This window comes from Nelumbo nucifera, chromosome 1 (assembly GCF_055504915.1).
Source record: "Nelumbo nucifera cultivar China Antique chromosome 1, China Antique-T2T, whole genome shotgun sequence".
In the NCBI taxonomy this organism is placed as follows: domain Eukaryota; kingdom Viridiplantae; phylum Streptophyta; class Magnoliopsida; order Proteales; family Nelumbonaceae; genus Nelumbo; species Nelumbo nucifera.
The window spans coordinates 23,494,216-23,638,394 of NC_142649.1; the positions used below are offsets into that span (position 1 = coordinate 23,494,216).

At 39.9% G+C, this 144,179-nt stretch overlaps 4 protein-coding genes and 1 pseudogene across 5 annotated transcripts; 3 read left to right on the forward strand and 2 right to left on the reverse strand.

Annotated features, from left to right (window-relative positions):
- Positions 1-5,574: 5,574 nt before the first annotated feature.
- On the reverse strand, positions 5,575-8,561 carry LOC104605862 (agamous-like MADS-box protein AGL104). 2 transcript variants are annotated; one of them, XM_088896451.1, is made up of 11 exons: positions 8,252-8,561; positions 7,763-7,816; positions 7,626-7,644; positions 7,450-7,511; positions 7,280-7,307; positions 7,007-7,168; positions 6,865-6,915; positions 6,631-6,758; positions 6,348-6,534; positions 5,927-6,099; positions 5,575-5,770 (listed from the first exon to the last, which is right to left on the reverse strand). In XM_088896451.1, exons 1-10 carry the CDS (start codon positions 8,434-8,436, stop codon positions 5,950-5,952), a joined length of 1,026 nt encoding a protein of 341 aa, XP_088752577.1. In that variant the 5' UTR covers positions 8,437-8,561; the 3' UTR covers positions 5,575-5,770; positions 5,927-5,949. The 2 variants fall into 2 exon arrangements, with proteins under 2 accessions (XP_088752577.1, XP_088752576.1); XM_088896450.1 differs by having other exon boundaries at positions 5,575-6,099.
- A 12,004-nt stretch (positions 8,562-20,565) lies between these two features.
- Positions 20,566-92,598, reverse strand: LOC104605774 (Glycine cleavage T-protein family). Its single transcript, XM_010270662.3, has 12 exons — positions 92,277-92,598; positions 90,063-90,164; positions 72,849-72,882; positions 58,734-58,807; positions 58,568-58,633; positions 58,241-58,305; positions 26,054-26,141; positions 25,892-25,957; positions 21,913-22,078; positions 21,339-21,422; positions 21,140-21,267; positions 20,566-21,060 (listed from the first exon to the last, which is right to left on the reverse strand). The coding sequence occupies exons 1-12, from the start codon at positions 92,511-92,513 to the stop codon at positions 20,878-20,880; spliced, it is 1,293 nt and encodes a 430-aa protein (XP_010268964.1). The 5' UTR covers positions 92,514-92,598; the 3' UTR covers positions 20,566-20,877.
- A 2,807-nt stretch (positions 92,599-95,405) lies between these two features.
- On the forward strand, positions 95,406-95,939 carry LOC104605861 (uncharacterized). Its single transcript, XM_010270797.1, has one exon. The coding sequence runs from the start codon at positions 95,406-95,408 to the stop codon at positions 95,937-95,939; it is 534 nt and encodes a 177-aa protein (XP_010269099.1).
- A 9,610-nt stretch (positions 95,940-105,549) lies between these two features.
- On the forward strand, positions 105,550-106,098 carry LOC148803000 (uncharacterized). The gene has a single exon (XM_088888086.1). It carries the CDS (start codon positions 105,550-105,552, stop codon positions 106,096-106,098), a length of 549 nt encoding a protein of 182 aa, XP_088744212.1.
- Positions 106,099-119,820: 13,722 nt separating this feature from the next.
- LOC104605860 (putative receptor-like protein kinase At1g11050 pseudogene) lies at positions 119,821-121,120 on the forward strand (annotated as a pseudogene).
- The last annotated feature ends 23,059 nt before the right edge of the window (positions 121,121-144,179 follow it).

Below are 144,179 nucleotides of genomic sequence, written 5' to 3' on the forward strand. Positions count from 1 at the left end.
CATAGGGGATAAACAACTAAAGCTTGTTTATTTCAGCAGCTGAAATAAACAAGTTTCATATAAATCATACAATTCGTGGATGCCTTAGGTACATTTCCAACAGCTGGCTTATTAACAAGCTTTAGTTGTAAATCATTCACACCCATAATCTCTTTATTCGAGAAACATACATTCCCAACAGCTGCATGGAAGAGAATATTAACATAATATTTGAAGATCATTAAAATAAATAATTATCAAACCATTTATCTTCTTTGAAAATTGTTCAAATATTGTATATTAAGAAGATAAACACAAAGAAAATTGTTCAAATATGGCACAAGCACAAACAATAGCTTATTCTTATTTTTTTTGCATCTTACACAAAAGACCAAAACCAAATCATTCTGGGAGTGCACACTCAGTATTTCTGGATTACCTTAATGTGTTGAATTTCTTTCACAGGCCTGTCTGCAAAATATGCATATAATGCTCTTAGTTCTACCTATAAAGATACAAAATAGCATCTTATATGGAAGCTCTTTTGAAGCTTCAAAAATCCGAAAGAAGATAGACTTCAGTATATATAAATGTATAACCTGATGAGAGATCAACACAACAGGTGCACATTGGCATTCAAGCTCAACAGTTACAAGTTCTAACCTACATTAATATTGTAAAAGGAATTATAATGCATGCTAATTAAAATACATAAATGAAAGCCAACAACCATGATTGCTTCAAATCATGTATGCCTTTACTCAATATTAAAATGTTAAACTTTTTGACTTGATCCTAGCTAGGGCTTTTGGAGATATACAATCAATACAAAGAAACTCCAACCAGAACATACCTATCTAAACTCACAGGGGTAGAACAAAGAACTCACGGACATGGACATTGGAGAAAGCACCCATAACAAGGACAAGTAGAAGGAATCAGCCCGGACAATACTTTGTAAAGACAAAATAGGAAAAATGAGCAAGCAATTAGATCAGATCTAACCTAAACTCCCTTCTCTTGAGACCGAGAATAGAAAATATTTACTGTCATTTGTCTACCTCAATTTACACTGAACGTTAAACTGGGTGAGTTGATAACCAATCAAACCTATTGAGGGACACCAAGAGGAGATATTGTTCCATAGGTCATTGATTAGGTGAAATATATGTAAGGGTCTTCTCTTATCATCATACCAGGAGAAAAGAAGAAACTCTCCAAGATTCCAATTTCTGCTAAAAAATAGAAGAAAAGGAATGTTTCTATCAATTAAAAACAATAATTTGTAGCCAAACTGCAGAAGAGATTTTTAAAACTGAAAACCAAATTAAAGCTTATAAGCTTATCAGATTCAGGCCCTGTTTGATGATTAAGTACTTGTTAGAAGTACTTATTTTAACAACCCTTTAGGCTGTTTGATAACCCACTTTTTCAAATCACTTATTATGTTTTTAAGTACTTATTGGGGTGGGGATGTTTGGTAAGCTACTTTTCCCACAAGTGCTTATATTGACACAAATGACAATTTTAGCCCTTACTTCACTCACACACACACACACATAGATATATATATGTTATACATTTTAATTTAGAGTCCACGTGGACCCCACATGGACCCCACTTCATGGTCAGCACTATTTCTACCGTCAATGGCCCAGTATCAAGCTCAGTACGCCGGCCGTTGATGTCGTTGGTACATCGGTTGCCGACCGATAAACTAGCTGCCGACGTCGCTGGTACACTAGCTGCCGGCTGTTGACTGGTACACCGACCACCAACATCGTTGGTACACTGGCTGCCGGCCAATACACCAGCCGCCGACTGGTACACTGGCCACCGATGTCATGTTGGTGGAGACATAGAGACAAGGAGAGAGAGGGAGAAAAATAAGAGAATGAGAATGGCGGTATTTTAGGTATTACAAGAAAATATTAGGGACTGGTTCGTCCCATTTTTTGGAGAAGTAATTCTTTAAAAAGTACTGAAAAAAAAACCAACTTCAAATCACTTTTTTAAATAAGTACTTCTTTAAAAATAAGTACTTATTACCCTCTCTTTTACCAAACACGCATAAGTACTTAAAAACCACTTAATGTGTGGTCCCATGTCTTAAAAGAAGTACTTGTTAAAAGAAGTACTTCTTTTAAGTGTTCTCAAACAGGGCCTCAAAATATATCGATTTCAAACGTAATTTAGGTCGTAGATGGCTGAGTGGAGATGTGTATTATAGATGAGCGATTAATCTTTTAAGCACTATAAGTCAAAAGATAGAGAATTGACTAAATGAATTAATGCTCAAAAGGATATTGAGAAGCCAAAGGATAAATAAATAGGGACGTACATGAAGTTGAATCTCCTCAGTGAAGCAAGTACTAAACAAGTGGAGAATTGAAGCATCAAGCGTTTTAGAAGTGGTGGTGGCATGAATGTGCACATTGATCGATAGGAAAGCTCATTTACGACGCACTCCATGCCGAGAGAGAGAGAGAGAGAGAGAGGGGGGAGGGTGGGAATACGAAAAGCTAGGAAAAGAGACAAGCGGAAGGGTGGGAAAAACCGAAAAAGCTGTATTTGTTGGGGTCTAAGTGGTAGTCAGTCTGATCTTTAGCGATGGTTTTAGATGACTACCACTAAAGACTTAGAATTTCTAGTGACACCCACCAATGTGCCAGCTAAAAAACTGTCGCTAATACCCATTTCTCCTATAGTGTCTCTTCGATTTGGGATTGATTTTTATGGGTTTTGGACATCTAATGAGAGTTTGGGGCATGCCTATCATTGTAGTATGGGGACCACCAGTTGTATAAAATACAATTTTGATTTACTAATAAATGTTATTTTGTCTTTTCTTATCTTTAAGTGGGGGTATCTTTGGGTTTTTGTTTTTTATGCCTATTAGGCTTAATTTTATTGGTCTAGATGTTTGAATAGTTTAAGTATGGGGCTAACATCAGTCATCACCCTTTTGAGGTCTCAAGTTGGGATAGATGAAGCGGCAATTTAATTTAATGTATCAAAGTAGAATTTTTTTATTTAATAGTCAAATGGGTGAATTAGGTTTGAAATTTAACATACAAGGGATTTTGGGGTCTCTAAACATAATGGTGAGGTCTAATTGCTTAAATAACCTTTGATCAATGTAACTTGAAATGGAATCTCTACTAAATGATGGGTCAAACGAAGGAATTTTGAAATGATATTTGGTGAGTAAGTGTGAACATCCAAATTGAAATTGGGGTTCACTTCATGGCTGAAATGGTATGGAGCCGCCACCCATCTATAATAGAAACATGGGAGTAATGGGCCTTCCATGTTCAATGAACAAGACATGGCTCATACATACCCAAGATAAGGTTATAATTTTTAGGGGAGAGAGGGAAGGTGTTAAGCACCCCTCTCCCATACTTAACATGTAGTAACATTTCCCTAATTTAGTATAGAAAGAATAAGAACTAAAGGAAACAAAACCTACTAGATTTCTAGCAACCTTACCCATCAAAGAGGATAGTCATGGTGGCTTGTTTCCTAAGTGATTCAACCCTCTCATTCTCTTTTTGGGTGAGGGAAACCCTTAAAGGAGCAAAGGATTAGACAACTATATGCATCCACCTTCTTTATCCAAGATTCCCCTCATTCCTACTAGGCTAATGAGAGAAATCAAAACACAAGGGAATCAATCCCCTATGAACCACGTCATTTAGGGTTCACTAAACACAATCTACATTTAGGATTTAAAACAAAAAAAACAAGGAGATAAAAATATCCAACAAACAAGATAGAAAACTAGCTTGAATTAAAGTTCAACATAAGCTAAAACTCCATTACACATGTATTCTAACATTCAAAATTTTATGTTTTCTATATGCAACCAAATGCAAAAGCTTTTCTAGAACCTAGTTTAATCAATGAGATTGGTTATAGTTACCTTATTTATTTGATAAATTATTTTATGGGTTGTAATTTTAAATAGGGTCATACATATCTCTCCTCTCTCTCAAAATTCTGGTTGTAATCCCCTATTCTTTTTATGTATCCCCCTTGAACTAGCATCATGGTTTTGTTTTTTCGATGTAATGTATCCCAAGGAGTTAATGGACATGGAACTTGTAAACCCTATGGATGCAAGAAGGTATAAATGTTTTAAACGACATTAATTAGTGGGTTTAATAAGATAAATTCCACTCCATCGTATGAACATCTTGTTACTACTCTGCTTTATGAAAAGGATAGTATATTTACAATGGATGTCAATGCAATTCTATGGGAAAAAGGGTTGTTGTTAGGCAAGAAATAAGGTTTCTAAAAATCATAATGATTCAAGGTATTCATTTAAATCTAAGAAAGATATTGAATGAAATTATTATCATAAGTTGGGGAGTATTTAAGAAAAATTGTTATAAGTTCAAAGAAAAGCAAGAGAAAAAAAACCTCCAACAGAACAAACATGGTGGAGAACCATTTAGGTAGTGATGACGATTTGTTACCTTTTCTAGTAGCTAACGATTCTTATTTTAAAGACAAGTGGATTCTTGATTCTACTTGTTCTTATCATATATATCCCAATAGATATTAGTTTTTCACTTATATCTCATTTAATGGTGGAAATTTCTTGATTCTACTTGTAAATCAGTTTTTGAGTAGACTAAGTTTTCAATTTTGAAACTATTTGATAAAATCAGTTTTATGAATTCATAGTCTTCATTAGAAAATTAATAATAATTTCATTTATAATCAATTTAGCTTAGTAATATTGAATAAATATTGGATAATAATAATATTATTAATTATAATTGTAAGTTTCAAGACTTGGGTACTTATAATTGCAAGTTTCTTATTAAAAAACCATTGTCTTTTTTAATATAGCAAATAGCAATGTTGTAATTCCAGCCCCTGCGAAACAGGGACCCTCCGCTAGTATAAGTTTAAAATAGAAAACCTGGAACATCAATCCACCCATATGGATGGAGAAGAATATCTTGGCCTTTTCCTCCAACCTAAAAACACATATAGCATGCCTATAGGTATTTGGATTGAGGGGCGGAAGTGCAAAATCAATGGATTTTGTAAAGACTAGCTCTTTAAACGGTGCAAAATTTACTTCTGGTTCTCCCCAGTCAAAATAGACAAAAAAAAAAAAAAAGAAAAATCCTCTTATGGACTCTTCTGCGTCCATATTAACCATTTCCATTGAGAAAACCATTTTCATGGGGGCATAAAGGTCCATAATTCATTTCTAGATCTCATTCTACATATTTGGCTTCTATCTAGATGAATTTACGTTGACTGAAACATTTCAAGTAGACATGTAGATTTATGTTTGAATTGCCCAAACTTGGCCTTACTGAATTGTAATAATCTAATAACCTATATGACAACACCCAAGTTGAGGAATGGACTTGGGGCACTTCTTCCACGTCCCATGGTCCGACCGTTTGGGTTAACGATGGTTTAAAAACCATGTTTAGAGGTATTAATGGATCAAACAAGGATTTACCATGCTTGTTGACGTCAATCCATTCTAAACCACTGATGAATTTACAATGTAATCAAAAAGCTTTCTTACGCCAATTTGAAACAAATGGTTCACTCCGAAAAGAAGGAAAATTAAAAGACTTTTAAATAGCCCAATATCACACTTTTGTACATGTTTTTGGATTTGTATTTATTCATACTACAATTTTTCTTTTGTTTCCAACTCTGAAGAAACAAAAATCATATATGAAGATGCTACTAATATACGTCCACTATAACCTTCTGGTGCATTCTAGCACTAGTTCTCATGGCCATACTCCTGCAGAGTGCAGAAATTAAAGAAAGTTTTAATTCTTCTTAGATGGGAAAAGATGCTCTGTTTATGATGAAGTTCCTGTGCATTTTAGTATCTCCAAAGATAAAAATGTGCCTACATCCTGTTGTCTATTGCATCAATTGCAGAAAGATTGCAGACCTCCAATCATCCTGGTTTATGCATCATTCCACATTGAGCTGAGGGACATTGCTCTCATAGGTTGCACCTTCACTATTTGACGGCGGTGGTGGCTGCACGTGTGAGCAGCTTGGTGGGGTCTCTGCATGCTCATGTGGCATCATAGGTGGCATTTCCGGGCCCGGAATTCCATGCTGGCATGATGATTATGATCTAGAATTAAACCTCTGAGCTCTGAAGAGTGTAAGACTGAAGCTAAAAACTTGTTTCAACTCAAAAGTATATTAGTTCATTTGAAAAGCCCATTGGGATGGTGCAATATAATTGGGTTGTACATGGGCCCATATTTGGATCATGGGCTTTCAATATGGACCTCATAGGTCTAGGCTTGTACCTGGCCCAGTGGTTCGGATCTGCCTGGTCCATTTGGAAGAAAATGTACCTGCATGAGAGGGAATGATGAAGGTGGCATGATGGCAGAGAGGAGATCCGTTGGCGTGTACGCCTGGTGCCACGATGGAAGGTTTGCATCGCTCGGGTTGCTGACATGGCATTCTCCCATACTGCGTGGGTCCACGTTTAAACTTGTCCCATGTGATATAGTATCATACATGGTTGATGGATGATCCCTAGAACAGTAACATACAAAACTAATAACCAAATTCCACGCTCCTTGCCACCATCTAACATCTAAAATGGAAGCAGAAAAAAATGCAGATACGGACCTTAGTGGGATCAAAGAAGGGTCCGATCCAACGAAAATCTGGGTCGGGTGGTGCTGGTTCTCGGGTAACCAATTTACAACTTCGTTCTCAAAGGAGGGTGGAAGCCCCTCTTGTGCATCCAAGTATACCTGCATTCATTTGTCCTAATAAATTCTCTTATACCGACAGAAAAATAAATAAATAATTTTCAAACTTTGGGTTTCTGTTTTTCTTCTGCTTTTTTTTTTCAACTACCTGCAAACCCGTTTGATCATACGAAGATAGATGGTTGCTTAACAAATGTTTCTGCAACCAAAAATTGGAAAAGGAAAACGTCAAAACATCATTAACAGCTGGACTGAAGCAAATGAGAGAAAGAGAGAGAGAGAGATTATACCTTTCTCTGGGTGACACGTGCCAAAGTTTCCATGAGGTGTTTCTCGCAGGATTCAAGCTCCGCCATTGATGTAAACTTCATTAGGTCTGGCTCAAAGATCCTTAATTGTTCATCGGCTATCTGAAGTTGTTGTTGAAACCTAGTGATTTCTTGTTGCAGTTCCTATATATAAATTATTACAGTTATTATTTAATTGAACTTAGAGAAATGAAGAAATTGTAGAAATATTTCCTTGAATTTAATGGCGAAATCTTAAAACTTTGTGTTCCATACCTCTACGTTAGAGTTAACAGCCCCAGGACTGGTTCAAAGCATAATTAGCGGATCACAAAAGAAAATTTGTTCTTGTTAGAATCAATTAAAATGGGAGAATTCAGAATTTTTTCTAAAAAAAAGAAGAAAAACTATTAATAACACAATTTCAGAGAGAGAGAGAGAGAGACTTGGCTAACTGAAGAGCTATGTCGTTTTCAGTCTTGAGCTTCTTTAATGTCCTGATCAAATACTGCATGCATGAACAACAAAGTTGTGTCAAAACATTTTACTTAGTTTTCTTCATAGAACAATGAATTAATTGAAGAGATAAAACAAAAATAATCAAGTTGATTCTTAATTGAACCTCTCGGTTTTGAACAACCCTGCAAGCCAAAACAATGATAGGAAAAGAAATAAAATAAGAATCAATTAGTGTTGCAATACTAATAGAAGTAATCAAACTCAAATAAACGATGAAAGGAATGAACAAGATCATCATACCCTCCTCTATCATGGTCAGGGAGATTGATGTAACGAGTAAGCACGTCCTCAATCCTATTGTTAAAAAGAAAACAAAAGACAAAAAATAATTGAATGAAGAATTAGATTATAAAAGTACAGAAGAATTGTAAATTGGAATGACCCATTGAAGAATGCAAATGGAATAGTATAATTAACTAACTAATGGGTTGATTTCAGATCTCAAGAATAACAAAAAACTGAATCTCTTATTGCACCTTCTATACAAAAGAAATGCAAATTGGAAAGACCAATTGAAGAATGCAAATGGTAGGATATAATTAACTAATTGATGGGTTAATTTCAGATTTCAATAATAACAAAAAATTAAAGCTTTTATTGACCTTCTATGCAAAAGAATTGTAAATTGAAAAGGCCCATTGAAGAATGCAAATGGAAGAATATAATTAATTGATTGATAGGTTGATCATAGATTTCAGGAATAACAAAAAATTGAAGCTCTTATTCCACCTTCTTTTGCCGGAGAAGTGACTAAGCCGGCCGGAGGGAGAGAACATAATGAGGGCAATATCAATGTCGCAAAGAATGGAAAGTTCATAAGCTTTCTTGATGAGTCCATTCCTACGCTTTGAGAAGGTAACCTGTCGATTTGTGTTGTTTTCTATTCTCTTAATCTGGAGTTTAACACGACCCATGATCTAAGAAATAGGTTCTTGTGTTGGATTAACAAGTGATAGAAACTACAACATTAGGAAATGTAAATGGAAAGAAGCCAGGATGGGCAACAAGGAACCAAAAAAAGGAGATGTGTGGCCGAGAGGGAGGGAGGGAGGGGGAGGTTCGGAGGGGACATATATAGACGCGAGGAATTTGGAGAAATTCCAGGATGCAAATGAAAATAAAGAAAGGGTCAAAGTTGAGATGGTTTAATGGTAATAAATCCTTGTTTTTCCTTGATAAGTGGAGTAGTTCAGTTTGAAAATGAGTGTCGGGCTTCATGAAAAAAGAATTATGCAAAACCTATGGTGCACGGTGCAGTAAAAGATACAGTCCATTGATATCTTTAGTTCATATCACATATTGTTAAATGTCAAATTAGCTAGAGAACACCTTGTTAAAAGTCAAGGTACACTTTATGAACCTATCAAAAGCAAAATATTCTTAATGTGATTGGTTGATCTAGATTTAAGGTGCAGAAAATCAGCGAATGCATCATGATTGAACTCAAAAATTTAATTTCACGAGTTCCATAATTCCAACAAACAACACTGGGATCATGTAAATTTGTGCACTCAGAGTGAAAAACCTATGTGCATAAGTAGATGTTTCTAGAGTGTAACACAAAGGTGGCATAAACATATAATGTGCCTAGTTTTATTTGTTTCTAGGGGGACTTGTGCGATGCACAAATATTGTTAAGCGAAAGTTAAATAATAGAAACAAATAAGAGTATAATTGTTTTATATTTTAACTTTTTTAATAATTAATTACTATTTATATTTGGATAAATTACAGATAGGTACCCTGTCCTTTGGGGGTAGTGACAGATAGGTACCCTGAACTTTTAGTTGCAACACTTGAGTATCCTGAACTTTCAAAAATAGACAAATAGGTCCATCCATTAGTATTCTGTCAGTTAAACATTACATAATGCCAAAAATACCCTTATCGTGTATTTCTGAGTTCATTCTCAGGTAACCAAATGTCTCCCCATGATGGCATTCTCACATGGACAACAAATAACATATTCAAAATTTTCACTGATGACATTCTCTAGTGATGATTTTACTCCATAGAATGATCTACAAAATACATGAGAAGGGTATTCTTGAAATTATATAATGTTTAACTGACACAATTGAAAGTTCAGGGTAACTATCTGTCACTACCCCCAAAGTATAGAGTACCTATCTGTAATTTACACTTTATATTTTATATATTACTTTTAATATTTTTTTAGAATACAAAATTAACTATAATTAATTTCATCTAGGGTTGTTCATCAAACTGATGAAACCAACCAGCCCAACCCAACTCAACTTGAGTTGGTCAATTTTTTAGTATTCTCAATCGACTTTGGTTCCACAATTTCCCAACCTGACCAAGTTGGATCAGTTTCGGTTTGGCCATTTGTAAATTGACTAAATTTGAACTTACCTAACAATAAATATATGTTAATATATTATATTTTAAATATATTTTTTTTAAAACAAGAAATTAGAAATTTTCCCATATTTCTTAGTCTAAAATATTTTATATCATAAATTTAATTTTTTGATTTATTTTTTAATAATACCATTATAATTTTTAAATTTCAATTTAATTTTTTATGTTATATCTTTTGAACCAACTAACCAAAGCGAAAGTCGATCCAAACCGACACAACCTAAGTTGGTCGGCTTTCACTAACGGTTAGTTGGTTTTGGGTGATCAACTCCCCAACCTGACTAGGTGGATTTGGTTGGCTAAACAGCTTGTAACCGAACCGAACCAACCTGTGAGCACTCCTAATATTAACTTAATGAATAGTCTAATATCTAATAATATTGAAAATTTATAGAGAAAATAAAATTATTGAAAATAAATTTATAATGAAAATACAATAATTACAAAATTACAATAAATATTAAAAATATATTAAATGAGTCAATAAATAGTGTAATCTCTTATAAATATTAATCAATAAATTATAACAAAAATACATAATTACTAAAAATAAATTAATTACAAAAATACAATAAGTACAATAAATTAAATTTAAAAAGTTAAATAATAGTAGTTTAATCCCCAATAATTATTGAAAATTTTCTGTTAAATAATAAAAAATAGATTTATACATAATTATTGAAAATATATTTATCACAAAAGACAATAAATAATTACTGAAAATACAACAGATATTAATTTTAGTATATATAAATATATAACAAATATAGATTAATAAGTATAAATTAATAAATATATTAATTTTATTACTAAATATTAATTTTGTTGAAATTTATTTTCGAGAATATTAATTGATATAAGTGAAATTAGTTATCTATAATATTATGTAGTTATTGAAATAAGCTCATTAAATTTTTAAAATATGAATTATTTATTGAATTATAATTAATTTGAATATTACGGAATCTATAATAATTATTTTTATAATTTTAAGATTTTTTTAAATTTATTACATAATTTTGTTACTTTAACTATTTAAAATTTATTTATGTTAAATATTTCATTATTTAGTTATTTAAATATTTAAGTAATATTTTATTTTTTAATGTTAAATTTTTATTATTTGAATAACATTTAAATTGAATAAGCCGTAAAATTAAAATATATATTGTTAGTTAGTATATAATTGCGTGATGAATTTTGTAAGAATATACAATTATTAATAATATGATTATTATTATTATTGTATTTTTAATGAATATTTTAATGTAATTATATAATTTTGTTAGAATGTTTAAATAATTCTTAGATTTTTTAATTGAAACTTTCTTTAGATAGATATAGATAAAATGTGAGGGAGAGGATAGATGGGAATTAGAGATAAAGTCTCTACTAAGAGATAATTTAAGAGATAAATTGAAATTAGAGATAATTTAGGAGAAAATGGGGGATAGTAGTACCACTTGGCTAGACATTAGAAAAGAAAATCCCTCTTTCTTTATATATTGATTGTTAGAGATAAGAATCTCTATGTTGTTTCCTTATTCGTTTAATGGGCACTTATGCCGAATTAAAAAAATTAAAAATTAAAAAAAGTAAGTTAGAAAGGGGGTTCTGAAGTAAGGAGAGACATGGTGACATGGGCAACCTTGTTTTATATATATAGAATAGATCAGTAGATTTGTTCCCTAATTAAAAAGGAGGAATGGTCCTTCTAAAGCCATGTCATCCCATGCCATAAAAGTCCCAACGTTTTGTAGAACAAAATGAACTAAGAATCCATTTGGTTGACAGTAATCAAAATTGGAAACAAAATTCATTGAAATCAGTACTAGAATGGTACTCTATTCCCCCACCTGTTTGGTTCAGATGGGAATTGAAATCGGAATAGGAATCAGATGGAATGGACAAGATTTTTACAAGCTTATTTTAGCAGGACTTGTCCAAGTTGCTAGGCACAGGCCTCCACTACAATACTACTTACCACCCACAAATGGACGGACAGTCTGAGAGGTTCAATCAATGCCTGGAAATCTAATGATATTTCATAGGCCTGGGAAGAACAAATGGTTAGCCTTTGACTGATTGGTGCTATAACTCCCATTTCCATACTACCATCAATATGACTCCTTTTGAGGCATTGTATGGCTACCCAACTTCACAAATTTCAGAAGGTTATCTCAGTCATACCTCAATTGTGGGTGTGCAAGAAATGATCCTAGGGTGAAGGTACATTATTCAACTACTCAAAGATCAATTACTCAAGACTCAAAGTCGCATGAAATTCTATGCTGATAAGCATAGGTCAAATAGAAAAATTAGAAGTTGGTGATCTAGTATATCTGAAGCTGCAGCATTCAGGCAAACTTAAGTGGCATCAAGTAGCCTTTGAAACTCACTTCCAAATATTATGGACCATTTACAATTATAGGGAAAATGGGTGCAGTAGCTTAGAAGCTAGTGTAATAAGAATTCAGTTGATCTTTCTTTTCCTTCCTTGTTCTCTCTCGTTCTCTTCTACTTTTTATTCATTTTTTTTTATTTCTTTTGAAAGGCTACACAACCGGGGGGTGGGGGGTGGGGGGTTAGCCCATCTCCCAACTCAGGTGCAGGCAGGATTCGATCCCATGTCTCCGCTAAAAACAGTAAATGAGTAGAAAACCTTACCAACCCGCTAGGGGTTAGCCCATCTCCCAACTCAGGTGCAGGCAGGATTCGATCCCAAGTCTCCGCTAAAAACAGTAAATGAGTAGAAAACCTTACCAACCCACTAGTTGGCACCTTGTCTCTCTTCTAATGCCCTTGTTCTCTCTTAACCGACCTCTATTATGACCAAACCCGCTCAAGTCATACATTTCAGATTTAATTTTTTATTTTTTGAAGGCAAAGGCAAGTATATTTCATTCGACCCAGAAATTTGAATATAAAGAATTGATAACAGTACCAAGCAAGAAAGCCCAAGACAAATTCTTAGAACAAAATATACATGAATAGTGGAAAAAGGAGAAGAAATGAACTTCTGCAAAAGTGAAAAGGTGAGCAATTTGGTACAGCTCCATCCCACCCAAAGTGAGAGAAAGAGACAGGAGGGACGCTCAAGAAAATGGCGAGGAGGCAGTAATAGTGCGACCAAGAAAGCCGCAAAAGGCGGCAGAGTCCAAAAACTGAAACCGTTTCCAACAATGCAATTGCCACCAAAATAGCCCCCAAGAAACTGCAACTGCAACTGCCACCTACAGACTGCAACCTCCACCAAAAAACTGCAACCAACGGCGAAAACAACCTTTGTACCAAAGCAAGAAAGGATTTGGGCTTCAAGAAACAGCCAAGGATGTTAACCAAAGTAGCAGTTGTGGCCAGTGCCCAACAAGAAAATACTGAATAGTGCGTCCCCTATACCAAGTTCCCTGCACAACAACAGCAAAGAAAAAACAAAAAACAACAAAGGAACAAAAAAGAAAAACATGTAAAGGGAAAATAACAAAGGATGGAAGGAGGGAAAAATGACAGATGATGAAAGGAGGAAGAAGATTTGAAGCAAAGGATGGAAAAAGAACGATAGAGAATGGAAAAAAAAGAAAGACAGAGGATGGAAAAAAACAAAGGATGAAAAACATATGACGGAGGATGGAAAAACGACAGAGGAGTGAGAAAAAAGAGGGAGAACTAAAAAGACTAGAGAAGGGGGAGAAGAGAAATAAGAGGACTAGAAAAGAAAAGGGAGATGGGGGGCTCCCCAAGGGGAGCCACCCTAGTGGATCGAAGGCAGAAGAGGAGACAAAATGTTGGATTTTAATCTTATAAGAGATTAAATCCAATGGGTTTGATTGGTCAATTACATGAGAAATTGCACCTACACACTTTGCTCGCACCCACGTGGCTCGCGAAGGGCGGCTTTGGTTTTGGTGCGATACTGACCGTTGATCACCGTTGATGAGATCAACGGTCACGATTCGATCAGGTGTGATCAAGAGGCACAATTCAAAGTTAACAGTCCTTAACTGTTAACTACTTTTTAAACAATCACAATGTTTGAAATTGTGACTGTTGAAGATGCCTTCTCTAAACCAGCACCTACCTTTTTTTCATACTTCTTCATAAACTATTTAAGGAGCATGAATCAGACTTCAAAAACAACATTTTTGAAATTCACTTTTTCTCTCTCTCTCTCAGTCCGATCTGCTACAATCTCAAAGAAGGTTTCTCCAGAGATTCTTCAACTTTGCTGGTTGCAGATTCTCGCCCAAGGCTCTGTGGTATCCTAGGAAAGGATTTGCCTGTAACCCAACAGCAAACTCAGTGAAACTGAGTGGGGGCAAATAACGTTCTAAAGACAGTGTCTTCAGACGTGCCTCAGAGCTTCTCCTCCAAAGTTACAATGACCCCATTTTCCAACAATTTTAGAATGTTATTCTGCAATGGAGGCAGAAGCAAGCATGACTTCGATCAAGATGATGAACCAAGATCTTGTTCGACTAGACCAGTTCGATGGAGCAAACTTCAACCGATGGCAAGATAAGATGATTTTCTTTCTGACCACACTAAAACTATACTATCTACTGGACCCCAATCTGCAATCACTTCCTGAACCCACTGACAAAGACTCAGAAAAACTAAAAAAGGAAAAAGCAAAACGAGAAGAGGACTCACTTCTGTGCCGATGACACATACTTAATGCCTTATCAGACCGGCTCTACAACTTCTACAAGGAACTTATATCTCCAAAAGAAATCTAGAAGGCCCTGGAATTCAAATACAAGGTGCAAGAAGCAGGTACGAATAAGTATCTTATTGCAGAATACTTTGACTTCACCATAAACGACCATAAACCCATACTGGAGCAAGTTCATGAACTATAGGTGATAGTCAATAAAATTCGATCCCTTGACATCATCCTTCCTGAATCTTTCCAAGTGAGAGCAATCATTGCCAAACTTCCACCCTCTTGGAAGGATTACAGGAAGAAGCTTTCTACACAAGGCTAAAAAACTTACCTTGGAGCAAATTCAACAACACCTTCGTATTGAAGAAGAGTCTCGGATTAGATACAGTAGGGATAAAACCCTAGCCGCTATGCTAAACTCTAAGGTCAATTTTGTGGAAAACGGATCGAATAAGACTAACCCTGCATTACAAGTAAAGAGGAAGGATGGGAACTTCAAGAATAGCAATAATAAAAAAGGATCATGCTATGTTTGTGGAAAGAAAGGGCATTATGCCCGAGTTTTCTGACATCAGAAAGGCGGAACCAAGTCTACAAATGGTAGAAGACAATCTAGTGGCCATGATTACTGAAGTCAACATGGTAGAATCGTCTTCTGGATGGTGGTTTGATTCAGGCGCCACAGTCCATGTTTGCAAGGATAAGTCATTGTTTAAGACATATGAAGAAGTGACTGATGGCCAAGAGGTACAGATGGGAAACCAAACATGTGCCAAAATTGCTAGAAGAGGCAATGTAGAATTGAACTTCACCTCCGAAAAGACATTGACTCTTCTAAATGTTCTCCATGTTCCTAACATTAAAAAGAACTTGGTCTCAGTAAATCTTGTCTGTAAGAAGGGATTCAAAATTGTCTTTGAATCCGATAAACTAGTCCTATCCAAGAATGTGATGTTTATTGGAAAGGGATATGGTTGTAATGGTATGTTCAAATTAAGTATTAATGAAGGAAAAGTTTTTGCTTATATTGTAGATTCTTTCTCTTTATGACATGATAGATTAGCACACTTGAATTTTAAATTCATAAAGAATATGAGCAAACTTAGTATAATTGCTTACAGTAATGAATCAACTGAAAAATGTGAGATATGTGTAAAATCTAAAATTGCTAAGAAACCTTTCCCTAGTATTGAGAGAAATTCTCAACTTCTAGAACTAATTCATTCTGACATCTGTAAACTCATTGGTGTATTAACTAAAGGAGGTAAGAGATACTTCATAACATTTATAGATGACTTTTCTAGGTATACCTATGTCTACCTTATGAGAACTAAGGATGAAGCCTTTGACATGTTTAAACTGTATAAGACTGAAGTTGAAAATCAACTAAAAAATAAAATTAAAATCCTTAGAAGTGATAGGGGTGTTGAATATTTTAAAAATGAGTTTAATTCTTTCTGTGAAAAAATTGGAATAGTACATCAGTGTTCTGCTTCCTATACCCTCAACAGAATGGCCTGGCCGGAAGGAAAAATAGAACACTTACAAAAATGATAAATTGCATGTTGTTAAAAGCTAATGCACCCTTAAACCTGTGCAGGGAAACACTCCTAACAGCATATCGTTTACATAACAGAATTGTTTCTAGAATTAATAACAAATGCCCAAATGAATTATGAATAGGAAAAAAACCTAATTTAACATACCTAAAAGTGTGGGGGTGCTTAGCATATTATAGAGTTTCAGATTCTAAAAGAACCAAGTTAGGACTCAGAGCTAAGAGAAGTATGTTTGTTGGATATGCAGAACATAGCAAAGCCTATAGGCTTCTAGACTTAGAGTCCAACATAATAATTGAAACTAAAAATGTTGAATTCTTTGAAAATAAACTGTGTTCTAAATCTATAGAAAATGAATCCACAGAAAATAACAAAGAACCTGAGAGAGAAACTCAGATCTTAATACCTATTGATAATAATGAGACTGAAAGAAGAAATGACACAACTGTAACACCTACAATAGGACTTAGAAGAAGTCAAAGACAAAGAACAGAGAAACACTTAGGTTTAGATTTTATCTCTACTTAGTCAATTGTATTTTTGGTTGAGGCTGATAGAGAAAAGATTTTAAATAAGATACCTATTGTCTTAAATATTGAAAATGACCCAAAAACCTACAGTGAGGCCATGACCTCTAGAGATACTGCATTTTGAAAGGAAGCTATAAATGATGAAATAGATTCAATAATGTCAAATAACACATGGGTACTAGTAGACCTGCCTCTAGGATTAAAACTAATAAAATGTAAATGGGTGTTTAGAAGAAAATACAACACTGATAGAACTGTACAAATTTTTAAGGCTAGATTGGTAGCCAAAGGATTTAGTCAAAAGGAAGGGATTGATTACTTTGACACCTATGCACCAGTGGCTAGAACAAATTCTATTAGAACACTCATAGCATTAGCATCCATTTATCACTTATCTATTCACCAAATAGATATTAAAACTACTTTCTTAAATGGTGATTTAAATGAAGAGGTTTATATGGAACAACCAGAAAGATTTGTTCTTCTTGGAAATGAGAGAAAGTCTATAAACTGGTTAAATCATTATATGGATTAAAACAAGAACCTAAATAGTGGCATGAGAAATTTGATTCTTGTATTCTAACTTTTGGTTTTAAACATAATAGTGCTGATAGATGCATCTACTCAAAATTCACTGAAAATTATGGAGTAATTGTATGTCTTTATGTTGATGATATTATTATTGTGGGTACAAATATGGTTGGCATAAATGAAACTAAAAACTATTTATCCTCTCTCTTCAAGATGAAAGATTTAGGAGTAGATACCATCTTGGGAATAAAAGTTAAAAAGCATAGTAGGGGTTATGCATTAAGCCAATCACATTATATTAAGAAAATACTTGAGAAATTTAAGCATTTAGGGTTTAAAGAATATAACACGCCATATGATTTTAGTATAAAGCTAGTAGAAAATACTAATAGAGCAATTGCACAACTTGAGTATGCTAGTGCAGTAGGAAGCTTGATGTATGCTATGCTTTGTACCAGACTTGATATTGCATTTGTAGTAAGTAAACTTAGTCGGTTTACAAGTAATCCCGGTGCAGAGCAATGAAAGGCAATTGGGAGAGTTCTTGGGTATCTCAAGAGAACCTTGGAACTTTGCTTGTTTTACGGTGATTATCCAGCTGTACTAGAAGGGTACACTAATACAAGTTGGATTATTGGTAATGAAGATAAACTGATTCAAGATGGAATGCAATTGCTTACCATTGTAGTCACCTCTGGATGGATTTTCGTCCTTGGTGGGGGTGCGATCTCTTGGGCATCCAAGAGACAAACTTGTATATTTCACTCAACCATGAAATCCGAATTCATAGCATTGCGGCTGTTGGAAAAGAGACTGAACGGATTAGGAATTTATTATTGAATATAAAACTTTGGCTTAGTCCTATGCCTCCAATTTCTATTTACTGTGATAGTGAGGCAATTCTGTCAAGAGCCTATAGTGGTACCTACAATGGTAAGCCTAGACATACAAGTCTGAGACATGAATTTGTTAGGCAACTGATTCAAGATGGAATCATCACTATAACCTATGTGAGGTCAAGTAAAAACTTGGCTGATCCTCTTACCAAGGGCTTGGCCAGAGAATTGATAAGAATGACAACCAAAGAGATGGGATTAAAACCCTTTACTTAGTCACCTGTAATGGTAACCCAACCTAAACTGAAAAACCATCAACATAGGGTTTAATGGGTAACAAGTTACAACAATGTGATTGTTAGCATGACATTGAGAAATTTCCCATCACAACATAAATAGTGTTGTCCGTTATGATGAGAGGTTGAGTTAAACTCTTAATGAATTTCTGAAATGTGTCAAATAACGAAATACATAGTGGAGCTTCACCTATGTGAACATAGAAATGGTGCCGCTTCTCATGAGAGTTTGGGTTTGCTCTCTGGATTGTTCATGAAACCAAGAAAGAAGCACATAACCATAACAGTGCTGAGCGAAACTTGAAACTCTTGTAGAGACTGGACATTATTGTGTGTATGGGTGTCTCCGGTTTGTCTTGAGAGTAATTGGTTTAAGGTCTTACCACCAATAACTTTGAAACGGCTCTGATATATCAATACTAACAAAAGGTTTAAGTTGATAAACACCTTTTGTATGCATAATTGTGTCATAGTAGTTTGGATTGAGAGAGAACTATGTAATTGATCAATCAATGTGGGGGATTGTTGGATTTTAATCTCATAAGATTAAATCTAATGGGTTTCATTGGTCAATTACATGAGAAATTGCACCTACAAACTTGATTGAAAAATTAGCTTTTCTCTTACAAAACCCAGTTTTGAATTTGTCCCACATTGAAAAATTATAAGCTTTGTTTTCAGTATTTTAATAGGAGCTGATTTGCACAGAAATAGTAGAGGAGAGTACGAAGGTTTGATACCGCGCAACGCACGCACACACGTGTGCGCGTATGTGTACGGCGCAATAAGGCGCTTTAGAGACGCACTTTGCTCACACTTTGCTCGCACTCACGTGACTCGCGAAGAGCGGCTTTGGTTTTGGTGCGATGCTGACCATTGATCACCGTTGATGAGATCAACGGTCATGATTCGATCGGGTGTGATCAAAAGGCACAATTCAAGGTGCCTTCTCTAAACCAGCACCTACCATTTCTTCATACTTCTTCATAAACTATTTAAAGAGCATGAATCAGACTTCAAAAACACATTTTCGAAATTCACTCTCTCTCTCAGTTCGGTCTGCTACAGTCTCACAGAAGGTTTCTCCGAAAATTCTTCAACTTTGCTAGTTGCAGATTCTCGCCCAAAGCTTTGTTATATCTTAGGAACAGATTTGTCTGTAACCCAACAACAAACTCAGTGAAACTGAGTGGGGGCAAATAACATTCTAAAGACAGTATCTTCAGACGCGCCTCAGAGCTTCTCCTCCAAAGTTACAATGATTCCATTTTCCAACACAACGCAAGCCTGAGAAAGTAAAACCTCAAGGAAATCTCGAGAGGGAGGCTCTCTCTAAACAGAGAGAAACGAAACCTCTAGAAAATTGCTATTGTTATTAGCGGTGGCAATTGGTTTCAATCCAACCCATTTGATTGCTAACCTACTAACCTATTAATTACCCATGCATATTATTTTTACAAGAATTAAAAACAATTAATCATTTAGAGCCTTTTGACTATGTTCAAGTTTCGGGTTTGGCCAAACTATTCGGGTTTGAAACGGTCAAACCAACTTCAACCATCTAACTAGATTCATATCCAGGCTAATTGCATCAAGTAATCAAATCATTTAGATTCAAACCAAACTAGTCGACCCAAACCAAATCAAACTAAGTCGATTGTGCCCATTCAGATTCGAAATGGGTTGGTTTGAGCCAAACTTGTCCATATCGAGTCGAGCATGGGTTCATATTTGGAACCGAGCCATCCGGCCCAAACCAAATCAAGATGTGTCACCATGCCATCTAGACCTAGGTCACATTGGTCTAACCAAGACTAGGCTAAGTCGGATCATTTTCAAATCGCTTGGATACATGCCAGACCAATTGACCCAAACTAGATTGAATTGAGTCAATCGTGCCCATTCAGATTTGAACCAAGTTGGTTTGAATCGGACGGATCTAGATTAGGTTGGGCATGGGTTCATATTTGAGACAAGGCCAGTCGACATAATTATATCAAGATAGGTCAAGCATGCCATCTAAACCCGGGTTAAGTTGGTCCAGCCCAAATTGGTCTAAATCGGGTTGAGTCAAGTTGGACCTAACCAACCTAGATTGGGCCAGTCTAAATTGTTGGATTGTTTAGGTTGATTCAAGTTGGGTACAATTGGGTCATTTGTGCCAACATCAAATCAAAGTAAATTGGGCCATTTGGTTGAATTTGGATTCATGTCGATTTGTGTGAATTATGTTGACTTTAAACTGAAACTAATTTTAATCAATAATTATTAGAAAATTAATACATTAAATATAAATTGTTTCACTCATATAAAGAAAATTAAAGAAAAATGATTAAGTAATTAGTGGTTAATTCAATGGATATCCACAACCCAACCCAACCCAATCCAATCCAGTGGGTGATTCAACCCATTTCAAACCTGCTAAATAGGCAGGTTGGATAGATTGGGTGGGTTCAATGGATTGGGTGAGAAATTGCCACCCCTAGTTATTTATGTACACAAAGGACATGTAGAAGGTTCATAGCTATTACATTCAATGGTGTTTCAGTTGGAAGTCAAGGACTTGATGAACTTGTTAAAGGAGATTTCTGTGCAAGGAATGGAACTTCCACCACTGTACCCACCACATCACCAATACTTGTCTGGTCTCCAGCTGAAGCAGCTTTCCTCTTGATGTATCCCAGGCCAACATGTTCATTTTCATTTCTTCCAATCGTATAACTTGTTAGCTTCCCAACCTGCTTACAATGTTACTTTCTTTTCAAATATTTAAGCAAAGAAAACATTAAGATGGATAGGAAAGAAAAATGAGATTGCCTTTTTCCCGTCAACTGTGATGAGGCTCCCTGGTTCTGCTGGGCCTGATAGATGAAGTCCCCACAGTCGCTGCTTGACACCATCATATGTGATTAGTCTAGAAATGGTCTCCTGCCCCTTATAACATCCTGAGGAGATATACTGAGAAAGTCATCATCATATTACATTTTCAATTATATGTTAGAAAATAACAAGATACCTTTGTTTAGGGAGATTGAATTCCAAAGACCAGCCTCTAGGACATTATATTCATTTGTGAGCTCCTTACCTGGAGCAGGCCTTCCTGTAGAGTGGCAATTATCCAGAAAGGGAATAATTAAAGTATGATCAATGACAATGCATTCATAAAAATGGAATGTTGCCAACTTTGTCAACCAGATATTTCTAAGAGAGCACTTAAATCATGTGTGAAATTATATGCATCATGAAAGAAAATTTGTTGCTTTGGTGATTATGTCTGGTGTCTACTGTCTTTCACAAATCATGTAAGCATAAACACTATATTAGATCACTACAAGCAAATAAATCTATCAGGTTGATTTTGAGTTTCTTCTTCAACCCATTCCCTTTATGCAATCAATGTCTACTGTCTTTCATATTTACTCTAAAAGCTGTTTCCCTTTATACAATTATCAATGGATTCCAATCACCTTCCTACATATTATTTTGGCATATGAAAAAGAAGTTTCAGGTAAAAAAGAAGGTACTACTTAGGTCAAAATTGGTAAATGCATTCAACTGGTCGCTACAAAGTAGTGTCACAAGATGAATACCTTGCAAGATTCTCAATCTTTCCCATGCATTAGCACCCATGGGGATGGCACCAGCACCTATGAGAGTTTTCCAGACTGAGACAGCAGCTGCTGGTGACAACAACAATGAGAAACCTTCTTGAGAGACAACACTTCCAACACCTACTGTGATTGGCATCCCATTCACCTGTAAATGGATAGACTCAAATTGTATTTCTTTTGGAGTTTAAAACAATAAGCTTCAAAAAGAATTATCATTACCTTGTTTTGTATTTCTCCAGATTAAAGGACAATCTTAAAATTTCCCTATCAAGATGCATGTGTTTTTCACAAGGACATTAATTGGCATGCAGAAGATTTATTCGGAAATGAGATTAAAAAAGGCATTATGGGCATTCTTGAATAAGAATCTTGAAATGCAATAGAAAAGTGGATTCATTACTTCATTAATGCAGATAATATGTTTCTGCAATAGAAACATCTACTGCAGATAATGTTTTTCTGCAATAGAAACATATTTAATGCAGATAAAAATATTTAATGTGCAACACTGATTATGAAGTACTGCTATTCAATATGTCACCTCTTATACCATTTCACATTCATCTATTTGGTTGATCTGTTTCTGCCTTGTACCTAGGGTGTCCTTTAAACAGTGGGTTGCTGATTACCTATTTCTTATACTTCTTATCTATCTGAAGCAAGGTTCAAAGTATTGATATGATATGCCCCGTATTTGGTGTATCGTATCATATCTTTTGGTCCCCAAAACACCTGTTTACAGGTGTTTCCAGAACCCCTATTTTAATGAAAAATATATATAAAAACCAAAATTTGAAAAATAACTAAAAAGAAACATAAAAGCGCATGATTTTAAGTATCGATACACCTCTGCCAATACTTTGAACCTTGATCTGAAGGTATTCATTTCTCCATATTTAAGGTGTTTCATTTCCTAAAATTTAGATTCACAATTTTAGAGTGGTAAAAGCATGTTCTTGTCAACACTTTTCTCATTAGCATCAAGTTACTACATATAAATAAAGGAAAATTACAACAACAACAATAATAATAATAATATGATGTTGATGACGATGATAATTAAGAACTCCTATTGAGGGATCACCTTTGTCAAATTGACCCCCAAAAAATGTTTGTTGTGATAAATTTACTCTTTCTTCTGGGAAGTGGATTTTTTATCTTTTTTGAGTAGGTGGAGAGGGCCTGATGACATTTAATCCCTTTTCAAGGGCTCCTCTCCTTCGTCCACCAAGAGAGCCAAGATTATGCTAAGGTGTTTGAGGGCTGCAACTCTATGGATGATATGGGAGGAAAAGAATAATATAATATTTAAAGTAAGGAAAAGGACTCAAGAATTGGTCAACGAATGCATACTAATAAAAGCTGAGGATTGGATCAAAACCTTAAAGCTCCTTTAAGCTTTTTTTTCTTTTTAACCAAGGATATGCTGAGAGGTCAGAGAGTGGAGTGTGATAGAAGATAATACTATTCATAGGATTGTAGTCTCTTTGCATTGGATCCCACCAATAGTAGTAGAGGAATTTTTTTATGGATGCAGCTTTGGAAACCCTAAAGCATCAGTTATATGAGGAGTCATTGGAGAATGGGAACATCTTTGCTATATACCCAGGTCCTATAGGAGAAGGGAACCCCATAAGGGATGAATTGTAAGCAGCACTGCAAGGCTTAAGATTGGCAAAGAACGTAAATTTGAGGAAACTTGAGAGGGAATAAAAAGTGGTGGTGGAATGGCTGCAACACAACAAGGACCATGGCAATATTGGAACTACTTGATTGCCACTTATAGATGCACAATGTGTTAAAGGAAAGGTCGAGTGACAAGTGATGGTGATGGCCGGATAGAAGACGTGCTCGGTGCTTCAACTCACCTTTGTAGGAGTCAAAATGGTAGTTTAATTACGCAGAGTGAGATGGCATCTAATTTGGGGAAAGGTTTTGTTCAAATAGATGCTAAATCTTTTGACTTTGAAGGTTCTCTTGATAGAAAAGGAGGTTTCTCCTATTCAATCACCGAGAGAGGTAGGGGATTTTGGACTCAGTTAACCTTAAGAGAAGAAAATTTATCAGAGCTTTTCAGGTTTCTCCCTAGACTCCTGGGGAGGGGTCATGAAGCCCCTCAAATAAGGAAAATCTTTCATAATGGTCGTCATTTGATCTTCCAATTGGGATCAAATGACCGTGGTCGATTCGTCCAATTAGCCTCTTGGGTAGGGGCTTTATGACCCCACCTCAATGTCTGACCTTCTTTTGCAATGGCCTGGGTGTATCTTGAGTAAAAGAGGTGCGCTTTATGGGAAGACTATTCTCCATGCGTTTGCTTGTGTATTTGGGAGGAGTGCAACAAAAGAATCTTTGAAGATAAGTGTTCTTCCTTGGAAGAATTAAAAGGAATAGTGATTTTCTGGATTAATTCCTGGCAAAAGGTATCTAGTATGTTCGGAGGCATTTCAAAGGAAGACTTAGAAAGAAATCTGGGGCTGGTTCTGAGTTCTCCAAGTCTTGAAAGAGTTCACTCAGCTCCTGTGGCCCCCAGACCCCCCTACTGATTTCATTCTCCAGTTTGATGACAGTTGCCAAAACAGACTTAACTACAAAGGTCAGGCAGGGATAGGTGGCAGAATTCTCACCTCCTCAGGCACTCAACTCTGGGCCTATAGTGGGCCCATTGGGGAGGCTGAAGCTGTAGAAGCTGAGGTGAAGGCCTTGCTGGTGGGGTTGAGGTGCGTAAAATCCCTGAATATTTCTTCAGTGGTGGTGGAAGGAGACTCAAAGGTGGTAATTGGCTGGATGCTAAACCACCAGGAGGGGCCTTGGAGATTCTCTTATCAGCTCAGTGAAATCAGAGTTATCCAATCGCAGTTAGCCTGTGTTTTCAGATGGATCCCAAGAGACTTGAACTCAGTGGCAGATGCTCTAGCTAAATCTGGGGTGGGTAGGGACTTTTTGTACAGCAATATAGAGCTTCCTCTTTAATGGGTTGGGAAAGTTTTTTAGGTTTTTGTTTTTTTGCCTGATACTGGAAAGATGTATCTCTTATACATCCTGTATATCCTTTCCTCCTTTTGTTAATGAAAGTTACCCTTTCTCTTATACATCCTGATGCTAAGAGCCTTAGCATCAGAACTAAATGCAAGTTTTATATGGACCTACATATCAGCAAATGTGCTTGCCAATGACGTGGCCAGATAAGAGAACATGGTGTAAGGCAATAATGTGTGGGTGGTCTATAGAGTTCTGAAAGTTGGAGCAAGTGATACTGCTACAAAAGGATTAGGAGGCTGCGATTGGCAGGGACTGTAGGTCTACAGGTCCCTGCAACAGAGGATAAGGAAAGGAATGGCTGATTCTACAGGGGAGTTGCAGAGTTGCAGTGTGTGAAAATTAGGGTTTCCCAGGGAAGAAGATGAAGTTCCTCATGAAAAAGTGCTCTGGAAAGCTAAGTGAATTGGAGAGTGGGATTGTTATGGCAGTTTATAGTTGCATGTTATTACAATTTGTTGTTGGTTGGATGTTCTGCCACCCCTTTTATAGATGTCTGTCATTCAGATTACACATGATTTGAAAATATTCTCTTGTTAGAAAAGTGTCTTAGTTATGCCAGCTCAGTACAAGTGGACACTGGAGGAGCATAAGGAAACTTGGTACTAAACATGGTACTTTCCCTAAGTCCTCACGCGTTTTCCTGTCGCATACCCCCGCTATATGCCTTGCTTTGCTCCTTAGACTGGATGTGGACTTATCCTTCAGAACTTATTAATTTATTTTATTTATATCTATTGCACAAATTGGATGTTTCAAGACTCATTTCCATGTTCTCAAACTTGTCATCCTGAAAGTTTTCAAAGAATATGAAATATTAAAAGAGTTGCATGGAATAATTACAGTTAAGCATGCAAAACTCAGTAATTGGAACTCAGTGACCAGTTAAGTTAATTCATTGGAAACTATTGAAGCTTACACTATAATGTTGATGAGTTCCATATGGCTGTCCAATGAGATCACCAACATTCAGATCTTCCATCACCTTCAATGCATCAAAATAACAAATATTTGAACTTTGTTAAATTTAAAATCGCTAAAAGAAATATTCTCAAAAATATAGATGGAAGCAGAATAGTACTTGGTTGCTCTTAGGTCCAAGGATTACGAAAAAGCATGTTTGCTTACTGATGTCATGAACTTCTACCTTATCAGCAAGAAATATATACCTACAATCATCAATGAGGAAATAGTTACTCATGACATGTAACACATACTGCATATTGTTAAGACTTGAGAGATATTAAGATTCAATCTCATCAATATTCTTACACACTACCAAAATTATACTAAACATAATCTCTATTCCATGCAAGGAACCAACTACCCACTTGTAAATTGACAAACTTGTATAATTGAAGAACAAAGTAACTTTAAGTTCTAGGCAGTCTACAATATTCAGTTTCCTCTTCCTTTCAACAACCACTTCCTAAATTAAGAGGTATTCATGAAGTTATATTATGGAAGCCCCCACCTCCCAATCTCCCATCCTATTCAACCTGCACAACCTACTACATTTTTCCAAAGCATGAATTTAACTTATCAGTCATCATCTCTCCAACAACAAAAAATCCCCCTCTAGATTCTCCTAGCCTATCAGCTACTAGTGCCAGGTTTCAAAAACAAGGACATAAATATTCATCAAAAAAAAAAAACAAGGACATAAAGTAATCATCATACTAATAAGATACTATTTGATGAATGATATTCTTTTGAATCCCCCCATTCTTTTGTACATTCTTTCCATAGCAATTTGGTGTGGATTCTGCTTTAATTGCTATTATTCAAACATTTGAGTATAATTTTTTATCCCTTGAAATCCCCTAGGGAGGAAAAACAACTAGGTATCATGTGCTTTGTGTCAAATCTGGATTTGAAAATGGGTATTGAGCACCCATCCTCTTAAGAGGACAAGGCTTATCTCTTAATAGAGTCCTGATCCAAATTAGATTTGGGCAATCTCCTAATTTGATTAGGAGAAGTGCTTCATAAAGAGATAAAAGAGGAAGAGGGCGAACCAGACTAGAACACAACTCTTTCTTATTCTCTCTTCTTCACTTTTGTCTTCCAAGAAACCCTATCATGACCTAGGCTTTTGATGTAATATTAGGTGCATGCCGCAAGGGGCACTTGGTCTTTTTCTCCTTTCTTTTAAGTTGTATGGTCGCCCTAGTATATATAATAAAAAAGGTTGGCACCGCCAGCATCATCTTGTGTCTCTCTCATCCTCTTTCTCTCTTCTCCTCTTCTCTCTTCCACTTCTCTTCTCTTCATCCACTGTTCTATTGACTGAAACATGGTATCAGAGTGGGACAGTGCTCTGTAAATCCTCTCCTGCTATTCGAAGCTCTTCCTTGCTCCTCTATACTGAGAATGGAAGAGACAGGTGCGAGCTCCACCTAAAGACTGTTCGATTCTAGTTCCTGCCAGCTTCTTGGACTGCAACTGATTTATACGACACCCAGAGACCAGTGGATGACTGATTAAGGTTTCTTAAGAGGTCAGTGTTCTCTTTCTGTGCTTTTTCCTTGCTTCTAAGTTGGAATCGATAGAAACCCCTGGACTGAATAAGGACAGAAGTCAAAATCACTTTTTTTAGTTCCTGGTGTTGAAACCAAGAACTGGTTAAACTTCCATTCTTGACCGAATGGTATAAAGGGAGTTTGTCCCTCTTTGTGGGTGTGAAGACCCAATAATCTTCATGTTTAAGGAACCTGTAGGTCGATCTGATAGAGTGCAGCAGCCTTCTTTAAATGTGTTTCTGTAGTTCTTATTGCCTTAAGAAGGGGCCTATCAGATCTGTGAATATCTGTGACAGCAAGGCCTGTGCTCTAATCTAGTAGCTTTTTGTGTTAGCCTAGTTGGGAAAGGACTATGATAAGTTTGTGTGCTGCCTACATTTGACTCCCAGGAATTCTGGAGATTTTGCAACTTCGGGAACCACCTCACATCAAGGAGGAATGACTGGTGGTTATGAGACAGTAAATTTTCCTATGACCATTACCCCCTTGGACGGCAGAAATTATTTAGCTTGGTCCAAGGAGATGCAGTTGTACATTACTGCCAGGGGTAAGGCTGGATATATAAATGGGAAGACAAAGGAACCTAAGGCTCGTACTACTAATTATGATAAGTGGGACCAAGAAAATTGCATGATAATGTCTTGGCTTTTGACCTCAATGCTGCCATTTGTCAAGCAAAATTTCATGTGGGCTTGAGACAGCAAAGGAAATTTGGGATCAAGCCAAGGCAACATACTTAGAACAGAGACACTATGCCAGGATTTATCAGCTACAAGCAGAACCCTCAACATGCAAGCAAGGTGAGAGGAGTTTATCAGCCTACTACTTTGCCCTCACATCTGTCTGGAAGGAATTGGACTACTACCAAACCATTGAATGGGAGAGTGAGAAACATGCCAAGGCCTACAAACAGTTGGTCTCTCAACAGCGGGTGTTTTCTTTCCTTCTTGGCCTTAACCCCATGTATAAGCCTATTTGGGTACAAATTTTGGGCAGCAAGGATCTCCCGTCTGTCCAAGAGGTGTATGGTTTAGATTAGTCTGACGAAAGTAGGAGGTTTGCTATGAATCCTCCCGAGGGGGAGACCATAGCTTTAACTGTGCGAAGTAACACTAATTCAGCAAGAAAGGGGGAAAATCAGAAAAAGGTGGATGATAAGGATAAATTGTGCTGTACTCACTACCAGAAGTCTAGACACACTCGTGAGACATGTTGGGAACTACATGGAAACCCAAAATGGGCAAAGGAACTCAGCAAGAAATCAGAACAAGAACAGAACAAGAAGCCAATCAAGAAGAAGTTCACCTCAGCCAACATTGCCTCACATGAGTCTCAGGATTGTCCCTCTAGTTTTGATCCCAAGGAGGATATTATCAACTCCTTCCTTGACCATTTAGAGCAGTATGGTAGGGCTATTAGACAGGCAGATTCTGGATCCACACCTTCTGCCTCCTTTGCCTCTTCCTCAGGTAACTTAGCTTCAACTTTTCATGTGTTTACTAATACCCCAGAGTCTGTGGATTATTGACTCTGGTGCCTCCAACCATATGACTGGTAAGTCAACATTGTTTCAATCATATACCCTTCTCTTTGAAAAAGATAAAGCAAGGCTAGCTGATGGATCCTTCTCCTCCATTGCTGGTCGATGATCTATATCTTTACCTTTTGCTCTTTCTTTATCAAATGTTTACATGTGCCAAAAATGCCCATTAATTTGTTATCCATTAGTAGTATTACACATGCCTTGAACTGCTCAATAACATTCCTTCCCGATTCTTGTGCTTTTCAGGATTTGGCTTCTAGGAGGACGATTGGTAGAGGGAATGTGGTTGATGGCCTCTATGTGCTACAACATAAAGTTGGCCTTGCAGTCTCAAAGTCTTCAAGTCAGTCTAGTAATAGTCAAGTCCTTTTGTGGCACCATCGTTTGGGTCATATGTCTTTTAAGTCTTTGAAGTACTTATTTCCAGATCTATTTAAGTCTATTTTTGTCAATGATTTTCAGTCTCAAGTGTGTCAACTAAGCAAGCATTGTAGAACTTCATTTCCTTTACGTAATAAAAGATCGGATTTTCCTTTCCACATTGTGTACTCTAATGTTTGGGGACCTGGGACTATTCCAACTGAGAATGGCTACAAATATTTTATTCCTTTTATTGATAATTTTTCTCGATTCACTTGGGTTGTACCCTATATGCTCACGAGAAGAAGTTCCTAAGCTTGTGAAAGATTTTCAACGAATGGTCTACACCCAATTTCAAACAGAGATTCAAGTCTTCCAATCAGACAATGCCAAGGAGTACTTTCATGGTGACCTCTCCAACTTCTTTACTTCTTGTGGATCTATTCATAGGAGCTTCTGTGCAAAAACTACCCAACAAAATGGGGTTGTAGAGAGAAAAAACCGCCATATCTTAGAAGTTTCTCGAGGACTCTTGTTGCAGATGCAAGTTCCAAAAATATTTTGGTTGGATGTTGTTATGACTGCCACATATATTATCAACAAGACGCCCTCTTAGTTGTTGGAATATAGGTCCCCTCACCAGCTCCTCTTCCCCAAGGCTCCAATGTTTCCCATACCCATGCGTGTTTTTGGGTGCTAGTGCTTCGTTCATGATCTCTCCCCTACTCGAGGTAAACTTGATCCTTGTTGAAGATTAATCAATTTTATGTTTTTTTTCCAAGTAGATGTTTTATGTTAGTTATTAGATAGGAGGTGAGGATCACAGTAGTTATGTGAGTCCAAATTTTGTTATGTTTTTGGGTCTTATATAGGCTGTTTTATGTTATGCCACCCTATAAGGGCATAGTTGTCTTTGTACTGCTCTATTATTTTTAGTATAAATAATAAGTGAAGGGGGCGGACAAATCATTGCTCTCTTTTCTTTCAGGATCTCTTCTTCTCTTTTTCTCCTTCTCTCCTTCTCTCCTTCTCTCTTCAAGAAACCACTTTTCTGTTCATGTTTTTTAAGTTCAGCATACTTGGTATCAGAGCACCAATTAGGGTTCTTGAAGCATTCTCATGCAGCCGTAGATCGGCTGACTGCATGAAGTAACAAAGGACTGATCGATCTACTATATATTGCCCAGTTCTTGGATTTTTTTGGTGGGATCTAGTCATCAGGAAGGTGATCTACTGTTCGGCATCAAAATCAAGAAGAACTGGAGTGCGGGGAAGAGTCCCAGAAAAGTTGAACTCTTTGTTTTTGATCTAATCTTGGGCACCTAGGTATTGTTAGTTTTCTTTTGATATTCTGAAGAGGGTGGTTAAGTTTTTGGAATTTTCTAAGCTTCCTGGAGTGATTGATTCACTCTTCTCTCTGTTGGGAGGCGTGAGGAGGAGAAAGATTTCTCTCTGGATAGGGTTTCTTCTTCCGGAAGGGTTGGTTTCTGTGTGTGTGATATTAAATTGTTTTTGGAAGGTCTCCAATCTATTTTTTTCTTACTGTTGAACTATTTGGAGTAAGATGGAGAGTTGGAATACCGAGGTGAAATCCACTGACTGTGGGACTAGGTGTTGGAGGTAGTAGTGATATTTTTTGGTCTGGAATCATTACTACATTAAAACTTGATGGTACAAATTATTTAGAGTGGGCACAATCAGCCAAGATGGCTATTGGTGATCATGGAAAATTAGGATACATCATTGGGGAGGAGAAGAAACCTGATACAGACTCTTCCCGATGGGTGCAGGAGAATTACATGGTAATGTCCTGGCTATGTAATTCTATGTTACCTCATATTGCAAAAAAAATCCTATGGGCTAATACTGATAAGGAGATTTGGGATGGAGTGACTAAAACTTACTCTCAGAAGCAAAATGAAGCCAGAGCCTATCAGTTAAGGAATCAGGTGATAAGCATGAAACAGGGAGAAAACCTCTTGCTGTGTATTTCTCCATGCTAAAAACCCTTTGGCAGGAAATAGATCACTTAGAAACTGTGGTATGGGAAAGTGTAAATGATGTAGCAACCTATCACAGACTGGTAGAGAGGAATAGGGTTTTTGAGTTCTTAGTAGGGCTGAACCCTGAATTTGACATTGCTAGGCAGCATATTCTTTCTAGGGAGGGCGTGACACTCTCTCAAGCCTATGCCTTCGTCTCTGGAGAGGAGAGTATGAGGAATGTAATGCTAAGACAGCCTGGGATTGACCAGTCGGCTATGGTTAGTACAACCAAACCTAAGTCGAATGGAGATAAGGGGAGTAGTGAGACTAGAAGGGAAGATAAGGACTTGGTGTGTGATTATTGTAAGAAGCCTAAGCATACAATAATCTTATGCCTGCCCGGATAAGGAACAAGAAGGGAAATGCAAATGTTGCCACTACAGAAGACTCTTCGGCCCCTCTTTCCCAAACTGATTAGGAATCCATTGCAGTAGCAGCAGTGAGAACATAATAGAAGAGGTTTGGACAGCTTATGAGTAAGAAAGATTCACCTAGTTTTGGCCTCCCAGATGGACAACAAAATGCAAGAGCCAACTACACCACTTCTTTTGCACATACAGGTAGTTCATATGCAACTGCGAATCTTGCATCCACTTCAGGGGACAATTAGAGTGACCCTACCCTTTTCAGTTCTGCAACTGAGCACATGACTAATGCCCCTACCCTTTTCAGTTCCTATCAGTTGTGCTCTCGTAGAGATAGAGTATTTACAGCAGATGGTTCACATATTCCCATTGTTGGGAAGGGGACAGTTAGAGTGACCAATGATATAACTTTATCTTCTGTTTTACATGTCCCTAGACTTCATACCAACCTACTTTTTGTTAGTTCTTTGACAAAAAATTTGAATTGTTCTGTGACCTTTCTTCCTGGTAATTGTGTTTTGCAAGATCTAGAGTCAAAGAAGATAATTGAGAGTGGTCGTGAGGTGAATGGAGTCTACCTTTTGGATGAGATTCCGAGACATCAAGGCCATCATGTTAGCAACAACAGTAGTAGTGGGTCAGAGTCAGTGAACCAGATTATGCTTTGGCACAATCGCTTGGGACATCTTTCTTCTAGTTCTTTGAAATTTCTTTTCCCAAAGTTGTTTGAGTCTGTTCAGTTATCTACCTTGGAGTGTGAGAGTTGTCAGTTAGGAAAGCATTGTAGGCAATCTTCTAAACCAAATAATAAAAGTACTTTTGCTTTTAATATTATTCACACTAATGTATGGGGGCCATATCATATCCCTTCCATGGGAGGATACCGTTACTTTCTCTTGTTTGTGGATGGTTATACATGATATTCTTGGATATATTTGATGAGATCACGAGATGAGGTTCCTAACTTGGTACGATAATTCCACCAGATGGTTCTCACACAATTTGGAGTGAGAACTAAGGCCTTTAGATCAGATAATGCCAGAGAGTACTTTGAGAAGGACCTGACCACATATTTCTTAGAACATGGTGTAATTCATCAGAGCAGTTGTGCATATACACTTCAACAAAATGCAGTAACTGAGAGGAAAAACAGACACATTGTGGAGGTGGCAAGAAGTCTTATAGTGTGTGCTTCAATTCCTGTGCATTTCTAGGGAGATGCAGTTCTTACAGCCGTGCATTTGATTAACCGTGTTCCTTCACGTACTTTGGGGTTTAAGGTGCTATTTAGTCTTCTTTTTCCAGATGGAGAGATATTTTACATACCTCTGAAGGTTTTTGGTTGTGTTTCCTTTATTCACATTCTTGACCCCCATCGCAAGAAATTGGATCCTAAGGCCAAGAAATGTGTTTCTCTTGGGTATGCTCAAAACCAAAAGAGGTATTGCTATTATGACCCAATGTCGAGGAGCAGATTTGTCACTATGGATGTTACCTTTTTTGAATCCACCTTCTTCTTCTTGAGTGGTTCTCCTCAGGGGGAGAGTTTTGGGGAGGAGAACTTACAATCTACTCCTCTTCCTATTTCTTTTGTGCCTCCATTAGTTCCATCATCAGTTCAGCCAACACCTCCATCAGTTTCACTACCTGAGCCACTACGGGCAGCCTCACAGAAATATCAGCGCTGGCAGACGATGGTTGACTCCACACATCCTCAACCCACACCACTCTCTACCAGTCCTTCTAAACCTCCAAATTCAACAGATACAGTTCTAGGTATTCCTCTTGAGCCTGAGCCTGCTATGTTTTCTAATGATAATGTTCCTATATCTAACACCATTGTTGCAGCTAATGATAAGCCTATTGTAATCATTCATGGAGAGTGGGAGACGAGAGAGAGAGAGAGAAAGAGAAGAAGAGGGAGATACGATTGAGAAGGAAAAAAAGATACTCCTGGCTGCTACCATTTCTCTATTTATATTAACTTAATAAAAAGAACAGAAATTACAAGTATGCCCCTAACGGAACACCCTAGAACCAAACTAATAAGAAAAAAAAGACAAGTACCTAACTGACAGTATCTTAAGAAGTCAGCCTACTAACAACAACTATAAAGTAACAATTAAATAAGCCTTACAACACTCCCCCTCAAGTTGGGCTGAATATGTCTATCATGCCCATCTTATCACATAACTCATTGTGCCGCGAGTATGGAAGCCCCTTTGTGAGGACATCAGCAAGTTGTTCCTTGGAGTTAACATAAGGGATGCAAATTTCCCTTTTTTCCAATTTTTCCCTTATGAAGTGTTTGTCCACCTCAATGTGCTTGGTCCTCTCATGTAGGACAGGGTTGCTGGCAATGTTTATTGCAGCCTTGTTGTCACAATAAAGAGACATAGGACTATGAATAACAACTCCAAGCTCCCCTAGAAGATTCTTTAGCCAAAGGACCTCAGCCACCCCATGTGCCATAGCTCTATATTCAGCTTCAACGCTTGACCTTGCTACCACACTTTGTTTCTTGCTCTTCCAGGTCACTAGATTTCCTCCCACAAATGTGCAATACCCACTTGTGGACTTTCTGTCATCCACAACTCCTGCCCAATCAGCATCTGTAAAGACTTCCACCTTTAGGTGATTGTGTTTACTAAATAGTAGACCTGTTCCGGGATATTTCTTCAAGTATCTAAGAACTCTCTCCGCTGCCTCCATGTGTGGTTTCTTAGGAGAGTGCATGAACTGGCTTAGGACCCCAACGGAATAGGCAATGTTTGGACGGGTCATGGACAAATAAATCAGCTTTCCCACTAGCCTTTGGAACTGTTTAACATCTTTCAGAGGTTCACCAACACAGTCACCTAACTTGTGGTCAACATCCATGGGAGTATCTGCCGGCCTTGCACCTAATTTGCTTGTATCCTGAAATAGATCAAGGGTGTATTTCCTTTGAGAGATAAAGATGCCCTTTTCTGAGCAGGCAACTTCAATCCCAAGGAAATACTTCAAGGGACCTAGATCTTTCACTTCAAATTTAGATGCAAGGAATTGTTTCAATTTTTGTATCTCTGAGCTCCAACTTCCTGTAATGATGATATCATCCACATATACTATCAATACAGCAACCTGTTCCTGACATCTCTTCACAAAGAGTGTATGATCAGACTGACATTGTTTGAAGCCCATCTGTTGAACCGCCATGTGAAACTTATTGAACCAGGCTCTGGGAGACTGTTTTAAGCCATAAAGAGACTTTCGTAGCTTGCACACCTTATTTTCACTTCCCTTGGCATAGAATCCAAGGGGTTGAACCATGTATACTTCCTCCTCTAAGTCACCATTCAGAAAAGCATTCTTTATGTTCAGTTGATGCAATTCCCAGTCAAAGTTAGCAGCTAAGGACAGGAGAACCCTAATTGAGTTCATCTTAGCTACTGGAGAAAAAGTCTCATCATAGTCAACCCCGTATACTTGTGTGTACCCTATGGCTACTAATCTTGCTTTGTACCTTTCAACTGTTCCGTCTGCCTTGTGCTTAACCGTGAACACCCATTTACACTCCACGGGGTCTTTCCCATTTGGAAGATCCACCAATTCCCAAGTTTGATTTTTGTGAAGAGCATTAATCTCCTCCTTCATGGCATTTGTCCATTCAGGGTATTTTAAGGCCTCTGCAACATTTCTGGGAACAGGGATGCAATCAATTGCAGATAGGAAGGCTCGGTATGAGGGGGAAATGTGATCATAGGAGACAAAATGGGTAATGCGGTGTTTGGTAGTGCATGACTTGACTCCCTTTCGTTGAGCAATAGGAATGTTAAGGTCATCCACAGTAGGAGTAGGGTTAGGGAGTGGACTTACCTCCTGGGAGTCTAACGGTGTCGGTTGCTCAGTGTTTGGCTGCTCCACATCTCTATCACATCGCTGATCTCTACGGCATGTACGTTGGAAGACACGAAAGGGAGCAAGGTCCGGAATAGAAGGAAGAGATACCTGAACCTGTTTGGTGTGTGGTGCATGATCTAACCCCCCTTCCCTTTTGCAATAGGAAGGTCCAGATCACAATTTGAAGTGTTAATGTCAATGGGTTCAGGAGTTTCAACAGGGATAATAGTACCTAGGTGAGGACATTGATTCAACTCCTGGCAGTTCGATGGCATTGGTTGCGTAGTTTCAGGCTGTCCCTTGGCTATTTAACTTTGTTGGCCTTGACTTCTGTAACGTTGTCTCAAAAAGACACGAAATGGAGGAGGGTCAGGTAACAAGACTTGAGTCTGTTTCTGTTTCTCCTCGTTAAGATTCTCCCCCTGAGGGGAAACAGAAAAATAGGGAACATTTTCAAAGAACGAGACATCCATAGAGACAATATTTCCTTGAGACCGGATCAAAGCAACGATAGCCCTTTTGAGAAAGGGGATATCCAAGAAAAAGACACACAATAGCCTTAGGGTAGTAGAAATCTACTGAACTTAAAAAATATAAACAGAAAAGTGGTTTCTTGAAGAGAGAAGGAGAGAAGGAGAAAAAGAGAAGAGATCCTGAAAGAAAAGAGAGCAATGATTTGGCCGCCCCCTTCACTTATTATTTATACTAAAAATAATAGAGTAGTACAAAGACAACTATGCCCTTATAGGGCGGCATAACATAAAACAGCCTATATAAGACCCAAAAACATAAAAAAAATTTGGACTCACATAACTACTATGGTCCCCACCTCCTATCTAGCAACTAACATAAAAATCTAATCAGAAAAACAACATAAAACTGATTAATCTTCAACACTCCCCCTCAAGTTAGGAGTAAATGTCACACATTCCCAACTTGCGTAGATCATGTTCAAGCTTGTTCTTTGCCACCCCTTTAGTGAGAACATCAGCCAACTGCAACTCTGAAGAGACATAAGGAACAAGGGAAAACAACAACTTTGATTGTTTATGTGGATGATATTGTCATTACCGGTGACTGGGTCTCAGAGATACAAAGGTTAAAAAGGTTCCTAGCTACACAATTTGAGGTGAAGGATCTAGGACCATTGTGTTACTTCCTTGGAATTGAAGTGGCCCGCTTCCTCTTCATCTCTCAAAGTACACCCTAGATCTCCTGAAAGATATAGGAAAACTTGGGGCCAAACCTGCTAACACTCCTATAGATGTGAATCATAAACTTGCGGATTGTGGTGGTGAGCTAAGCTTTTGGAGGATCCAAAGCAATACCAAAGACTTGTGGGAAAACTGCTCTATTTATCTATGACTAGGCCTGATATAGCACACCTAGAAGCGATAGACAGGGTACTGAGATATCTAAAAAAATTCCCAGGGACAGGCCTATTGTTCAAGAAGCATGGTCATATGATAGTTGAGGTTTACACTGATGCTGATTAGGTCTGCTCTATAGATGACAGGAAAACCACTAGTGATTATTGTACCTTTGTAGGGGGAAATCTTGTTACTTTGAGTAAGAAACAGAGTGTGGTTGCCCGGTCCAGTGCAGAGGCAGAATATAGGGTCATGTCACATGGAGTTGTAGAGCTATTGTGGATCAAGAACCTTTTAGGTGAATTGGGTTTCCAAGTTAAAGATCCTATGTCACTCTATTGTGATAACAAAGCAGCTATCAATATTCCTGCAAATCCAGTTCTCCATGATAGAACTAAATGTAGAGATAGTTAATAGCTCCTAGTGTGTGTGTGGTTCCATCCCCACACTTATTTATTTTATTTCCTCTTATTATAGTTGGGCTGGCTGGCCCTTGTTTATCCTTGTTTATGTTTATCTTTATTTATTTGTGTTTTATTTTAAGTAGTATTAGAGTAACTCCTACTCTCGTAAGGAGACTAATCTATATGTAATATCTAAGAGCTAATGGGGTGGCAGATTAATCAAACCGAACCCCTTCATTCTTTCTCTCTTCTTCGCTTCTTCTTCTTCTCTTCTTCTCTTCGAAGCCTAGCTGTTTTCTTTCTTTCTTCTTGAACTACATTAGAACACAGATCTATTTTTTATTCTAGTCTAAACATATTTGTTGAACAAGAGAAAGGGAGAGAGAGGAGGCAAGAGGACTGAGAGCCCTAAAAGAAAAAATGCAAGCGCACAGTATGTTATTATTTATACTAGGATGGCCATACAACTTAAAGAATGAAGAAATTACAAAAGTACCCTTGCGGTAACAAACATATATACAACAACATCTATCAACACTCCCCCTCAAGTTGGAGCATAGATATCAATCATGCCCAACTTGTCACAAAGATCATGATGTCTTGAGTGGTGTAGTCCTTTTGTAAAGATATCTGCAAGTTGGTTCTCAGAGCTGACATAGAGAGTACACACTTCGCTTGTGATGACTTTCTCTCTGATAAAATGCTTGTCAACTTCGATGTGTTTTGTTCTATCATGTAGCACTGGGTTAGCAGCAATGTTTATGGTTGCTTTGTTATCACAGAATAGAGTCATAGGCTTGTCCACTGGGAAACCCAACTCACCCAACAGATTCTTTATCCACATACTTTCAGCTACTCCGTGAACCATTGCACGATATTCAGCTTCAGCACTGGATCTAGCCACCACATTTTGCTTTTTACTTCTCCGGGTAACAAGGTTCCCTCCTATAAAGGTGCAGTAGCCACTAGTAGACTTTCTGTCATTTTGAGATCCAGTCCAATCTGCATCTGTATACACTTCAACTTTCAAATGCCCGTGTCTTTGAAATAATAAGCCAGCACCAGGAAACCTTTTTAGATATCGGAGGATTCTTTCTGCTGCTTCAAGATGAGTGGACCTAGGTGCATGCATGAACTGGCTAAAGACACCAACAACATAAGCAATGTCTGGGCGGGTCATAGAAAGATATAACAATCTCCCTACAAGTCTCTAAAACTGTTTCACATTCTTGAGAGGTTCACCTTGGCTGTCACCTAATTTATGGTTGGGATCAATGGGAGAGTCAACTGGCTTCACTCCCATCTTTCCAGTGTCCTGAAGTAAATCTAGGACATATTTCCTTTGGGAAATGAAGATACCCCTTTTTGATCAGGCAACTTCAATTCCAAGGAAGTATCTGGGAGGCCCTAGATCCTTCACTTCAAACTGAGTGGCAAGGAAACTCTTCAACCTCTGGATTTCATCCTTCCAGTCACCAGTAACAATTATATCATCAACATATACTATTAAAGCATCTATTTTACCTTCTCCTCTTTCCACAAACAATGTGTGATCTGATTGACATTGCTTGTAACCTTTCTGCTGAACCGCAACATGGAATCTGCTGAACCAAGCTCTTGGTGATTGTTTCAGCCCGTATAAAGACTTCTTCAACTTGCACACCTTCTGTTCATTGCCTTGAGCCTGGAAACCAGGAGGTTGTATCATGTAAACTTCCTCTTCAAGAATGCATTCTTGATATCAAGCTGATGTAGATCCCAATCCAGATTAGCAGCAAGAGAGAATAGAACTCTAATGAAGTTCATCTTGGCAACAGGAGCAAAAGTTTCAGCATAATCAACTCCGTACACTTGAGTAAACCCCTTTGCCATTAAGCGAGCTTTATACCTCTCCACCGTTCCATCAGCCCTATGTTTGACAGTGAACACCCATTTACATCCAACTGGATCCTTTCCCTTGGGAAGATTTACAAGTTCCCATGTGCCATTTTTATGAAGGGCATTAATTTCTTCCTTCATGGCATCTGTCCATTCAGGTACTAAAAGAGCTTCTGCCACATTCTTGGGGATAGGGACACTGTCAATAGAGGTAAGAAAAGCACAAAAAGAGGGTGAAATGTTCTCATAGGAAACAAAGTTGGAAATGGGGTGTTTAGTGGTGCACAATCTAACACCTTTCCTGTGAGCAATAGGGAGGTCAAGGTCATTAGCAGCAGAGGTATCAATTTCAATAGAATCAGGAACATCATTGGGAGCCAAGTTACCTGAGTGGATATGATCCTCCCCCGAGTTTGATGGCACTGGAGGTACAACTTCTAGATTCTCCACAACTCTTGAATTTGGTTGGCCTTTGCGACGACGGAAGAAGACATGAAAGGGCGGAGGATCAGAAAGAGGAGGGAGCTGAACCAGTTTCTCCTCATGCCTACACTCCCCCTGAGGAGAAACAGGAAAGAAAGGCTCATCCTCAAAGAAAGAAACATCCATGGAGACAGAATTTCCGAGAAACAGGATCAAAACAACGGTATCCCTTTTGAGTGAAGGAGTACCCAAGGAATATGCAAGGAATAGCACGAGAATCCAATTTCCCACGAGTGGGAGACAGATTTTGGACAATGCACCGACAACCAAATACACAAGAAGGAATGGGAAGAAGGGGGGCCTTAGGAAAGAGAAGCTGATGTGGGACTTTGTACTCTAACCAACGAGAGGGCATACGGTTAATGAGGTAGGTGGAACAAAGAATAGCCTCAAGCCAAAAACGTTTGCGGACATTCATATGGAGTAGTAAACCCCAAGCCACTTCAAGGAGATGTCGGTTCTTCCGTTCAACCACACCATTTTGTTGTGGTGTTCGGGCACAAGAGCTACGGTGAAGTGAACCACGCGAAGCAAGAACTCCGTGAGATCACTATGAAAAAACTCTTTCGCATTGTCTGACTGAAAAATTTGGATTTCAGTCTGAAATTGAGTAAAGACCATCCGCTGAAAATCTTGGATAATTTTTTGTACTTCCTCCCTGGTTCGCATAGGATATACCCAAGTATATCTAGAATAATCATCAATGAGGGTAATAAAATACTTGTAACCACTCTCAGATGGTTAAGTAACAGGGCCCCATACATCAGAATGAACAATGTGAAAAGGAAATTCAGATTTATTATTTTTTTAAAGAAAATGAGTTCTACAATGTTTACTTAACTGACACGTTTGACAAGAGAAATCTGAAACAGACATTGACTTAAACAGTTCTGGAAACATAACTTTTAAAGACTCAAAAGACAAATGACTAAGGCGACAATGCCATAAATAAACTTGACTCTTACAGGACTGACTCATAGACCCTGTAACATGAAGACCAGCCTTATTCTCCAGCATGTAAAGTCCATCAACCATACGTCCCCTACCAATCGTCATCCCCGAGGTCAGATCCTGAATCACACAATGAGAAGAGAAAAAGGTCACTGAGCAGTTTAAGGAAATAGTAACACTACTAACAGAGAACAAATTAATGGGAAATTTTGGAACATGTAGGACACCAGAGAGGGTAAGGCCAAGGGGAAGAGAGATGGTTCCTTGACCAGCTATGGAAGTGTATGATCCATCAGCTAGTCTCACCTTGTCTCACCTTGTCTCTTCCAGAAAGAAGGTGATAGGTTTGAAAGTAAGAGGACGTACCAGTCATGTGTTTTGATGCTCCAGAATCAATGATCCATGGAGAGTCAAGGGTGTGAGAAGCAACATGGAAGGCTGTGGCAGAGTTACCTGACGTAGATGCAAATGAGGTTGAGGGAGGAGCATCCATCTGACAAATTGCTCTACCATAGAGCTCTAAATAGTCACGGAAGGAATTCATAATATCCTCCCTTGGGTCAGATCCAGAGAGATGTGTCCGAGTCACAATATGAATGGAGGGCTGATTCTCCCGAGTAGCCATGTTGGCCATAGTGTATTTCTTTGTACCTTGCTGTCCTGATCTTTTATTCACATCTGAACCTTGCTTCTTATTCAGATCTTGAGCTCATTTTGGTTTCCCATGAAGACCCCAGCATGTATCTCTAGTGTGTCGGGGTTTCTGGCAATGAGTACACCACAATTTGTCTTTATCCTCTGTTTTTTTTCTGGAGATCTCCTTTCTTGGAAGAATTTCCCACACTAGTAGAGACACCCCCTTTTGTTGCCAACACAATTGCATCTCCACCAGGGCTGTTCATCAAATTCCTTTTGCTCTCTTCAGATTGTACAAGAGCATAAACTTCCTGAACTGATGGAAGATCCTTAGAACTGAGAATCTGGACTCTGATAGATTCATACATAGGGTTCAAACCATGTAAGAAGGCAAACACTCTCTGCTGGGAGACAAGTTTCTTGTACAGTTTTGCATCCTCGTCACACTTCCAGTCCACATTCTGGTAATGGTCCAACTCCTTCCAGACAGAAGTCAAGTCAGAGTAATATACCGATAAACACCTCTCCCCCTGTTCACAAGTAGACGATTCTGCCTGTAGTTGATAGATCTTGGCATAGTGTCGCAGTTCTGAATATGTAGATTTTGCTTGTTCCCAAATGTCATATGCTGTTTCAGCCCACATGAAATTCTCCTTATTTGAGGTTGCATGGAGACTAAGAGCCAAGACATAACCATGTTGTTCTCCTGATTCCATCTATCATATTCAGCACTCCCAGAGTGTGGTTCTTTAATTCTCCCATTAATATAGCCTATCTTCCCCCTTCCAGTGATGTACAGCTTGATCCCTCTTGACCACTCTAGGTAATTTAAACCATCAAGAGGGACAACAACCATGGGAAAGGATAGGTCACCACCCCCACTCATTCCATTCAGCATTGAGGAAACTCCAGATGTAACAGAATCTTCACCACTCATGATTTCAGATTTAAAAACAACACCCAAAGAAGGAGCACTGCCTCAAAAAAAAAAAAGGGCTGCTTTTGCAGCACACAAACAGGTCCTTATGACCTACGATTTCACAGGGATCCAAAAACAAACACTGCTATTGCAACACATAAACAGGTCCTTATGACCTACGGTTTTACAGGGATCATACGACCCCACAACAGAATGGAAGGAGAAAGGTGAAGTTCACCACACACCTAATCGGCAGACCTGGTACAGGTCCAACTTCAGGGCAGCCGAACAGTTAATGAGAGCAAAGTAAAAAAGGTTACTTCAGTCCATCAACAGGGGAGCCGAACAGCAGATGAACAGTAGATGAACAACAGATAATACCTTCGTGAACATCAGATGATAGCCTCTGAAAGTTTCAGTCGAACATCAGGGGATGAAAACAAAACTTCTCCATGAAAGTTTCAATCGAACATCAGATGGAAATTTCTCCATAAAACAGAACCTTCTCCACGCTGGAAGATGAAAAGTCAGACAGACTTTCTACTTGCTAAAAGTCAAACAGCAGATGAACACAACTGGAAGATGAAAGGACAGACTGCCCGACTTTGGAAGATGAAAAAATCAGACTGCTCAACATCACCCTTCAGGCCTGGACGACCTACTCTGATACCATGTTGAACAAGAGAAAGGGAGAGAGAAGAGGCGAGAGGACTGAGAGCCCTAAAAGAAAAAATGTAGGCATGCAGTATGTTATTATTTATACTAGGATGGCCGTACAACTTAAAGAATGAAGAAATTACAAAAGTACCCTTGCGGTACCAAACATATATACAACATCTGTCAACAATATTGAAGTTGATAAGCATTTTATTAGAGAGAAGCTTGAGAAAGGAGAAGTTTGCACCCCTTACATCAGCTCAAAGGAACAACTTGCAAATGACCTTGTTAAGGGATTGAATTCCTTGCGGCATTATGATCTATGTGACAAGTTAGGGATGATTGACATCTATGCCCCAACTTGAGGGGGAGTGATGTAATATTAGGTGTATGCCGCAAGGGGCACTTTAGTCTTTTTCTCCTTTCTTTTAAGTTGTATGGTCGCCCTAGTATATATAATAAAAAAGGCTAGCACTGCCAACATCATCTTGTGTCTCTCTCATCCTCTTTCTCTCTTCTCTTCTCTCTTCCACTTCTCTTCATCCACTATTCTATTGACTGAAATAGCTTTCAAGGACTAATAGATATCAATTTTCTTCTGATTTTTGCAAGAAACTTTCAAAGGAACTTCAGGCTCATCTTCCCCAGTTTGATCCAAGCAGTTGGGTTGCAGTTTTGTTGAAAATTGTGTTGTTGAATCAGCTTCGCCTACACATTACGCCATCTTCAGTGGAGGCTGGTTTTAGGACTGATTTGGGCATGAACTTCCACCTTGGGATCTACATTTGTGGTATCCCTATCAGGTATAAACCTCCCTCTTTGATTGGTTTCAAACCTGGTCAGGTTCAGTGCAAGACTGATCTTGAAAAATGCAGTTTTTCAAAACATAGGGAATTCGATTCCCAAAAGGATTAGGAAATTTTTGAAATTTCACCCAACCATCTAGCATGGTTCGGCCATCCATATGATGGATCCTTACCCTTCTAATAGAGGGAGATTGGATGGTGCTTACTGGGGAGACCTCCATTCTACGGCTATTCTCCTAAGTAGAGTGAGGCCTGAAGATATACCAAGGAAGGTGGAAATAAGAGTGGAGGGTGTTTTCGTTTCAGTCTGGCTAGCTTCCTCCATTGAAGCAAGCTTGTGGAAGGAAGCTAGAATGGAGGGAGGTGAGGAGTTTGAGGAAGAAGTTGTACGTGGAAGAAGCAGATTGGAGGGTTCAAAAAAGACTGGAAGTTATACTAAAATGGGCCAATAGCTTCTAGGGAGCCTAAAAAACTTGGGGCATATGGAAAGTCAGAGGCTTAAAACACAAGAAACCCCTTTGACACATAGCAGAACCTTTGCACAGGTGGTTGGGAACACTGCCACGGCAAACTTTAATGTTGAAGAGGGGAGTAAAGAGGAGACAATGTTAAAAAGCAAGCTGAAGTAAGAAACAAGGTGGTTGAACTGGGAGTTGAGGTGGGTCAAGTTGGTGGGCCAAGTAGTCTTATGGGGTCGGTTAAGAGCACTGAACCCATGGACTATTATTTCTCCCGGGCCAAGGGTGAGAGGAAATTCTTAATTCTCTTGGGCCCAGTTTTAAGCCCATAATTAATAAGGATAAGGTTAAGTCACATGCTCACTTAAAACAGCACATGACTGGAGTTGGGGGGGTCCAGTCACATGCTCACTTAAAACAACACGTGACTGGAGTTGGGGCGGCTCAGTCACATGCTCACTTAAATCCTCACGTGACTGAAGTTGGGGGGATCAGTTGATAGACAATTCTAATCATCTATCTTCTTCCTCTTCGAGTTCCTTAGCTCGAGTTCAGAAATCATGGCAGAGTGTGCATTCTAGTGGCTCATTTCAGTGGGTCCCAACTAAGAGCTTGAATTGGTTGTCGCCTGAGAGGCGGAATCCTATATGCGTCAAGCGCATTGATTTAGAAAAGCTAGATTCTGCAGTTTGGTCTGGAGATGAAAGCAGCAGTGACGATGACTATGAGTCAGATGGAGCCTCGAGTCTGGGTAGCCTCGATTTGCAAGCTAAACAAAATCTGATTGAAACAGGGAGCTTGAATACAGAGGTTTCGTACTTAGAAGAAGAGGTACTGCAGATTTTCCTAAGGAAGAACAAACGATAGGAGGTGCTGTGTTTGCTGGACAGATCCCACTATCCCATAATGAGGGAACCAATGAAAAGTCTCAAGGCGGGCAGGACTTACTTGTGAGAATGGATAAGGGTGAACTAGGAAGGGGAGTATTGGGATTGGGATTTCAAGAGGGTAGGCTAGACAGTGGTGCTTGCTTTACCATGTCACTCCACAGAAGTCTTCCGGTAAGGAAACAACACCAGTTTTAGTCAGGTTTGGCAAACAGTCTAGTCCTAGCATTCCTTGTGCTATCGGTACGGATGTCAATTTGTTTTTGGTTACTAACCAGTGTATTATGCCTGAAACAAAGGTACCAGCATCCCACCCAGAAGGTACAACAAGGGTACAATTGGAGGTGGAAGGTGGAAGAGTTGGGAAGGATGCCTTGAAGGGAAGAGTGGGGAGGTAGATAAAATTTGGGGACTGATTTGTACAAAGTTTGAGAATCTCCAACAAAAGGAAGGATATGGGGACGGGTTAAGTGAAATGGTGATGGATAGGGGAAAGGAAGGGGTTGACTATGATAAAGGAGAACTTCAGACTTCAGTTTTGGAAGCTATTGGTGAGGGAGGTCAAGTCGAAGAGAGGGCTGAAAGGAAATGACAGGTGAAAACTTATAATAAAAAGAGTGAGGCAAAAAGGAATAAGGAAAAGAAGAAACGATCTGAAGTGGAAAGATTAATTGGTGACATCAAAGGGAATTTAGAGTTTAGTGGTAGAGGTGATAGGAGAAAGGGTATGAAGTAAGGAGTAGTGGTTTATGACGGAGGGTGTTTGCATGATCTGTGACTATGAGAATAGTTAGCTAGAATGTTAGGGGATTAGGGAGTGCAAGGAAAAGGAGGGTGATAAAGGATTTACATAGAAGGGAAAGGCCTAACATTGTTATGTTACAAGAAACAAAGTTGTTAGAGTTGGACAAAAGATGGGTGAGGAGTGTGTGGAGGTCAAGAAGAGTAAGGTGGACCTCAACCCCTTCTTGGGGAGCCTCGGGAGGGATTGACACATTATGGAAGGATGATGTAGTAGAAGCAGTGGAGGAGCTAATAGGGAGGTTCTTGGTTTCCATCAAATTCAAGAATGTAGAGGATGACTTCACTTGGGTGTTAACCAATATCTAGTCCTAATAACTATAGAGAAATGAATGACATGTGGGAGGAGTTGTATGCAATTCAGGGTCTATGGGAAGGTCCATGGTGATTGGGAGGGGACTTCAATGTAATACATTTTTCTAAAGAAACTAATAATTCCCAACAAACCATCACAACTAGCATGAGAAATTATAATAGCTTTATTGCTGATTATGAGTTAAAGGAGATCCCGCTGCTACAAGCCAGATTTACTTTGGTCTAACCTATAGGAAACTCCCTTGAAGTCGAAGTTGGACAGGTTTATTTTTAATGTTGATTGGGAGAACTATTGGGGAAACTTGGGTGTCTAGAGCTTTGCCTAGGGTAACCTCGGATCACTGTCCTATGAGAATAGGTGTGGAAGATTTTACAGGTGGACCTAGGCCTTTTAGGTTTGAGAACATGTGGTTAACCCACCTGGACTTTGTGAATAAAGTTAAATTATGGTGGAATGAGGAATTGAGGGGAATAAAGTGGAAAGGGGTAAGATTTCACAAGAAACTACAGAGGTTGAGATCCAAAATAAAAGAATGGAATAGGGATGACTTTGGAAGAATTGAGGAGCAAAAAGTGAATCTAATCTCTAGGATAAAAGAGCTGGATGAAAGAGAAGCTCAAGCTACAATGGAGGAGGGTGAGAAAGACATGAGGAGACAATTGAAGAAGGATTTAGAAGATGTGTTATTGAGATAAGAAATAAGTTGGAGGCAAAAATCGAGGCATAGGTGGACCAAGGAAGGTGATGGAAATACAAAGTTTTTTCATGATGTGGAAAATGGGAGGAGGAGAAAGAACTTTGTGTCTAAGCTAGAGGTAAGGGGGGGAGGTTTTCACTAATCAAGATGATATTGCTAGGAAGTTTGTGGATCACTTTAAATCCATTTATAAAAGACCCTTGGATGAGAGGTAGGAATTGGAAGGGATAGATTGGCCAAGTCTGGATGAAGATCAAGTTAGGTGGTTGGAAAAAATCTTTGAGGAAGAAGAGATTAGGAAGGCGGTGTTCTTGATGGATAGATCCAAAGCTCCAAGCCCAAAGGATTTTACAATGGCCTTTTACCAAGATTGTTGGGATGTGATAAAAAATGATCTTTATGAGGCTTTTAATGAGTTTGTAGATAAGCATATAGTCAGTCGAGGCATTAATGCTACTTTCTTGGCTCTAATTCCAAAGAAATTTGATGCCATCCATCCTAAAGACTTAAGGCCAATTAGTTGGTGACTAGTATCTATAAAATCCTGGCAAAGGTGTTGTCATTGAGGATTAAAGAAATCCTTCCCTCCATTATTAGTCAGGCCCAAGGGCATTCATCCAAGGATGACAGATAATTGGTCAGATCCTAGTTGCCAATGAATGTGTGGAGGAGATGAAGAGGTCTAAGCAAAGAGGCTTTGTTTGTAAGCTCGATCTTGAGAAAGCCTATGATTTGGCGGACTGATAGTTCCTAGTAGAGGTTTTGAGGAAGTGTGGGTTCGAGGAAAGATTGTATGGTTGGATGTTTGGTTGTGTCAACTCTTGTCACTACTCCATCCTAGTAAATGGGGTGGTAAGGGATTTTTTCCAAATAGTAAGGGTATTAGACAAGGGGATCCACTTTCACCTTTTCTCTTTACCTTGGTAGCTGATGTGTTCAGTCGAATTATCACCAGGGCTGATAGGGAAGATGTGATAAAGGGATGGAGAATAGGCACAAACCAAATTCCAGTAACTCATTTGCAGTTTGCGGATGACTTGATGATCTTCTATGGTGGTGGTTTTAGTGAGGTGGGAAACTTGGAAGAAATGATTAAAGCCTTTAAAGGAGTGTCCAATTTAAAAATCAATTTAGAAAATAGATGCGTCGCTGGAGTCAATCTGGACTTTGAGGAGGTTGAGGCTATTGTAGATTGTCTTCAGTGCTTCATTTCTACTTGGCCTTTGTCCTATTTAGAGTTGCTATTAGGGGCAAACCCTAGGGAGAGTAGGTTCTGGACCCTAGTTATAGAGAAGTTTGAAAAGAGATTAGCTGTGTGGAAGAAAAGTTACCTCTTTGGGTGGGAGGATCACCTTAATAAGAGCTACCCTCACGAACCTACCTACTTACTACCTCTTTGTCTTCAGGATACCATCTAGGGAAGTGAAGAAACTAGAAAAAATGATGAGAGATTTTCTTTGGGAACCGGGAGAAGGTAAAAAAGACCACTTAATCAGTTGGGAGGTTGTGGGTAGAAGCAAAGAGGAAGGAGGATTAGGGCTTGGGAATGTGCTTAAAAAGAATTCAGCTTTGTTAGGGAAGTGGTTGTGGAGGTGGCCTATGAAGCGAGATAGGTTGTGGCATGAAGTGGTGAAGAGTATTCATGGATGCTCAGAGAGTGGATGGGATGCTGGTGCTTCAACGAGGGCTAACCTAGCAACACCATGGAAAACAATACACAAAATTCTTCCGCAGTTTCTTACTTGTATCAGGTATGATGCTTGTTCTAGTAATTCTATTCGGTTTTTAGGAGGACATTTGGGCTGGAGATCTTCCCCTAAAAGACCTTTTTCCGTCCTTGTACTCTATTTCTTTATATAAGAAAGAGGTGATTTCAAAATTCGATCAATTTTAAATTTGTCGTCTTTGTCTTGGGATTTTGGTTTCTGTAGAGGGTTAAGGGAGGATGTAGTTGGTTGGATCCTTTGAAGCTTGATAAGAGGATTTGGGCCATTCACCCTAATGGGTCTTTTTCTTTTGGTTCCTTTTTTAATTTCTTGTGCCAAACCTCCTCTCAACAAAATTTTCCTTTCAAAAAAGTCTAGTGTAGGCCGGTTCCTCCCAAGACAATGGCTTTGTGTTGGGAAGTGTGGCATGGTAAAGTAACCATGATGGATAACCTACAAAAGAGAAGACCCTTCCTATGTATTTCTCCAAACTGGTGCACTCTTTGCAGATCTCATGGTGAGGACTGTTATCACTTGTTTTAATCTTGTAGTGTCACTACAGAGCTCTGGGTTTGGCTTCTATCGTTGTTTGGGTGTAGACGGGATATGCCAACAGAAGTAAGTTCAATTTTTAACTCTTATTGGCCCCATAAAAGAGGAAGAAAAATGTGGAGGTGTGCACGAGCAGCCTTGTTATGAACATTTAGGGAAACAAGGAATGCCAGGATCTTCTAGGAATAGGGGAGGAGCAGTCAGGTTGATAAAACTCAGATTAGATGTTCGTATATGTTCAGATCAGAAGAAAGAGAAGGAAAAGAGAGAGAGAAGGAGAAGGAGAAAAGTCACAGCCGAACTAGAGAGAAAAATCTCAAAACCTCTAGTCGGCCCTTCTTTTATTTATACTCTTCTAAGATATACAAGGATTACCATTGTGCCCTCACTTAAGTGAGGGCCACATCAGCAGAGCAATACATATATATCTAAACATAAAAGGACTGTACTATCCTTGTATAGCCGACTCTAACACTCCCCCTCAAGCTGGTGAGTATATGTAGTCCACTCTTCCCCGATTCAACCCTTTGGTAAACAGATCTGCCCATTGATTTCCTGTGTTCACATATGTTGTACTTATCACTCCACTAAGCACCTTCTCACGTACAAAGTGGCAATCCACTTCTATGTGCTTCATCCTTTCATGAAACACTGGATTAGAGGAGATATGAACTGCAGCTTGGTTATCACAGTATAGCTTCATAGGAGTGTCAATCGAGTATCCCATCTCCTCTAGTAGATGCTTCAACCACACCGCATGTTGTGTGAGCCATAGCCCTATATTCAGCCTCTGCACTGCTTCTTGCTACCACTGTCTACTTCTTACTCTTCCATGTCACTAAGTTCCCACCAAGAAAAGTGCAATACCCTGTAGTGGACCTTCTGTCAGATATGGACCCGACCCAATCAGCATCCGTATATCCCTCTATCTCAAGACTTCCTCCACTCTTATACAACAAACCACGACCTGAAGCACCCTTCAAATACCTCACAATCCTTAGGACTGCCTCCCAGTGTGGGATTCTCGGATTTTGCATAAATTGACTCACTATACTGACCGCAAATGAGATATCAGGTCGAGTGATGGTTAGGTAATTAAGCTTACCCACCAGCCTTTTGTACCTTCCCGGATCCTCAAACTCCTCACCTGTATCACTACCCAATCTAGCATTCAGTTCCATAGGTGTTTCAGCCGGTCTGGCACCCAACAACCCTATTTCCTCTAGCAAATCAAGAACATATTTCCTCAGGCACAGATTAATACCATTCTTGGACCTTGCAACCTCTATTCCTAGGAAGTATCTTAATTTGCCAAGATCCTTTTTCTGGAAGTGATCATGCAAGTAAGTCTTCAACCTGTCAATCCTTGGTCTGTCATTGCCTGTGATAACAATGCCATCTACATATACCACCAAGAGAATCTTCCCAGCATTTGATTCATAGCTAAATACAGAATGATCAACCTGACACTGTTTCATTCCAAACTTCTTCACCACTTCACTAAATCTCCCAAACCATGCACAGGGAGATTTTTTAAGTCCATAAATAGCCTTCTTAAGTCTACAGACCTTCTCACCCTCCCCCTGAGCAACAAACCCTGGTGGTTGCTCCATGTACACCTCCTCAAGAAGATCACCATGTAAAAAGCATTCTTGATGTCAAGTTGAAACAAGGGCCAATCGAACATAGCAGCAAGAGAAATTAGAACACGAATTGACCCAATTTTGGCAACCAGAGAGAAGGTGTTTGTGTAATCAATACCATACTGCTGTGAATTACCTTTGGCAACTAACCGAGCTTTCAACCGTTCAACACTTCTATCAGGCAAGTATTTAACCGTGTACACCCACTTACAGTCGACCACATGCTTACCAGGAGGAAGAGTAGTGAGGTCCCACGTATGAGTACGAGTCAGGGCCGAGAGTTCTTCTTCCATTGCTTGGCACCACCCTGGAGAATTGAGGGCTTCCGGGATATCCCTGGGAACAGAGACAGAGGATAGCATAGAAACAAACTATCGATGGGAAGCCGAAACGTGAGATACAGAAACAAAATTGGAAATGGGATGGAGAGTGCAACTGCATTTACCTTTCTGCAAAGCAATAGGAAGATCAAGGTTAGAACTTGGAGTTGGGGCTGGGGTGGGATCAACTGCCGGATTTGTCGACGGTGACGAAGCTAGGGGAGGAGCCGATGTCTGATGATGTTTATACACTTGCCGGATAGGTGGTCCTCTCTCAGGTAGCTACACTGGAGACAAAGACTGGGTCACGACCGAAACAAGAGGAACGGGATCCTCAACAGGAATTGGAAGAGGGGGTGATGGCAACAGAGGAGAAGAAGTATCTGACCTGGAGTAGAAAGGAACAGATTCAAAAAATGTAACATTAGAACACACAAAAAAACGCCGAGAACGAGGTTTATAACACTTTTACCCTTTTTGAGTCCTGGAATAGCCAAGAAAGACACACTTAGTGGATCTAGCATCTAACTTGTCCATTCTAGGCCCAAGATTATGAACGAAACACACGCATCCAAAAACTCTGGGAGTAAGGGTAAAATGAGACAACGTGGGAAACAGAACAGAGAAAGGGGACTGACCTTCAAGGATAGACATGGGCATGCAATTAATAAGAAAGCAAGATGTGACTACAGCATCACTCCAAAAGGGTTTGGGGACATTCATCTGATGTAAGAGGGACCGAGTAGTTTCCAAAAGGTGACGGTTTTTTCTTTCAGCCACCCCATTTTGTTGAGGGGTGTAGGTACATGAGGTTTGATGGATAATGCCATGTTGTTCCAAATATTCTTGAAAGTGTGTGGAAAAATTCTCGCGGCCATTATTAGAACAAAGAATTTTAATATTTACACCAAATTGATTGTGAATTTCAGCATAAAATTTATGGAAGATAGAAAACAATTCACTCTTTTCTTTCATAAGGTAAAGCCATGTCATCCTTGAATAATCATCAACAAAAATTACAAAGTACTTGTAACCATTATAAGACACTACTCTGTTTGGACCCCAGTTGTTCGAATGGACTAAAGAAAAAGGACTCAATGTACGACTATCAACTCTAGGACTAAAGGAGATACGATGATGTTTCCCAAACTAACACGACTCATAATTTAAATTAGAAAGACAATGCAACGACGGAACAAGTAACTGAAGAGCTCTAAGAGACGGATGACCAAGTCTGCAGTGCCACTGATGAGGGGAGAGAGATGACTGAAGAGTCGTTGCCGAACCACCTCCATCAAGATAATACAGTCCATTAGCTTCATGCCCTCCACCAATCTTCATCCCCGTCTTGAGATCCTGAAACACACAAGAGGAAGGGTAAAAAGTTATTGAGCAATTAAGAGACTGAGTCAATTTACTAACAGACATCAGGTTAAAGGGAAACTTAGGAACATATAAAACTGAGGAGAGGGATAATGAGTCAGTGTCAACATTACCAACACCACATATGGCTGATGTAGAGCCATTGGCAAGAGTAATAGATTGGGAAGTGGAGGACGAAGAAATGGATGAAAACACACCTGGAGTTCCAATCATATGATCGGAAGCTCCAGAATCTATAATCCAACGGGAAGATGTGGATGCCAGACAAGCCGTACCTATGTGTGCAAGGGTAGCTGTGTTCTATTGACATGTACCCTGAATGAACCGCTCATACTCATCCCGTGAAACACTCACCATCTCCTTTCTGGAAGTATCTATAGATGTAGTGGGGATCTGATCAGTGACTTGAGATACCACCATTTACAACTGCATGATTCGCCCAAGTTGAAGGTGGGCCATGGAGATCGTAGCAAAAGTTGATATTATGTCCCTCCATACCACAATGAGTACACCTTCTATGAGTATTACCACGTCCCCTACCACGGGCTCGCCCTGAGTCTCGTCCTCCAACACGACCACCACCACGATTATACATTCCACCACCACCACGACCATACATGGGTCCACCACCACTACCACGTCCATGCTGACCTCCTCTACCACCACGACCTCCCCCTCTCGTAACTACAAATGCAGACCTATCTGACATAGTGGAAGTCTCTATGGGTCCAACTGAAATCCTCTGAAGACGAACAAACACTTCCTCAAGAGAGGGAAGAGCAGATCCACCTAATATTTGTGCCCTTACGGGTTCATACTCAGATTTCAGCCCTACTAAGAATCTGGTCACATCCAACTGCTCTCTTTGTTGTTAATGAATTTTGACATCAGGTGTAAGAGGATGATAAACATTCAACTCATTTCATAAATTTCTCATACTGGCATAATAGTCCTCAAGACTCTGATTCCCTTGTTGCAGATTGATGTACTCTTGGTACAGTTGGTAAACCCTTGTAGTGTTATCTTGTCCAGAATATAGTTTTCTTGCATGATCCCAGACTTCCTTGGCTGTACCTAAAACATGAAGTTCACACTAATTTTGTACTCCATGTTGTTCCATAGCCAAGTCATAATTTGAGCATCCTCCTGCTCCCATTCATCATATCCTGGAGAATCAATTGAGGGTTTATCTTCCCTCACATGTTTCACTTTCTTTTTGGCTTTCAGGAAAACTTCAACAGACTTAGCCCAAGGGACATAATTCTCACCATTCAGTTTTATAGAGGTCATCTACACATTCAGATAATTAGAAGGCACCATCACACTTGATTTGTATTCACTACTGTCTCCCATGACTGCACAAAAAAACAGTGGGAGGTTGTACCACAAAATTGTTACTCTACTGCCCTAATAAATCACCACACTCCACACGAATGACTGAACACCACTAGGGTTCCTAGTACCAGGTTTCAGTAGCAACACACAACTATTCACCACTGTTTCAGCAATAATATTCACAACTGTTCACCACTTTTAGCAACAGCACTACTGTTGCCGTTTACTGTCAGCACTAGAAACCCTCACAACACACCTCACGAATAATATTTTTAGTTCAGCAACATATAAAAGAAACTTGCTACATACCACAACTTAGTTCGAGGATCATGTACCTGTCGAGTAGAGGGTACCAAGTCTGCACTATCACCATCACAAAACCAGCCCTCTTCGAATTGCGAGTAGAGGGTTTTCTACCAACCACACAAAACCACAACGATTGCACTGATTGGAGGCATGGAAACCCCCAAAAGGAGAAAACGACCAGTCCTTTTCTTCCTTTCTGGAAAACTCTCTAAATATCAATGAGAATTCTGCAAAACCCTAGAGAGGAATGCGCAGAACAGAGAGAAAATGAGACAACTGATCTGAACTGATTATCGTGGCTCTGATACCATGATAAAACTCAGATTAGATGTTCGTATATGTTCAGATCAAAAGAAAGAGAAGGAAAAGAGAGAGAGAGAGAGAAGGAGAAGGAGAAAGCGAAGAAAAGGAGAAAAGTCACAGCCGAACTAGAGAGAAAAATCTCAAAACCTCTAGTCGGCCATTCTTTTATTTATACTGTTCTATGATATACAAGGATTACCATTGTGCCCTCATTTAACATCAGCAGAGCAATACATATATAACTAAACATAAAAGGACTGTACCACCCTTGTACAGCCGACTCTAACAACAATGTTTTGTACAAGGCAATACATTGGTTAAAGACTCTGGATTTGTTTGATCATTTCTCCTTTACTAACTATTGGAGGGATTGGTTATCAGTAGCAAGTTGTTCTGTTAGACAGTTTTGTATGCCCTTAGCTTCAACTGGACACTTAATGAGACTCGTGTAAGTTTAGAATGTTCACAGCCAGTGGATCGGTCTGGGGAGACCTATCCTGACAAGGCTGACACTGTAGTGCCACCAAGTCGGTTGGGGTGGCCTGTCTCAGCTACCAGGGTGAGACCCTAGGCACATACAGTGTAGGATTAATAGAACCTTTGAACCGGACCAGATTTCCAATATTGCCCTGGACCTTGGAGATAGATGGGCAAAACTAGAAAGTTACACTTAACCCCTAGACTCGATTATGATACTACACTAGATGTCGGATTGGGCTGTCTTTGATGTACCAATCAGTGAGATCCTTAGCCAGGGTCAAAACCTAGGTATGTTGGGACAATCCGAGAATTCATCTGAGTGGGTGATCATAGTGAAAGGATCAGCCCCTTTGTCGGACAAAGGTAATGATCGGGGATGCACTCTCTCTGATGGAAACCAAGACTACCGGCAGCTGATTTCAACCGTTGAGATTTGTTTTTGCAAAGTATATTTTATATGAGATATAAAAGTATATATTATGGTTTCTAAAATGTTTGCAAAAGGTTTTAATTCCCGGGATCCATATAAGTAGAGAGTGTAACACTGTTCCTTGCAGCCGAGGGAGAGGTCCTCTCTTGTCGGGCAGTGTATGATCATTATGGGCTAAGAGGTTAAGTGTAAGACCATTGAGGATAATACCTGATGGGCTAATCTTGCATCTGCCCACAGTCCCTGGGTGTTACAAGGTGGCTTGGCCCAGGGACCACTTAGGGTAAGTATTGGGCCCATAGAGCCCATAAGATGGGTTTTTCAGGGGGTGCACTGTCTTTAACAGTGTATTCGGCCAGGCCTTGTAACAAAGGCTGGGCCGAACCCATGTGGCTGATGTGTAGATCAATGTTTGGGTCCCACGCCTTACAAGGAAGCCCAACTAGGTAGCAATTTGGAAGGTTAAGTGAGTACATAAGCTTAATGGGCCTAAAGCCCATTTCGAACTGGGCTATTTATTTAATTAATTATGGAGCGAATTCTGAGATAGATTAGCAGATAGGATAGGGTCTTAATCCTATCCACTCAGAGAGTCCAGATCTGAATGTGATTCAGATTTAGAAACCTCCTAATAAGATTAGGAGAAAGCTAATCTAATCTGCAGATAAGATAAGGGTTTATCCCTATCACCTAAAGAGAGATCTTATCCAAATATGATTTGGATAAGCAGCTCCTAATTGGATTAGGAGCTGATCTTTTAGGTTAACAAAAGAAGGGGGCGGCAGCCTAAGAAAGACACACATCTGATTCTCTTCAGAGCTGAGAAAAATCACAGAAAGAGAGATTTCTGCACCCTGCGAATTCTCTCCTGCCGCCACCATTGCCTTTAGTTCGATCTCCAGTTCTTGGGAGAAATCAAGATCTGATCTTGATTCCAATCTTTTAGGAAAAGATTGGTTGGAGCTATACTCACAAGCCATCCAATTGATTCTTGTGAAGGGTCAAGTTCTTTTGGAAGAACATTGCTGATTCTGCTCCATCCTGCACTGTGTCATCTTCAGTGGGAGCAGATTTTGGATCCTTCCTTGGGCGTGAACACCTCCATTGGGAGATATTGTTTCTCCGTATCAGGTATATCCTCCCTCCTACCCCTTTTGGTTCAGATCTGATTTGGTTCATGGTTCAAGATTGATCCTTGAAAATATGTTTTCTGAAATAGGGAATTCGATTCTTTGCAAAGATGGGAGAAAAATTTTTTTGAAATTCGCCCTATCTATTCCGCAGGATTTGGGCATCCATGTGATGGATATCCCATCCCTTCATGTTCCTCATCCAAGATAAAGGTAATGACAAGCTAGTTCCCCCCTCCTCACAGTTCTTTGAAGCTGAATTTTGATGGAAGTAGCCAGGGCAACCCGGGTCCCTCTGGATTGGGGGCTGTTCTAAGGAATGAGGCTGGAGAGGCTGTCTTATTATACTCTGACCCTTTAGGTGTTGGGAACTCTATTCGGGCAGAGCTGTTAGCTGCAATACAAGGAGTAATTCTTGCAAAAGAAATGGATGTGGAGCAGCTTCTGGTTGAAGGGGACTTTAAGACAGTGGTGAACTGATTAAATAATCCGGAGGATGTCACGTGAGACTACAAGAATGAGATAAAGAAATTCAAATGGCTGACAAGAAATATGTCTGCAACAGTACAGTGGGTTGGGAGATCAGATAATGCATTTGCTGATGTTTTGGCAAAACAAAGGACAAACAGGGAAAATTTGTTCTGGGTGCAACTGTAATATGTGTCCTTTTAACAGTCATGCACATTTTGATGTAGTTTTTGTGTTTTCTGTATGGAGAGGCAGCACCTCGTGCCTCTAAGGGGATTTTCATGTAACCAATCTTTGAATTAATGGAATATGACTCTTTACCTATCAAAAAAAAACAGTATTGTATTACTTTAAGGAGGGTCCATCCACAAAGGAGGATTTACAAAATACTATATCACTAAAGCATGTATAATGTGAAAAAAACATAAAAAATGACAGAAAGTCAATCTTGCTTAAAGGACTCAACTTTAACACCAGAAAAATGGTGCAACACTCTACCTCACCAAATTAGAGACCATTCCATTTTGCATGGCAACTCCTCATGACTCATGAGAAGAACTTTTCCCTTGAAACACCCTATTATTCCTCTCCTTCCAAGAACCCAGCAGAAAAGGGAACTGATACCATAAAATTCTCCCTTTAGCAGAAAAATCCACCCACTCTCCAAGAAGATAGTAGCTCAGCCACTGCCAAAACACCAACTGTCTACAAAAGATCTTAAGGAAATGGCTCCAATCAAATGGGCAAAAGGACAGTGCATAAGTAAACTGTCATCTGACACAGGTGACTCTGCACATAGGCAGAACATATTACTGATGTTCATCCCTTTTTCCAACAGAACATCCACATTCTGAATCCAATCCCATCAAGCAGCCCAAACAAAGGAAATAATCTTGGAGGGAACCTGAACTTTCCGAATCTAGCTCCAAGCAACCTCTTGGAACTCTCCAATGAACTACTTTAAATGGTTATTTGATTTTAAATAGAAAAAAGCATACTTTATTTTTCTATTCAAGGCTGGGTGGTAATTAAGTTTATTTTTTTCCTTGTTTCTTTTCATCTTCTACGACCCCACTAAAGTGGAGCTAAGGAAAAATTAAAAAAAATGGCAAAGTAGCATAGTGCCATGCAAATCAACTCCATCATAATAATAATGAAATGTAAAAAGCCAATGAAAAGTAAATCCAATTCATGTGCACATATTAAATAGGAAGATCTCTTAATGGGCATACTTCATAAGCATTTCAGCTATGCTTTTGCAGGTTAGAGGTGAGACCAGCAATGTCACCGCATTTTTCTGTGAGCAAAACAAATACTATCTAATAAGAATTCATAATCTACTAAATTGCTAATAGTAATAGGTCAACAGAACATTCTTTTTATATGTTATCTAGATATGGCATATGTCAAGGACATGAAATGAAAAAGGTGTCAGACATGGACTTTATACTAAACATTGAAGTATCTGACACTAATAAATGATCCTTCAAAGTAATTGCTAACATAGTATTTGTGCAGATAAACCAAATATTACCCAAGAAATCTTGGACAAACATTACCATAATCCAAGCATGGGCAATGTCTATTGTCCGAGCTGTTGGTGTAACGAAAACAGTGTCACACCCCTGCATATTTTTAATCAAGAACCCTTAAGACTAATTTCCGATCAGAATACAAATGAAGTCAGAACATCATGTAGAAGAAATATCAGAATCCAGAATATACCTGGCCTTCATGAAGACATTCAAAATTTGCTGTGCTTTGATTGTGAAGAAACTGGATTTTGTCTTCTCCAGTGACTGCAAGTAAATACAACTCACAGTTGTCATGAGGAAAAAGTGTTAAATATCAATTGAATCATATTTTATTATCTCAAAATCCAAAGTTAGTCTTTATGTAGTCACCACTTTATTTACAAGCTTATGCTAATATTATTGGACAACTGCCCATTAATCAGATACTAGATGCTCAACTACGACATGGAATCTTTCTAGGTGATTTCTTCATTTCTCGGAAATTTATATCTTGTAAGTTAATCTTCTAGAAAATGTGAAAGAGTGAATCAAGAGAAGAAAGTGTTTGGGAGGACAAAAGTGGGCTGCAGCCCCTAGGGGGCCCAACCTGCAAATTTCCAGGCCCGGCCAGGGCCCCCATCAAGCACAGAAAATTCCAGGCCATGCTTGGGCCCAACACTTCAGGCCCGGCTGAACCCGCAATATATTATAATATATTATTAAATATATAATATATAATTACAAAATATTTTTATATTATAACATATTATATGATGTATTATATATACTTAATATGATATATATTATATCTATATTATATATATATGCAAGTATATTTTATTTTATATTAAATATTTATTATTTTATATAAAATACAAAACTTTCTAAAATATAAATATTCATGAGTTGACGCATGTGCCAACATGGGTCAACTCAAGTATGAGAACTGCCCTCCTAGGCAAGGCCTTCGTTCACATTCCTATGCAATGTGGGACTTAGAACAATATCCAAGGGTAACACTCACTTTTGAGTGTTGTTCCAGGTCCTATATTGTACAAGAATAGGAATGAAGTCTAGGAATGAAATGAGGCCCATGCCTTACTTTTTGTAGGGCAACCACAAATAAGAGCAAAAAAGACTATTCTACCTCCTGACACGAAAACATAACATAAATAATACTCCCTCTCAAGTTGGGTCATAAATATCGATCATTCCCAACTTGTTACAAAGATCATTGTGTTATAAAGCAGACATTTCCTTTGTAAGAACATCAGACAACTGATTCAAGGAAGTAACACAAGGAATACAAATATCACCCAATTCTAACTTCTCCATGATGAAATGCTTGTCCACTTCGATATATTTTGTCTTGTCATGTAAAATTGGGTCGTATGCAATGCTAATGGTCACCTTATTATCACAGTACAAGGTCATAGGACATGTCATTGGAAGTCCTAATTCCAAGAGCAAGTTGTTCACCCACAATAACTTAGTAACACCATGTGCCATAGCTCAGTACTTAGCTTCAATACTTAACCGGGCCACTATTAATTGCTTCTCACTCCTCCAAGTCACAAGGTTACCTACAACAAAAGTACAGTAACTAGAGGTTGATCTTCTATCATTTATAGATCTTCTATCAAGGGGAGAATACAGTGACGGAGAATTTCTGGTTTATCTAAAACATCATGGCAACAAGTCCAATGATGTTGTCCAGGCACTCCTCAGCAAAATGGTGTGGCAGAAAAAAAGAATGGCCACATTCTCAGTGTTGTAAGGACTCTTCTACAAGAGTCACATGCACCTCCCACATTCTGGTAAAGGCCGCTAGCACAATAGTGTATCTGATCAATTGTATCCCATCTTCTATTCTTGCTAACATATCTCCTCGTCAGAAGATGTTTGGATCCCCCCAAGATCTTTCCCATCTTCATGTCTTTGGGTGTCTATGCTTTGTTCATCTCATCTTCCTCCTCATGAACGTTCAAAACTTTCAGCTCAATCTTTCATGTGCGTTTTTATGGGATATAGCCCTAACCACAAGGGATTCCTTTTTTATGATCCCTTAGCACGTCGCATTCGGATTTCTCAAAATGTGATTTTTCTTGAGCATATCTCCTTTCTTTTCAGGAATTACCAAGTTATTTGCACCCTCTGTTTCAGTTTTGCATGATTTTGAATCACAGGATACTCCATCATCCACTACTAAGAAGGATCTGTTGGATTGAAGTCTTTGTATGTACGAGTATTCGGCTGATAAGAGTTCTTATTAGCCTACACTTAAGTTTAAGTTGTCCTGTACTGGGCCTTTGTTAATGGGCCTAATCCTGTTTAATGTTTTAAGTTGTCTGGGTGTCCAATCACTAATCAGGGGCATTCTAGTAACTTCCTGTATCATTGTACTACATCATAATATAAATAATAGTACTGTCGACTGAGCAGGGCAGTTCGACATTCCAGCATCTCTTCTTCTTCTTCTTCTCTTTTCTGCTACTTCGGCTACAGAAATTTAGCTTTCATGGTATCAGAGCATTAGCTTCTTCCTGGTTTCAGCCAGCACACACTCTTTTCTCTTGCTGTCTTTTCATCTTCTCTCTTCCTTTTCTGGGTTGCTGCAGTGAAGACCTAGGGGTGTAAGAGAGTAAAGCAAGTTTGAACCTAGGGTTTCTCTTGGTTGTAGGACTCAAGGGAAGTAAGACCCAGAAGTAGATGTCCTACTAGGTTATTTCCAGCAAATAGTAGCTATTTGGCTACTAAGAGAGGTTTGTGTAGGACAGACCTAGTTGAGGACTGATTTCAGCAGTCCTAGCACTAGTCGAAAGGGGCTTAGCTACTTCTACAGTTGCAGCTTCGGTGCTCCAGCAAGACTCGCACAGACTTAGCTTCTTTCCCGAACTGTTGCAGCCTCGAACTGTTCACTTGCTACTGTTGCAGCCTCGAACTGTTCACTCGCTACTGTACCCGAACTGTTGCAGTTTTTGGTTCAGCCCAAGTGAAGTCTATCTAGTGTTCTACCAGCACTGTGAACACTTCTACCAGCATAGCAATGTGGCAAACAGCTCCAAGTTCAGGGTGGTTATCAGTCCGAAACCCCTCACCACTGCTGTGAGATTACCTAGGGAGCTGCCAGCTCCAGATTGTTCAGCACTGTGAACCCTAGCTGAGGACTGATGTCAGCAGTCCTAGTATTGGCCGCAAGGAAGGGCACTCTCTTTACAGTTGCAGTACTCGAAGTTCAAGTGGAGTCTGCATAGCACAATAGTTGAGAACCCTTAGCTTCAGGTCGGTTACCATCCCAGAACTCCTTGCTTGCTGTTGTAACTGAACTGTTTCAGAACTGTGAGTCTCGGCAAGTCTGAAACTGTGTCGAGTGCTGTCAGAACCTGCTGTGATCATTTCAGCTAATCAGATCTGCTCCAGAACTGGTTCAGAACCTTCAGAATTGCTTCGGCTAGTCTTAATCAGTGTCACCTACACAGTGGCTGCAGTCAAGATGTCTTCAATACCCAGAGATGTTTCTTCTAGAGATAACAGGCCTGCAGCAAGTGGGAATTTTGTCACCAACAACAATGATGACAACTCACAAAATACACCAACAGTGTCTTCTTCTCCTATGGGACAGGTTGCTGATTCCTCTGGAACTGGTACTTTGGGCTTCACTGCTAGTGAGGTTGAGGTCCTTAGCAGGGCATTAGCCCGTCTAAGAAATAATTCTTTTGCTTCTACATCTCTTGCTAGATCAGGTACAACCTCTGCCTTCAGTGCCACTGGCTCTATTGACTCTACTTCTTGGGTTATTGATTCTGGTGCTACTGACCATATGACACATATGTCTTCCCTATTCTCTTCATATCATTTGTTGTCTGGTCAGGATAAGATGAGAGTTGCTGACGGGTCTTTCTCCACTATCTCTGGAAAGGGAATTGTTGACCTAAGCAAGGACCTCTCTCTTAAATCAGTTTTACATGTTCCCAGTCTTACCTCAAATCTTTTGTCTGTTTCAAAACTTACCAAAAATTTGAATTGTAGTATAACCTTTTTTCCTACTCATTGTGTCTTCCAGGACAGATTGACAAGGAGAACGATTGGGTGCGGTCATGAGTATGGAGGCCTCTACTACCTTGATGCAGACATCGGCTCAGCCTTACAAGCATCTGCTGCTAGTAATCCGGAAAGTGTGGAGTCAATAGCTAAGCTGCATCTTTGGCATGCTAGGCTAGGTCATGTGTCTTTCTCCTCATTAGAAATGTTGTTTCCCGAATTGTTTAAGGGCATTCCAAGTCAGAGTCTAACCTGTGAAGTATGTCAAATGTCAAAACAATGTAGAACTGTGTATCCAATTTCCAACAATGAAATTTGTGCTCCTTTTGATTTGGTTCATTCTGATGTCTGGGGCCCTTCACCCATTGTTTCCTTTGATGGCTTCCGGTACTTTATCAGTTTTATTGACCACTACTCTCGTTGTACATGGATCTACCTGTTAAAAGGATGGGATGAAGTACCACGGATAACCATGGCATTTTGCAAGATGATTGAAACACAGTTTAATAAGAAGATTAAGCAATTCAGGTCAGACAATGCTGTTGAATACTTTGAAAAATCCTTGAACTTATTCATTGAAGATGCTGGCATACTACATCAGTCATCCTGTGCTTATACTCCTCAGCAGAATGGGGTTGCTGAGCGCAAGAATAGACATCTATTGAAGACAGCTCGAGCCTTACTATTCCAGCACAAAGTCCCCAAGCAATACTGGTCTCAAGCTGTACTTTCTGCATCATATCTAATAAACCGGATGCCATCTAAGGTGTTGGGTATGAAAACCCCTTTCTCTGTTTTGTGCCCCACTCTTCCAGACTTTCCCCTTCCTCCTCGGGTCTTTGGCTATATATGTTTCATACATGTGAAGGATCCAAAGAAGACCAAGCTGGATCCTAAGGCTACAAAGGGAATATTCTTGGGGTACTCTCCTACACAAAAGGGTTACAAGTGTTATGACCCTGTCTCCAAGAGAAAGTATGTCACTAGAGATGTGGTCTTCTTTGAGTCTCAACCCTATTTTCAGTCTTCTCAGAATCCTCTTCACGGGGAGACTAGTGGGATGGAAGAGGATTCTCATTCTCCCTCCTTTTTTGTTCCCCTATCTGCCTTGGGTCTTCCATCCTCTCCTCCTACTCCTTGTTGTGACATTCCGGGTCAACCCAGTGAGGCTCCCATTGTGCCAGTTACCTCTCCTGATGCTGCAGATGTTCCTGAAGGCTCCGGTAGGCAACAAAAAGAGATACTTACATACAACAGAAGAAAAAGGAGCCCTCAACCTCATGACAGCAACCAGTTGGACTCGGATCAATCTGCCTCTACAATCCAAGGTAATTTCAACTCTCGTACTTCTGATTTGGATCTTCCTATTGCTCTCCGTAAGCCTATCCGCTCTTGCACCACCCGGCACCCCATTGCTGATTTTGTTTCCTACTCACATTTATCTCCTGCCTATCACTCCTTTGTGTCTGCTCTTTCCTCTGTGCGTGTTCCTTCTAGGTACTCAGAGGTTGTGTCTGATCCAAGGTGGAAAGAAGCTATGAATGAAGAGATGAAAGCCCTAATGAAAGCAAGAACTTGGGAATTAGTGGATCTGCCAGAGGGGAAGACCACTGTTGGGTGCAAGTGGGTGTTTACTGTAAAGCACAAGGAGGACGGGTCCATTGAAAGGTACAAGGCCAGACTTGTGGCAAAGGAGTTTACTCAGAAAGAAGGGATTGACTACAAAGAAACCTTTGCCCCAGTAGCAAAGCTCAACACAATCCGGGTTCTATTGTCACTAGCAGCAAATTTTTCATGGGAACTTCATCAGCTTGATGTGAAGAATGCCTTCTTAAATGGTGACCTTCATGAAGAGGTATTTATGGAACCTCCACCAGGCTATGACTTTAGTAGAAAGGTGTGCAAACTGAGGAAAGCATTATATGGGTTGAAGCAATCTCCCCTTGCATGGTTTGAGAGGCTCTGTGGGGCCATGAAGAAAGTGGGGTACACTCAGAGTGGTGCAGACCATACCTTGTTCATAAGGAGACAGGATAGCAAACTTACTGCACTCATTGTTTATGTGGATGATATGGTAATTACCGGGAATGACTTGGAAGAGATAAAAAGACTGAAGGAGTTTCTAGCTTCTGAATTTGAGATCAAAGACTTGGGTCATTTGAGATATTTTCTTGGGATTGAAGTTGCCAGGTCAAGAGAGGGAATCTACATATGTCAGCGGAAGTATGTTCTTGACCTCCTAGAGGAAACAGGCATGATGGGGTGCAGGCCAGCAGATACTCCAATGGAACAAAATCATGGCCTACAGGAATCAGTAGGGGAGGACTACTGTGATAAAGAGAGATACCAAAAATTGGTAGGGAAGCTGATATACTTATCCCTCACTCGGCCAGATGTTGCTTATGCTGTGCATGTTGTCAGTCAATTTATGCACTCTCCAAAGATCCCTCATATGAAAGCAGTTGAAAGGATTCTCAGGTACTTGAAGACTTGCCCGGGGAAGGGAATTCTCTTCAGGAAAAACAATAGAATTGAAATTGAAGCCTACACTGATGCAGATTGGGCTGGGTCTGTTGGAGACAGGAAGTCAACATCGGGTTACTGTACATTTGTGGGAGGAAACCTGGTCACATGGCGCAGTAAGAAGCAGAATGTAGTGGCTAGATCAAGTGCAAAAGCAGAGTATCGAGCTATGGCCCACGGGGTTGCTGAACTCTTATGGGTCAGAACTCTTCTTAATGAACTTGGCATTAAGGCTGAAGGTCCTCTCAGGTTGTATTGTGACAATAAAGCTGCCATCAACATTGCCAATAATCCCGTGCAGCATGACAGGACAAAACATATTGAGATTGATCGGCACTTTGTTAGAGAAAGAATTGTCTCGGGTGAACTCTGTGTGCCTTATACTCCATCTGAGATGCAAATTGCAGATGTACTGACTAAAGGGCTGGCAGCAGCAAAGTTTAGGGACATGCTTGGCAAGCTAAACATGATTGATATCCATGCTTAGCTTGGGGGAGAGTGTTGGATTGAAGTCTTTGTATGTATGAGTATTCGGCTGATAAGTGTTCTTATTAGCCTATACTTAAGTTTAAGTTGTCCTGTACTGGGCCTTTGTTAATGGGCCTAATCCTGTTTAATGTTTTAAGTTATCTGGGTGTCCCATCACTAATCAGGGGCATTCTACTAACTTCCTATATCATTGTACTACATCATAATATAAATAATAGTACTGTCGACTGAGCAGGGCAGTTCGACATTCCAGCATCTCTTCTTCTTCTTCTTCTCTTTTTTGCTACTTCGGCTACAGTAATTTAGCTTTCAGGATCTTCTCGTCTTCTCTTGCAAGCGAGTTTGTGATCCATCTCCTACGCCAATGACACCTCTTCCTCCTGGTCTGGATCCTTCATCCATCACAAACAACCCTATAAGTTACGCTCCAATTTCAAATTCCTCAGTTATTCCTCCATTACCTTTGAGTTGTTCTACATGTATCTCTAGACCACCTAACCACAATTAGCTTGTGCAAGTGGTACCCTTGTGCAGTTTGCAGCTCTTTGTCATCCTCTAAGATTAACAGATCCTTCATCTTCACCATTATCATCTTCATGGACAGTTCCGTTGTTTCATCCTCCATCCCTTTCATTGATTAGAGGTGCTTCTTGCTGAATTTCTTCTTCTTTAGCTTCTTGAGGTTCTTTTACTTGTGCTTCAAGGATTTCGACTCTCTTGCAAAGGGTAGAAATCAGTGAATCTCTTTGTGTATCAGTCAGCCGACCCCTATATTGCTTGCCACTACGTGTGTCCATGATGATAACAGCCTATAACCTTGGCTTTAATACCAACTAATGTAGGACCAGCTCAATTCTATGTTAGACAATGTATGCTCTTAGCTCCAATCAGAATGATGTACATTATGACATTTAATGTAAATGAATAAAGTACATATTTGATTCATGTTATTATGGTGTGTTTCTGTGTAATACCCTTAAACTGGACACATATGAGACTCGTGTTAGTTTAGAATCTTCACAGCCGTTGAATAGATCTGGGGAGATTTATCCTGCCAAGGCTGACATTGATGTGCCGCCAAGTTGGTTGGGGTGGCTTGTCTCAGCTGCCAGGGTGAGACCTGAGGTACATGCAGTGTGGGTTTTCTTGAAACCCTGAACCAGACCAGAATTCCAGTATTGCCCTAGACCTTGGAGATAGATGGGCAAAACTAGAATGTTACACCTGACCCCTAGACTCGATTATGATACTACACTAGGTGTTGGATTGGGTTGTCTTTGATATGCCAATCAGTGAGATCCTTAGAGGGGGTCAAAACCTGGGTATGTTGGGACAGTCCGAGAATTCATCTGAGTGGATGATCATAGTGATAGGATCAGCCCCTTTGTCGGACAAAGTGAATGATCGGGGATGCAGTCTCTCTGATGGAAACCTAAACTGCCGGTAGTTGATTTCAACCGTTGAAATTTGTTTTGCAAAATATATTTATATAGAGATATACATATATATATTATGGTTTCAAAATGTTTGCAAAAGGTTTTAATTCCCGGGATCCATGTGAGTAGAGAGTGCAGCACTGTACCTTGCAGCCGAGGGAGAGGTCCTCTCTTGTCGGGCAGTGTTTGATCATTATGGGCTGAGAGGTTAAGTGTAAGACCATTAAGGGTAATACCTGATGGGCTAATCTTGCATCTGCCCACAGTCCTTGGGTTTTTATATGGTGGCTTGACCCAAGAACCATTTAGTGTAAATATTGGGCCCATTAAGAGCCCATGGTGATGGACTCAGGGGTTCACTGTTTCCTACAGTGAATTCGACCAGGCCTTGTAACAGAGGCTGGGCTGAACCCATGTGGCTGATGTGTAGATCAATGTTTGGGTCCCACGCCATACAAGGATAGCCAACTGGGCAACAGTTAGGAGGTTAAGTGAGCACATAGACTTAATGGGCCTAAAGCCCAATTCGAACTGGCTTAATAAGATTAATTAATTAGGGGTGGTTCTGGGATTTAGATCAGCAGATAGGATAAGAGATTATCCCTATCCACTCAGAGAGTCCAGATCTAAATAAAGATTTGGATCAGGAAACTCCTAATTTGATTAGGAAGTCTGATATTTATCTACAGATAAGATAAGGGATTATCCTTATCTCTTAAAGAGAGTCCAAATCCAAATACAAGATTTGGATTAGGAAACTCCTAATGGGATTAGGAGATGCTCTTTAAAGGCTATAAATAGAGGAGCAGGGCAAACCTCCAAGATACAATACTTAGTTCGCAGATTACAAAGAAAGAAGAATCTGCAGTTTGACTACTCCTGCCTTCTGCTCTTTCCTGCTCTTGCCGCCCCTGTCAATTCGATCTCCACCTGTGGGAGTGATAAAGAAAGGTTCTTGATATTACCTTTTGGTAGAAAAGGTAATTTGAAGTCTTGCTCACCAGCCCTCCATTACATTTTTGCAGAAGAATTTGGTTCTTATTGAAGAGCCATCCTACTGATTCTGCTCCACCTCACACTGTGTCATCTTCAGTGGGAGCAGTCTTTGGTTTTTTCCTTGGGTGTGAACACCTTCGTTAGGAGTTATTATTACTCCGTATCAGGTATATCCCTCTCCTACCTTTTGGCTTCAGATCTGGTCCGGTTTGGTTTCAAGATTGATCCTTCAAAATGCAGTTTTCTAAAATAAGGAATGTGATTCCCACGTGGGAGAGAGAAATTTTTGAAATTTCGCCCAACCTTCCTGCAGGGTTCGGCCATCCATATGATGGATCTCTCATCCCTTCATTCTAGTCCTTAGAGAATGTTGAATGGTGTTTTTTATCAAAGTTATATGGATGTTGATGGCCATAATGGCTTCTTGAAGGAATAAGAGAGAAAATAGGGAGAGAAAGAAGAGAGAAAATACCTAAAATCACTCTAGGGCATGGGAATCACTCACCATAGCTACCATAAGCTGAAGAAAACTCAATATAATTCATTTCCTTTGTGTAAAATGTCCATACACATTTATAGACTCTAAGTTCATAATAATCCTAGGAGTCAAACTCTTAGACTCATAATAGTCTAAGGAGTCAAACTATTAGACTCAATAATCCTAGTAGGACTCAAACTAAGTTGTCATATCCTATTTCAATTCAAAGAAGACTCAATAACTCTAATCCTACTTATGCAATGACTCTGAAATTTTAGTCATAAACAAACTATAACTAGGCAATCAAACGCTATTATTGGATCCAACAGAAAATTATAAAATGGCAAAAATACCCTTGGTGCTCAATTCATTCCAAATTCCAAGTACCACCACTATGCCATATCAGGACTTGTTGTAAGGCCTTCTTCTTTAGAATAAGTCTTCAAGGGTGATGATCAATTCCGATCACTATCTGCTGAACTACCTTGTTAAATTGCCAAATCAAGCCCTTGGTGACTGCTTTAGACCATACAATGACTTCTTGAGGGGACAAACTTTCCCTTCATTCCCATTTGCACAAAAACCAGGGAGTTGAACCATGTAAACTTCTTCCAAGTCCCCATTCAAGAATGCATTCATCACATCATGTTGAAGAAGATGCCACAGCAAGTTGGTTGCCGAGGACAATGACACACTTTATGGAGTTCATCTTTGCAACAGGGGCAAATGCCTTTGTATAGTCTACCCCATATGTCTGTGTAAAATCCTTTGATACAAGCCTTGCCTTATACCTCTCAACAATACCATCTACTCTATATTTGACAGTATAAACCCACTTACACCCAACAAGTTTTTTCCTTGCAAAAGGATCCACCAATTCCCATGTGTTGTTTTTATGCAAGGCATCACTCTCTTTCAGATTGGATTTTGTTCAATCAAGTATTTTATATATAATCATATACTAGACTCCTTTACAACAATATGCTCCCCTATCACCCAACCTCAATTTAGTGCCTTGACAAATATGATGAGTGGATATTTCTTCACAAATGCCCCTATCTGTAATTGGAAAGATTTCAGATCTTCACCGTCAATGATATAGTAAGAGCTTGGACTGAGGTGGCACAATCCTCTAGAAAAAAGACAAGATAAGGGTGGTTTGGAAACCTCCAGAAGACAACATAGTAAGCTAAACTTTGATGGAAGTTCATTTGGAAATCCGGGTATGGAAGGAATAGGTGTATTCAGGAACTCTGAAAGCAGAATCATGCTCTTATATTCAGGGACTAATGGTTTAGGGAGTTCTCTGAAAGCTGAGCTGTTAGCTTTGTTGCAAGGCCTTCGATTAGCAAAACAACTGGGTTCTAGACAGGTGGAGGTGGAAGGGGATTCAAAGCTAATTATCTCATGGGAAATTTATAACAGATATATCCTGTGACCTTTTATACATGCTTTTAGGGAAGTGGAAAGTATTTCAAAAGGCATAGATGCTAAATTCAAGTGGGTTAGAAGGACCGCAAATGAGATGGCTGATTCCTTTGCTAAGTAAGGGGCATGACCGCATGAGGCAACAACTTTTCTGGGCTTCTTTGTAATTTTGGGTAGACCCAACAACATATAGATGACTAATTATGTAACCAATAGAAAAGAACAACTATATAAGTGAATTAAGAAAAAGAAAATTGAAAGACTACGATGAAGCAGCATTCACTTGGTTAGATCAGTTTGAGCCTCTTTGGAAACCCAAAAAGAAGCTGATAGATCTGAAGAAAAAGAAAAAATGGTCTGAAAATGACTTGTGGCCTCATTCTCATCTTGAAGGAAATTTATGGGAGAAGAACTGGAAAAACTAAAAGTGGGGTCTACTTGGTTTATGTGATTTTGAAATTACTATTTATGGTAATTCTTGGACTTATTATTTATAGTAATTATCGTAATTACTACTTCTAATAAACTCATGGTTTCCTAATTTTAGTAATTTCTGATGTCTTTAAATTAAATTAGTTTCAGTGGGATTGGGAAAGTTTTAGTGGAGCTGTTTAGGAGTTGGAGTCTGTAAGTGTCTTAATGGGTTACTTATGGATTGTCTTCACTGTAAAGTAACTAGAAGTTGTTTGGATCAGTTTCCTAGTCAAAATTCAAGTCTGTAAAGGAACATCTGAGTTAATAAGCTGAGTCTATAAATAGAATCATTATAATTGGAATTAAAGAAGAGTGATTTTATGAAATAAAGATTGGTTTAGTGAATTCTGGGTTTTTTTTTTCGATAAATAGAAGAATAATGCAGTTACAAGGTTCCCATTGAGAGGTGCAAGCTGCGTCCTCTCCTAATAGAAAGAATAAAACAAAGGATAGAAAACAGTTTCAGTCTACAATTGATCTCAATACAATCTTTCCCTGTTTTTACCCCTTGCTTTGCAAGACATCAGCCATAGCGTTTTCTGATCTCCCCATCCATTGTATTCTCACTGTCAAACTCCTTGTCAGCTAATTGAATTTTTTAATTTCATTCTTAAAGCACCAAACTATAGAGTCCGGGTTTTGTAGCCAACCCACTACCACCTTGGAGTCCCCTTCTATTAGCAAGTGTTCCACACCTATCTGCACTGCTAGTTGTACTCCCGGGATAGCAGCTAGAAGTTCCGCCCTAGTAGAGTTTCCAACTCTTATGGGACCCGAGTAAATAAGAATCAAATTCCCATACTCATTCCTCAGTACCCTTCGCACCCCTGACAGGCCTGGATTACCAAGACTGCTACCATCAAAATTTAGCTTCAAGAAGCTTCCAGGAGGGGGTTCCCAACCCATACTCTAGTCTTTAAGGATGAATAATTTGCCACTGCTAACCAATTCCTCCAAATATCATTAAATGAGAATTGGTGAAATAGTTCCATTGATTTTAGCCACAAGATCACCCTATTTAGAATGCACTCCTTCAGCTCTTCTAGGCTTCTCTCATTCTCTTGGAAAATTCTAGCATTTCTCTCTTCCCACACTGACCAAATCAGCATTGCTCTTGCACACCTCCACATAATTCTTCCTCTTCTATGATGCCAAAGGAAGAAAGAAGGATCAAAAATCAAACTTGCATCAGCTGGCCTAAGTAACCTGCACCCAAACAAAGAGAAGAGCCACTCCCATAACTTTGCAGTAAATGAACAAGATATTAGTAAATGGTTACAGTCCTCACCATGTGACCTGCAAAGAATACACCAAAAAGGTGAGAAACAGAGAAAAAGTCTTCTTTTTAATAGAATATCCAATGTGTTTATTTTCCTATAATACACTCCCAGCAAAAGTCATGACCTTAGGGGGAACGGGCCTGCACCAGATTTCCTTAAGAGGGAAAGGCTGTTTGGGGGTAGACTAAGTAAGGGATTTGATAACCATGAGAAAGACCCATTCGGCCTGGGTCTCCAAATCTGTTTATCAGATTCAGAGGGGTCCAGACACTGTATCAAGTAGGCTTAGAAAATTTGTTAGACACAGAATTTCCTCTTCCCTTAAGCCTCTACGAAACCCAAAATCCCAATTTGGTGCCAACGGATTTATCATAGGGGAGAAAACTTTTGACACAAAATCCTTTCTATACCTTGAAACGGAGAATAGAGAAGGGAAAAGGTCCTTCAAAGGAGCCTCTCCAACCAAGTATCCTCCCAAAAGAGGACAGAGTTACCATTGCAAACATCATATCTAACAAAACCAGGAAACTGAGGAAGAATGCCATGAATAGCTTTCCACGGTGTTGCCAAGGTTGCCCGCTGAGATACTCTAGCATCCCACCCATTTTCTGAGCAACCATGAATACTACCCACCACCTCATGCCAAGGTCTCTCTCTCTCCACAAGCCACCGCCACAACCACTTCCCTCGTAGTGCCAGAAAACAAGAGTTCACCTGTCTCTTCTAATTTCTTTCTCGTTCTTTCGTGAAGAATAAGCACTCTACTTGCTTTTTCATCCATATTCTTCATCTCTAATCACCTACAGCCCCTCATTCACCCCACAAATCCCATCACTAGAACCTAAATTAGTAGGACCCCTACCCTGTCCTACATCAGACTAACCCACAAACAAATCTTGGAGCTACTAATAATTGTATGACTTTAGCATTTCTTATTTTATTAGGACATGTCAAATAAAAACAAATTAAGTATGGTTACTTTTGATCTGGAGATATACACAATAATCTTGCAATTCCTTCCTTACAATGCCCTCATAGAGATTATTGTTTTGGTAAAAATGGTAGTTTCATGCATAATATATGACTTATATGGTTAACTGATAACCTTAGGCATAGCATTCATAAAAGAAACTCAAAAACCATTAGTACAACTATAGAGAGTCCAGTGTGGAAGAATGTACCTCTTATCCGACCAAAATGTGTAAGGTCCACAACCTAAGACATCAATGTTGTAAAATGGAATTAAATCACAATAAACAACTAAAAAAGGATAAATGTCCACCAAATAACTAGAGCTGGAAATGGTTTATCCAGAACACTCAAAACTTGTGTAATATCAGCGAAACTACATTAAAATTTCCAAAAAGATGAAAAGGAGCAACTTAAGAAAGCTTCGAAGATGAATGTATGTAACTTAATTCAATATATAGAAATATGTTTCCCCTTTATCCAGTTGATTCACATGGAAACCCCATATAGTTGGGACAAGGCCTAGATGCCGATGATCTAGTTGATCTACATAGTCATATTGCTAGAAGAGAGCCAAGTACTTATGAGTAAAAAGAAGTAATTTACATGCATATGATACATAATATAAAATATTATATATTTAAAGTTTTATACATAAAAAGTCATAGACCCAGAACCAGGCCCTGGCACAGGCATATGTTTTATGCTCAGAACCTGAGCTAAGCTGAGCCCAGGCCAATGCTATAGACCTTATAACAGCTGCTAAGCCCATCTCAGGCCCGGCCCATGATCATCCCTAGGTTAGAGACTGCCTAGAAAAGAAAGTGGTGGTAGATAGTGATGAGAAGGAATCTTAGGCCATTTTCAATCAACTTGCACCAAGTCCAAACCAAGGAAATCAGGCCCTAAGAGCAATCAACCAAAAAATAACATACAACAATCTCTAGAAAAGATAAGAAACTGAAATGGAAGTAAAATACAGTGAAGAAAAATTAAAAAAGAATCACCAAATATCCACCTGCCTCAAAAAAATCTGATTTCAACTTCTAGTAAGAGTAGATAAAAAAGATTTGGATTATCCCTAGGCCCCCAATTGATCCCAAATAGCCAACATCTTCTTGCTGTCTCCTATGATAAGAAAACCTAAATCTGATTTTTCCCAATTCTCACCAGAAAAGAAAATATAGGACAAATAGAAATCACCACAGATTGGTTCTCTGATCATATTCAAAAATTACTTTAAATCATTCTTGATTTAAGGAGTGAGAACCCCTACACCAACAGCCAATACCCTTAGATCACCCCTTCTAAGGAACTCAACCCCTTCTTGCTGAAATCAAACTCCTAAAAGACACCAGGCTCTTGGATCTCATCTACAGCTCTGATACCATCTTAGACAAACCAAATAGACTCAAGAGAACATTAAAGTGTGCTATTATAATAACAAGAATATAGAAAGAGAGCCCACCCTCTTGCATTTATACTTGTGTGTTCAAAAAAAAATTACAACTTTACACCTCTTTAGTAACATAAGACAGTAGCCTATGTATTTCTACAGATTGCAATATGGACAAATGCTTATTATCACAAAATATATTCATGGGTTCTGTAATTTGTTCACCATCTCCTATAATAGATGGGTGTTATGATTCGGCCTGCCTTAGAATTCTATCTGTCTGAGATCGGTTAGGTAGAAAGAGGTAGAAAGGTGGAAGAAAGAGAGAAAGAGAGGGGGAAATTCTGGTTTGAACTGGAAGTGTCAACCTCACCTTCTCCCAGTCGGCCAAACAAAACTTATATTATTAAAATTGATTGAAAAGACATATGTGCCCTTATTTAAGTTAGGAGCACTGGTTCCAACACAACATTACAAATCAGCAACATTAATCTAGGTAAAAAGACAGAAATACCCCTACACTAACACTCCCCCTCAAGCTGGGAGTATATGATATACTCACCAGCTTGTTACATATGTAGTCCACTCTTCCCCGACTCAAGCCTTTTGTAAATATGTCAGCCCACTGATTTCCTGTATTAACATGTATAGTGTCTAGTTCTCCATTCAGCACCTTCTCCCTTACAAAGTGGCACTCAACTTCAATGTGCTTGATTCTTTCATGAAACACCGGATTAGAGGAAATATGAACTGCAGCCTGATTATCACAATAGAGATTCATTGGAGTGTTGATGTTGTACCCTACTTCCTGTAGAAGGTTCCTTAGCCACACTAATTCACAAGCGGTGTGCGCCATAGCCCTATATTCTGCTTCTGCACTGCTTCTTACTTTTTCATGTCACCAACTTACCTCCCAGGAAAGTGCAATAGCCTGTAGTAGACCGCCTATCAGACATAGAACCGGCCCAGTCAGCATCAGAATACCCTTCTATTTCAAGTTTTCCGCCACTCTTGTATATTAGACCGCGACCCAGAGCCCCTTTTAGATATTTCACAATTCTCAGAACTGCATTCCAATGAGGAATCAGAGGTTTTTGTATGAACTGGCTTACCACACTAACCGCAAATGAGATGTCTGGTCTAGTAATGGTTAGGTAGTTCAGTTTGCCCACAAGTCGCCGGTATCTGCCAGGGTCTTCAAACACTTCACCCATATCACTGCTTAGCTTGGTATTTGTGTCCATGGATGTTTCAGCTGGTTTGGCACCCAACAAGCCTGTTTCTTCCAGCAAATCAAGCACATATTTTCTCTAGCATAGGTTAATACCATACTTGGATCTTGCTACCTCTATCCCCAAGAAGTATTTCAGCTTACCCAGATCCTTTATCTGAAAGTGATCCTGCAGATAAGTCTTCAGCCTGTCAATACCCATGTTATCATTTCCAGTAATAACAATATCATCTACATACACCACCAACAGTATTTTTCCTCCCGGAGAGTCATGACTAAATACAGAATGGTCAACTTTGCACTGCTTCATACCAAACTTCTTTACTACCTCATGAACCTACCAAACCACGCTCAAGGAGACTGTTTAAGCCCATATATAGCCTTCCTTAGTCTGCACACCTTACCATCCCCCCCCCTTAGCAACAAACCCTGGAGGTTGCTCCATGTAGACCTCCTCGAGTAAGTCACCATGCAAAAAGGCATTCTTGATATCAAGCTGATATAGTGGCCACTCATACATGGCTGCAAGAGAGATCACAACACGAACTGACCCTATCTTAGCAACCGGTGAGAAGGTCTGTGTGTAGTCAATACCATAGGTTTGGGAGTACCCTTTTGCAACCAATCGTGCTTTCAGGCATTCAACACTACCATCAGGCAGATACTTAACCGTATAAACCCATTTACAACCAACAGCTTGCTTCCCAGGAGGAAGAGCAGTGAGGTCCCAAGTATGATTATGATGAAGGGCAGAGAGTCTTCTTCCATGGCTCGGCACCACCCTGGAGAGGCAAGGGCTTCCTGGACATCCTTAGGGACAACAACTGATGATAACAAGGTGACAAACTGGCGATGGGAAGCGAAAAGGTGAGTAAGTGAAACATAATTGGAAATAGGATGAAGGGTGCAAGTGCGTTTACCTTTCCGCAAAGCAATGGGAAGGTCAAGCTCAGATGCTGAGTGCAGGTTTGGTGCCGGATCCGTCGACGGAGATGTAGCCAGAGGAGTAGTTGTTGGTACGCGTGGGCGATGTGTATACACATGACGGATAGGTGGGCGTTCAACAGGTGGTGGCACCGAAGGCAAGGGTTTGGTCACGGCTGGAACCAAGGGAAGAGGGTCAACAACGGGGAGTGGAAGAGGAGGAGGTGATGAGGAGGAAGAAGCATCACCGGACCCCAAAAAGAACGGAGTAGACTCAAAGAAGGTGAGATCAGCACACACAAAGGACCGTCGAGAACTAGGATGGTAACACCGATACCCTTTCTGGGTCCGAGAATAGCCAAGGAAGATGCACTTAAGAGAACGGGCATCGAACTTGTCATTCCCGGGACCCAGATTATGGACAAAGCAGACACACCCAAATACCCTCAGCGTAAGAGGAAACGGAGACAATGCGGGAAACAAGACCTGAAACGGAGAATGACCATCAAGGATGAACGTGGGCATCTGATTAATCAGAAAGCATGAGGTAAGCACTGCATCACTCCAAAAGGGTTTGGGAACATGCATGTGATGCATGAGGGATCTTGCTGTTTCCAGGAGATGGCGATTCTTTCTCTCAACCACCCCGTTTTGTTGTGGGGTGTAGGTACATGAGGTCTGAACCAGTGCTCCTAACTTAAATAAGGGCACATATGTCTTTTCAATCAGTTTTAATAATACAAGTTTTGTCTGGCCGACTGGGAGAAGGTGAGGTTGACACTTCCAGTTCGAACCAGAATTTCCCCCTCTCTCTTTCTCTCTTTCTTCCACCTTTCTACCTCTTTCTACCTAACCGATCTCAGACAGATAGAATTCTAAGGCAGGCCGAATCATAACATGGTATCAGAGCTGATTGAATCTGCCTAGATTTCTATTCTCTGCGCACCCTACCTAGGGTTTCTCCTTTTTTTTTCTGCATTCGACTGGAGATAAGGGAAAGGGCTGAAAAGGAGAGATCGCCCTCTTCCCTTGGAGGTTTCTATGCCTCTAGTCAGGTCGTGTGTGGTCGGTTGTTGTGGTTTCTAAGATCGCCCTCCCCTAATCGATGAAGAATAGAGGGCCGATCTGTGTGGTGCAGTGGCTGTCGTGTGTGGACTGATTTCCTGCTCGTGTGGTTGTTACTTCAGTGATAAGGTAAGAGATCTCAATGCATGATATATGTTATGGATCAAATAGGAAGTGTGTTTCAGACCATATGCTAGGGTTTCAGACAGTAATGTGCTAGGGTTTATGCTGATTTTTGTGTATTTCGAAGGAAGAATTATAATCATATAGTGGTGAGATTTCAGGTAGTCGTAGGAGTAGGGTTTGTGGTGTAATGAACACACTTTTCAGCAACAACAAGTGTTGAAACCAGTGTGACAGGTGTGATCAAGTTGTGTGCAATGTGCAGAATTCAGTGGTAATAGAATTCAGCAAGTGTGCAGAATCGGTGATAACATAATGGGAGATAACAGTGATTGTAAATCTAGTGTGATGGTGCCTACAGACTACCTGAATGTTCTAATGACCTCCATTAAATTAAATGGAGAGAATTATGTGCCTTGGGCTAAATCCGTAGAAGTCTTTCTGAAGGCAAAGAAAAAGGTAAAACACATAAGAGAGGAGAAACCCTCCACTGACTCTCACGAGTATGAAGACTGGGAGCAAGAGGATGCTCAGATCATCACATGGTTGTGGAATAGTATGGAACCCAGGATTAGTGTAAACTTCATGTTTCTTGACACTGCCAAAGATGTGTGGGACCATGCGAAGAAATTGTATTCGGGTCAAGACAATACAACCAGAGTGTATCAGTTGTATCAAGAGTACTTTAACCTGTAACAGGGCAATCAGAGTCTTGAGGAGTACTATGCCAACATGAGAGACATACGTAATGAGTTGAATGTCTATCACCCTCTCACTTCTGATGTCAAGATTCAGCAGCAACAGAGAGAACAGCTTGATGTGACTAGATTTTTGGTGGGACTGAAGTCTGAATATGAACCAGTACGGGCTCAAATATTAGGAGGATCAGATAGATCTGCCTTTGCTGTATCGAGATGCCGTGGTACTCGAGGTGGAGCTAGGGGAGCTCAGTCTGGCCGTGGTGGTGGTAGTGGTTCTGTGTATGGCCGAAGTGGTAATGGTGGGCCTACTTATAATCGTGGTGGTGGTCGTACTGGGGGCAGAGATTCAGGGGGAGCCCGTAGGAGAGGACGTGGATCAGGCCCGAGGAAGTGCACTCATTGTGGTATGGATGGACATACCATTAACTATTGTTATGATCTACATGGTCCACCCTCAACCTGGGCCAATCATGCCGCGACCAGTGACTCAAGCTCCAGCTTTAGACAGGAGAATCATTCATCTGATCAAATACCTCCTACACCCACAGATGGTCCCGTGAAGGAGATAGTGAGTGTTTCCCGTGATGAATATGAGAGGTTTATCCAATCACAGCAGAACACGGCGACTTTTGCTCACTCAGGTATGGCTTGTCTGGCATCCACACCCAATCCCTGGATCATTGACTCTGGAGCCTCCGATCACATGACTAGAACTCCAGGTGTGTTTTCATCCTTATCTCATTGCTCAACATCACAACCTGTCACCCTTGCTAATGGTTCCACATCCTCAATCTGTGGTGTTGGTAATGTTGACCTAGATCCTGTATCCCTCTCCTCAGTTTTGTATGTTCCTAAATTGCCTTTTAATCTTATGTCTGTCAGTAAGCTGACCAAATCACTTAACTGTTCATTACCTTTTATCCTTCTATGTGTGTTTTTCAGGATCTCAAGACGGGGATGAAGATTGGTGGAGGGCATGAAGCTGGTGGACTGTATTATCTTGACGGTGGTGGTGGTAGAACTTCAACAGCTCTCCAGTCATCTCCTTCTCCTCTCCAGTGGCACTACCAATTTGGTCATCCGTCGCTAAAAGTCTTGAAGTCTTTGATTCCGTCCTTGAGTCAGCTTTCTGTTTTGGATTGTGAGTCATGTCAGTTTGGGAAACACCATCATGTTCCCTTTAGTTCTAGGGTTGATAACCGTGTGTCGAGTCCTTTTTCTTTAATTCATTCAGATGTTTGGGGTCCTTATAAAGTGATGTCATATAATGGATACAGATATTTTGTCATTTTTGTAGATGATTTTTCAATGATGACGTGGCTCTATCTAATGAAAGAAAGAAGTGAATTGTTTACCATTTTTCAGAAATTTTAAGCTGAAATTCGTAACCAATTTGGTACCTACATCAAAGTTTTCCGTTTTGATAAAGGCCACGAATATTTATCCTCATCATTTCAGAAATACCCCTACGCTAACAATGGGTTTAGCCACATTAGCTAATAAATTCAAAGAAAAAGAAAGCGGGTTTAGTGGTGAATGACCAATTTGTATGGGCCTAACTCGTATAGACATAAGGAGAGCTTTTGGGTAGAACTCTATAGTCTAGGCAGATTATATAAAGGTGTTTGATGTATTTCCAAGGACTTCAATGTCATTCAGTTCTATGCAGAAAAAAAAAATGTTGGAACTTTGGCATGGTTCAGAAACAAATCACATTAACAGAAGCTTCAAAAAAAAAAAAAGAACTAAAGTCGAAAGACAAGAAGAACAATTCTTCACTGAATAATTAAGAAAAAATCAACAGAACTTTCTTTTCTAGCAATACTCTTCTCCTCTTATAGACTTCTTTTACACCCTTATGCCTCCTATAAGAAAGTTTCCTAATCTAATTGAGCACTCCTTATTAGAATCCTACTAAATCTCTTCAAAAAAAATTCTAATTAAAGACAAATTTCGAAATCCCATTATCATGCTAACTTGGTAAATTTGAATCAAGATGGATAGATACAAAAATCCTATAATGATGCTATCTTGGTAAATGTGAACTAAGATGTGTCATCAAAAGCCAACTTGGTAAATGTTTATTCAATTAGGCCAAATCCCATACTACATCATCCTCCCCAGGTTGAAGAGAATCCAACCCTTGGATTCATGTTACCATCTAAGAGACCACCAACATATGGTTTTGTGCTTCCATTGTTTTTCTCTATTTCTAACCTTCTAATAGATAATTGGTAGTGTAAACCTCCAATACAAATTGAGATTTCTTCACTATATACCTTATATTTTGAAATATATTTCTTGCACTTCACATAAACTTCCTTTAATGACATTCTAAACATTGTACAATTGCTTGCCAATAAGGATCTTTGTAGGCTTGTACGAAGACAATATGATCAAAACCCCCAAGATGATAAATATTATCTCCATCATTTTGAAATTCATTGTGAATGATGGAAGATTCATCCTTAACAATTGGTTCTTCATCAAAGATTGGAGGGTTATTCCAATCAACATGTTTTTGTTAAGGAGAATGGCCACGTAAGGTTCTTGTTGCGATCCTCAACAATATTAATCTAATTCATAAGAATTGATTTTACCTTTAAACTCTAAAATTGATAACTCCCCCATGGAACTCTAGTCCATTAATTCATTTGGGGCTATACCTCCATGAAACTCTGGGAACTCAATCTTGAGATCTGTTTCCCACTGCTTATATTCAGCACCCGCAGTTGTAGCCAATTTGGTTTCTTGCCTTGATGATGATAAAGAACAAGTGAAGGAACCTCCATGAAACTTTGGGAATCTCAATCTTGAAACCTATTTCCTACTATTGAATTATTTTTTTAATCCAAATAATATTTAAATAATTTATAACCCAAATAAGTGGGTTGGCTAGTGTGCTAACTAAATCATCAAAACTGAAAAAAGGTGTCCCATATGGAGTTCCCACTCTTTAAGTAGTAGGGACAGGTGTCCTTCACCTAGGGGGAGGGGGTAGTTGCATAACTACCCTACTCCCTATTTAAACTCCTTAAAGTTAATTAGAGGGCGCTCCTCTTCGGAGAAAATTATGTCTTAACTCTCAAGAGATTCTTAAGAAAATCCAAGATAAAGAGAGAGGAAAAGAGAAGTTCTCAAGGGAAGACATGGAAGGAAAATAAATCTCACTAATACAGGTAGGAAAAGGAAAGTCCTCTTCGGGAATACTTCCTATATATGTCTTTTGCTATGTATCCTTCTTCCTCTCCCTTTTATTTTTACTTTTAAGAAAGGAAATAGAGGGAAATAAACCATCTACATCCAGGTGCTTTTACTTGGTAGATTATGGTCCCTCTATCAAGACAAGTTAGGGATTAAACCATCTACAGTCTAATTTCTAAGGGTTGATTATGGTTCCGTTCAAATGTGTAGAGAAGATGGGCCGAATGGCCCATAGGCTGTTTATTCTTTCTTGTTATTTATGTTTTTCTGTAATGGGCCTTATTCTGGGCCCATCCTGTCTATATTAAGTTCTTTGTAAATTCTTGCCCAACTAAGGGCCTCCTTGTAATTATTCAAACCTATCTTAATAAAATAGTGTTAGGGTGCTGAGAGAGGTTAGGTTCGAAACTCTCATTCTCAGACCCTCATTGTCGAACTCTCAAGCTCTCCTCTCTTCAGTTTTCTTCATGGTATCAGAGCAGGCCTGAACTTCAATATTCTAGGGCTGGAAGCTTAGGCTCGTGTTGCCTGATTCTTGGAGGTCATTGGAAGTGCCTAAGACTAGAATCTCTTGGAGAAGTGGTTCGGTGACCAGGAAGAATCAGAGAAAAAAAAAGGAAGGGGAACAGCTTGGTTCTGGTTTGAAGCTCTAAACTGTAAGTTGTGCTCAGATTTCTGGGTTATTTTCTAATGTGTTTGGACTGTTGAAGTGTCCGATAATTTCTGGTTGTTCTGTACTACTTTCGGCTGTGTTTGGACTGTTGAAGTGTCCGAAAAAATCTGGTTGTTCTGTACTACTTTCGGCTGTGTTTGGACTGTTGAAGTGTCCGAAAATTTCTAGTTGTTCTGTACTATCTTTGGCTGCCATTGAATCTGGTTTAACCCAGAAATTTCTGGGCTGTTTTTCACTCCTTCTTGGACTGTCAAAACTGCCGAAACATCCTTGTAACAAGGCTGTGGATTGTTACTTATATTTGGCTGTTTTTGGAGGGCTGTACGAACTGTTCTTGAGGTCTTTTTCTTTGCCCACACTGTGTTTGTAAAAAGGCTTTTTCAGCAATACCAATTGGTATTTACTCTTCTTGGTTATTTCTTTGGTGGTTACCTTGAAGTCCAGATTTAAAAAGGTACTTCGGCTGAGTGCTCAATGCCTAGAAGTTTCTGATTACTTCTTGAAGGCTGAACTCAGTGTATTGCCTTCTTGTGGTCGGCTGAACTCAGTGTATTGCCTTCTTGTGGTCGGCTGAACTCAGTTCTTGCTCGTCCTCATTCAGTATACTTGTAGAAGTCATCTGAAATCATATTTGAAGTGTTTACATGATGTACTCCTCAGAGTTTGAAAACAAAAGTGGTGCTGAATATGGACTGGTTCAGGGGACTCCAAGTGATTCCTTATTGACTGTGACCACGGTTAAACTAGATGGAACTAATTATCTGGCATGGTCACAATCAGTAAAGATTTATGTATGTACTAGAGGAAAGTGGGGATTCATTTCCGGGAGTAAGAAGGCTCCCCCAGCAGATGATCCATCCTATGAGAAGTTGATGCAAGAAAATTACACTGTCATTGGGTGGCTTGTGAACTCAATGCAGCCACAAATTAGCCAACACTACCTATGGATGAATTCAGCAAAGGAAATTTGGGACAGTGTTGCAGAAACCTATTCCCAAAAACTCAATGTGGCTCGAGCATATAAATTGAGAAGTGATGTAAAGAATTTAAGCAAGGGGAGAAGCCTCTTGCTGTATATTTCTCAACCCTGAAGTCTCTATGGCAAGAGATTGACCTAATAGAAGCTATAACTTGGGACACCACCAATGATGCAGAGACCTACAGAAAATTGGTTGAAAGGAACAGGGTATTTGAGTTCTTAACTGGACTAAACCCAGAATATGATATCACAAAACAGAATATTCTTTCCAAGGAGTGTCTCATTGTCACAAGCTTATGCATTGGTGAGTAGTGAAGAGAGCAGAAGGGCTGTCCAGGTTCAAGGGGCTGATATTAGTGATCACTTTGCCAATATGGGGGTTAAACCTAAAGGGAATGCTGGAACTTCTGGTGGCACAGGAAAGAAAGAAGTTATATGTGAGTACTGCAAGAAGCCGAAGCACACCAAAGACAAGTGCTGGAAACTACATCCTAATCTTGTTCCCATTCGGTTTCAGAAAAAACATGATAGTAAAAGATCAGAAAGTGCAAATGTTGTTGCCAGGCCAGATAGTGAAGAGATGTCTGCTTCTGTACAGTTGGCAGCCATGAGAGCAGAATATGAAAAGTTTGGGAAGATGATCAGTCAGCTGGGTGATGTGACTTCTCCTTCCAACCCTTCAGGAAATTCTGCTTCTTCTGCATTTTCTCATTCAGGTATAAGGGCTTCTGCCAATCATGCTACCACTTCAGGTAATCTCAAGATCCCTTGGATTATTGACTCAGGTGCTTTTGACAATATGACCAATCTTTCTACCTTGTTTGTTTCATATGACTTGCTTCCTAGATGTGATAAAATCACTTTAGCTGATGGTTCACTTGCCCCTACCTCTGGTAAGGGAACCATCAAGGCTACGGATTCCTTGTTCTTACCTTCTGCCCTTCATGTACCTAAACTAAATACAAATTTGTTGTCTGTAAGTAGTTTAACCAAGTCACTAAACTGTTGTGTAACATTTTTTCCTTCCTACTGTGTTTTTCAAGATCTGGAGTCTCAGAAGGTGATTGAGAGTGGCCATGAGGCGAACGGAATATACCTGTTTGATACTCCGGGACAATGCACTAATCATCTTGGGAATGTTGCTCTCGGATCTGTTTCTTCAGAGTCTGTTAGTCGGATTATGTTGTGTCATCGTCGTTTTGGTCATCTGTCTTTTTCTGCCTTGAGTCATCTATTCCCTGAACTGTTTAAGGGAATTAGTTTGTCCAGTCTTCATTGTGAGTCTTGTGAATTGTCAAAGCATTGTAGAAACAATTATCCTTTGAGCAATAAAAGATCTTCTTCTCCTTTTAACATTGTGCACTCTGATGTGTGGGGGCCTTACCACTTACCCTCCATGGGTGGCTACAAATATTTTATCCTGTTTATTGATGACTTTTCTCGGTTCACTTGGATATTCCTGATGAAATCCCGTGATGAAGTTCCAAGACTTGTAAGACAATTCCATGAATTTGTTCTAACCCAATTTGAGAAAAACCTATCCTACTATCTCTCTGACATGGGGGTTATTCATCAAAGCTCATGTGCTAGGACCCCAGAACAGAATGGGGTTGCTGAGAGGAAAAATAGGCATATTGTTGAAGTTGCAAGAAGTATCTTATTTGCCTCACATGTTCCTACAAGGTTTTGGGGTGATGTTGTTCTTACTGCTACCTACCTTATAAACCGTATGCCATCCAGGGTTTTGGGGTTTAAGTCTCCCTTCAATCTCCTTCATCCGGACAATGACCTTTTTCCTGTTCCTATTCGTGTCTTTGGCTGCACCTGTTATGTACATGTTCCAAGTGTCCAAAGGCATAAATTTGAACCCAAAGCTCAAAAGTGTATCTTCCTTGGTTATTCCCCCACACAGAAGGGTTATTGTTGTTTTGATCCAAAGACTGGCACTCGATATGTCTCAATGGATGTCACCTTTGATGAGCTTTCCCCCTTTTATGGTTCCTCTTCAGAAGAACATTGTCCACAAGGGGAGGATTTGTCACAGGTGTTTCCTCTTCCTCTTCCTGTCCCTGTTGAGTCTCTTGATGTGTCTGCTTCTCCTTCAAATGTTTCAAGGGTGGATCAGTCATTCCATTCTCCCTGTTCCAGTGTTCTTCCCTCTTTACCTCCTTGTCCTATCCTCAATCCCAAGGTATATCAAAGGCAAAGATCCAGAAATGTGCAGGTTGTTTCTCCTACAATACATGAGCCTCATACACTTCCAGTCACAGAAGAGACAACAGGTACTGTTTCAGCACCTTTGGAGTCATCCTTCCCTGACCTTGATATTCCCATTGTTGTTAAGAAAGGAAAACGGAAGTGCACTGCACACTGCATTTCCAAGCACCTTTCTTACAGTTTGCTTTCACCTTCATACTTTGCCTATCTCTCTTCTGTTGCTTCTAACCCTATTCCCAGGTCTGTGTCAGAAGCTCTTAAGATTCCAGAATGGAGGGATGCTATGAGATCTGAAATCGATGCCCTACACAAGAATGACACGTGAGAAGTGGTGGATTTGCCTGAAGGGAAGGATCCAGTCGGTTGCAAGTGGGTCTTTACTATCAAATACCAAGCTGATGGCACCATTAAAAGGTACAAGGCCAGGCTAGTTGCAAAAGGCTATACACAAACATATGGGATTGATTATTTGGAGACTTTTGCACCTATTGCCAAGATGACATCTGTGAGGGTTCTTCTATCTTTAGCTGCTCAATTTGACTGGCCCCTTTATCAATTGGATGTGAAGAATGCATTTCTGAATGGTGAATTACATGAGGAGGTTTGTATGTCTCTTCCTCCAGGGATGTATGGAACTGATATGAAAGGGAAGGTATGCAGGCTGAAGAAATCTCTTTATGGACTAAAACAGTCCCCTAGAGCATGGTTTGAGAGATTTAGAACAACACTTGTTAACTTTGGTTATGTGCAGACACAGTCCGATCATACTCTTTTTGTGAAGAGGAGTGGACCTCTGGCAGTATACCTCATTGTGTATGTAGATGATATTGTAGTGACTGGTAATGATGTTTCAGGAATTCATGATCTAAAATCTTTTCTCCATACAGAGTTTGAGATTAAAGATTTGGGGGAATTGAGATACTTTCTTGGCATAGAAGTGGCTCGATCCAAGGATGGGATTCTTATCTCCCAAAGGAAGTATGTTCTTGACTTGCTCTTTGAAACTGGAAAGATGGGTGCTAGACCAGTTGCTACTCCTATTGATATGAGTCATAAACTCTCAGCCTCGGAAGGGACATTGTTAGAAGACAAAGGAATCTTTCAGAGACTTCTTGGGAAACTTTTGTACCTATGCATGGCTCGGCCAGATATTGCATATGCAGTCAGTTGCATTAGCCAATTCACGCATGCTCCCCGAGACACTCATATGGCAGCAGTAGAGAGAATCCTATGTTATTTGAAGGGCTCCCCAAGAAAGGGTATTCTGTTTGCCAAGCATGGTCATATGAAACTTGAAGCCTACACCGATGCTGACTGGGCCGGAAACATTGATGACAGAAGATCTACTTCTGGGTATTGCAGCTTGGTGGCTGATAATGTTGTTTCTTGGAGAAGCAAGAAACAATCGGTTGTTGCTTGGTCTTCTGCTGAAGCTGAATACAGGGCCATGGCACATGGAGTTTCTGAATTATTATGGCTAAAATCATTGATGGGAGAACTTGGGGTTGAATATGACAAGCCAATGATGTTGTACTGTGATAATCAGGCTGTCATCAACATTGCTCACAACCCAGTGCAACATGATAGAACCAAGCATATTGAAGTTGATCGACACTTCATTAGGGAAAAGGTCTCTTCGGGTGAAGTCTGTCTTCCTTTCATCACATCTGAAGGACAATTGGCAGATTTTCTCACCAAAGGCATTCCCAAGGCAAAACTTCAGCATGATACCAGCAAGCTTGGCATGATTGACATCTATGCTCAGCTTGAGGGGGAGTGTAGAGAAGATGGGCCGAATGGCCCATAGGCTGTTTATTCTTTCTTGTTATTTATGTTTTTCTGTAATGGGCCTAATTCTGGGCCCATCCTGTCTATATTAAGTTCTTTGTAAATTCTTGCCCAACTAAGGGCCTCCTTGTAATTATTCAAACCTATCTTAATAAAATAGTGTTAGGGTGCTGAGAGAGGTTAGGTTCGAAACTCTCAGTCTCAGACCCTCATTGTCGAACTCTCAAGCTCTCCTCTCTTCAGTTTTCTTCAAAATGAAAATGAAGAACAAGGGGATAAAAACCGTCTACAACCAAATATTCAACTTGATTGACTACAGTTCCCTTCTTGCATACAAAATCCGGAGGATTAAGGCTATCTACAGTCAGAATTTCATCTAATTGACTACAGCTTATTGTGAAGAAAGAAGTGAGAAGGAAATCTTCTTTGTATCAAAAAGGAAAGAAAGAGATAAATGTATTATTGTAAATTTTCTCAATTGTATTTTCTTTTTTCTTCTCATTCTTGTACACTTGATGTAAAAAAAAATGCAAATGAAAAGTTCTTTTTTAAGAAGTACTCTATTGTTCTTTCCTTTTATTCTATGCATTCATTTCTCTAAGTTAGAATCAAAAGGTGTTCTCTACTTTCTTGTGGAGATGTAATTAAGGGGAACAATCCGTATAATACCCTAAATGGGCCTTACCCAAAATAATAAAAACTCAATTACTTGATTGAGTGAACTATGTTGCATGAGAATTTATTAAAATTTTCACACCAACACCCGTTGTTTCTAGTCACCACCCGTAACTACAACTGATCTGGTTGCTTGTCTTGATGGTAAAAAGGAACGAGTGGAGGCACTTGCGTCAGAGTTGCTATCCCCTGTTTTAGAATGAGAATATAGCAATCTCAACTCCTGAGAAAGTGCATCAACTTATCTTCTCAACTTTGCCAACTCTTCTTGTGTTTTGTTGTTGGTTTCATGCTCCACGATGTGAGTCACTTGTTTCTTCTTAGGAGGCACAATCCAAAGAAAGATCAAACTTGGGCTTTGATACCAACTGGCATAGTTCAGAAAAAAATCACATTTAGATAAACTTCAAAGAAAAGAATTAAAGTCAAAAAAGGGAAGAGGAACAATTCTTCACTGAATAATTAAGAGAATCAACAGAACTTCCTCTTCTAGCAATACTCTTCTCCTTTTATAGACTTCTTTTATACCCTTATGCCTCCTACAAGAAACTTCCTCTTCTAACAATACTCTTCTCCTTTTATAGACTTCTTTTACACCCTTATGCCTCCTACAAGAAACTTCCTCTTCAAGCAATACTCTTCCTTCATAGCATCTATTCATTCAAGATATGTTAAAGCCTCTATAACATGATCATAGGACATACAATGGGTAATGGAGTATTTTGTAGTGCATGACCTGACACCCTTTCTCTAGGTAATAGGAATGTCAAGGTCATCCACTCGATCATCAATGGGAATGAGAGTACCTAGTTGAGGTGGACTTACCTCCCATGAGTTTGTCAATGTTGGTTAATAGTATCTAAGAGCTCCACAACCTTAGAACACTATTGATCTCTATGACGCTTACGTAGGAAGACATGGAAAGGAACAAGATCCAAGATGGAAGATGAACCTAACAAACCTGTTTCTCCTCTACACAACTCTCCCTTGAAGAGAAGCGAGTACAAAGGCTCAAACTAAAAGAAAGAAACTTCCATAGAAACAAAGTAGGGACGAGTGACCAAATAAAAGCAATGATAACCCTTCTGAGTAGAGTACCAAGAAAAATGCATAAAATAGACTTAGGGTCCAACTTACCATGAGAAGAGGACAATTCATGAACAAAAGATCAGCCCAAGGACTCTCATAGTCATAGGAATGGAGAACAGAGGTAATTGTGGGAATAAGAGTTGATGGGAAAGTTCAGCATTCTGAAGGGTATATGATTGACCACATAAGTAGTTGCAAGCATAGCATCCATCCAAAACCGCTTTGGTACATCCATGTTAACATCATTCCATGTGCTACTTCAAGAAGGTGTCTAAATTTTCTTTCTGCAACACCATTTTATTGTGGTGTTAACATACAAACTACGGTGAAGAGATCCATGGGATGCAAAGAATTCATTTAGGTCACCATTGCATTGTCCAACTAGAATATTTGACCCTCTAAATGGAACTTAGTAAACACCATCTGTTGAGCCATAACACATGGTAGCATCTCTACATGTTCAGCCATAACACAAGGTAGTAGGACCCACTAATCTTAAAACTAAAAATTATAGTTACAATTTTGCATTAAATAAAAATGATAAATAAATAAATAAAAACTACCAATACAATATAAAATTAAGGCCCCGTTCACATTTCGGTAAGTTACTTACCCAGGTAAATAGACTTACCCAAGTAATTGTTTCTTAGGAAAGATTTATCCAAGTAAGTGCATTTACCCATGTTCTTTTATTTCCCATGTAAATAAGGCAATGACCATTTTATCCATAAAAATCCATTATTACAAGGGGCATTTTTGTCCCTTTCAAGTGTTGGAAACTTTCCCCTAAGGTGGGAAAGTTATTTACCCACCTAGGAGATGGGTATCACTTACCAAAGTAAATAATACCCAGGAAAATAAACTTTCCCTAGTCCCCACATAAATCTGAAAAAAGAACATGGGATTTTTGGTCAATAGGAATCAAAATCCCATTGACCAACTTTCCCCCCTCTCAAAATCCATAAAAAGAATGCCCCCTAAAAAAAAATCTAACCTCCTTTTATCCGCTCTCACTTACAAACTATTTGTATCAATAAAGAAATATCCCCAATATGTTACAAAAAAAATGGAAATTTTTACATAACGAATTGAAGATTTTGTTAATATATCAAAATTGAAATATCAAGAGATATTTAGAATTATTTTTATTCCATGATGTTTTTGTCCCCCTTGGGCAAGGGAAATTTTCAGTATGTTTCGGGAAATTGCTAACCATGGTTAAAACAATTCCCTGTATCTAAGAGTTATACCTTAAGAGGGTCAAATGAATGTCTAGTGATTTTCCACTATACCAAATTAATAAAGAAGCAAGATACAAAAAAAGCAAGGTTGCACTTAAAAGAAAAAAAACATAAACACACCACAGCGCCTTCATCAACTGCATGGACTGCTTCATCATCATTGCCAAATGTTTCAACTGTACCTACTTCTGAGATCATTGCCCCTGCATCTGCCAATGTATCCTGCAACAAAAATGCAGATGCACTTAAATAGCAAGTAAAACAACAATCATAGGATAAAGAAAAAGAGAAATACCACAAAGTGTACATGAAAATGGAGGTAATAGTAGCCTACCAAAACCAAGAACATGGAGATGATAATTAGAACCCAAACACATCTGAGAATCTAACTTTGCATGATGAAAAACAAGGACTTCCATAGTCCATATTTTTTATTTATAAACTCATACACCTAAAGAGTCTAATTTTGTCACTTGATAATGGTATTCATTGTGTAAATTAGCTGTTTTTTTGATGAATTTGTGTAAATTAGCTGTTCCTTTATGTCTAAACAAAGAGAAAAGGAAAATGTTACATAAAAAGTGTCACTGGAGAATCCATTAAGTGTTGGAATCCAATGCACTTCTGACCCAGACACTTCATCCATTTACTAGAGTCAATGCAACATAGGTACAAGACCTACTAGGAATTAGCAATTGAAAGAAAGGAATATCTTATTCACAACCCTGCATCTTAGTCATATTATGTAAATATGACAATTATCTTCCATTAACCATGATTAAAGATCATTTATTAAATTAAGAAGAAAAAAGGGACCCCACCATTGAGAACGTCTCATTAGAGGGGGCAAAAGAACAGCATTACAACTTACTCTGAAACATAGTTGTGACAAAATAAAGGCATTATCCAATGCTGGTCAAAGCTATCCAGGTCCTCAGGAGAGGGGTTCAAAAGTAGGCTGGATATGGACCAAAACTTTAGCATTTTTTGCACAAAATGAGATTTGAACCCATGTTCTCAAATTTGCTAACAATAGATTTTACCATTGCACCAAGAAATAGCCCCTTACTAAAAGACTAAATAAATTTCCAAGAAATTTCAGATAACTTTCTTCTAAGACTTAAAACTGAGAAATCACATGTCTATACACCATTTTTACTAGTAATTCTCTGCATGGCATCTTTTATCGTATTAATACATCTAAAGAGTCATTTCTTTCTCAGGAGCATAAAAAAAGTATTAACAATAAATATATAGGTAAAAGATCCTTCTCTATGAACAATATTGTATGCTTTATTTAAGTTAATAAAGACCATATGAATATCTTCCTTCTCTTCGTAAGAACTAACTGCATCTGTGACAGCACTCAAGATTGATTTCCCTTGTATATGATAGAATTTATTTATTTCCTTGAAACAATTGAATACCATCTGGAAGTAACCATTAAATAGGATAACTTACTAGTTTGAAATAGAAAGATTCAGTAGAACCTCTATCATTTTTGAAAGGAAAAGGCATCAAGCAAACATAAGGACAGAGGAATAGAAAGGAGTGAGGACTTTCCTTCAACAATTACAAGTTCAGTTATTAGGAACATGATCACACTTGTTCCTCCTTTAGGTCTTCTATAAGCTTGAACTAAGAAACCAAAATGAAATATATTATTCTTGATTCTTTTTCACAAATTATAATCTCAAAATCAATTCGTATAGATTTCTCTAGACTTGGAAAATTACTAAAGCACCCTCAGTAAATATGTTCGCTACTCCTTTAAGCTCAGTTTCCCAGAATTGGGCTCAATTCCGAAAGTAGTTGACAATGCTTTCAGTGAAAATAAATAGCAGAACAAAACCAAAAGCCAAATATGACATCAGAATTGAACCCCCGTAAAAAGGATTAGTAATCTCTCTGCAATGCTTTAACTACTCAAAAAACAAACTCACCATAACACTTACTGGCCTAAAGGCGTCTACCCACTTCAAAATCAGGAATTAACCCTCAAATTTTCAGAAAACAGCGAAATTAGACAAGAAAATGAAATTCAAAAAAGACATCATAACATATGCATATGCCGACTGAATTGCTGAAAAGATTTAACTGCAATAGAAGCTCTTAAATTAAGCTACAAATAATCAGAAAAAAGTTCAGCTAGATTTTCCATCAGATTGAAATGTTGCAACAATTCCTGCCCCCACCCCATATTTCTAGCAGACCAATGGTTATTACTTCTATATACAATCAACAAAATCAGTACCGGTATCAAGTATCAAGTATCAACTAGGACTACCGTTATATGTGCGGAACTTTTGAATTATAACAGAAAAGAAAGCGTACGAGAAGGTCATGATCGATGGGCGGAGGAGAGACGTCGAAGGGCAACGCAGAAGCAGTAATAGCAGCAACTGTGGCAAGAGCAGAGGAGAATGTATTGAGGCTGGCGGTCGTTGTGGAGAAGGGGAGGTTCTTCCCTATCTGAGAAGCGTCATTTGCAGAGTAAGGAAAGATCAAGCGATGGGGTTTAGTGGGAAGAGACAAGACAGAAGTGCAGCCAAAGCAAAACATGGCCACCATGGCAGACAGACAGAGTGTAAGCTGTAAGCAGACCGAACTAGTCCGCTGGTGTCAGATATCCGTTCACTTTTATCGGAATCCCTGCTGACTTGCGACTTGCGAGGTATTTTGGTGATTAGACAGGCCCAGTGGGGGTGTTTTAGGTGTCCGGCTTCTGCCTGCGCGTACCATTCACACAGCATGAGGGCGCGCCACGCGTCCTGAAAACGTATGCATACTTGAAACGTGCGAAGTGATTAATCGTCGTTAGCGAGTTCCTCTAATTCCCGCTTCCTGTCTCATCAGACTCCTTCAACTCTCACTCTCTCCGCACCGAACCGAACTCATCCTTTCCACACTCTCTCCCTTTCCAACCGGCAGCGACCAACACTGAAGAATGAACCTTCGTACTGTTCTCGTCGTTCATTTTCAAATGAACCTTCCCATCTCATTGTTCTGATCGTTCATTTTCATCTGCTCTGTATTTCTTCTCTCTCTGCAATTTGCATTTACGAAGCTTCAATTACTGTCAACACTTTACACTAGGACAAACCCAGAATGGCTCCTCTAAATCCTGAGGCACAGAGTTCGTTTCTAAGAATTCTGTGGTTTCCAACATCCCTTTTCCTATCATTCCTCCTTGTTCCCTCTACCGACAAACTCCATGTTCAACACCCTACTTCCTCTCTCTTATTCACCACCTTTACTTTAGTTCTTTACCTACAATGCCAACCTTTTCTCTCCCTTCCGTTGCCCCTGCTCAATCGTATGTTCACTGCGACGGAATTTTCTTCTACAACTCTTCAACGAGCGTCAGATCGTCTACAGCGCCTGAACAAGCTGTGGTCTCCAATTCTAACATTGTATTAACGGGATTTTGTCCAAGTCGCTCCCCTTAATTCTATATCGTTGTTGGGTTTGACAGTCGGCAGATGTTGATGAGTTTTCTTGATGAGCACTGTATGAAGGTGGATGAGAAGTTAAAGAGACCCGCAGTCGTAGAGGAGGAGGATTTGCCGTTGGCTTTCGACTTCCTCTATTTACCCATGGATTTCAATTTTCAAGTATTATTTGCTCTCTCATTGACTCATTATATATATCATGTGATAATGTGATAATATGACTTTTTCTTTGAATTCATTTTTTTGTTATGTTTTTGGTATTTTGATGAGTTGATGAATGGGTGCAATGTTAGAGCTCATTCATGTAGCTTGAGATGAATCAACAATTGGGACCCAGTAATGTCTGGAAGTAGCTGTAGCAAGCTATTCTAAAAGCCCACCTAAGGCTCCCACTGAGAGAGGGAGTACACGGTTTCATATCTGATGGTTTGTAAAACAGAGGTTAATGGAGCCTCTGGTTTTACAGTTCTTTAACCATGAAGGAAGGCCCCTCTCTAGGCGGTTTCATCTCTATAAATAGGACCCTATACACACAGACTAGCCATCCATCGGTTGAGAGCAACCGTGACTAGAGAGAAGAGTCTCGATTGTACTCTGTTTTTTCAGGTTTTACAGTTCAGCAATGAGCAAAATGTTCTCCGGTTCGTTTTCTTACAGAGAGGAGAGCAAAAGTAACTAAAAAAGCTAGAAGAGGTGTTCCTGAAGGTCTCTAATGTCGGAATAGAGCCATGGACGCCAACTTTATATCAATAGCTCAAGGTCGGTTTTATTTACTTCAGTCCATTTCTAGAGCAAAGAAAACTTCTATGATACTTCTTTCATGTTCAAAAGTCATCATTATATCTTACAATTGGTATCAGAGCCACTCTATGCTCTGAAACGGCGGAAGCTTTGCTCTTTTTTTCTCTGTTTCTGAAGGAATCTCAAACCTGAAAATCGCCGGATTCCAACTATTTCCAGCCGTTTTATTGCCGGAAAAGACCTTCTGGGTGGTCGTAGGTGACATTCCGATCGTTCGCCGACGACCGGCCGCCCTTCAACACCTGTTCGGTGCTACTGTGTTCGCTCAGTCGAGTGAACATAGTAGCACCAAATTTGGGTGAAGAAGGTGAAGCCTGAGGGTCGGGTTTCCGGATGACCGCCCCGCCCGACCTGGTAAACTTACGATGTATAATTCCGGTTTGACCCGTTTCCGACCGGTCCAACCCGGTTCGGTCTGAATATGGTCTGGTTCGGATCAACCCAACATACTATGACAACATCACAATTATGTGGCCGGTTCAAGGGGTTTTTGAACTCCGATTTAGCTGATATTTTGTGGGCCCCCACTAGACCCTATGATCCTATTATGTATGAAATTGCAGACAAAAAGCCCTTTGCATAAGGAGATATTAGACCGGTTCAGTGACTGATCTTCTGGTTCACTATCATATTGATGACTTCTTGAGGCCGGTTTAAGTGGCTTCCGACCTCGGATTGAGCTGAAATTTGGAGGGATCAGAGAGGACCCTATTGTATACTCTTTTTCAAAATTTTAATCAAAATGAACCTATATATATATATATGTATGTATGTATATATATTGTCTTTAATTGGACGTGTTTGTGAGGTTCTCCTCTATAAATAAGTCACATATTTGCATTTAACTACGATGGGTAGCGGATCGGCCCAACGGAAGGACGCTACTTTGAATAGTTAGAGTGGGATAGAAATACTAAATAGGGGGTTCTGCTTGGGGAAACTTGTAACCCAACGGTGATGAATTTACCCAACCGACAGAATCACTTACTTAGTCTGGACCATCGAGACCATTTATAGAATTATCGTTCAGCCCAACAGAGGAACAATATCCTACATCGATCTTGGGTCAAGACCTAATTAGAATTATGCAATGGTCTTGATGAGATCTAACTAATGATTACCCCATTTTTAAGTTAGATTATTGATATGTGTGTATTTTATGTGGCATGACATTTTGTATGCTATGAAACTTGTAGTTGTTAATCCAGCAATGGTTATTGGTTGTCTATCAGGCATTGAAATATTAACTAGTACAAACTTTAACAAGTGGAAAGACCAGATTATGATTGTTCTAGGGTGCATGGATTTGGATCTTGCAATTAGAACAGACAAACCCACTGAAATCACTAGTGCCAGTACTGGTGAGCAAAAGGCACTTTATGAAAAGTGGGAACGTTCTAATTGCACGAGTCTCATGATCATAAGGAGCACCATTTCTATTGCAATCCGTGGTGCAATTCCTGAAAAGGAAAGCACAATGGATTATTTGAAGGTAGTAGAAAAACACTTTATTGGCTCAACAAAAACATTGGCAAGTACCCTCATGATCGAAATGATCACCATGAAATATGATGGTCGCAGTGGGATACATGAGCACATTATGAAAATGCGTGACATGGCGAACAAACTAAATGGAATGGATATGGAAATATCCGAAGGTTTCCTTGTGCACTTCATTATGACTTTTCTTCCTGCACAATTTGGTGCCTTTAAGATCAACTATAATACGCAGAAAGAGAAATGAAAAATGAGCAAGCTAATCGCCATGTGTGTTCAAGAAGAAGAAAGGCTTAAGAGTGAAATGCTTGAAAGTGCTCACCTAACCACTAGACCACATAAGAGACATTTTAGGAAAAAAACTCAGAGAAAGGGCAAAGAAAAGGCTGTTGCTGCGGAAAGTGGGGATCACAAAGCTCGTTGCTTCTTTTGTAAAAAGAAGGGACACGTAAAGAAAGGTAAGAATTATGCCTTTATGTTTTCTGAATCCTATTTGGTTAGCGCACCTTCTAATCCTTGGTGGGTGGATACGGGCGCTACAACTCATGTCACGGTTTCTCTGCAGAGCTTTCTAACAAGTCAATGGCTGCATAAGGGAGAGCGCACCATAGTCGTTGGCAATGGAATAAAGATAGATGTTGGAGCCATAGGGACATATCGTCTCATTTTGGATACCGTCTTTCATCTAGACTTAGTAGATACACTATATGTACCTACATTTAAGATAAATCTTATCTTAGTTCCTAAACTTGATTCCTATGGCTTTGAATTTAAGTTTAAAAACAAAAGTTTTACTCTACTCCATAATTCTATTAAAGTTGGGTGTGGTGTGTTATGCGAAAATCTTTATAAGATTAATTTGCACCATATCTTTGTTCATGGCCCATATAGTTTGCATGAAAACTATATGGTCGGAATTAAAAGAAATCAAGTGAATGAGAAATCATCAATTCTGTAGCATAAAAGATTATGTCACATTTCTAAAGAAAGAATGGAACGTCTCACAAAAGATGGAATCCTCAGTTCGCTGGATTATTCTGACTTTGACATATGTGTGGATTGCATAAGGGGAAAATTCACCAAAACCACTAAAAGGGGAACCACAAGATGTGTAGAGTTATTGGAAACAATACATACAGATATTTGTGGACCATTCCCTACTCCTACTGTGGGAGGACACACAGATACTTCATTACCTTTATAGATGATTTCTCCAAATATAGTTACGTGTATCTGATTCATGAGAAATCATAAGCACTTGATGTTTTCAAGATATTCAAGACAGAAGTTGAAAATCAACTTAATAAGAAGATCATAAGTGTATGGTCTGATAGAGGAGGTGAATATTATGGTAGATACACTGAAACAAGCCAAAATCCAAGTGCTTTTGCCTTATTTTTACGAGAGCATGGGGTTGTTGCAAACTACACCATGCTAGGTACACCTGAGCAGAATGGAGTAGCAGACCGACGAAACCGTACTCTCATGGACATGATAAGAAGTATGCTGTGTAATTCAAGTCTACCTGAGAATTTATGGGGAGAAGCCTTAAAGACAACTGTACATATTCTCAACAAGGTTCCTACTAAAGCAATCCCTAATACCCCATATGAATTATGGACTGGTAGGAAACCCAAATTAGGGTATTTACGTATTTGGGGTTGTCCAGCTAAGGTAAAAGTGCATAACCCATAATCAGGTAAACTAGATCCCAAGACAATTAGTGGTTATTTTGTTGGTTACCCTGAAAGATCTAAGGGTTATAAATTCTTTTGCCCTACTTTGAATACTAGAATTGTGGAATCTAGGCAAGCTAAATTTCTGGAATTTTGGAATTCTAGTGAGAGCTCTAGATCTAGGCAAATCACCTTTCAGGAAAATCTAATGATCATACCTATACCAGTTATATAGGAAAGAGTTGTACAAATTGAAACTCTTGAGACTAATACACAAGGTGTCTAGAATAATGAAATTACTGAAAATACAGTGCCAGAAGAACAAATCCCACTTAGAAGATCTCAAAGAGTCCAGAGATCGGCAATATCAAATGACTATGAAGTCTATTTAAATGAGCATGAGTTAAATTTAGAAAATGATCCTGTATCACTTATTGAGGCCATCAACTCAAGGGAACCATCTCATTGGTTAGAAGCCATGAATGATGAGCTTGAATCCATGAAAAATAATGATGTCTGGGATCTCGTTGTTCTACTTGAAGGAGTTAAGCCAATAGGTTGTAAATGGATTTTTAAAACCAAACAAGACTCTTAGGGGAACATTGAAAGATATAAAGCCCGGCTCGTTGCAAAAGGATACACTCAAAAAGAAGGAATAGACTATACAAAGACCTTCTCTCTAGTAACAAAGAATAACTCATTTAGGATAGTTATGGCCCTGGTTGCTCATTTTGATCTAAACGGAGATCTGCATGAAGAATTCTACATGTAACAACCAGAAAGTTTTGAAAGAGACTGCAAGAAAAGTTTAGTCTGCAAATTAAAGAAATCCATTTATGGTTTGAAGCAGGCATCTTATGTTTTAGGCATTCAGATTTTCCGAGATCAGTCCCGTAGTATCTTGGGATTAACCTAGAAAGCATATATAGAAAAGGTGCTTAAAAGATTTAACATGCAAAATTGTGCTAGCACTGCTGCCCCTATGGTAAAAGGAGATAAATTCAATTTACTTCAATGCCCTAAGAACCAGTTAGAGCAAGAGCAGATGAACAACATTCCCTATGCATCAGCCGTGGGAAGTCTTATGCACGCATGTGTGTATACCCGTCCTGATATAGCATTTGTTGTTGGTTTGCTTAGAAGATACCAAAAGAATCATAGTATCGACCATTGGAAGGTAGCCAAGAAAGTCATGCGCTATTTACAAGGAACTAAGAATTATATGCTTATTTAAAAGCACTCAAAAAATTTGGAGGTAATAGGATATACTGATTCTGACTTTGCTAGATGTCGGGATACTCATGCATCTACCTCTAGTTATATCTTCATGATGGCGGAAGGGACTATTTCATTGAGAAGTGCAAAACAAACTACAAGAACTTCTTCATCTACTAAGCAGAATTCATAGCTTGTTATGAAGCAACTACTCATACCATATGGTTGCGTAATTTTATCTTAGGTCTTCGAGTAGTGGACTCGATTCATAGACCGATGAGGATTTATTGTGATAATGTTGCTGTCGTGTTTTTCTCAAAGAATAACAAGACAAGAACAGGGTCAAAGCACATTGACATTAAGTACCTCGTTGTGAGGGAAAGGGTTTAGGATCAGACTATGTCAATAGAACATATTAGTACTACACTCATGGTAGTTGATCCATTAACGAAGGGACTTCCACCCAAGCTCTTTTTGGAGCATGTAGCGCGCATAGGGTTGGTGGACAATTTTGATAAATTGGATATGTATTGAGTGTGATGATTCTTATTGACACCACTGCATGTGGTCACAATAAAGTTACTAATTCTGATAAACATATCTCTAATCTTTCTCTCAATTTAAATGTGTACACATAACATGAGACAGAGATATATAGGCTATGCTTAGGTTGTCTAAGCATTGTATGCAGTTTGTTCATATTGGTTGAAGTTGCTAACTCTATAACCATCAATGGTCTTGAGTTAAATTAATAGAAGTCAAGTGACTTTGATGATTTTAGATAGCCATTTCAACTGAATGGAATGAATACCCTTAGGTTTATCATACTGGGTCATTAATGGCCATATAAAGTAAACAGAAATATTCATCTCAGTTAAATGGGAGATTGTTAGAACTCATTCATGTAGCTTGAGATGAATCAACAACTGGGACCCAATAGTGTCTGGAACTAGCTGCTAAAATGGCAAGCTGTTCTAGAAGCCCACCTAAGGCTCCTGAAAGAATGGTAGGATCCATCTAATGGATGCCAAAAGATTGCGGAATGGGTGGGCAAATTTCAAAAATTTTCCTACCTTCTCTCAACTGGGAATCGTATTCCCTAAATTTAGAATACAATATTCAAGGGTCCTGCTTGAACCATAATCGAACCAGATCTGAACCAAAAGGAAAAGGGAGGATTATACCTGATCCGAAGAAGCAGTATCTCCCAAAGTTGGTGTTCACGCCCAAAGAGGACACCAAGATCCGCTTCTGCTGAAGATGACACAGTTGTAGGTGGAACGGAACTAACAGAGTGCGTCCTACAAACTGGATCCTTCTCAAGAACCCTCTGGAAACTCTGAGCACCAAATCTTTTACAGTCCTTTTGCAAGACTGATGTCAAGAATTGATTTCTTGATTTCTTTCTTCTTCAAAGATCGAATCTTGCAAGAAGGAATGGCGGCGGCTGGAGGAGAACTCCTAGGACGAATATAGCTGAATTGCTTCTCTTCTCTCTGGAGTGTGAATGAGATCTAATATCAATTCGCAGGATGCTTTCTTGCTTACAACCCTTGGTTCGAAATCTGATATTTTCTCTCTTAGGGTTTCTCCTCCTTTCTTCTTGATTAAGAAACCTCCTAATTAGGAGTTATCCCAATCCAAATCAGTATTTGGATAGGGGATGATCTTAATCCTATCTGCAGATTAAGTTAGCTTACTCCTGATCTTATCAGGAGGTTACCGGATTCAAATCTGATTTGAATTTGGTCTCCAAGAGTGGATAAGGTTAAACGCCCAATCCTTTTACTAACATTAATCTCAGATTCGCCCCATAGATGGGTGATCATATCAGCCCAACTCGAAATGGGCTTTTGGCCCATTAAGTGTTCAGTGCTTAACTAGTTTCCAATCTGCTGCCTAGTTGAGCTTCTTTGTATGGCGTGGGACCCAAGCATTGATCTACACACCGGCCACATGGGTTTGGCCCAGCCTTTATTACAAGGCCCAGCCGAATTCACTGAAAAAAAGCTCAATGAACCCCTGAGCCCATCACATGGACCCTATGGGCCCAACACTTACATTAAGTGGTCCCTGAGCCAAGCCATCTTATAAAAACCCAGGGATTGTGGGCAGGTGCAAGATTAGCCCATCAAGTACTATCCTAAATGGTCTTACACTTAACCTCTCAGCCCTTAAGGATCAAGCACTGCCCGACAAGAGATGACCTCTCCCTCGGCTGCAAGGAACAGTGACGCACTCTCCACTCACATGGATCCCGGGAATTAAAACCATTTGCAAACATTTTGAAACCGTACAAATATATATATATTAATTTTGCAAAAACAAAATTCCAACGATTGAAATCAACTGCCGGCAGTTTGGTTTCCACCAGAGAGAGTGCATTCCCGATCATTACCTTTGTCCGACAAAGGGGCTAATCCTGTCACTATGATCACCCACTCAGATGAATTCTCAGACTGCCCCAACATGCCCAGGTTTTGATCCCCGCTAAGGATCTCACTGATTGGCATATCAAAGACAGCCCGATCCGACACCTAGTGAAGTGTCATAATCGAGTCTAGGGGTCAGGTGTAACTTTTCAGTTTTTCCCATCTGTCTCCAAGGTCCAGGGCAATACTGGAAATCTGGTCTGGTTCAAGGATTCGAGTAACCCCATACTGCATGTGCCTTGGGTCTTACCCTAGTGGCCGAGACAGGCCATCCCAACACTTGGCGGCACACCAGTATCAGCCTTGGCAGGATAAATCTCCCCAGACTTATTCAATGGCTATGAACATTTAAAACTAACACGAGTCTCTATAAGTGTCCAGTTTTAGGGTCTTACACAGAATTATACCAAACATCATGAATCAAACATGCACTTTATTTATTTACACTAAATATCAAAAGTACATCAAATCGGATTGAAGCTAAGGACATACAAAACTGTCTAACAGCTCCCACTGAGAGAGGGAGTACATGGTTTCATATCTGATGGTTTGTAAAACAGAGATTGATGGAGCCTCTAGTTTTACAGTTCCTTAACCATGAAGGAAGGCCCCCATTGTGCTCTATTTTTTTAGGTTTTACAGTTTAGCAAGGAGCAAAGTGTTCTCCGATTCATTTTCTTACAGAGGCGAGAGAGAGAGAGAGAGAGAAAGTAACAAAGCTAGAAGAGGTGTTCCTGAAGGTCTCTAATGTTAGAATAGAGCCATGGTCACCAACTTTATATCAATAGCTCAAGGTCGGTTTTATTTATTTCAGTCTGTTTCTGGAGAAAAGAAAGCTTCTATGATACTTCTTTCATGTTCAAAAGTCATCATTATATCTTACATGCAAATGTAGGTTGAAGAAGGGTTACACCTTTGTTAACTTAACCAACGCTAACGCTGCATCTAGAGTACTGCATGTCTCATTGAATAAGCACAAATGGGAAGTGTTCAAACCAAAGAAGATTTGTGAGATCGCCTACGCCAAAATCCAGGTGATTATTATCGAAACTTTAAGATGAAAAGACCCCCAGAAAGCCAAATCCATGTGTTTCGATGTTGGATATAGCTCTCTTCCATGTGTTTGGGTCTCTTCCCTCTCTAATGATCTCCCTCCCTTCCTCATTGCTCTGATAAAGCATTTTCAAAAGTAGACGTTTGTGTGCAACTTGGAAGGTGGGGAGATGGGTGGATTCGTTTCCTGAATTTATGGCCCATTTCTTCTTAACGATGCTACCATACAGGATGACGAGGCAGACCTACTAGTGTTGTAGCTGTCATCTACTATGCGTTGTCCCCCCTTGTTCAGCCATTCCGGAACTGTCTGCAAACTCTGTTCGTAAGGATAGGGAATGACCATGGCTGGAAATGAGATGAATCCGCTCCAAGGAGGTTTGCATGGAGATAGGAAGGTGAGGAGTCTGACGAGAGAGGAGGCGGGATTGAGAAACTCGCTAACGAGGATTAATCACTTTGCCACTTGGGATTTCCTACTCACTTTTCCTACCCATTCTCTAGTCTCTACCCGCCATGAATTGGAGCTTGATGTGGGGTGACCCAACCCAGCCAATTCGAGGCTGGGAGGCCCAACCCGCGAACGCCAAAGTAGGGAACGGGATCCGCTACAGTTGGGGTTACCTTGCTCCCTTCATACGGAACCAACCACAGTGCTATCACATGGTCCTGCCAGAACCGCTGGCAGCCCCTATTAGACAGTGTATGCCCTTAGCTCCAATTAGCATGATGTACATTATGACATTTATTGTAAATGAATAAAGTACATATTTGATTCATGTTATTATGGTGTGTTTCTGTGTAATACCCTTAAACTAGACATATATGAGACTCGTGTTAGTTTAAAATCTTCACAGCCATTGGATAGATCTGGGGAGATTTATCCTGCCAAGGCTGACAATAGTGTACTGCCAAGTTGGTTGGGGTGGTTTGTCTCAGTTTCCAGAGTGAGACCTGAGGTACATGCAATATGGGTTTTCTTAAAACCCTGAATCAGACCAAAATTCCAGTATTGCCCTAGACCTTGTAGATAGATGGGCAAAACTGGAATGTTACACCTGACCCCTATACTCAATTATGATACTGCACTAGGTGTCGGATTAGGCTATCTTCGATATGCCAATCAGTGAGATCCTTAGAGGGGATCAAAACCTGGGTATGTTGGGACAGTCCAAGAATTCATCTAAGTGGGTGATCATAGTGACAGGATCAACCCCTTTGTCGGATAAAGTGAATGACCGGGGATGCAGTCTCTCTGATGGGAACCTAAACTGTCGGCAGTTGATTTCAATCGTTGAAATTTGTTTTTACAAAATATATATATATATATATATATATATATATATATATATATATATATATATATTATGGTTTCAAAATGTTTTCAAATGGTTTTAATTCCCGGGATCCATGTGAGTAGAGAGTGTAGCACTGTACCTTGCAGCCGAGGGCGAGATTCTCTCTTGTCGGGCAGTGTTTGATCATTATAGGCTGAGAGGTTAAGTGTAAGACCATTGAGGGTTATACCTTATGGGATAATTTGGCATCTGCCCACTGTCCTTGGGCCATCAAAGTTGGTTGGACCCAATGACCATTTAGTGTAAATGTTGGGCCCATTAAGAGCCCATAGTGATGGACTCAGGGGTTCACTGTATTCGGCAGTGAATTCGGCCATTCCTTGTAACGGAAGCTAGGCTGAACCCATGTGGCTGATGTGTAGATCAATGATAGGGTCCCACGCCATACAAAGAGAGCCAAGCTAGACAACATTGAAGTGGAAGTGAGCCTAGAAGCTTAATGGACCTAAAAAGCCCATTTTGAATTGGGTTAATTAGATTAATTAAATAGGAGTGGATCTGGGATTTGAATCAGCAGATAAGATAAAGGATTATCCTTATCCACTTAAATAGTCCAGATCCAAATAAAGATTTGGATTAAAGGAACTCCTAATTTGATTAGGAAGGTTGATCTTTATCTGCAGATAAGATAAGGGCTTATCCTTATGATTTAAAGAGTCCAGATCCAAATAAAAGATTTGGATTAGGAAACTCCTAATGGGATTAGGAAGTTGTCTCTTTAAGGCTATAAATACAGAGAGAAGACAACAAAGTTAGACTATTCTTGCCTTCTATTCTATTCTTCCTGCTCTTGCCGCCCACCCTGTTCGATCTCCAGTTCTTGGATTGCATCAATATTGGATCTTGATATTGTTTCTTGCTATAAGAAACAATCTAGAAGTTGTGCTCACTGTCCTATTCGATTCTTGCTGAAGAATCACTAGTTCTTGGTGAAGAACTACCTGCTGATCCTGCCTCACCCTAAGTTGTGTCATATTCAGTGGGTGGAGGATTTCGTACCCTCTTTGGGCGTGAACACCTTTATTGGGAGGAACATTCTTGCATGGATTCCGTATCAGGTATATCCCTCCCTTATTATGGTTTCAGATTTGGTCCAGTTTGATTACAAGAACGAACCTTAAAAATGTAGTTTTTTAAATTGGGAATAGGATTCTCGGATGGGAGTAAAGAAATTTTTGAAATTTCGCCCAACCTTCCTGTAGGGTTCGGCCATCCATATGATGGATCTCCCACCCCATATGAGGGATCTCCCACCCCTTCAGAACTGCTGGCAGTCCCCGTACGGCTCACATCTCAGGCGTTCATCTCCACCTACCTCCAGGCAAGTCAAGTATAAATAGGGGTGCCCCCCTCCAGGTAATGGGGACTCCGCCTTGGGTTCTCACCCGGGGTCCTCTGATGAGCTCCTGTCTTCTAGTAGAGATAGGATATCTACCTCCAACTTCTACCGTACTCAGAGACCACCCCGCCTTGGTCTTGACAACATCCCCTCCGAGCCCTCAAAGCCTTCGACCTGCCCCCAATGTGACCACCCCGCTGGGGAGTCAACGCAGCCAGGCCGGCACAGGTCCTCCACCCAGTCGGCCATGCACAACGGGCCGAGCCCTCAGAATCTGGGAGCAGTCGCTCGGCCGACCCGCGCTCCAGCACTTTCATGTCCCTCCACTGAAGGGAGGATAATTCCGGACCCCTCAGCCGGAGAGGGGGGAACTCTAGACCTCCTAGCAGAAGAGAGGAAGAATCAGGACAACCACCAACCCTCCGAGTAACATCATTGATGCCGGAGGACCAACTCGAGGAACGAAGGCTGGCTTCGTTACCACCCTAGCGCTCACTCCAGAGCCGAGGGTCGGCATTGAGCCTCTTCCCCTCACGTCATGGGCCTCCGAAACGTCATGAACGACCGTTGCGCTAGGTGCGAGGCACATGGCCTCGGCTCCAAGCATACTAGCATTCGCATCGAACACCCTTGCACCCGTGAAGGTCGGGGTAGTGCCTAGGTCAGGCCCAACCCCATGTATGCCAAGCTCCGAGCTGAGCTTGATGCAGTCAAGACCGAACTCAAGCAGGTCAAGGAGGGCCGAACCGACACCTCGGCCGGACAAAGCTCTTGCCAAGGCAGAATGGATGCTTTCTCCCCAGATATCATCGCCGAGCCTCTATCCCCGAACTTCAAGGCCCCCACCTTGGAGATGTATGATAAGAACTTTGACCTGGATGACCACCTGGAGAGCTTTAGGGCACTCATCCTTTATGGGTACTCCGATGCCTTGACGTGCCAAACTTTCCAGGCAACCTTCAAGGGAGCCGCCCGGCGATGGTTTTCAAGCCTCCCACCTCGATCCATCAATTTGTGGGAACAATTTTCCAGCATGTTCCTCACATGCTTTATCAACAGTCGGCGTCCTCAGAAGAGCGTTGTCTCGCTGATGACTGTCAAGCAGAAGCAAGGAAAAAGCCTGCAGTCATACATTGAACGCTGCAAGAAAGAAGAACTGGAGGTCTGTAATCTTGACCCCCTGGTCTCCATGCATGCTGCTATCAGCGGACTCCTACTCGGCTCGGCCCTCAAATGCCCCGTGGCCAAGAGCCAACCGAAGACGAAGCTGGAGTTCTTGGAAAGGGCCCAAAAATACGTTGTAGTTGAGGAGGCCTCGACCACGGATGCCTAGGAGAGGGGCACGAAGCACTGGGATGGAGCCCCCGAGAAGAAGAGAAAGAACAGAGATCTGAGCCGTAACAACAACAAAAAGCCTTTGGCCTCGGCCTTGGCCTACAACCAATACACACTACTCAACTCCACCTGCACGCAGATTCTGATGTAGATCGGGTAGGAGAAATTTATGAAGTGGCCTGAGAAGTTGAAGAAGAACACCCGTCGGGGGAATCCTAAGAAGTACTACAAGTTTCACTAAGGCACAGGCCACGACATTGAGGACTATTACGATCTCGAGAACGAGATAGAGTCCCTCATTCGTCCGGGGCACCTCAAGCAGTACGTCGGGGCCAAGGCTGGCACCTCATCCCCTCAGCAGCAGTAGTAGCAAGTAGTAGGCGTCATTGACGTCATAGTGGGAGGCACGGCCTCAGGTGGAGCCTCAGCTTTGGCCTGCAAAGCCTACGCTAGGCAGCTGAGTGTCCAGGGGCCAGCCCCCAAGAAGTTGAAATGAGAAGCTCTCTCCTTCACAGACGAGGACCTAAAAGGGGTAGCAATCCCCCATGATGACGCATTGGTGGTTTCGGCCATCATTGCAAATTTTGTAGTCAAGAGTATCATTGTAGATAGCGGCTCCTCCGTCGATATCCTCTTCTATGAAGCCTTAGAGGAGATGAAGATAGCTCTAGAGTGCCTTCAGCCAGTAGATGCCCCCACTTGTCGGCTTCTCCGACAGCATCATCAAGTCAGAGGGCAAGATCTCCGTACCAGTCACGATAGGGACGGAGCCCCAACAAGTGACGGGGATGATAGAATTCTTGGTCATGAAGATCGGCTCTCCCTACAATGCTATCATAGGATGACCGACCCTCCATGCACTCTGGGTAGCCATCTCCTCTTACCACCTCGCCCTGAAGTTCCCTACCGAGCACGGCATCAGGGTTGTTTGTGGGGATCAACACGCCACCTGCCACTTGAGGGCCTCAACCTCAGAGAGGAGCCAACGAGTCGAGGCCAACCGGTCAAGGACCTCGTCTCGGTTCCCCTAGACGAAGACGAGCCCGATAAGACCGTCCGCGTTGGTTCCAACCTTCCCCCCGAAGGCCTGTCCGAATTGGTAAGTTTCCTCAAACTCAATTCCGACGTCTTTTCTTGGGCCGCCACTGATATGCACGGAATTGACCCTTTGATCATTACACACAATTTGAGCGTGTACCCGAGCTCTAGACCAGTTCGGCAGAAGAGGAGGAACTTTGCATCAGAGCGTTGGTAGGCCATAGAGGAGGAAGTTGAAAAGTTACTTGACGTTGACTTCATTCGAGAGACCTTAATCGATTCTGCCACAAGGACAGTTTTCCTTTACCAAGGATAGGCCGCCTCGTCGACGCCACTGCAGGTTACGAGCTACTCAGCTTCATGGACTTCTTCTTCGGATACAATCAAATAAAGATGCATTTAGATGATGAAGAGAAGGCCTCGTTCATCACAGAGCATGGCATGTACTGCTATCGTGTGATGCCTTTCAGCCTCAAGAATGCTGGAGCCACTTATCCGCACATTGTCAACAAAGTGTTCAAAAACTAGATAGGGAAGAATGTCGAGGCCTATGTGGACGATATGGTAGTAAAGAGCCTGAAGGCCGAGGCTCACGTCTTGGACCTAGTCGAGACCTTCAACACCTTGCGAAGGTATAATATGAAGCTCAACCCCAGCAAGTGTGCCTTCGGCGTTACCATGGGCAAGTTCCTAGGTTTCGTCGTCACTCAGAGAGGAATTGAGGCTAATACAGAAAAGATACAAGCCATCCTAGACATGGCTCCCCCACAGACGGTGAAGGAGACCCAAAAACTCACCGGCCAGATAGCTGTTCTCAATTGCTTCATGTCAAAATCCGCAGACCATTGTCTGCCCTTCTTCTGTGCCATCAAGAAGTTGAAGGAGTTCCAATGGACGAAAGAATGCTAGCACGCCTTCGACGAGCTCAAGGCCTACCTCGCCTCGCCTCCCCTTCTTGCCCGGCTGGCTGAAGGAGAAACCCTATATCTGTACCTTTCGGCTGAAGATGAAGAAGTCAGTACGACGGTGTGTAGAAGCCAGGTACCCCAAAGCAGAAAAGCTGGCCTTCGCCCTCGTGGTTTCAGCTAGGAAGCTTTGGCCGTACTTCCAGGCCCATACCATAGCGGTCTTGACGAACAGTCCCTTAGAGCTGTCCTCGCAAAACATGAAACCTCGGGACACCTGACGAAATGGGCCATCGAGCTATCGGAGTTTGACATCCAGTACCAGCCAAGGCCCGCAATCAAGGCTCAAGCCCTGACATACTTTATAGTGGAATGCACCTTTAGCCAAGCCCCTCACTGGCCCCTGGGAGAGGCCGAAGGGGATCGGAAGGACGACGAGACTCAACCTCGACGGAAGGTCTTTGTTGATGGTTCCTCCAACGCTAAAGGAAGTGGAGCAGGCCTCATCCTCCTCACCCTAAATGATTTCACCTTGGAGTATGCGCTAAGGTTCAACTTCCTAGCATCAAACAACGAAGCCGAGTATGAGAACCTCCTTGCTAGGTTACAACTGGCCAGGGACCTTAACTCCTCATACCTCGAAGACTTCAGCAACTCCCAGCTAGTGGTGAATCAGGTGAATGGCGAGTACGAGGCCAGGGAACAAAGCATGTCCAAGTACCTCGACAAAGTCCAGGGCTTAGCCCGCCACTTCTAATGCTTCTCTCTGCGACGAGTCCCGCGAGCCGATGCCCTCTCCAAATTGGCAAGTATCTCAAATGGAACTCCTAACCAGGCCATGCACATAGAAAAGCCGCTTTGGCCCTCCATAGAGGAAGTCCACGTATTCCCTGTAGGAGCTGAAGTGTCATGGATGAACCCTATCGTCAACTTCCTATCAACTGGGTGGTTGCCTGAAGGTAGAAATGAGGCAAAGCAACTCAAGCGACAGGCAGCCCACTACACCTTGTTGGAAGGGAAGCTATACCGAAGATCCTTTATGTTGCCTTACCTCCGATGCCTTCTTTCAGAGGAGGGCAACTATGTGCTATGGGAAATTCACGAAGGCATATGTGGTAATCACCTCGGCAGAAGAGCCCTAGCTCAAAAAGCTCTGAGATAGGGCTACTTTTGGCCCACCCTTCACAAGGACGCAACAAAATTGGTGCAAAAATGTGACTCCTGCCAAAGGCACGCCAACCTGTGCCATCAACCGACCACCACTATCTCGGCCCTCAGTAGCTCGTGGCCCTTTGCAAAGTGTGGCATGGACCTCTTCGGCCCCTTTCCTCAAGCCATGGGGAGGGGGGGGGGAGAAAGTACCTCGTTGTAGAAGTAGACTACTTCACCAAGTAGGTCGAAGCCGAGCCCTTGGCCGCCATCATGGCGCGAGCCATCCAGAACTTCTTTTGGAAGAACATCATCTGCCACTTTAGCCTACCCCATACGCTAGTAACTGACAACGGGAAGTAATTTGAAGACACTAGGTTTCGGGAGTGGTGCGCCTCCCTCGGTATCAGACAACAATACACCTCAGTAGGCTACCCTTAAACTAACGGCCTAGCCGAAGTCACCGACAAAATGACACTGGAGGGATTGAAGACTAGGTTGGACCGAGCGAAAGGCCTATGGGCCAAAGAACTGATTAGCTTACTCTGGGCTTACCGAACTACACCTCGGATAGCCATGGGGGAAACTCCCTTCGGCTTAACCTATGACACAGAAATAGTAATCCTAGCAAAAATCGGCCAGCCAACACTTCGGGTTGAAGCATATAATGAAGCTGAAAATGATGAAGCCCTTAGGGCAAATCTAGATCTGTTGGAAAAAAACCCGAGAGCAAGCGTAGATAAGGGTAGCCACCTACTAGCAGCGCGTGGCCCACTACTACAACTCCAAGGTAAAAGAAAGGCATTATCAAGAAGGAGACCTTGTCCTCAGAAAGGTCATGGTCCCCGAACCCGGAGTAGGGAAGTTGGGCCCCAACTAGGAAGGCCCCTGTAGAATCAAGCTAATTCTCAGCCCCGACACCTTCCACTTAGAGCACCTAGATGGAAGACCTGTAAGTAGGACTTGGAACTCGAAAAACCTTCGGATATACTACCAATGATTGTAATATCTTTTGTAGTCAATGGGTAAATGAAGCAAAGTTCCTCTTCGCCTCAGTGTTCAGTGCCTGTACGTACTAAGTTCTGATAACTCTTCGGCCCCGCGACTGGTAGGGGCACATAGCCTCCTCTAAGGACCATATCCCCTCGCTGGACCGATGCCAAGACTTAAGGAATAAGTAGCGAACACCATAGTTAAAAGCCTAACGCGTCAGAACAGACCACGATAGTTGAGGCCCTATGTGCCTCAATGCCCCGTCTTGACAGCAACTAACCTCTTGAACCATCACACCCAGTGCTACCAACAAAAGAAGTCGGCCTCCTCAGAGCGCTGTGCCCGACCTCGTCGAGACAAGTACGTGGGGGTGAGGGAGCCAGGCGAGCCCTAGTTCAGCCTAGGCCCTGTTGAGCCAGACGAGCCACGGCTCAGTCTCGGGCACCCCTCGACATGGCAGGCCACCTCGGCCTCGCTAAGGATAGTACATGGGGGTGCAGGAGCCAGGCGAGCCCCAGTTCAATCTAGGCCCCACTGAGCCAGACGAGCCACGACTCTGTCTTGGCCACCCCTCAACATGGCAGGCCACTTTGGCCTCGCTAAGGATAGTTCGTGGGGGTACGGGAGTCAAGTGAGTCTCAGCTTAGCCTCGGCCCCACTCTACATCGATAGATCACCTAGCTAGCTACTTAAGTACAAATAAAGGGAAGAGAGCCTAACGAGACCCGTGCTCCTCTTCGACCTCCCCCCATCACAGGACTCTTCGGCGTTGCCTAAGTGAATGCCTAAAAGGGTGTTAGGCTAGATAAGCCATGGCTCTACCGAGGTTTCGCCATTCTCTTGACGCACAAAGTAAAACACACTGAAGGGATCTACACTAGTCCTATGCTGCGGTTACCCTTTGGAGGGTCAAGGACCCTTCGACAACGAAGCAAAAGCACAAAGTGCATCAAAAACAAGAAAGAAAAAAAATAACACAAGGAATAGCAATGCTAAAAATAGCAATAGCAAAAACACAAGCACACCAGATGTCAAAAAATGCCCATTGAGCTCCATTCATCTTAAGTATTCCTTCAGCTTTACAAAAAGTCTCATGGCCCCTCAGGCCGAATACATGTGTACATACAAAAACAACAAGAGAAAAATAAAAAGGGAGGAAGCCTAGTTTAAACTTCGACGCCAGCTGAAGGGAGCGCAGAGTCGGTAGCCTCTTCAGGAGTATCGGGGATCACCTGTAGAGACTCAACGTTGAAATCCAGAAGCACTGCTAGGAGTGCCTTCTTGGTGTCCTCGATGCCATCCAAGTAAGCCTCGAAAGCAGCCATGGCCAACTCATCAGCCCGCTTCTTTGCTTCATGGACCCTCTTCTCAACACCCGCTGCCTTCTCCTCGGCCTTGGCAGCCCTCTTCGCTGCCACCTTGGCCCTCTTCTCCTCTTTGGCTGCCTGCTTGTTCACCTCGGAGGCGACCGCCTCGGCCTAATGAACACGTCGTTTGGCCTCGGACATAAGGCTCTCAACCTGAGCCCTCTCCATCTCTTCCTTGGCGAGGAGGTCATGCGTCTTCTTTAGCTTCTCCTCGGCCTCCTTGCGGAACTTCTACTCATCTACGGCGACCTGTAGCATCTCCGTCCGCTTCTCCACAGCATGGGCAGTCGTTTGCTGAAGCTTCTCCTTCTCTGCCTTCAGCTTGTCCATGTTGGCCAGGGTCAACTTCAATCGGTCCCCTAGACCAACGTAGTGAAGGCAGACTTGTCACCTCGACCAGGCTCTACAGTCCCTGGTTGTACAGCTTCTTGGGGACCATCCCCAACATCTGGAAGTAGTCCCGAGATAACAAGGCCCTGCTCACCAAGTTCGGGCCAACCCCCTTGTTGCGGACGGAGTCCCCCTCACGAACCTCCCACTGGGGATGGAAGATCTGGTTGGACCACTAGGCGAGCTCCTCCAGAGGCGTAGGGGCCAAGAAGGGTCCCATCTGCTCATTGTATGGCCTCCCAGAGGTGTCATCCGCAGAAGTTGCGCCATAGGCAGTCTTCTTCTGTGGTTGGCTCTCTACGGGCCCCTCACCCATCCTCTTCCTGCCCTGGCTGGTCTTCTCGGCCTCCTCAGCAGGTCTTCCTGACCCTTTGACCAACTGTAGCGGTGCCTGCTCCTCGCGCCCTAGCTGGGCCTCCTCGGCGGTCCCCTTCCCCTTTGCGGTATTCTAGGAGGTGGCCCCCTTAGTGGGAGCCAAAGAAGAAGCCCCCTTTGTGAGGGCCTACATCTTCATCCCCTTGGAGGGGACTTATCGAGTCGAACCCCCCTTCACCGAGGGTGGAACCTTCTCCCTCAAGGTGAGAGCATCCTCGGTGGCCCTCTAAGGGGTCTAAGCACCGATCTTCACCCGCTCCTTCTACATAGCACGGGCACGCTCCACTATGGTCTTCCGGGCATCCATCAGTAGATACGCAAGTAAGACAATGGTTAGTACCACTATATAAGAGCGAAAGACGAGGAAGACATGAAAAAAGATGGCGTGGCCCGTCCTACCGAGGGGGGCAGGGCTGAGCCCTGTGAAAACTAATGGCATCTCCTCCTCCACTAAGGGCTGGGCTCAGGCTCTCCCCAAGTTGAGTAGCCACGCGAGATCGTCACTCTCCTCACTAGTAAGTAAGAGGACACACTTCTCTGCAGACAAATGGGGTTCTTCCCACCCCGATTTGAAGGACCAACCCTCCGGACAAGAGAGGAAAAAATAATTACTCTTCTAGTTATGTACGGAAGAGGGGTTATCTATAGGCTTGGATTTACGGGGTTGGAAATAGAAAATACCCACCTCGGAAGAATGCTTCCTCGGTGCAAAAATTGCTCGAAAGAGCTTCAGCATCAGCTCCACCCCGTGGAGCTGAGCCGCCACCAACATTTCCACAATGGTCCCAATCGCATTGGGCACAAGTTGGCTAAGGGTAATCCCATACATCCTCAGCATGTCGGAGATCAATGGATGTAGGTAAATCGAAGGCCGAATTGGAGGAAATGCTGATAAACACAGATCTCCCCCTCCTTGGGAGTCCACGACCGATCGCCTGACTTAGCCACCCTTACCTCGTAAGAGGAGGGAATAAAGTATTGCCCAGTCAGGGCCTTGGCCTGATCCCAATCCAGAGAACCTCTGAACTCTGGACGAGAAGGGTCAGTCTCGGTCACCGCCCTGGCAGCACTCTCAACCCTCCTCCCGGGGACGGAGTTCGAGTCTTGCTCCTCCTCGGCCTGGGGAGACCCCTCGGCCTCCCTCTGCGTCATGGAGGTGGCGCTCTCATAGGAAGGGTCATGGCCTCGGCATATGCGTTCGGCTCCCCTAGAGGCTACCCTAGCTCAGAGCACATCCACCTCATGCCGAGGGAGTGCGAAGATGGAGGGACTCAGGGGGGAAAGGGGAGAAGGGGTTCGAATAGAGCTCCCTTCCGATATGTTCGAAAGTTCATAGCACTCAGGTCCGGAATCTGAGAAAGACATTATTGATTACCTAGAAAGGAGGTGGAAGGAAAAAGGAACAAAGACGGAGTGTCAAAAATTGGAAGATCTGGGAGTTGAGTTCACTCGAAGAACGAAGACGCTTGGAGGTAAAATGACAAGAATTCCGCCATCGAAGCCACTATTTAAAGAAGAGTGAACGACCCAAATATCTTAAGATCCAACGGTTGATAAGTCACTGCCTCCACGCTCCAATCACAGCGCACCGCGTGACGGTTCCCCTCGGAAGACGAAACGATGCACTAGGAACGACTCGAATTATCGCAGATCCAATGGATAGGGAGCACCTCCACACCTGCGATCCAGCCGCGCTGCACCCTTGGAAGACGAAACGACGCTCAAGACGGACCGGCGAAGTCCACCCAAAGTAATCCGCTGGTCTGAGCCACCCGCTCTCGCGGATGAGCTTATCGGTTCAACCATAGAGTCGTCTCGCGCACGGATCCTGGGGCCCCTTTGGGCCCCCCTAACTTCACATGTCCTTGGCCTAAACAGCCTCCGGCTCCCTCTGGTCCTCAACCCGACTCGTGAAGATGAACCAGGCAGAGATGAAGGAAAGGATGCCACTACAGGGAACACCTCGGCTGCCAGGCCCACTGGCACTCACCATTACTACTCCCTTCGATTGAAGCCGAATTGTTCTCCTCGGCCTCGGGAGTGTGGGGCAAGTGATGTGGGGTGACCCAATCCAACCCATTCGAGGCTGGGAGGCCCAACCCACGAGCGCCAGAGTTGGGAACGAGATACGCTACAACTAGGGTTACCTTGCTCCCTTCGTACGGAACCAACCACAACGCTATCACATGGTCCTACCAGAACCGTTGGCAGCCCTCGTACGACTCCCATCTCATGCGTTCATCTCCACTTACCTCCAGGCAGGTCAAGTATAAATAGGGGTGCCTCCTTCCAGGTAAGGGGGAGGTTTTTTGGACAATCGGAATCATATAACTATTGCCTTGATTGCTCGCTCTATCCTAGAGCTAGCCTCTAGGATTCTCTCTCTCTCTCTTCTCGTACCCTATACTAACTTGATTGTCAGAGGCTCCACCTTGGGTTCTCACCCGGGGTCCTCTGACGAGCTCTTGTCTTCCAGGAGAGATCGGATATCTACCTCCGACTTCTACAATACTCTGAGACCACTCCGCCTCGGCTTACACACCTCGGCCTCGACAACATCCCCTCCGAGCCCTTAAAGCCTTTGACCTACCTCCAGAACTCAGGAACAAAATTACCTTGTTGTCTTCAACCATTCCAAGAAGCAACAGAGCCATACATCTCTCAAGTTGTTTGGGTTCTCACTTTGCACATGTTTCAACTGTGCACACGTTTTCAGAACGCATGCGTGTCCTCATGCTGCCTGAATGGTGCGCACCCTATTCGATCCATAATAAATCCGATTTCATTTTGATAATAACCATACTCTTAGGCGGTGTTTGGGTAAGCTTTTGCTTTCTGACTTTCGGAGGCAAAGAAAATTGTGTTCTTTACTTTTTTATTTGAATTAAACCTTACTTATCAATAGAAAAACAAGAAAGGTGGAGGAGAATACCATACTCTATCCTCGTTAAAATGTTTTGACCTAGCATCAATATCATGGACTATACTATTCATAGTCCTATTAACAAAATAAAAAGAAATATATAGAGAACAAAGATAAAAGAGTCTTAATGTGTATATTTTAATTCTAGCCATTATGGTGGTGCCGTATGTATATAAAAGTTGAAAAGAAAGTTACTAAATAGGGGTGAGCATAATTCGGTTAACATAAAAAAAATTGAACAAAAATTTTAGTTTCGGTTTAATCAGTTTTTTGGTCGGTTTCAATTGTCATGGTTGACAAATCGATTAACCAAAAAACCAATTTAGTTTTGAAATTGTGTATTTTTAATATTATATATATATATATATAATATTTATAATTTTATATTAATGATTTATTTATGGCTGCATGTATAGCATTGGATCATTTGATGGGACCTGTTGCATGTAATGTTTTCCAAAAGCACAAATCTATTAAACAATTAAAAACCCCAATAATATCAAAATCCATTTATAAAGGGAATACGAAAAGGCAGCCCTCCCTTCCTTTTCATAAAAATCAATAAACTCAAACAGTAGTACTGTTCTTCTTCTTCACTTCTTCTTCTTCTTCACTTCTTTCTTCTTTTTGAGTTTACATTTTGGCCTCTAAGAATTGAGATTTAGGATTTTCAAAACTCAACTGCTCAAGAGTCAAGAGTCAAGGCTTTGAGTCCAGAGAGATTAAGGTCATGTTTGGTTTGAAGGAAAAGATGAGAAAATCTATACAAGGTTTGTAAAGATTTTCCTACTTTTTCTTTCCTTTTCTTACTTTTTCCTTCAAATCAAACATAACATAAGAGAGAGGCAACGACGGCTTTAATCCAAAGTTTAATCCAAACTTCAGTCCAATTGTCCAACACTACAAGAAAAATGATCTAAGGCTCTTAGGCATTTAGACCGTTGTGTTAGATCTAAGGCGACAGTCATTAATCTGCCCCCTAAGCCACCCTTGATGATTGGTCCGAGACAGTTCAATCATCTCTAAAGCAGCAGTATGTCAGAATTGCTAGCTTAGCATTAATAAAGGTAGTAGTTTAGATCACTGCCTGAGGCCAATCAAAAATGTTATTTGTGTTTTTAAGTGGTGGTCCGAACCACCGGCTTAGATCCTATATGACCGCCATCTTTGGTCTGCCAAAACTTATCTAGGTTTTAAGGCAGTGGTATAAACCGCCAGCTTAGATATTATTTCATCGCTGCCTTAGGTTTATCAAAATGATACTTCTATTTTTTGTGGCAGTTTGAAATGCTGTCTTAGATCTTATATGACTGCTGCCTTAGGTTTGTTAAAATGTCACTTCCATTTTTGGTGGCCATTTAAATCGCCAGCTTAGATCTTATATGACCGCCGCCTTAAATATTGTTTATGGCTAAACCAACGGTTATCTGACTGCTGACTTTGATTTTTTTATTTATTTATTTTTTTTATACCAGGTTAGTTACAACATTCTTTTTTGCACTTACACTTTAGTTCCAACAATTCATCACTTTAATATCTCTTTAATACAAACCTCATGACAACATATATACATAAAAAACAATTTAAATAAAAATGCAATTTAAAAAATATCTATTAACTTAATTATTAATTATTATAATATCCAAAACAAATTATTGAATATCCAACTGACATATAATGCTGACTCCATCTCACCACCACTTTTAACACCCTAATTCAGCAAGATGGTAATAATTAGAGAGGTGATGATTTCATATAGAATAGCTTAGGAGGGGCTAAGACATTCAGATGGTAACTCACGGCGTAACCAAATTGAACTTCTGACTTGAAAAGTCGTGCAGAAGTTCCGCTAACCCATGCCACCACTGTTTTATTAACCTTCCCTTACTTTAAGGCTTCAACTAAGGAGTACTCATCTCGCCCACGATGTTCTCCAAGCACAACCATCATTTTGACCTAAGTTAGATTAGATGATTAGGTTAAACAAAGATAAAACTATTAGCATGGAAAATCCCTCATGCAAGAAGAAATTAAAATTTCATTATTCACTTGCATTTGTAGTCCCTTTTTTACAAGTTTAATTTGTGATTTGAGTTTCTAATTTATTCTAATTTGACAAGGAGTATAATGTTAACGTTAGATTGTTAATTCTTGGCTTTTCAGTGCATCTTCAAATGCAGAAATTCTTTAGATTGGAATTTTAAAAATTTTCTAGGATTTTTTGCATTTTAAGAAATGTATAAACTCTTAGCTTTTGTAGGGGCTGAGAAGAGTGAGAACATAGGTTCAAGTTTGAGAGTTGCCACTTAGGAGGTGTTCTTTTTTCGGATTTTGAGAGGGGGCGAAGTTGGTTAATAGGATTTTGGTTCCCATTGACCAAGAACCCTATGTTCTTTTTTCAGATTTATGTGGGGACCAGTAAAAGTTTATTTTCCTGGGTATCACTTACCCGAGTAAGTGATACCCATCTCCTAGGTGGGTAAATAACTTTCCCACCTAGGGGGGAAGTTGTCAACACTTGAATGGGACAAAAATGCCATTTTTCATAATGGATTTTTATGGCTAAAATGGTCATTACCTTATTTACATGAGAAATAAAAGAACATGGGTAAATGTACTTACTCAGATAAGTGTTTCCCAGGAAAAACTTACCCAGGTAACTGCATTTACTCGGGTAACTAACTTACCGAAAAGCAAACGGGGTCTTAGTGCAAAAAAAAAAAAGCCAAAGGTTAGGAACCTTGAGTAGTAAATGCCTAAGTTTTTCCTACAAAATTAGTCAAAGTTGGGATTTTCAAGCCATGGCAAATGTTTAGACATAAATATGGAAGTATCTTATTTTGCTCATAAAGGCTGCATTTGGAAGAGGCATAAAATGTCATGTGTAAAAATATACTGATGACGTTTTACACTAAACCGTAAGTATATATGACCGTTGTATTTTGAAATCGATGTAAAAAGATGTTTTAAGTTTTACATCGATAAAATCGATGTAGTTTTTATATCGATTATTGAAGTAAAACTTTAAAGGTGATGAGGTTTTACATCTATCCTCAACGTAAAACTACACTCCATCCAAGCACAAACAAAACTGAACCAGAATATAGTTTTACATCGATAATAATTATACTCCTTTACCAAACACGTACAAAAATTAACCGATTGATTTACACCCGATCCAAATACAGCCCAAGGATTGCTGAGGGTAAACGCTAGCAACTTGGGAAAGATTTGGACTTTGATGATTATGCAAATACCTATAATTAAGGGGTGTCCATGCATATGACCTACAATAATTAAAACAAGATGCATGCCATGCAACTTTTTGATAACAATTTCATGATTAATTTTGTGAACAATGTATTACCTGTGGGGTGTTGTTAAATCGCAGGACATGCTCAAAAAGAGTTGAGCCTGGGAAGACATCACCGCGAATTGCAATGCCTGAAAAAGTTTCAAATTTAATAAAAATCATAATCAAATAAAAGAAATTGAAACCATTAAAATTAATAAAAAAGTTAAAAACAAGAATAGCCATATGATACCTTCACATATTCCATCAGTTATACGTGCAATTGAGTTGTAAAGTTCATTAGACATGCCACTCTGAAATTACAAAATACACTTTGAGAACTAGATCATTTTCAAAACCACAAAGTTAAAAAGTTACCTTATTCTCTATTACATAGCACAACTAAAGTAACAAACTTGGGTAATGCTAGAAAGGATGCTAATTCTATACTTCAAGTATTTTAAATAAAAAATTAATAATGCATATTCTTAATGAAATCTTATTGCAAAATTCTCCCATGAGTGCAAGAGAGGCATTGTCATAGAGATGGATTTGGACCACATGTTCCAGTTAAAGTTAATTTGCTTTTTCATTTAAACAGCATATATGAAAAAGAAGCAGGGCCTTAGAAAATGTATTCATCATATTCTATGAAGCCTAACCAAAATAAGTTCCCTGTCTACTTATTTTTTGCCCCCTTTTAGAAAATATATGGAACCATTTTGTTGATTCTGTCCATAACAAAGGTTGGAGAGAAGAGAACAATGGGCTCTTTTGGGTCCCCAATTATCTTGTAATGTAGAAGATTTCTAAATTGTATGCACTTTAATTGGAAGATTTACTAACACTTCGACTGAGGTTATTATTCACACGCAAAGGATAAATGACATTAAAATACTTGGAAACAAAGGGTTGGCCTTGACTTTCTTGGCCACCAGGGAAAACAACATATACTATGCTACAAGCATAAAAAAAAACATTAAGAAATAGTTTCAGTAATAGCTTACCACCACCTTTTCTAGGAGCCTCTGTTGTAAATTTCAAAAAAGAAGCAAGGGTAAATCTCTTAAACTTGCCCTCTTCTTCCTAGTGTCTTAAGTTTAGCTATTGTCTTAAGTTTTCTGACAATTGTCATTGTCCTTAAATGCTAATGAAAGGAAACGAAATGTCAAATTTGCCCTCTTCTTCCTCTTCCACGGAGCAGGTCTGTTTCATTTTCACCGAGACTGGTGCCGGTCTCGGCAGCAGCAGTGGCAACGGTGTTCACAGAAATTACAGAGAGAGAGAGATGGGGTTTGAACTGTTGCTTCTAACAATGATGCTTCTGTGCTCTGCAGCTAATTACAGTACAGTCTCAGCCGCCAGCAACACCTCTACATGCCCCATGGACATGGGCTATGTGGAAAGAGTCCCATGGGACTCCTCATCGTGCTCGAGCTTCCCACGGAACAACACCAATTGCTGCCAGACTCTGCTCAGCCTATTCGGCATCGCTCTGGCTGTACGCCCCAAGGAGACCTTCCCTCTTCCTGCTCCCCAACTTCCCCACTTCCTTTGCCTACATATCTGACTTCCAGTCCAAGCTGGATTCTTTGTCTCTTCCTTCTGATCTCGCCTCAGTCTGCTTCAGCCCGAGCCAGTTCGTTGCAAGCCACCAACTTTGTGCCGGTATTAATACTAAACAAGACTGGCTCGACAAGCTTGGGCCCTCCACTGTACTCGACACGGCGTGCCAATTCGATCTCAGCATCGGCACCGCCTGCGTCGCTGCTGGGTTCAAGGTTCAGGCCAGATTAGTTTCCACCAATGGCAATAAAACCAATTCCATTGATTTCTTCTATTTCACTGTTCTCTATGTTGGACCCGAGAGCACGCGAGCTGCTTGTATATTTGGGCTGCCACTGGCCATATCTATAGATAACAAGAAGCACTTGGCTCTTGTTTTCGCCTTGACTGGTGCTGGAACTGCTACTTTCCTTATGTCTTGCTTTCTGGGTTTATATCTCTGGTTCAAGCGGTGGAGGAGGAACGCAGCTAATTTGGAGGAGACCAGCTCCAAGCGCCGGCTGCAACCCAACACTGTGTCAATCTGGTTCAAGATCGGGGAGCTTGAGAAGGTTATATATAATTTCTCATAGAAGAATTTGATTGGATGTGGTGGGTTCAGTGTTGTTTACAAGGGGACCTTATCAGATGGAACTCCTGTTGCTGTGAAGAAGATCATAGAATCAGATTTTCAAGGGGATGCAAAGTTCTGCAATGAAGTTGAGATCATTAGCAATTTGTAGCACCAGAATCTGGTCCCCCTTAGAGGTTGTTGTGTGGCTGATGAGACTGATGAAGAGAGAGGAAAATAGAGGTATCTTGTGTATGAATTCATGCCCAATGGGAACCTTGATGATCATCTCTTCTACCCATTCAATGATCATAGCAATAGTAGCTAACAATCTCTTAGTTGGCCTTAGAGAAAGAGCATAATCTTGGATGTGGCCAAGGGGCTTCTGCTTTGCTCTCTGCAAGTCTGCGCTGGATTAGGCATCGAAGAGATCGATGGAAACCAACAACAACAATCCTGTCATGGAAGATAGGGTTCTTACTGCAACTCCACCGTCCACTAGCTTCGATTTGATATTTTTATAATTTTTTTTTGTCATTGGAAAATCCAAAAGATCTCTACGGCAGGTGCTGGCGGTGCTGCTAGCGGTTGCTCAAAACCATTGAATTTAGTGGAGTTTAGACCCTTTTGGACTCAAGGGAAGTTCAGCTCAGATGAGCTTCTATTTGAAGAAGAAGTCCCCGGCGAAAGTTGTCGAATATAGACGACAATAGTGGTGGTAATGACAGTGAAGAAATAGAGAGTGGAATGATTGCAGAGTGGTAGCTGCCGCCGGAGAGAGGGATGGTGAAGAAGAAGGGAGAGGGATGAAGGGCAAAATTGGGTTTTGAAAAAAAATATACATCACATGGTGTTACATGTGTATGAATTTCGATGGAACATAAACGGATATTAACAGCAGGGGTAGAGCTAGTCAATTGTCAGAAAACTTAAGGGTACCACAAGACTATAGCTAAACATAAGGGTACCGTGTGTCACTACACTAAATAGTAGGGGTAGTTTAAGAGATTTACCGAAAAAACAAACAAAACACTAGTTAAATGGTTGATAAACTATTTCAAACATGTTCAATCCCATCGACGTGTAGTGTCATTATCTAAACAACATGTAAAGGACACTACCAGAAGGAGTTCAAAGAGTATCACTCAATAATTATACAAAGGAAACTTAAATGTGCATTACTAATAATGTGGTACCTAAACCATTCAAAAAACTCCTTTTTATGAATCCTTTACAAGACATGTGGTCATGCTCCAAGTTATTCTCAGTGAACCACAACGAACATGTATTGTCATTACACAAGGGACATGCCAAGGCACCTTTAGTATTCTGTCCTGACAAATTGGCATAACTAGGGACAACAACATAAAGTAAGAACCTTTCTTTCCTTGATGCATCATATGTTAACATACCATTTTCCCATAAGTCAATTAAATCTTCTATTAATTGTTGCAAATATATATATGTATCAATATTCCCTTTTGGATTCCATCGTCCACTAGCTTCGATTTGATATTTTTATAGTTTTTTTTTTGTCATTGGAAAATCCAAAAGATCTCTATGGCAGGTGCTGGCGGTCACTCAAAACCATTGAATTTAGTGGAGTTTAGACCCTTTTGGACTCGAGGGAAGTTCAACTCAGATGAGCTTCTATTTGAAGAAAAAGTCACCGGCGAAAGTGGTCAGATATAGGTGACAATAGTGGTGGTAATGGCGGCGAAGAAACAGAGAGTGGAATGATTGCAGAGTGGTAGCTGCCGCCGGGGAGAGGGATGGTGAAGAAGAAGGGAGAGGGATGAAGGGCAAAATTGGGTTTTGAAAAAAAATTATACATCACATGGTGTTACGTGTGTATGAATTTCGACGGAACATTAACGGATATTAACGGCAGGGGTAGAGCTAGTCAATTGTCAGAAAACTTAAGGGTACCACAAGACTATAGCTAAACATAAGGGTACCGTGTGTCACTACGCTAAATAGTAGGGGTAGTTTAAGAGATTTACCCAAAAAACAAACAAAACACTAGTTAAATGGTTGATAAATTTAGTCAAAAAATGCAACATAAGTTAATATTGTACTTGTAGCACTCCATTTAAACCTGTCATACCTGAAGTGAACCAATTGGGACAGGACCCCAGAGGCTAACATAGAAGTTGTCCTAGTCAAAATTACTAAAAAACTCTAGAAAGTGATAGAAAACCTACAGATGCCAAGAACCTTTAGGAAAAAAGTTATATATGTATGTATAAGTCTACAATGTGTGTATGTGTTGGAAATACAATTACCTCAAGTGGCCCAAAAAATTTATTATTGAAGATGTGAAATATGTATAGAACTAGGGTCTCAAGAGCATAAGTTGAAATAAGTCCCCAATGAACCCTCAATATGTGGCTTTCATAGTAGAACCATGCCATTCCATTATGTTTAGTTCCATATTCCTTACATTTTTTTGAAACATGTAAGGTATTAAATTGCATTAAAAACATAAACATCATCCCATGTACAATGAGAGCCAGTACAATGGGAATATACAAAAAGTGTCAACTAAAGAAAGAAAGGTCCAGCTTGCAAAAAAAGAGAAAAACAGGACACCTTGAATTCCCTTTGTACACTTAATCAAGAAGCCTACAACCTTGTTTTTTACTAAAACCACATTTGAAAATTTTTTGTCAAAGATTTGGTTATTCCTTTCTTTATAGATGGCCCATAGGATGGAAAGTGGAAATATCCTTCAAAGTAGTTTGCCCTTAATGCTCACACCCTTAAGGGACCACCCTTGTACAAGTTGAATAGCTTATTCAAGTAAACAACACTAAACTCCAAAGCAGGAGAAAGTCATTTCCCATAGCTGGGGAGAAAAATGCAATGGAAGAAAAGACGATTGGAGGATTTAGGGGTTCCATTGCATAGGGGGCATAGGAGATCCAAGTATAAGCATGTGTGAAGTATTGTATGATATTGCTAAAGCTATTCAAAAAAAAATTGTACATCAACCACTATACAATGATGACATGTACATTGGCCTATATACAAAAAAGAAGATCCTCTAAATAATAGGTCCAGCTTTCCAAAAAAGAAAAAAAAGTTGGGCACCTTGAAATATTCTTTGTACACCAAACCTTACAAAAGCTAGTTGTATTACAAACTCAATGAAATAAAAAAAAAATAATGGCCAAAACAAGAAACTAGCATCTACCAAAGTGGTATGAATACTTGTGGTGGAAGACCTTAGTCAACATTATCCATGTTAGTATGTTTAGAGTTTATACCAGCTCCTCTACACACACCACTTATTTGTATAGGGACTACTATCTCATCAATCTCTATACCAAGTTTATTTGATCTATTCCGACTAAAGTCATCACCACCCAACAATACATTATCTATCAAGTTGTTATTATTGTACAACACATCTGGTATATCCATCTCAACATTGTTCGCACCAATAACTCCATGCATGTCATATGGATCTCTAGGTTCTTGGAAACAACATGCCATTCTGTATCAATGGGATATTGAACATAAAATACTTGTTCTATTTGAGATGCTAACACATGGATTATTTGTATGTAAGCGGTCTTTGAAATTTACCAATGTGAATCCAAGTTCATCGACTCTCATTCTTCTACCTTGAGTAACATCAAACTACTCACACTTGAATAAAAATATCTTGAAGTGTTCAAAATAATTTAATTCAATTATATCAATGATCATGCCATAATATTCAATATCAACCAACACTGGCTCATGTACACACAAAAAAACTTTGTGTCTTCACAATCATAATAATGCCACTATTTTGAGTCTTTTTGTTTTCATCGTGCTCCTTGGTATGAAACCTGTAACTATTTATGTTAACCCCATTGTATCGCTTTGATATTGCACAAGGGCCACTAGCCAAATGTACTAAACTATTTGGAACATGTTCAATCCCATCAACGTGTAGTGTCATTATCTAAACATGTAAAGGACACTACCATAAGGAGTTCAAAGAGTATCACTCAATAATTATACAATGGAAACTTAAATGTGCATTACTAATAACGTGGTGCCTAAACCATTCGAAAAACTCCTTTTTATGAATCCTTTGCAAGACATGTGGTCATGCTCCAGGTTATTCTCGGTGAACCACAACGAACATGTATTGTCATTACACAAGGGACATGCCAAGGCACCTTTAGTATTCTATCCTAACAAATTGGCATAATTAGGGACAACAACATAAAGTAAGAACCTTTCTTTCCTTGATGCATCATATGTTAATATACCATTTTCCCATAAGTCAATTAAATCTTCTATACACATCTAAGGATCTAGATTATACGAGAAAACAATAACATGCCATGTACTATGAGTATTCAATAATATCCCAAATGGACAAAACCATCAGTTGCTAATCCTAGCCTGACATTATGTAGTTTTAATGCAAATGAAAAGTTTTCCAAGTCAGGAAATTAGTAGGATGCCTTAATATTCCATCTTTCTTATGTCTCTCTTCATGTGATCTCATTGACAAAGAAGTTTTTGATGACATGAATAACCTCTACAGCCTTGGTTTTAAAGGGAAGTAATACAAAACCTTACATGGAATCTTGCTCTTACGTTTGGATGAAGATTCTTTCCTTTTATCTTTCAATGTGGAAGTGGGTTCCTACTGAGATTCACCACAAAGTTTATAAGTGTCCCTAGCTTCATCTTCCTTCCAATATAACATGCAACATTAGGGCATGCATGAATCTTCTTATAATCAAACCTCACTCTAATAATCTTTCTTATTTCATAGTATGAATTGGGTAACACTTCACCTTCTGGCAATACCTCTTTCAACAAGTCAAATAGCATTGTAATGATTTGTTAGACCACCTGCAAAGGCACTTTATTTGGAATAGTCTAATCAGAAATGAAAGTTTTGTAAACTTTTTACAACCGGGATAAAAGTCTTGTTCGACATCTCGTAACAAGTTGTAATATTCATAAGCTATTGTGCCAAAACCAACATCAACAAAAGCATCTTGTCCCTAATTATTTTCACCATCTTGGTCTAGAATTTCAAATGCAACTCACAACATTCCATGCATATTAACACTCGGCCCATCATTTCACACTATTTTCATCAACGACCATATAAATTTCCTTTCTCTCGACATGAGTCCATTTAGTATAACACAGTATCATCCCATTCAATAATAAATGCACTAAGACATCCTTTTTACACTACTTTTTACAATTAATAAATTTCCTGCATAGACAATATATTCTACCCAAGTAAGATCCATGAGCACAAGTAAACTCAATAAATTCCTTCATTCCTTCAATGTATTGTAGATCATCCCTAATGCATACAATAAAGCACAAAAGGATTTTAGACAGTGTATGCCCTTAATTTCAATGGTGTACATTATGACATTTACTGTAAATAAATAAAGTACATATTCCATTCAAGTTATTATGGTGTGTTTCTGTGTAATATCCTTAAACTGAACACATATGAGACTCGTGTTAGTTTAGAATCTTCATAGCCGTTGGATAGATCTGGAGAGATTTATCCTGCCAAGGCTGACACTGATGTGCCGCCAAGTTGGTTGGGGTGGCTTGTCTCAGCTGCTAGGGTGAGAACTGAGGTACATGTAGTGTGGGTTTTCTTGAAACCCTTAATCAAACCAGAATTCTAGTATTGCCCTGGACCTTGGAGATAGATGGGTAAAACAGGAATTTTACACCTGACCCCTAGACTCGATTATGATATTGCACTAGGTGTCGGATTTGGCTATCTTTGATATGCCAATTAGTGAGATCCTTAGAGGGGGTCAAAACTGGGGTATGTTGGGACAGTTCGAGAATTCATCTGAGTGGGTGATCATAGTGACAGGATCAGCCCCTTTGTCGGACAAAGTGAATGATCGGGGATGCAGTCTCTCTAATGGAAACCAAAACTGCCGGCAATCGATTTCAACCGTTGAAATTTGTTTTTGCAAAATATATTTATATAGAGATATACATACATACATACATACATATATATATATATATATATTATGGTTTCAAAATGTCTGCAAAAGGTTTTAATTCCTGGGATCCATGTGAGTAGAGAGTGCAGCACTGTACCTTGCAGCTGAGGGAGAGGTCCTCTCTTGTCGGGCAGTGTTTGATCATTATGGGCTGAGAGGTTAAGTGTAAGACCATTGAGGGTAATACTTGATGGGCAAATCTTGTATCTGTCCACAGTCATTGGATTTTTATAAGGTGGCTTGACCCAAGGACCGTTTAGTGTAAATGTTGGGCCCATTAAGACATCATGGTGATGAACTCAGGGGTTCACTATCTCCTATAGTGAAATCAGCCAGGCCTTGTAACAGAGGCTGGGCTGAACCCAAGTGGCTGATGTGTAGATCAATGTTTGGGTCCCATGCCATACAAGGATATCCAACTGGGCAGCAGTTTGGAGGGTAAGTGAGCAGATAGACTTAATGGGCCTAAAGCCCAATTCAAACTGGCTTAATGAGATTAATTAAAAAGGGGCTGTTCTAGGATTTAGATCAACAAATAGGATAAGAGATTGTCCCTATCTGCTCAGAGAGTCCAGATCCAAATAAGGATTTGGATCAAGAAACTCCTAATTAGATTAAGAGGGTTGATCTTTATCTGCAGTTAAGATAAGGGATTATCCTTATCTCTTAAAGAGAGTCCAAATTCAAATACAAGATTTGGATTAGGAAACTCCTAATGGGATTAGGAGATGCTTTCTTTAAAGGCTATAAATAGAGGTTCAGGGAGAACCTCCAAATACACAATTCTCAGTTCAGAGATTAAAGAGAGAGAAGAACTTGCAGTTCGACTGCTCCTGTCTTCTACTCTTTCCTCCTCCTGCCGCCATACCGGTTCGATCTCCACCTGTGGGAGCGATCAAGAAGTGTTCTTGATATTACCTTTTGGCAGAAAAGGTAATCAGAAGTTGTGTTCCCTGGCCCTCCATCAGATTGTTGTTGAAGAATTAGGTTCTTGATGAAGAGTCATCCTGCTGATTCTACTTCATCCTGCACCATGTCATCTTCGGTGGAAGCAGTCTTTGGATCTTTCCTTGGGCGTGAACACCTTCATTAGAGGTTATTGTTACTTTGTATCAGGTATAACCCTCCACTCCCTTTTGGTTTCAGATCTGGTCTGGTTTAGGTTCAAGATTGATCCTTGAAAATGCAGTTTCCTAAAACAGGGAATGCGATTCCCACATGGGAGAGAGAGAAATTTTTGAAATTTTGCCCAACCTTCCTGTAGAGTTTGGCCATCCATATGATGGATCTCTTATCCCTTCAGTGGTATCAGAGCCAGGTTCAAATCTTGAACCAAAATTAACCAGATCAGGAACTGCGCAAATGGGCAGAAGGCGTTCTACTCGATTTGCGCAGATTAGCGTTTTTCTGGGAAATCGATTCCCAGATTTTGGGCAATTGATCTAAAATTAAATATTTATAAATTTGAATTATATTTAAAATTGTTCTGCATATTTTTCTTGATTTTTGGGCTGTTCGTACAGTGGAGATCGAAATCTTATAATGGCGCATGAAATCTGTGTTTTTGCTGTTCTTTTACATTCTTGGTCTGTAAATAATTTTTTTTTATTTTAGATAGAATGTATAGGAATTCAATTTTAATGTAGTATTAATAGAACTTAGGTTTTCTATTTTATTTCATTCGAAATTGAAGCAGAAAATGCAAGGAGGATTTTTTCTCAGATTAGGGTTCGGCCATATGCGATTTTGTAGTTTTGGAAACTACATGCTGCGATCTAACTTTTGTTTTGCAGTGTAGTAGTCCTACGAACAGCCCTCCTACTGATTCTTGAATGTCTTGTTTCAGTAATTTAATTTCAGATCATGTTTTTGAATTAAATCTTAAATTAAAAATCAAACCCTAGACCCATTCGAACCAGATTGGACCAAACTGGTGGGACCGAATCTATGGTTTGATGGAGGCTGTTGTCAGCCCTATTTTTTCACTAATGGGCCCGGGAGTTGATGGTTAATTGCAAGATGCAGTTTAGCTCACGCCTGTAAAACAAAGTTTTAACATGTTAAAACTGCTTTAGCCCATTTCAGCATAAAAGCTATATGGGTCGAACTGCTTTTTGCAATTCAGCCCATATACCTAGATAATATTAATCAGTAATTTTATGGATAATTATGGGCTTTAATTATGGGTTTTACAGTTATTAATTGATTGGATCAATTATGTTCCTGCATGTGATGTATGGATGTGTGATGTGCAATGTTCATGGGCCATAAGTGCTTGGCCCATGCTGAAACGACAGTGGATCTTGCGCACACCATGGCTGAATGCACATCATTGCCATGGTGTCCTTAAGATCAATGGATGATCACCCTTCGTGGTGGGTCCCACACCAGCTTCCTCCCCAAGAGGAACCGTGCGGAGCCCTAGCCGTTTAGGGCCCATCGAAATCTGTCTTTATGAAAGTCAATGGGAGCCACTCTGGTTTGACCTAAATTAAACTAGGGCGTAATTTTTCGTTCCCTCACTGAAATATGAGTGCATGTGATAGGGAGATTCATATGATGAACTCTCTAAAGGCCTTCCATCATTAGCATGAAGATGGTTCATTCAGTAATGAGGAAACGCACCATAAAATTGGGCTATCCATTTGCTGTTGGATCTGTTGGATTGTTTCATAAGATGATAGGGGCGTCATAGACCGATGTGGGAGGGGCCTATCCTAAAATGGAAGACTCTCTCATGGTACCTTGGCGTTCACGAATATGATGGGTGAGGACTCACTGGACAGAAAGGTTTAACCTAAAATGGAAATGAACATTGTTTGGCAGATGCCAAAGGGAAAGCTAATAAGATGAGTGGATATGATCCTTCACAAAAAGGTGGTGGGGTTATGTAGCTGAAAAAGTTGGCTCCATGCACCCTATGTGATTTTCCACATTTCCAGAGACATAATCCGTAGTCTCCGTCATTGAGATAGGAGGAAAATCTTAGAGATGAATAAATGGAAATTGAACATAGATTAAAAGCCATATTTATGTAAATAACATGAATCAAATAAGGTTGTGGACTAATATTTGCTTTTTATCAAAAATGAAAAATGGACAATTCGCTAAATTGTTGGACGACAACAAACTTAAGGACCCAAATTACGCTGACTAGTACCGTAACCTTAAGCTGGTCCTGACGTCCGAAAAATTGGACAAAGTAACTAAAAACCCTACTCCAGATCGTCCGGGTGATAGGGCTTCTGAGGCCCGTATGAGGGACTATCAAGAGTGGGAAGAGAAAAATTCCCTTGCCCACTGCTACATCATAGTATCCTTAGACAATCCGATACAATGACAGTTCGATCAGATCGAATTGTCCAAGGATATCTTGAACAGTCTGAGGACGATGTATGAGGAGTAGAATCGTTCTACTCGTCAAAAGGTCTTGAAACAGTTCATGACCGCACAGATGTCCAAGAACCAGCAAGTTCATGACCATTGTCTTAAGATGATGGGATACATCAATGAACTTGAGGCTCTTGGATCCGGGCTTGATCATGTCACCAAGGTTGATGTCATCCTAAACTCTTTGCCTTATTCGTTCAATCAGTTCATCATGAACTACAACATGAATTAGCTAAATGTTAGCATCCAGGAACTCAACAATATATTGCAGAGGACCGAAGAACTGATAAAGAAGGATGAGCCCATTGCCATGCTTGTTGAAACTAGCAAATCGGGCAAGAAGAAGAGGAAGGCAAAAAAAGCCTAAGAAGAAAGCTACCAAGTCCAAAAGGTAGAGGAAGGACAAGCATCAGATGCTTGTCATTTCTGCAAGCAGGCCAGGCACTGGAAGAGGAACTGTCCTCAGTACTTGGAGTCCAAGAAACAAGGTAATTTCGAATCCTTTGTCATAGAAACCAATTTGTTGGTAACTTCTGTTTCTTGGTGTATTGACTCTGGGGCTTCAACTCATGCGTGTAACTCACTGTAGGGGTTCAGGACAAGTAGAAGACTGAGTGACGGAGAGGTGATTCTTTACTTGGGGACTTCTAGAAATGTTGCAACTACAGCCATAGGGACTGTAGAATTGTATTTCAGAGAAGGATTAATTACATTAAAAGATTGTCTTTATGTACCAAATTTGAGAAAAAAATTGATTTCTGTTTCAAAACTATGTGTGGATGGATATTCTGTTCTCTTTAGTAATACGATTACTATTAAAAGAAATAACAAATTCCTCGCATACGGAGAACTTGAGAATGGTCTCTATGTTCTCCATCCTTCTCTAGAAACAAATATAATCGAAACTACGTCGGATGATATCCCCAAGAAAAGAACCCGTGATACTGTCAATCCCACGTGCCTGTGGCATTACCGACTTGGCCACATTAACATAGATCATATCACAAGGTTGGTAAAGGATGGTCCTTTGGATTTTCTAACTATAGAAGATCTTCCAACCTGTGAACCTTGCTTTCAGGGTAAGATGACGAAACAGTCTTTTAACGGTATGACTGAAAGATGTATAGGCATGCTTGACCTTATACATACTGATGTATGTGGTCCCATGAGTGTTAGGACACGTAAGCAGTACGTTTATTTCATAACATTTATCATTGATCACTTACGGTATGGTTACGTGTACCTAATGAGACACAAGTCTGAATCCTTTGAAGAGTTCAGAGAGTTCAGACAAGAGGTCGAGAAGCAGTTAGGGAGAGAAATTAAGACGTTCGATCGGATCGAAGTGGCGAGTATCTCTCTGACGAATTTATGGACTACTTAAAGGACAATGGGATAGTATCACAACTACCTCCTCCTGTTACACCACAACTAAACAGTGTATCAGAGAGGAGGAACCAGACTTTATTGGATATGGTTCGATCACTTCTCGTACACTTAGATTTACCCACATCCTTTTGGGGTTACGCATTAGAGACTGCAATATACGTGCTGAACCGGGTTCCAACCAAATCAGTTCTGAAGACCCTATAAGCTTTGGATCGGTAAGAAACCAAGTGTGAGACACTTGAAGATTTAGGGTTGTCCAGTACATGTTAAAAGAAAGAGTGTGGACAAATTGGAATCCAAGACCAGCCATTGCCTATTCATAGGCTACCCCAAAGGCTCTGTGGGTTACTTATTCTATGACCCAGGAGAACAGAAGGTGTTTTGTAGTCGAAATGCCCATTTCTTGGAAGATGTTTACATCCTGAACAATCATCGTCAAGAAGTTGTTCTTGATGAGGAGAGCTCAGGGGTAGTGGGAGATGTCCCACAAGCTCTAGTTAATGACCAACCTAGAAGATCTACCCAGGTTTCTAGGCCTCCAGTTCGTTTCGGCTATGACCAAGAAAGTTTCTTGGTGGAAACCACGACTAGTGAGGAGGATCCCATGACTTATATAGAAGCTATGTTGGACATAGATTACTTGAAGTGGATAGATGCTATGAGAGTTGAGATGGACTCAATGGAGACCAATGGGGTCTGGACTCTAGTAGATTTGCCCCTTGGGGTAAAAGAAATTGGTTGCAAATGGATCTATAAGAGGAAGAAGGGCCCCGATGGTAAGGTTGAGACCTACAAGGCTCGTCTTGTGGCGAAAGGGTATACTCAGAAAGAAAGAATTGATTATAAGGAAACCTTTTTGCCGGTGGCCATGCTTAAATCCATTAGGATCCTACTAGCTATACCAGTGTACCATGATTACGAGATTTGGCAAATGGATGTCAAAACTGTGTTCCTGAATGGAGATCTTAGTGAAGATATCTGTATGTAGCAACTGCAAGGTTTCATAGCTGCGGGTCAGGAACACATGGTATGTAACCTAAACCGATCCATAAATGGACTTAAGCAAGCTTCTAGGAGTTGGAAAATCCGGTTTGACTCTACCATCAAGCAGTTTGACTTTGAGCAAAATCTAGATGAACCCTGTGTTTACAAGAAATCCAGTGGGGATAAGGTTACGTTCCTGGTTCTATATGTAGATGACATTACTCATTGGGAATAATGTAGGAATGTTGACTACGGTGAAAGTATGGCTTTCACAGCAATTCTCCATGAAAGATCTTGGAGAAGCCTCCTACATACTAGGTCTTCGGCTCTATAGAGATAGATCGAAAAGGATAATATGATTATCCTAGTCTGCTTGCATTGACAAGATAGTCAAGAGATACAGCATGGAGAACTCCAAGAAAGGAAATATTCCTTTTAGGCATGGAGTCACTCTCTACAAGGGTATGTCTCCCAAGACTCCCAAAGAGATTAAGGACATGAAGGACGTTCCCTATAACTCATCCGTAGGGAGTGTCATGTGTACCATGCTATGCATTCGTCCTGACATCTTTCAAGCAGTGAGTGTGGTAAGCAGATTCCAGTCAAATACAGGGCAGGAACATTGGACCACTATGAAAAACATACTAAAATACCTTCGAAGGACAAAAGAGCTTTGTATGGTGTTCGATGGTAGTTCATTACAGATCCAGGGGTATACTGATGCTAATTTTCAGTCAGATCCAGATGATAGAAAGTCTACATCTAGTTATATCTACACGATGGGGTCGTGTGCTGTTAACTGAAAGAGCAGCAAACAGGGGTCCTAAGTAGTAAGAATAACAGTCCACAACCCAAGCCGAATACATTGTCGTAAGGCTGCCTAATGAATGAAGGTGTTCACTTTGGAATTTGGAATTCAACACATCACCCATTCCACTGTTGTGTGACAACACTGGATCTATGGGAGATTGATGCTAAAAGATAACATCAGCGGAGAATGTGGCAGACCCATTGACTAAGTCACTGACACAAAAAGTGTTTGAGAAACACATGGAAAGTCTGGGACTCCGGCTTGTACCCGATTGGACCTAAGTGCAAGAGGGAGTTGTTAGATAGTGTATGCCCTTAGGTCCAATCAGAATGATATACATTATGACATTTAATGTAAATGAATAAAGTACATATTTGACTCATGTTATTATAGTGTGTTTCTTGTAATACCCTTAAACTGGACACATATGAGACTTGTGTTAGTTTAGAATCTTCACAGTTGTTGGATAGATCTAGGGAGATTTATCCTGCCAAGGTTGACATTGATGTGCCGCCAAGTTGGTTGGGGTGGCTTGTCTCAGCTGCTAGGGTGAGAACCGAGGTACATGCAGTGTGGGTTTTCTTGAAACCCTGAACCGAACCAGAATTCCAGTATTGCCATGGACCTTAGAAATAGATGGACAAAACTGGAATGTTACACCTGACCCCTAGACTCGATTATGATACTGCACTAGGTGTTGGATTGGGTTGCCTTTGATATGCTAATCAGTGAGATCCTTAGAGGGGGTCAAAACCTAAGTATGTTGGGACAGTTCGAGAATTCACCTGAGTGGGTGATCATAGTGACATGATCAGCCCCTTTGTCGGACAAAGTGAATGATCGAGGATGCACTCTCTCTAATGGAAACCAAAACTGCCGGCAGTCGATTTCAACCGTTGAAATTTGTTTTTGCAAAATATATTTATATAAAGATATACATATATATATATATATATATATATATATATATATATATTATGGTTTCAAAATGTTTGCAAAAGGTTTTAATTCCCGGGATCCATGTGAGTAGAGAATGCAGCACTGTACATTGCAGCCGAGGGAGATGTCCTCTCTTGTCGGGCAGTGTTTGATCATTATGGGCTGAGAGGTTAAGTGTAAGACCATTGAGGGTAATACCTGATGGGCTATTCTTGAATCTGCCCCCAGTCCTTGGGTTTTTATAAGGTGGCTTGACCCAGGGACCATTTAGTGTAAATGTTGGGCCCATTAAGAGCCCATGGTGATGGACTCAGGGGTTCACTGTCTCCTGCAGTGAATTCGGCCAGGCCTTGTAATAGAGGCTGGGATGGACCCATGTGGTTGATGTGTAGATCAATGTTTGGGTCCCACGCCATACAAGGATATCCAACTGGGCAGCAGTTTGGAGGGTAAGTGAGTAGATAGACTTAATGGGCCTAAAGCCCAATTCGAACTAGCTTAAATGAGATTAATTAAAAAGGGGTTATTCTGGGATTTAAATCAGCAAATAGGATAAGAGATTGTCCCTATCCGCTCAGAGAGTCCAGATCCAAATAAGGATTTGGATCAGGAAACTCCTAATTAGATTAAGAGGGCTGATCTTTATCTGCAAATAAGATAAGGGATTATCCTTATCTCTTAAAGAAAGTCCAGATTTAAATACAAGATTTGGATTAGGAAACTCCTAATGGGATTAGGAGATGCTCTCTTTAAAGGCTATAAATAGTGGTTCAGGGAGAACCTCCAAATACACAATTCTCAGTTCAGAGATTAAAGAGAGAGAAGAACTTGCAGTTCGAATGCTCCTGTCTTCTGCTCTTTCCTCCTCCTGCCGCTATACCGGTTCGATCTCCACATGTGGGAGCGATCAAGAAGTGTTCTTGATATTACCTTTTGGCAGAAAAGGTAATCAGAAGTTGTGCTCACTGGCCCTCCATCAGATTCTTGTTGAAGAATCAGCTTCTTGATGAAGAGCCATCCTGCTGATTCTGCTTCATTCTGCACCATGTCATTTTCGGTGGAAGCAGTTTTTGGATCTTTCCTTGGGCGTGAACACCTTCATTAGAGGTTATTGTTACTTCGTATTAGGTATAACCCTCAACTTCCTTTTGATTATTGAAAATGCTATTTCCTAAAACAGGGAATGTGATTTCCACATGGGAGAGAAATTTTTGAAATTTCGCCCAACCTTCCTGCAGGATTCGGCCATCCATATGATGGATCACTTATCCCTTCAAAGAAAATAACAAGCTTTTAAACATTAAAGAAGAAGTCCCATGTCTAAAATAGAAACTAAGTTCCAAAAAAGGATACCTCAAAAGACATATCTAGCTCTTGTCCATGTTGAAATGCCTTGTAATTCCAAATGGATGGAGGATTAGAGAGTCTATGAGCTACTTAATGTATTAAACTGAAGTTGGGTTGATTACTATACACCTATATATATATTGAAATTCTTTTATCCACTAAACAACAAAGCAAAAGGCCATTCATTACAGCCACTTCATCCATTATAGAAAAGCCCTTAGCAAAGCGCTTGACAAAATTCAGGGAATTTTGATAGCTTACCAAGGGAAATAAGACCCATTGGAAAAAATCCGTTTGTGAGATCTGGTCGAATCATTTTCTATAATTTGTATTATTGGGTTGAATTCAAATATACCCCAATTTAAATGCGATCTAATCCGTTTACATCCCTATTATTGAATATCATCTAAAAACATTGATCTTCTCTATCAAGGAAAAAAAGTAGATGATTGAACTATATAGACACACTTCCACACAAATCTCAGACCACAAAAACCAAATATTAGTTGGAACATAGGGATTAACATTTCTCAAGATGTCCATCAGCTGCTTATAGCCACACCTCCTAGCTAGATATAAACTAATGAAAAGAATCACCATAGCTTCAATAGCCAAAGTAGAACATGCAAAGAAACTTAAAAGAAGTTACAACAAAAAATGAGCCATAACTATATACAATCACTACACCAGAACCTACTAGGCAACCCTTAATAAAACCACCATCAAACCTTACATGCACAAAATGACCGTTGGGGAGAAAAGGAGCCAATGGTACACTAATTGGACTTGAATCATTCTTAAGGAAGAGTCGGTGGCTCTTGAATGTCCATTCCTTCTATCATCATTCTATTAGCAAGAGAGAGAAGCTCATAAGGGTATTATTATGTATAGAGAAAACATATTTTCCTGTTCTACCATATAAGCCAAACAATAAATAATGTGTAAAAAAAGTTTGATGTAATTTCTCATGCTTAGTAAGATCGTCATTGTTGATTAAAGTAGAGAGAAAGGACTTTATAGATATGTTTGGACAGTCATTGATGTGTATACCAAGAGCTGAACCGAATCGTGTTAATCTAGCAATGTTGCAATAAAATAAGGCATGACCAACAGTTTTTGCTACCATGTTACAACAAATGTATAGATTATCATAGACCACTATTTTCTTGAAAAGGGAGTATTGAACCACCAGGCCTTCATGGAGAGCTCTCCAAGTAAAGATTTTAATCTTTGCCAAGACCTTCAAATTCTAAACAAGCCCCCAAATCTCCCCATCCCCACCAATATACTCGATTCCTGCATTTCTATCTCTGATGATAACCGAGACTATTGGCACATGCATGATAACAAAGAAGATACCAAACTTTTCAAATTTCTAGATAACCCTAGCACTATGGTGAGGATATTAATGTAGGTTTGATATTCACGTAGAAGTGTCTGGTTTTCTATCCATTCACAACCGGGTTTTTAACTAGTAATTGTGCATGTGCTTTACATTTTCTGTGTCTAACTAGTCTGTGTCATGTTCATTTACTTTATATAGTCTTTCTTGGCCAATGTGGGGTGAGTGAATTGGTTGTTTGCCTTTTGTGTGTCTAAACTAGTAAGTGTGTATGTGTTTTGCATGTGACAATTTTTTATGATGATATGTTAAACTTTCCATCTTTGTCATATCATAGTTTTATATTATATGTAATGGGGGGTTTTATGAATGACAAGCGGGGGACTTTGGATTTTGTGTTTATAATAGCTTTTTTAATTTTGTTGTTGTTGCAGTTGGTAAAGTGGGTTTGATTAAATAGCCAATTGAGGCAAAGCTTATAACATATTTTAAAGTTTTGTCATTTATTTTTCAAAGAGAATGGTAGCAGTACTTAATAGTTGTATCCAATGCAAAAGTGATGGAAGCATTGAATGGCAATGAGCCATCAATATCTTGGTGTTTAGGTTATTAAACAAATAAAATTAGGAAGCTTTCCAAACAGTTTTTTTTTGTCATTTTTGTTTATAACTCTCAACCTTTCACTAAACCTACTTATATTATACTTATAATGTTAGACTTTTGACTGAATGTTGTATATGAGAGAGCCTCTACCCATAGGGCTATAAATGAATCAGATTCGGATTGTATTTAGCAAAATCCAAATCTGATTCGATTATTGGAAACTTGCATTTGAATCTAATTTGAAATCCTATTAGATTTGGTTTTGATATGACTCTGCATTCATTTATAAAACAAAAAAAAAATAAAAAAATCTAATTACTTTTCAACTTTTATATATAATAAATTAATATAAATATAACATATTGAATTTATTATGTATATAAATTCATGTATAATATAATATATATATTTATAATTTTAAATATAATTGTGTAAATTATATATATTAAATCCACTAAATATTACAATATTATCAGATTCAAATATTAATATAGGAATAGATGGAGTTAAATATAAATTCAATTTAATTATTAATCAAATGCAGATTGAAAAATCTGAATTATAGATATGTTTAATTTTTTCTATAATATTTTATATTTCTTTGTGTGTGAACGTAGCTAGACATAGACCGCCTATGGATGCTACATTGAACTGATAGACCATGGATGTGTTTGGTATCGTTATTGTTTCTACTTGAAACTTTTGATTGATTAATATAAATTGACATACAATTGATATTTGTGGCTATTTATTATTCAAATAGACATACCTTAAAAAATGCATGCGTGAAAGTCTGTTTGCAAAAACATCAAATTGATGTTTCTTGCTCCAAGGGACTGAAGTTTAATCAACATGTAATGTGATAATACATATCTCTCACCAATTTGTATTAATCAACCCAAAACACTTGTAATAGAAACTGATATCAAAACACAACCCCAAATTTCAATTGAAAACACTTATTGAGATTTACAATACTACCTCCTTGCTTCATTATTTTCATTTGGAAAATGCATCGTGGAGTTCTTCCTACGAGTGAAATTATCTGCCCATCATATCCCTGTTGATCAGTTGTGTCTCTAGCGTATTAATGATGTTGGAGAAGCATTGGATCTTCTTTGCAACCTGTTAGGTTCGGGTTGCCGCTAAATCTTAGAATAGCAAAAATTGTCAACCCATTCAGTCAAGGTAGAGTTGGAGAGGTGGAACATTGACATGGCCAATAGGGGTACGAGTTATGCTTTTCCCGAAGGGCACGGTTTTCCTATGAAAAATATGGCAAGCAGAAAATGAATAGATATTTGATCAACATCAATTCAATCCGATGTAGGTAATCATATTCATGCTGTCATTGACTTCACCTTATCAGCCCCTTCAAGCCAACACCCTAAGGAAGCATGGAAAGATTCATGCCCTAAAAATTATCAAAACTAATGTCAACAAAGCAATTGGTCAACTAGCTATAGGCATAGATGTTATATAGTTTTGTATATCCTTAGCTTCAATCAGAATGATGTACTTTATGAGTTTATTATAAATGAATAAAAGTGCATATTTGATTCATGTTCCCTTGGTATGTTTCTGCGTAATACCCTTAAACTGGACACTTAATGAGACTCGTGTTAGTTTAGAATGTTCACAGCCAGTGGGTCGGTCTAGGGAGACCTATCCTGACAAGGCTGACACTGTGGTGCCACCAAGTCGGTTGGGGTGGCCTGTCTCAGCTGCCAGGGTGAGACCCTAAGCATACACAGTGTAGGATTAATTGAATCTATGAACTGGACCAGATTTTCAGTATTGCCCTGGACCTTGGAGATTGATGGGCAAAACAGGAAAGTTACACCTGACCCCTAGACTCGATTATGATACTGCACTAAGTGTCGGATTAGGCTGTCTTTGATGTACCAATCAGTGAGATCCTTAGTGGGGGTCAAAACCTGGGTATGTTGAGACAGTTTGAGAATTCATCTGAGTGGGTGATCATAGTGATAGGATCAGCTCCTTTGTCGGACAAAGGTAATGATCGGGGATGCACTCTCACTGATGGAAACCAAGACTGCCGGCAACCGATTTCAACCGTTGAGATTTGTTTTGCAAAGTATATTTTATATGAGATATAAAAGTATATATATATTATGGTTTCTCAAATGTTTGCAAAAGGGTTTTAATTCTCGGGATCCATATAAGTGGAGAGTACAACGCTGTTCCTTGCAGTCGAGGGAGAGGTCCTCTCTTGTCGGGCAGTGTGTGATCATTATGGGCTGAGAGGTTGAGTGTAAGACCATTGAGGATAATACCTGATGGGCTAATCTTGCATCTGCCCACAGTCCTTGGGTGTTACAAGGTGGCTTGGCCCAGGGACCACTTAGGGTAAGTGTTGGGCCCATAGAACCCATTCGATGGGTTTCAGGGGGTGCACTGTCTTTAACAGTGTATTCGGCCAGGCCTTGTAACAAAGGCTGAGCCGAACCCATGTGACTGATGTGTAGATCAATGCTTGGGTCCCACGCCATACAAGGAAGCCCAACTGGGCAGCAGTTAGGAAGGTTAAGTGAGCACATAAGCTTAATGGGCCTAAAGCCCATTTCGAACTAGGCTATTTATTTAGTTAATAATAGGGCAAATTCTGAGATGGATTAGCAGATAGGATAGGGTCTTGACCCTATCCACTCAGAGAGTCCAGATCTGAATGTGATTCAGATTTAGAAACCTCCTAATGAGATTAGGAGAAAGCTAATCTAATCTATAGATAAGATAAGGGTTTATCCTTATCACCTGAAGAGAAGGCTGATCCAAATATGATTTGGATAAGCAGCTCCTAATGAGATTAGGAGCTGATCTTTCTAGGTTAACAAAAGAAGGGGGCGGCAGCCTTTAGAGATCATCATCAGATTTTCTTTAGTGTTGAAATCAAGAAGAGAGAATTATGCACCCTGTGAATGCTCTCTTACTGCCTCCCTGTTCTTGCTGCCCGGTTTGCTAGTTCGATCTCCAGTTGTGGGAGAAGTCAAGCTTGGATCTTGACATCAGTTCTTTGAGAAATGATTGAAAGGAAGCTGTGCTCACGTACCATTCTACTGATTCTTGCGAAGGATAGAGTTCTTGGGGAAGAACACTGCTGATTCTGCTCCATCCTGCATTGCGCCATCTTCAGTGGGAGCAGTCTTTGGATCATTCCTTGAGCGTGAACACCTTTGTTAGGAGATATTACTTCTCCGTATCAGGTATAATTCTCTCCTACTCCTTTTGGTTCAGATTTGGTTCAGTTTAAGGTTCAAGAATGATCATTGAAAATATGATTTTCTAAATAGGGAATGTGATTCCCAGTTGAAGGGAGAGAAAAATTTTTGAAATTCGCCCCTTATTCCGCAATCTTTGGGCATCCATGGGATGGATCTCTCATCCCTTCAGAGTCATGCATCTTTCATGATCACTAGACTCATCTATTCTTTGGAAGATCCACTCCTCTCAAGGTCTTGACTCCGCTAATGGTGGTAGTGAAAGTGAAAACATATATACCAAAAGAAGTGATTGAATTCACTATAAATCCAAAATCTCCATGGTACATATAACTATTTTAATGTTTTTTTTTTATTTCATTCATATAAGTGGGGGTGAAAGTCGGGTTGAGGCCAACCCTGGTCAGATCAACCTGTAAGCCCCCAACCTGACTTTCAACCCTACCCCTAATCCAACTCAAAGTCGGGGCTTGTTTTGGGCCCAACCCGACCTAAAATACTCAAGTTCAGATCTCAACTCAATTTTCATGACACATATTGACCCTATTTTTTATTAGTATTTGTTTGTTTGATGCTTTAATTAGTTCTTTTAGTACTAAAGTGAGAAAAATAAGTGCTTCAAATGATTAAATTCTATTATGAGATATGACTTATGATAAATCTTCTATTGAAAATTTGAAATCTTGAAATCAGAAAAAGTAAATATAAAATTATGGAAAGAAAATCACTAATGACAAATAATAAGATCAAACAAATAATTTAAATATTTTATAAATCATATATTAGCCATAGTGACATGTGCACACAATAGAGTTGGGTTCGAGGTGCCCTAGTGGTTAAACCTTAACCCATCTTGAAGTTAAGTTGGGTTCATACGCTTTAACCCTAACCATAACTAGATCATCAATGCAGCTCAACCCAATCAGGTTGGGTTGGGGTTGGGTTCAGGCTAACTTGGCCCAAGTTGCATCTCTACATATAAGTTGATGATCCAAATTGTCAAATTCATTCCTCAAACAAAAATCAAAATGCCCCTTAATGAATTGACTTTTATTACCCAATTTTGGATCTATTAGGCATCATATAGTGTATATCAAATTAACTTAAGAGGGCTGATCAAACTACACTCTTTGAGCTTCCTACAATAAGATAAGCAAAATCCTCGAGAGGGTGTGAGATTCTGTTAGGCTTTCCATCCTATTAAGGTTTGCCAAAGAAATGCCTTATTTCTCTACTCTTAGATTGAATCTTCCATCTACCCTTTAATATCATGTGGTTAGGATGAGAAAAACTTCCTAAAATTGCAAAAAAAAAAAAAAAAACTGGAAAGTCTCTTTAGTAGAATGTGTTGATACAATGGGAAAAGTATCATATATAGGGGAATAGATAAGGATGGATAGATAGATGTATTTGGCTTTTAATTTGTTTCTATTGTTTTAATTGGAGTCTATCTGTGTGTGATGATTACATCTTGTGTTTCAAACCAAAGATTCTAAATGTAAGGTAGTGGTGATGATGGTCTAGTCTCTAAATTTGAGAAGGAGAAGGAAATAAGAACTAGGGTTTGACTAGAGAAAAAACTTTAGCTTGGATGACAACCAATGACAAAGGGAATAACAAGATGAATGAACACTTTCTCCATCAGGAGGGCTACTATTTATAGAAGTAGAGAAGGGATTATTGGTGCATAAAGGAAAGAATTCCAGAATATTCCAAAGTTAGTTACTACTAGAATCTCAAGGACATATCTAACTACTAAAAGTAAATACAATTGAATAATAAATGAAGAATGAATATAAACAACTGTAAATCAAAATGTAAATACAAAGTAGTTAGAATAAATGGTTAGTAGTTGGATGAAGTTAGTAAGCAATAGAGCTCAAACCACGGAACAAGAGATTTAATGCAGTTAATAATGTTAGTAGGTTTAGTAGCTCAGTGACTACACTAAATGATCTTGTATCTTGCAAATCTAACAAAAGAAAAAAAAATACATGCAATGTTTGCAGGATATCAAGAGATTCAAGTTATTATAATTAATTGTAAATGTTAGTAAAGTTAGTAAACAAAATAAATTGCAAAACTTAAGGCTCAGTTTGGAAGGAGTACAAATGCAAATATGTAGAGTGCAAAAGCTTATATTTTGTATTATTTTGTATGTATTTGCACTGTACATATTTGCATTTGTACTCCTTCCAAACTGAACCTAAAGAAAATAAATACACTGACACAAGGTACACAAGATTTTATGGAGGTTTAACTAGCTTATGCCCTCTACCTTAGATCACCATTGAAAATTTCCATTAACTAGTTGGACTTCTTGGGTGCCAACAAAGCCTTTTGGGCATGTTGATGTGACAAATTCAAGTCAATTAGAATACTCATAGATTTTTAGTTCATTCATTTAGTGGTAATTTGAATATTTTTTTTCCATGTCTTTATTGAGTAATATAGATTAACAATATATTAATAATTATGAAATCAGTAATAATAATGTATATTATTATTACTATTATTTACTAATAATATATTCTTATTATGTGTGTATTGATTTTGAAATCAGAATTATTATTATTATTATTAGTATTAGTATTTTATTATGAAGTAATTAATTTGTTATAATTATGACTTTAGTTAATTCCTGAAATAATAATTGCTTTTATAATTCTTTTAGTTTAACAATAATGAATAATTGAAAGCTTATAGTTTAACTTCCACTAAATGAAATATTTATTGGAGAATAATAATAGTATTAGTTATAATTACTTATAATAATAATGTAAATAAGTTACACTAATTATATTTTTATAAAATAATTAATATAAATATAAAATGAGTAGATCCCAATTAATAATAAACATTATTAAAATAATTATTAATCAGCTTTAGTTAATTAACATTTTGAAGTAATAATTATCATTTTTATAATTAAGGAATTAATTATTAGTAATAATTATAATCAATAATTAATTTTTATCAAAAATCATTATTATTAGTAATAATTTATTATAATTATTGATAATAATAATATAATTATATAAAATGATTATTTATGATTTATTAATTACCATTATGATAATATTTATTAATTGTCATTTTGAATTAATAACGAGAAATATTGTTAGTAATAAATTATCAGTAATTAAGTATTAGCAATAATTATTATAGGAAATTATTTTTTTGAATTAATAATAGGCAATATTATCACTAATTAATTATTATCAGCAATTTTTTTTGAAAGCTTAAAACATTTCATTCTTTCAAGAGATTGATACAAAGAGATGCCAACAAGGCCAATTAAAGTTCAAATACAAATCTCAAGAAGAACAAAATAAAGAGATGGATATAGGAGAACCAAAAGAACTTCTGCAACCAAAACAAGGTGACTTAAAATCACCAACTGAAGTGGATAAGTACATCTCCAAACCACTTGGCGAGCAAAACTGACAAGGGAGGTTTCTAAAGCCAAAAGCCATGAT

What these genes read in the sequence shown, in the direction of transcription:
- LOC104605862 (XM_088896451.1), bottom strand. Translation starts at nt 8,436, where the DNA reads ATGGGTCGTGTTAAACTCCAGATTAAGAGAATAGAAAACAACACAAAT. An exon ending in CACGTGTCACCCAGAGAAAG is followed by an intron (nt 6,916 to 7,006) that starts GTATAATCTCTC and finishes TTTTGGTTGCAG; the next exon opens with AAACATTTGTTAAGCAACCA. An exon ending in CATCATTCCCTCTCATGCAG is followed by an intron (nt 6,100 to 6,347) that starts GTACATTTTCTT and finishes TCATCATGCCAG; the next exon opens with CATGGAATTCCGGGCCCGGA.
- LOC104605774 (XM_010270662.3), bottom strand. Translation starts at nt 92,513, where the DNA reads ATGGTGGCCATGTTTTGCTTTGGCTGCACTTCTGTCTTGTCTCTTCCC. An exon ending in CAGTTGATGAAGGCGCTGTG is followed by an intron (nt 72,883 to 90,062) that starts GTGTGTTTATGT and finishes TTGATGTCTTAG; the next exon opens with GTTGTGGACCTTACACATTT. An exon ending in TTGGACCTAAGAGCAACCAA is followed by an intron (nt 25,958 to 26,053) that starts GTACTATTCTGC and finishes GATGCATTGAAG; the next exon opens with GTGATGGAAGATCTGAATGT.
- LOC104605861 (XM_010270797.1), top strand. Translation starts at nt 95,406, where the DNA reads ATGGTTATTGGTTGTCTATCAGGCATTGAAATATTAACTAGTACAAAC.
- LOC148803000 (XM_088888086.1), top strand. Translation starts at nt 105,550, where the DNA reads ATGGATGCTTTCTCCCCAGATATCATCGCCGAGCCTCTATCCCCGAAC.